General features: G+C 44.5%; 5 protein-coding genes across 9 annotated transcripts; 3 read left to right on the top strand and 2 right to left on the bottom strand.

Moving 5' to 3' along the window:
• Positions 1–8,427: 8,427 nt before the first annotated feature.
• On the top strand, positions 8,428–12,177 carry LOC108931422 (serine/threonine-protein kinase pim-3). Its single transcript, XM_029249833.1, has 6 exons — positions 8,428–8,883; positions 9,167–9,276; positions 9,392–9,442; positions 9,543–9,906; positions 10,625–10,801; positions 10,916–12,177. The coding sequence occupies exons 1-6, from the start codon at positions 8,796–8,798 to the stop codon at positions 11,098–11,100; spliced, it is 975 nt and encodes a 324-aa protein (XP_029105666.1). The 5' UTR covers positions 8,428–8,795; the 3' UTR covers positions 11,101–12,177.
• A 29,303-nt stretch (positions 12,178–41,480) lies between these two features.
• LOC108931457 (cysteine-rich with EGF-like domain protein 2) lies at positions 41,481–49,757 on the bottom strand. Of its 4 annotated transcripts, XM_018747211.2 has the most exons (11): positions 49,407–49,757; positions 48,983–49,065; positions 48,703–48,760; positions 48,127–48,237; positions 47,755–47,846; positions 47,472–47,648; positions 47,283–47,381; positions 47,083–47,166; positions 43,449–43,544; positions 42,002–42,154; positions 41,481–41,720 (listed from the first exon to the last, which is right to left on the bottom strand). In XM_018747211.2, exons 1-11 carry the CDS (start codon positions 49,466–49,468, stop codon positions 41,650–41,652), a joined length of 1,086 nt encoding a protein of 361 aa, XP_018602727.2. In that variant the 5' UTR covers positions 49,469–49,757; the 3' UTR covers positions 41,481–41,649. The 4 variants fall into 4 exon arrangements, with proteins under 4 accessions (XP_018602727.2, XP_018602725.2, XP_018602726.2 ...); XM_018747209.2 differs by lacking the exon at positions 48,703–48,760; XM_018747210.2 differs by lacking the exon at positions 48,703–48,760 and having other exon boundaries at positions 41,481–41,717.
• Positions 49,758–49,917: 160 nt separating this feature from the next.
• alg12 (ALG12 alpha-1,6-mannosyltransferase) lies at positions 49,918–55,599 on the top strand. Its single transcript, XM_018747509.2, has 9 exons — positions 49,918–50,497; positions 51,794–51,926; positions 52,018–52,191; positions 52,351–52,545; positions 53,579–53,682; positions 53,815–54,038; positions 54,139–54,308; positions 54,440–54,515; positions 54,607–55,599. The coding sequence occupies exons 1-9, from the start codon at positions 50,339–50,341 to the stop codon at positions 54,836–54,838; spliced, it is 1,467 nt and encodes a 488-aa protein (XP_018603025.2). The 5' UTR covers positions 49,918–50,338; the 3' UTR covers positions 54,839–55,599.
• A 1,857-nt stretch (positions 55,600–57,456) lies between these two features.
• Positions 57,457–65,526, bottom strand: LOC108931613 (zinc finger BED domain-containing protein 4-like). Of its 2 annotated transcripts, XM_018747508.2 has the most exons (3): positions 65,392–65,526; positions 61,156–61,469; positions 57,457–61,034 (listed from the first exon to the last, which is right to left on the bottom strand). In XM_018747508.2, the coding sequence occupies exon 3, from the start codon at positions 61,031–61,033 to the stop codon at positions 57,476–57,478; it is 3,558 nt and encodes a 1,185-aa protein (XP_018603024.1). In that variant the 5' UTR covers position 61,034; positions 61,156–61,469; positions 65,392–65,526; the 3' UTR covers positions 57,457–57,475. The 2 variants fall into 2 exon arrangements, with proteins under 2 accessions (XP_018603024.1, XP_018603023.1); XM_018747507.2 differs by having other exon boundaries at positions 57,457–61,469.
• Positions 65,527–65,612: 86 nt separating this feature from the next.
• On the top strand, positions 65,613–84,071 carry LOC108931634 (bromodomain-containing protein 1-like). Its single transcript, XM_018747551.1, has 14 exons — positions 65,613–65,642; positions 66,620–66,724; positions 68,528–69,903; positions 70,657–70,813; positions 71,377–71,508; positions 71,616–71,744; positions 72,527–72,839; positions 73,122–73,379; positions 74,296–74,778; positions 75,362–75,488; positions 77,183–77,310; positions 77,833–77,942; positions 82,044–82,198; positions 82,776–84,071. Exons 3-14 carry the CDS (start codon positions 68,546–68,548, stop codon positions 82,957–82,959), a joined length of 3,534 nt encoding a protein of 1,177 aa, XP_018603067.1. The 5' UTR covers positions 65,613–65,642; positions 66,620–66,724; positions 68,528–68,545; the 3' UTR covers positions 82,960–84,071.
• The last annotated feature ends 46,027 nt before the right edge of the window (positions 84,072–130,098 follow it).

Below are 130,098 nucleotides of genomic sequence, written 5' to 3'. Positions count from 1 at the left end.
TTCCCACTAGCCTTTTCCCACTGACCGGAATTCAGCACCAGCCAGACCCGAGCCCAGAGATTAGTGACCTGGGCAGTCAGCATGACTTGAGCTCTCAGATCTCACATCTCAGATCCCTTTCAAATCTCTCGCAGATTAGCATTTTCCATCGCTGCCTATTCTTATGACTTCCTTGCAGGCACAACTCGGCTTTGCACAGCCTTTCCCGTCAATCCCCAGCCTATCACCACCAACAGCCCCTTAGAGCAGCAGTTCCACTCTGGCCATATCAGTTATTTGCTAATTTTGCACATTTTTTCCCATAATATGCACCTGTTTCAGGTGTAGTCTTAGAAGACAAGGAGTTAACAGTTTAGATCACAGAAGAAATGTGAAGACAAGTCCAGCTGTGAGATGTAGTGGCACAGAGGGGTGGCGCTCAGTGTCTTTGCAGGTGTTCTTCCCTTTGAACAGGGGATTCCTTCTCACAACAGGCAAAATAACTGCCCTCACAGTTGCCATGTCAACGTGACCGCTCTCGGCGCTGAGTGCTCTGCCCTGTAATTACCTTAGCTCGAGGGCTTTTTGTGGTCCTGAAACCTGTACCTTGCTTTACCTCCTGCAGAGAGCAATGCCAGAGCAAGGAGTTGGCACATACAGCAGAGTCCCAACGACCACCGGCATCGTAGTCCCCTGGTATGACGTGACCAAATTAACTCCTTCCCTCTGGCATTTACAACTCAAAAATATCTCAAGTTGCGCTCTAAAGAGTCGCATGAATGTTTAGATTTCAAAAATATATTCAAAACAGTACAACGACTTGTTCCGCCAACGCAGCGGTGGCTTCCATAAAGCTGTCTGCTTGGGAGGAATTGTTTGTTCAAGGCGTAAATTCGTAAGTGCGAACAGTGAGACTTTTTCACAATAACCTCCTACTGCAACATAGCTCGTTCTTCTAAAGATTTGACCCAGTTTTCCCATTCCCATTAGCCTACGATGTGATTTTCCCTACTTTGCACGTGGATGGTACCAAGGCCATTTCAGCATCTTTGCGACGCCTTTATTGAGCCCAGCTGCGTCTTTCAAATTGACAACATGGCTCATGGTCATGAAAGGACAAAGCATGAAAACCCAAACAGCAGCCACTGTTATTCAATGTTTGCTCTAACCTTCTCATAAAGAGATGGTCAACAGCATCAGTGGCTTCCAACCAACAGCAGTTCAGTTGGTAGCTGGTAGCGTAGTGGTTAGAGCTGTTGCCTTTGTACCCAAAGGTCATGGATTCACATCCCAACTATGGCACAGCGAAAGTGCTGCTGTCTCACAGCACCTGCGTGGTGCAAGAGGACATGGGTTTGATCCCCGCTCAGTCTGTGTGCAGTTTGCATATTCTCTACGTGTCTGCATAGGTTTCCTCCCACAGTGCAAAGACATACTGTTCAGATATATTGGTGACTTTAAGTCACCCAAGTGTGTGCGAGTGATGGAGACTATGTGTTTCACTGATGGATGGGTGAGTAACTCATTGTAACTAGTGTATATAGCAGTGTAAGTCACCTTGGTGAATAAGGTGTGTGGGCTGGTAACACTACATAGTGTTCATTGGAAGTCACTTTGAACAGCTGCTGGTCAGTGGCTGGTGGACAAACTGTCTTTTCTTAATGAGAAAATCACCTGATTAAACCGCTTAAAAAATGTATAAGCACACTGGCAAAAAATATTGCACTTTTTGAAATAAATATTTTCTAAAAGTGTACCAGCACACCTTGACTTTCACTGAAAGCACACACACACACACACATTTTCAGAACCGCTTGTCCCTTACGGGGTCACGGGGAACCGGAGCCTACCCGGCAACACAGGGCGTAAGGCCGGTGGGGGAAGGGGACACACCCAGGACGGGACGCCAGTCCGCCGCAAGGCACCCCAAGCGGGACTAGAACCCCAGACCCACCAGAGAGCAGGACTGCGGTCCAACCCACTGCGCCACCGCACCCCCCTAGATAAAATATTTAAAATTAATTATAGTATATATACTGTATATATATTTATTTAATACTATTTCTGATGTATATGGTGTTTAATAATAATAGACATTAAAACATTTACTACAGTATTTCTTTCATTTACCATTGAATAGATGTGAAGTCTTACCAAAAGTTGGCCAAGTTTTGAGTGGATTTTTTTTGATTACAATGCACAACTCGTCCAATTATTGGTGGAGATGCCAGTCTATTTGTCTGACTGCTGAGCACACAACTTACCTGCCTTTCGGAAGAAGGTTTTCATTGCTGACTCTGTTGCTCTGCAATTAATTCTTATTAACTCCCTGTCTGTTTGTTTAGACCTGGGCACACAAACAGCAAGAGCACAGAAAGTGAGGTGGAAAACTTGTCTGCACAGGGATTCTGCGGGTGAGCTGCGAGAATTTCACACACTTTCTGTAGATTCTTCTGTGATTTATTTGTTTAGTAAGCATAGGTGTATGACTTACGAGAAGTGAGGGCTATACTATACAGATCAGTGTCACGAAAGTGGTAAAACTGGGCTATATTTACTCACTCAACCAATGCTTTCGTCAAAGCGACTTGCAAAGTTAAGCTACCTCCAACTATTTACCCAGCTGGGTAATTTTTCAATGGAGCATTTACACAGACCCAAAAGTAGAGTTTATGCTCCCAGTTTGGAGGATGAGAACCATGGAGCAGAGCTCTTGTAACACTCTTTCTCTTCTCCACAGAACTCCCTCAACGTACCAGGGTGGTTATGAAAGTACTGGCACCTGGGGAAACACAGAAGCTGTGCAAGTCCCATCTGGACAAGTCTTGTTTACAGGCATGGGACGGCTTAGACGGCTTGGACTGCTGACCAGGTGGGTATGGGGGACCCCACGCTTCCAGACACACCGTCAACACAGTACCACTATTCCCTCCAGTAAATCTGGTGGTCTGCAGGAGGTTGTTGGATTGATTCCATTGAATGTGCAGGGTTACCATCGTCATTCTTGTTCGGGCATACGTATAAGACCTCTTGGTGTATGCTGCAGGACATTTCTGTAACGTAGCATTACACACGCAAACATATGCAGCCCCATTCTTCAGCAGTGACACACAAAATGCACACCTAACATTTATACCTTAACCAAAATAACCAAGCAAAGTGTGTACTTTTTATTGAAGCAATTCAAAATAATTGTCTTCCTCAGAGGTAGTACAGCAGGGGGTGGGATTTGAACCTGCAACCTCTGAGCTGAACAGCAGCAATTCTATACACTACCATTACCTGCAGTATTACTGAGAGATTCCCAGGACCTTAAAAATGACAGTACATTTAAATAATCAGATTATTCATTTATATCTCAATAAACATTTTAAAAAATGGTTTAAAAAAATGCAGCTAAGTGGAGTAAAACTACCCACTTGTATAAATGGGACAATATTTATGGGTAGATTAACACTAAGTTTCTTTGGAGAAAAGCATCACATAAATGTGATTTAAATGCAACTTCATGTGTAAATGCAAGGAAACCCCCCCAGTTTAGGGGTACTTTGGGCAAAAGGTAAGACGTAAACCTGCATCCCCCAAAAAAAGGAGCAGCTTCAATTCCCATGCAAACTAAAAGAAAACAGTATAGAACAAACATGTTAAGTCCTACATAGATCAATTAACACTAATAACTAGCAGTACAGGTGCAAACACTTACATTTACATTTATTCATTTAGCAGACGCTTTTGTCCAAAGCGACGTACATCTCAGCAAAAGTACAAAGTATAAACAGTGGCGTTGACTCTAACGTGAATTATTTTGAAAAGCTTAGCAGCCGTTCTGCATTTTAGGCTCCCTGGATGCGCGAGGCCCTTTGGCTTTACGACATTTTTATTGGTCTAGTTTCAGCTGGGAAGGGAGCCATTGCACTGTGTGGACCAGCATGGCATGACAAAACCTGTCTGGAGAAGCGAACCGGAGTAATAAATCTCGCCCTCAGCTACATGATCAAATGGACCGTGTTTTCATTACGTCTGCAGCGCAAGCCCTCGGGGCTGTTCTGTCCTCTCTTTTCAGATTTTACATAAAATCTGCAACTGTTCTGAACGGCAAGTTTCAAACAAATGCTCTCAGGGCTGCAGGTTCTTGGTGTTCCAGTGAGACGGGCAGCTCTCCAATGGGAGCTTTTAACCCCTCAGCAAGGGGATTGTTCACGGCCGACAGCCTGTTAGAGGTTAAAGCTGTTGCTTTGGGACCCATGGTACCTGGTTCAAATCCCACCTCCAGCTGTAGTACCCTAGAGCAAGGTACCTTAAATTGTTCCAGTAAAATTACCAAGCTGTACAAATGAGTAAATAATTCCACGCAGCTTAACATTCTAAGGTGATTTAGAGAAAAACGTCAGATAAATGTAACAACAATCTTTTCTCCAGCAATGAACGACTCAGCACACAAAAGAACATACTACCAGCAGACAAAGACATATAAATACAGAAATGCAATTCTTGAAGTACAGTCAATCAGTCCAATACCACACTTTAACCAGAACACACTACATGAGAAGCTGCATATAGAACTGGATGAGAGTACAGTTTATTTAAAAAGATGATGGAGTGCAAGTTCATGGAATAGACATGGGTTTTGACACCCTTTTTCACATTTACCTGATGCTTTTCTCCAAAGCAAGCGACAATTATTAACTCATTTCTACAGCCGAGTAATTTTACTGGAGCAATTTGGGGTAAGTACCTTGCTCAAAGTTACTACAGCCAGAGGTGGCGCTCAAACCTGCAACCTTTACATCCAAAGGCAGAAGCTCTAACTACTACCCTACCAGCTATCCATTATATTTATATGACATTCTTGTCTAAATCACTTTGTGCTGCGAGAATGTTCAGAAGGATTCAGCAGTTCTGAGGCACAGAGGGAGATAATCTCACCACTGGAATAGGAACCGACAACTAAACCTCTTTGCTGGTTTAGTTTTTATAGTTTAGTCTTTTGCCAAATGAGGACCATATTAGCACCATTTTGAAAAGCAGCAAAAACAAGTGTCCTATTTCTATTACCCAAATAAACAGCACTTTGAATAAGACTAACTTAATGACATGCAAATATTGTGAGTTATCAATACACCACATGATATGCCAAAAGGAAAACTTCTGATTACCCAACTAAGTGACTCACAGCAAACCAGACAGGATGCAATATGAATATTCATGGGTGTGAAGAAAGCACTTCCTGTGAATATAATGTACACAATGCATATAATGCTGCCCAGAAGAGGAAATAACAAAGTTAATTAACAGTTATGCAGGGGTGCATGATAATCAAAAAGCTTGTCTCAAAGCTTTATTTACTGAAATTTACTGATGGAGATGGAAAAAACAAGGATGCACAGATACACTAGCAAGAACACCAGGGGCAGCACCAGCTGACATAAAAAGTCTAAGTACTTCAGTGCAATGGAGCAGTTGCTCCACATGTATATCTGGATGTTACAGCTGCTGCCTTTTGATTTAGAAGTTGCAGGTTGAAATCCCTCTCCTACTGACCAAAGTAATTACCCTAATGTGGTCCAGTAAAAACTACCCTGTGAATTAAATAATGTAAAATGACAATGTGATGACCAAAAAGGAATTGTAGGAATTACGGTTCTTGGTGCAAGGCTGGGGGGGGGGGGGGGGGTACACCCTGGACGGGACACCTGCCCATCACAGAGTAATTACACAGTACAAGCAATTTAGGATCACAAGTTCACCTGAAAAACATATCTGGACTGTGTGAGGAAACCAGAGCACCTCTAAGAAACCCATTTGGATCACATGCAAACTCACAGCCCAGGAGCTGTAAGCAAGCACCGTGCTGCCCAGTGCTCTTAATTTCTGCATTTTATTTAGGTGCCACAATTACAAAACATAAAGCTTGCATGCTGTGGCATGTAGGCAGACTTGTTGTCTCGGAGTTTGTATGCTGTATGTTGCCCATATCACCAACAAAATACTGAATTGACTAATAAAAGAGACTTAAGTGATATGGAGAACAAAAAAAACACTTTTGCATGTTACTACACAGTACAGAATGCAAAGGGAATACACCCCCTGCAAGCAGAAGGCAGGTCTCGTGAAACATTCAGCATCATTTAGGAACACCGTGGAATCAACACCTACTAGAATGCAGTGGCTGTGCAGCAATGACCTCCATTATGGTATAATATAAATGACTGAATATGGATTAATTAGAAATGACAACAAGAGACGAGGAGGTGAAACCTGCAGATGCTGCACAGTTTTAACATTCGTACAATATTTATGCAACATTTATAGAAAAGGAATATAGCTTCATAATGCAAGAAGGGGCAGTTTGATCCCTGACCACCTTGTCCTCTGCCATACGTGCTGCATATCAAAAGGAGATAACACCAAACATTCCCTTTCTGACTCAAACCCAAGGTCATAACATACTCAGGTGTGACAAGTGATAGTAAATCTCTAGTTAGTGTTTGTTATGGTTCTTTATTTAGCTGATGCTGTTGTCTCAGGATTGTGACCTTAGCGGTTTTGAGAACATTGCGTAGTAATTAAACAGTGTTGTACATATTTGCATAACATGACTTTACAAAGCCAAAACCTTTTTAAATGAATACAATATGCTTAATAGTTTGGAGCCCATGTCCATTAAAGTGCTATTGCTGTTTCTTGCTGATAATGACTCCTGACAAAGTTCAGCTAAAGTTGGCTGCAAGATGCATTGTACACGCTTGGGTTTGAGTGGAGAGCAGTAGACAGGGGTGGCATGGTGGTGCAGTGGGGAACAGTGGTGGTTCGTAGACCCAGGGCTATCGGTGAGAATCTCACTAAGTCCGTGCGAAGTTTGCACGTCGTTCCCGTGAGTTCCCTTATTCATTGTGTGTGGAAACCCTGATGTCTCATCTGGAGTCTACCCTAACCAGCCTTGTACCCTCTGCTTCCAGAAGGTGCTCCACTGTGGCCCTCACTTGCACAATCACCTACTGATAGTGATTTCATGGCCTTAAACATTTTTTCTGAGACACATCAGTGTGTAGGAAGATGGAATATTCCTTCCCATGTGTCTTCCTGGGCACATGGTTAATTTTAAATGAATATTATGTAAATCCTCACGATTCTCAAAGATTTACCTCCACCAGTCATCCACACCGCATAACCCTCACAGGGGTGCATCCTTCACAACCAAAGTGTGACAACGACCCCAAACAAACCCAGGTCCAGCTGAAATACCACACCATTATGATCTTTGGCTCATCTCCGCTCTGAGAAGGCGAGGTTTCCATTCGGGCTGCCTGTTGCTGATGAGAAGCCCGATACCAAATCTCACGAAGGTAAAGGAGAACTGGACACACAACTGGGAGTAATTTCCACAACTGGGGGAGAAAAATCAATCATGACAAAACATACGCTGAACATAAAATTAAGCCTGTGTGTGGCATAGTGGTTGGGACATTTGCTTAGTGAGGTTATGGTTTTGGGTTCAAACCCCTTCCTGCTCTAGTACCCCTGGTCAAGATTCTTACCCTAAACTGATACAGTAAAAACACCCTGCCACATAAATAGGTATGTTAGTGTAAGTCACCCTGGAAAAGAGCAACATGTTTATGCAGCCTACATTATGCTTATGCAGATTTAAGTCCACATTTTTACAAGTACAGTATCAAAAGCATTACGGGTAAAAATAAGATCAAAAAGTTTTGTTAACTTAGCACCCTCTACAGGCTCCTCGTGGAACTTACAAAATAAACAAAAAAAATGGTTCGCTACGTTCACGCAATCTGCACGAGTCTACTCGTTAAATGTGCTTAACTCTGTAAATGCGTGGGAAAGAAAATTCGCCTCTTCACATTAATCGATATAACAATTTTCACTTATTCTCTGATGAGTGGAAACTAAACACCGGGTCATTCAAAGCAGCGCATAAATTTGTGTCAAAAAAAGAAGCGCGACGTACATTCCAGCCCGTTTCGCGGCGCGTCCCGCATGCTAATAGCCCGCGTGGCGATTTTCTCAGCAGACAGCCGCAGAGTACCGCAGGCGCCACGTGCGCCCAAACCCACCCCTTTATGTTAAGTAGTAGTTCTCCCATTGGGCAGAAATGAAAACACTATATTTATAAACGTGATCTGATTGGCTCAATGAGGCATGATGCAAAGCAGTCAGACACGGTATCCTCTCGCGTCTCGTACTATCCAAAAGTAGTGCGCGGAATTACACTTTAATCGTATTAGACGAAAAATTTCGTTGAATTAACGTTTTAAATGAGACCACTTTGAGGTGGCACGTCTAAAGGAGCACTGAGGAAAATCGGGGGGGAAATACCACGGTTATCAGTAGTAGTTAAGCTAGGCTGGCGTGGCGGATGGATATATACGCGTTTCCACGCGTCAAAATATTGGCCTTAAAGTCGTAGACACGACCCTGACTAAGCTCAGACTGTGGAGAGAGCGCGCGTCAGGATTTTGAGTCGTCATGGTGAATTGATTTAACCTTGGGCATTTTGCGTTCAATACAGTATTGCGCGCGAAGTACCATTTTTCTCTTTTGCAACTGTAAACGTATTTCAACCAGTTCGTTTTATGGTCTTTTTTCAGTATTTTACAGTATATTTACACTATATTTTTGGATTCTTGCGGCACTGTGACTATATTTTTATTTTTTAAAATCCATTTTGAAATACTGCCACTTGCTGCTCAATGCTCTTACCCAGCTAGACCAAGGGGACTGCGTCGCAAGCTACCCACCCAGGACGATTAGGAGGAAAAAACAAACAGGGGGAATAATTTCACACGCGTCTTAATATGTTGCTTTCCAAGTTTGGCTCCTTCTCTCACATCTGCAGCCCCACAGCGATGGACCATTTACCGGTGAAGATCCAGCTTCAGCCAGGTACCGCCTCCTCGACTCGACTCGGTGCGCCTGGCGCTGTGCCGCGCGAAATATTTAGCCACAGTGTTAAAAAAAACTGGAACTCTAGTCTATTCATAATTTTTGCAAACGGGAGGTTAGAGAAAGATTCAGTCAGCGCTTCGTGCTTAGATACCGGCGGGGTGGCTCGGCTCGCAGCCATCTTGAAGCAGCAGTAGTTGCGGCGCGAGCCTCCCGCGCTTTCACGCACTGCCTTCCGAGCGCTAATGCGCTGACCCTGTCACCTGTGTTTGTGTGTTCGTAGTGAAAGTGGAGAAGGAGCCCTTCGAAAAGGTGTACCAGGTGGGCTCCGTGCTGGGCAGCGGCGGCTTCGGGACGGTGTACGCCGGCAGCCGGCTTTCGGACGGTTTACCGGTGAGGCTGAGCGCGGGCAGATTCATTCAGTGCGTGGACGTTTCTCGGCACAGCTCGTACTCGCGACATGACATGTCATGTGTGGGAGACTAACGGGCTGTCTTTTCCGTTGCAGGTTGCTGTTAAACACGTGGCGAAGGACAGGGTGACCGAGTGGGGCACACTAGTAAGTGGAGCCGCGTGTTGGTTGTCCTTGGCGGTTGGCAGGCAGGGGGCAGGGGGAGGGGGTCCGGCACGCGCTAACGGGTGGGTGTGTTTGGCTGCAGAACGGCGCCGTGGTGCCTTTGGAAATCCTGCTGCTGAAAAAGGTGGGCTCCTCCTTCCGCGGGGTCATCAAGCTGCTCGACTGGTACGAGCGACCCGACGGATGGCTTCTGGTCATGGAGAGGCCGGAGCCCGTGAAGGACCTGTTCGACTACATCACGGAGAAGGGCGCGCTCGACGAGGACACGGCGCGCGGCTTTTTCCGCCAGGTGCTCGAGGCCGTGCGCCACTGCTACAGCTGCGGCGTCGTGCACCGCGACATCAAGGACGAGAACGTGCTGGTGGACCTGCGCACGGGCGACCTCAAGCTCATCGACTTCGGCTCGGGGGCGCTGCTCAAGGACACCGTGTACACGGACTTCGACGGTAAGGGGACACACAGCCAACCCTGCGCGGGTGGGAGAGGGGGGGGGTTAGGATGCACAGAGAGAGGCGTCCCCTGGGGTGCTCCCCGAATGGGTCATCGCGGGGCTCATACGGGCTGCTTTGTGCCTTAATTTTTGTTATGCATATGTCTGGAGGGGTGTTTTCAGTATATTTTTTTGGTTTTCGATAAGAAAGATTAAAGTATCTGACACCAGAGTTCAGTCTTTTGTTGACAAACTGAAACGTCGGTTTTTTTCTGAACACAAAGCGGCTGCATAGTTTAGCGCAGTCGCGGCGCGCTGCCGCGTAAGGCGTTTGTTGTGAAACCTGAATCCGCAGTCCACGTGATGGCGCGCGTCACGACCTCCTGTTTCTGTTTGGTATCCAGGATACCCGCGCTCCTGCATCTGAGGACTCGTGAGAGGGGTTAGGGCTGCAGGGGGAGGGGGTCAATCGCGCAATTTTTAGTCCGCAGTCACATGCAGCCTCAAAACTGAAAACTGAGCGTGGGTGTGTTCGTGGGGGGGGGCTGCAATGAGACTATCCCCCCCAAGCGGTCATCTGATTGTTTTTACAGTGCTGCAGTCTGGTTTCAGTCCTAAAATGAAACAAATGTAATTTTATTTAGCAAGGAATTACAGTCCTTTTAAATAAAATAATACTTTGTAGAACCTCACATTTTCCTTTTTGAAATTTTTATTCCTAATATTCTTTGCAGGTACAAGGGTCTATAGTCCACCAGAGTGGATCCGGTACCACAGATACCATGGGCGCTCGGCAACAGTGTGGTCACTGGGCGTGCTGCTGTATGATATGGTGTGTGGAGATATTCCCTTTGAGCAGGATGAGGAAATACTCAGAGGACGTATATATTTCCGACGACGAATTTCCACTGGTATGTATCGGTCTCAAATGCCCCCACCTGACTGGTCATCCTCGTATTGCCAGTTACTTTTGACCGATGCTGAAAATTTAACATTTGTCATTCTCTCGCTCTCTCTCTCCCAAGAATGTCAGCAGCTGATCAAGTGGTGTCTTTGTCTGCGGCCTTCGGACCGGCCCACCTTAGAGCAAATCTTCAACCACCCGTGGATGCGCACGACGGAGGCAGTGAAGGCTGGCGGTGGTGACATCCAGCTGCAGAGCATCGATGCTGAGACATCAAGTACCAGTTCCAGCAAGGAGAGCCTCTGAGCTGCTGCTGCACATAGCAGGAGTGGGAGGAGACCCTGGAACTCCGGGTTTGCGGTCCAGCTATGGCGCTTCTGCCAGACCCTCCGCAACACCCCCAACCCCCTTTTCAGAAACTGTAATTTATTATGGTTTGTTCTTCCTTATTTTTATAACTTGTTTCCACATGGGGAACATTTGCAGATGGTCTAACCAGCACTTTTATTTTGATTTTATTTTATAATGCTGGTTTATAATTCTGATTACCCTTTTTTTATTCAGATGTGCTGGCTGCTCTCATAGAGCTTGGAAAACCTTTATTTAAATGTTTTCACTTTGATTTTGAGTGCCTTTTTGAAAGCTGCTTTTTGTGGGGCTTTCATCATTTGAGTGCTTGTAAGTTGTTTGACAGGGGTGTCTCCCTGCATGCAAATTATGAGCCAGTGTTGGGTCATGGGGCTGGGGTGGTGGTCCCCACTGACAGTGGAATACTTGAAATGCACACTCACAACACATCCCTTATCTCTGCTGCTCACTCACACTTCTACCTACACCTGAATACTGGAACTCTTTTTCTCTTTGGTTTTCTAAAATGTGTAAAGAGTCCCCACTGTACAGAATACCTTGTCTACCTTGGGATGCTTGCAGCCTTCCATGCGTCTCCCACTGCACCCCAACCCTACCATACCATCTGACTGACACTACATATCTCTCGACCCTGGTGTACTAAACCATGGGTGTGAGATGCACAACCAATGCAATATTCATTAACTCAGTTCAATACTATATTGTAGTATATTTATGTACATTTTTCCAGTGTATTATTTATTTGTGTGTAGACATTCCACTCTGGCTATTTATTTATTTATTTATTAACAGCTAGATTAAATCCCACAGTTTAATCTTTTTCTATGGCATTTTATTTGCATTCCTTTTTTTTTATCCTTTCAAATTTAACAGGACTGTCAGAATTCCAGCTGCCCTGAACTAGTTTATGAAAACAAAATTAACATTATTTAATTGGAAGAGCAATGAGTATTCTGATTCCCTCCCATATGATCCCTGGTAGTATCACACCTTGGATTGTTTGTATCTGAAATGTAAAGTGATGCTGTTTGAGGAAATGGTTTTAAACTGTTGAACTTGTACAGTCTTGCAGTGGACATTATGTGGCATCAATTAATTTAGCGGGGGGCGGGCGATAAACTGTGCTTGTCATTGTTGAATTGCAGCCCAGTGGTTTTTTTTTTTTTTTTTTCCTTCCCCCTCCCCCCAGGTTGGTGTGACATGGAATGATGGAAAGCCTATTTTTTTATACATTTCAATTAAAATTTTTTTGTATATGACCTTGTGTGAAATTTTCATTGGCTCTAAGCAATGATGTTGACTACAGTCTTTATTGGGTTTCAGCATTATGCTTATGAAAAACAATGAAGGTGTTCATGATTGTCATTTTGAACGGCTGCTTTACTTATTTGGAGATTGAAACATTTTATTACTTTTTTTCCTGTTAAGGAGTAAAATTACCTATTTCAACATCCGGCTGAATGTTTCTCAGAAGGAATAGAAAATTTCTGGGACTGCCTTCATCAGGCTTGTGGAGTTCATGACATTTGCAGCTCAGCCTTGTTCATCCTGTATGTGATCAATAACAAGATGAATGCTCAAGATGAGTCGGTCAACAATCAGCACTTGAGATCATGTATTACCTCCAGTCGTAATTTCTTCTAATGTTGCTCAATGTTGTAAAAATGAAAGTAATAGCCTTACACAAAAAAATAAGGGATGTGGACATGCTAAGGAGTTCAGGGGCATGGAATGACAGGTTGTGAAGGTGACAGTTCTGTTAACAGGTTAGTGACCAAAAATGCTGTGGGTAACCACTTGTTCACTGACCACAGAATTGAGGCACAGGCTTCAACCTATGACTGCTGTTGTTGTAGTTAAACAGGAGGGAAATGGCATTATGTGCTATAAATATTAAAATATCATGTAATTTAAAAACAATGACTACTGAGATTCATTATTACAGGCCAAGGGAACAGTGCATATAACTGCAATAACTTTCTAATAAATTTTAAATATCTAGATAAAATTACCTTCATGTGTAGCCCTGCCTTGCACCTAGTGATTCTGGCATAGAGTCTGTACTTCTGTGCGACCCTGGCTGGGAAGTGGTTAATGAAGATGACTAGATGGACAGAATTACCCCCCCCACGACACACACACACACTCTGAAACTACTTGTCCCAAGGGGGGTCGTGGTGAACCGGAGCATAACTCGGCAACACAGGGCATAGGGCTGGAGGGGGAGGGGACACACCCAGGATTGGATGCCAGTCCATCACAGGGCACGGGACATGAACCCCAGACCCGCTAGAGGGCAGGACCCAGCCAAGCCCACTGTGCCATCGCGCCCCCCCCCAACAGAATTGCCATGCTAAACAAATCAGACTTATTGCAGTATTGCCTGTGTTAGTTCTGGTGAGTTGTTGGGTTAGTCCTGCCCCCTAGAAACATTTTTATGGTTTTGTGGCTCATGTGTCAAGTCAACCCCCCTGCACATATTCACTCCCACATCAGTGCATATGCCTAAGGTAAAGATCGGAAATGTGCTTTATGACAAAAAAAATGTTTTGTAATATACTTTTTTTCACAAATACAGAACAATGCAAAGGAACCTTTGCTATATCATTTGTTTACCGAGGTTTGATTTAGTAATCAAATGGAGATTTTGATTATGTCAGCTTGAAACTGAGAGTTTCTAGTCATGTTGCCTTCTCCAGGTAGGTCCAGAACTACTGAAGCTGTCCCTCAGTTCCTTGCACTTCTCATCTCTCAGGCCTGAAGACCTGACCCCTCCCCCCCCATCCCCACCGCCTAGATCTGCCTCTTTCTTTGATGAATGAGTTTCTGTTCATCATCAGCTTTTGATACAACTCCAGCCGTTCTGGACACGGAGCTTTCATTCTGCCATTGGAGTCATCACTCAGTGCCCAGACTGGATGCTGTCAAAGAATATTATTCATGTGTAGCGTTTCCATTCCCTCCAATAAATTAAACCCCAGTTCATTTACAGAAGCTGAAGTTTGCGTTTGTCACATCAATAAATGCGACAGCATTGAGTAAATTAAATATATACTAGAAGCACTGATTTAAATTACCTTTGTCTTTCTGTTTCTTTTTTTTTCCAGCACCTTTAAGATGATGCAGATGGTATCAGTCATGCTTAATTCATGAGGACTGGGCTACAGTGGGTCAGGGTAATGGGATTTTGTTACTAAGGTATGTTGTCTGAGGTAGGTAATTCAAAAGATACTCTATCTGACATGATCCCCACTCAGTATATAGAAAAATCCATAACCAGTGTGGCTTCTGTTGGGGCGTTTAGGGGATGTGGACCCATGTTCACCAGATATTTTACACACCGTTACCTGGTAAAGAGCATTTCCTAGGAGTGTGACGCTTCAAATGGATGCTTATCCTCCTGGATCTGCAACAGACATTGAACTTTGTACACTATTTTACCCATTTTTACAGCAGGATAATATTTGCTGGAGCCATTTTGGAGTGCATACCTTGATCAGTGGCACTACAGCAAGAGGTGGGAGATAGTCACAGTGTCCCTTTGCTGTTCTCTCAGCATCACCTCAATTCACCAAAAAGGAATTTCACTGCAATGTGTGTATGGGCACTTATTAACTGGTGTCTGGGACACACTGCTTTGGTCCTGTCCTCCAGACTGCCTCAGTGGACCGGTCACCTCACTGATCAGCTCACAGGTCAGGGGGCTAATTATAGCTCTCCACATCTCGAACCTCTGTGTTACTGCCAAAACTAGCAGGCGCTTGAAATGTGCAACTAGTGCAGAATTTCTGTTTGCAAAACGGCTATGTTACAAAAGCTATTTTTGCTGCTCAGCTCTGTTTGATTGATTGATTGCCTGGTACACTACAGGTATAAACGCCCAGATGTACATGTATATAAAGGATAAATACATGAGAGTGAGGGAGACACAGTGCCTTGCAGAAGTATTCAGACCCTTGACAAAATCACACATTTTACTGGATAACAAAATGATGTTATAATATTTCTTTCCATGTGATATTTTAATTGGAAATAATACAAATGAATTATTTTGTCAACCTGAACTCAATATTTGGTACAAGCACCTATGGAAGCAATTAAAGCTTCAATTTTTTTATTTTTTGGTCAAACGTCTACCAGTTTTTTGCACTGGCTTGATGTGTTTTTTGTCCATTCTTGGATGTCCCAATTTGCTTGTGGAAAGCAGAAAAGAAAAGACAAAGAAAAATTAAAGCATTGCTTTGTTATCCAGTAAAATGTGTGATTTTGTCAAAGGTCTGAATACATTTGCAAGGCACTCTGTGTATATATCCACACTGTTGTAGCCCCAGGGTCTCTTTATAACTTGCTCTTTTTTCTTTACTGTGCGTCATTTGAGAGTCAGGAGGCAGTAAATAGCACAGCATTGGTGGTACCCAGAGAGTGGAACCCCACATGAATTTACCATATCAGACCTGTATTAGCACAAAAAACTTGAGGTGATAGATGATTATAAACAGGATTTAGTAGCACAAAGTAAGGCATAGTTGATCCTGTCAAGAGTGAAGCACCTTCAGCTACTCCTTGCTGCAGATGTGAATGTGAGTTTTGGTCAGGAAACCTTGAGTCACCAATAAAGAGTAATTCAAGGCACCCAAAGAATCCACTAAAGCATTTATTGTTTATTGGTCATGGAAAGATAAATGGAATTCATGCGAACCTGTTTCCGACTTCTCAGCAGCTATTTTCTCCATACAGTTCTGAATTGTATGGGTAATAAATAGTAATAGATTACTAGCCTGAACTTGCCAAGTGAATTTTTAAGTACAAGATTTTCGTTTACCTTTGTCCTATGTAGATGTGAAGACTCAGCGGTAGGAATGTTAAGGTGTACACTGATTGCCTGGACCAGCAGAGTTGGGGTCAGAGTCCTGTTCTTGAGCTCTCCTGACTTGACCCCAACATGCCAGAAGATAAAAATAAGGTGATACCGTTGAGCTTCACTGCTTTCAGAGCTTTTGATTATTTTCAGCTAAGCTGTGTTTCCTCTCTCATCAACATTTTACTATGACTGCTATCGATCTTTTTTCAGAAAAGGTTGCATTGTTGAGGAGCCAATCCCAGAAGCCCAAGGCATGAGGCACGGTACACTCATGATCACAAGGGAATTACCCACGCACAGTCATCAATTTACTTCAAGAATGCAGATTAAGAATGCTGCTGCTTCCATTTATACACTGATTTACCATGGCTCCCCACAGGTTTATTCACTGCAATTTTATGTCACTGCAGAACTTTTGTTTTCCTCTCCTCTGTTGCTGGCACATTATTCCATCAACACTTAATCATCAATCTGTCTCTGCAAAGTACATCAGTTCTGGTAGTACTTCCTATATTTACTGACTTTTTTCAAATTTTTACCAATGTGTTACATGTTTTGGTCAGTCATTTCTTCCTGATTTTCATTTGCTATACCTCAGTAATCTGTGAAAGCATTCTTTGTCTGCTTTCAGGGTAGAATGCTTTATAAAAATACATTTTACTTGATAGAAAACCCACACAAAAAGTCCAGCCATGTTCAAATGCACAGTCTGGCCTGGAGTAACCATCGAGGGCTAAATGCGGTTACAGTAAAATACCCCCATCCTTTGCCACTCATCACCTCGGCGCTGGAGCAGGTCCATGGGGCTCGCGTGTTTACTAAACTGGACCTGCGCAGCGCATACAATCTCATTTGGATCCGGGAGTGGGATGAGTGGAAGACTGCATTTAGCACTTCATTGGGCCATTATGAGTACTTAGTCATGCCTTTCGGCCTGTCAAATGCTCCGTCCGTGTTTCAGGCCTTTGTAAACCATGTCTTGGGAGATCTGGTGACCAAGGGAGTCATCGTTTACCTCGACGATATCCTGGTCTATTCCCACACGATGGGTCAACATGTCAGCCTGGTATAGCAGGTTTTGGGGCGCCTGCTAGAAAACCGGCTGTATGTCAAGAAGGAGAAATGTTTATTCGACCAGACTCAGGTCTCCTTCTTTGGCTTCAGCCTGAGCGCTGACGGGGTGGCTATGGACACGAAGAAGGTTCAGGCAGTGTTAGACTGGCCCCGGCCCATGTCGGTCAAGGCCCTGCAGAGGTTTCTGGGTTTTGCTAACTTTTACCGGAGATTCATAAGGGGTTTCAGCTCGGTAGTGGCTCCGCTTACAGCCCAGGGGAAGAAGTTGGAGTGGACCGAGGAGGCCCAGACAGCGTTTCAGACCTTTAAGGACAGGTTCACCATGGCCCCAATCTTGAGACACTGTGACCCCTCGTTACCGTTTGTGGTGGAGGTGGAAGCCTTGGAGGTCAGGGTTGGTGCAGTCCTGTCCCAGAGATAGGACACTCCCCCGAAGCTGCACCTATGCCCATTCTTTTCACGAAAACTAACATCTGTTGAGTGGAATTATGACATTGGGAATCGAGAACTTCTGGCAATCAAACTAGCTCTAGAGGAATGGTGACATTAGCTGGAGGGAGCTGTACACCCGTTCCTGGTTCTGACAGACCACTAAAATCTAGAGTATCTGAAGAAAGCACGGCGTCTGAACCCTCGGCTAAGGCATGCTGGGCTTGTTTTTCACCAGGTTCAGATTCACGGTGACCTACCGGCTAGGGTCAAAGAACACCAAGGCCGATGCCCTGTTGAGGATGTATGGCAGGGAACCGGACTCAGTAGAGCCCGCCCCGATCTTTCCGGAACAATGGGTGGTGGCTCTGATCAGGTGGTGCTTCCAGCAGGAGCTCCAGGCAGCCCAGGAAGAGGACCCTGGCCCTTTAGACCACCCAGAAGATAAGGAATACGTGCCTGTCCGACTCTGACCTTCCCTCTTGCAGTGGGCTCACGACTCCCTGGCAGCTGGACACCTGGGCCACCGACGGACCCTGTCCCTAATCCAAGACCATTATTTGTGGCTGTCCATGCAGGAAGACGTGCAGGAGTACATAGAGGCCTGTGAGACGTGTGCCCAAGCCCAGACCCCAACTCAAAAGCCTGCAGGTCTGCTAGAGCTTCTCCCAGTCCCAGCTCGACCCTGGTCACATGTGTCCGTAGACTTCTGGTGGATCTCCCGCTGTCTGAAGGTAGCACCGTCATTCTCACTGTCCTCGATCGGTTTTCAAAGTCCTGTCATCTGATACCCTTGCCACAGCTCCCAACAGTGTTGGAAACCATAGAGGCCCTGTTTCACCAGGTGTTTTGCCTGCATGGCCTTCCTGAGGACATCGTCTCTGACCGAGGCTTGCAGTTCACCTCACAACTCTGGAAGGCCTTCTGGCTGAAGCTGGGAGTCGCGGTAAGCTTGACATCTGGGTATCACCCACAGGCTAACGGACAGGTTGAGAGGCTCCATCAGGATCTGGGCCAGTTCTTGAGGTCTTATTGCAGCGAGAGGCAGCAGCAATGGGCCCGATATCTGCCCTGGTCAGAGTATGCCCACAACTCCCTGCCACATTCCTCCACCAGACTAATGCCTTTCCAGTGTGTTCTAAGATACCAGCCCCCCTTCTTTCCCTGGCATCCGGAACATACAGAGATCCCCGCTGTTAACACCTGGTACAAGAATAGTGAGGAGACATGGAGAACAGTCACCGCCCAGCTACACCGCAACGTGCAACAGTACAAGTGCCAGGCAAATCGTCACCGGCGGCCTGTCTCCTTTCATCCTGGCCAGTGGGTCTGGCTGTCCACCAGGGACCTGAAAATGCGTCGCCCATCCTGAAAATTCAGCCCCCGCTTTGTAGGCCCATACCAGATCATCCGCCAGGTCACCCCAGTCACTTACCACTTGCTTCTGCCCCCGTCTCTTCAGGTCCATCCGTCATGTCTCCCTTCTGAAGCCGTATCAAGTGTCGCACCTCTAGGTCCTGTGGCCTTCAGAGCTGCCCCCACTGGTACAGGTGGATGGACCCCCAGCGTACCTGGTCAAGGATCTCCTGGATTCCCGATAGCGTGACGGCCGGCTACAGTATCTTGTTGATTGGTAGCGCAGCTGGGTACCGGTGAAGGATACCCTGGATGCGGACCTGATTGCCTCCTTCCACAGGGACTACCCAGATCGCCCAGTGCCTCGGCCTAGTGGGCGTCCTCCTCGGCCTCGGCGGGCAGCAGGGTCTGCCCGTGGAGGAGAGGGTACTGTCACGCCCCCGGGAACGAGCGGAGTGGCAACACCTGTGTTCAATTAACAGGACACGCATAAAAGGAGATCCAGGTCCACCGACTGACACGGATTCTCGTAAACATCTTTGCGATTTTGTAGTCTCAGCATCTTCGTCTTGCTTGTTCCCTTGTTCCTGGTTTTTGACTCTCGCCCGTTCTCCTCGACTACTGACTTCGGATTGCCTGTGCTGCAATGTTCACGCCTTGAAAGAACTTCTCCTTTCCCTGACTTTGATTGTGTCTAGTCCTACGAACCTTGTTGAACGATTAAAACCAACTTGCAACTGGGTCCACTACTTACCCATCTCCAGCAAGGCTATACAAACAACTATAATCTAATTAAAGTAATTAATAGGGAAATACAGTCCACAGTACTTCTCACATTTAGATATGCACACAAACTTACATGTATTGCTGTGTTTTTCTTTTTTTTTATGCTGCTTTATGGGCTATCTTTCCTAAAGAATTCTATTGCTGATGCCTTTGACCAATACAAGACTCTTAATGGATCAAAGCTTTCATACTGCTAGTATCATATCTTCATGAGCATAAAAAGCAAAGCATCCAATCAGTCAAGACACTGGACTCAGTTTCCTTAAAGAGGGAAAACAGTATCTTTTTCTGTAAAAATTTTATTTATTCTTCACATGGGTCCTACTACTGGAGTAAGAACAATCAACCCTTTAATTATTAACATGTATAGTGTGTGTTAAAGCATCAGATCTTAACTACATATTCAAGTCTATTACAAATATTTGATGGGACCTGTTAACCAGCAGATATCATGATCATTTAAAATTATGAATGCTTTTAACAGCTGGTTGGAAGCTCATGATAAAAGCCTTCTTACATGTGGAAAAAGTGAAATGTTAAAGACAGTTAAAGCTTCATGCAAGAGCACAGCTGGATTCATGAGTTTTAGTGGGGATAAGTATGTAGGCTACATGTCTGTGGGATAATGCTGTCCTGGTACAGTGAATTATTGCTCCATCACAAGAAGAGCAAATGTTTCATTCATGAGCTTATTCGAGCGTGAAGAGTTCCACCCTTAAGATGAGATCAGCTTTCAAGAAAAACCTGCAACATGCACTATCCCAGAGATGTGTATTATCAAGCCTGCAAATATATTTCAGTTGTACAGCAATTGTAGTTTGTGAAAACATATTTTTTATGTTGCAAGACATAATTGGTTTGTCACTAAAACAAGGTACCTTGCTAGAGTGCTACAGTTGGATTTTTTTAATGTGCTGTCTTAAAAAAAACCCATTGGTTTCCTTTAAAGGTAGCAGACAAATAATAATGACGTAGTTTATTAAAAACCATTTTCCTTTTATAATTCTTTTGGGTTTTGACTCTTCTCCCTATATTCACATACATGGATATCAGATTTTTACAAAATCACATCTTTTATGGAAAAATCACCGCAGTGAAAATAAAATCTCCCGCAACAGCCAAAAATCCAGTAACATCTTGTGCTCTAGCAATTTCATTTTTCTTTTTTTCTGAGAATAAACTATGTCACGTGGCTGAGACAGAGGAGCCATGGGCACCCTTACAGTCTCAAAGAGGACCAAGTGTCTGTTTCCAAAGCTAAACCATCCATTTGGATCCCACGTGAGGTTTTCCTCCACACTCCCCCAAATCGCTTTTAACTCTACCACAAAGCACACATTTAAAGTTACCAGTGTCTCGACAGGAAGATAACATGCCTTCAAACCACTGCCAACCGCACTTCTGGGAAGGCTTAAGGTTGGAGCTGCTGGTTTGCTAAAAATGTAAACAATTTAGGGTATTTGGGAACAGACATTGTGTTTAAAGGTTGTCCCTACTGTACCATTTAGAACTAAGGATCTGTAGCAATGGGTACAAACAAGGTTACTCCCTGACTGTGTTTCTGCTCAGTTTTTATTAACCATGTTTTACTTGATCAAATTAAATGTCCAGACTTCTATTAAATTACTATTTGCACAGCACTCTTCCCTAGAGGTTCTCTCAAAGCAACTACATGTACAAAAATATATTGAGAGATATGCAACAATTATTATAATGTAACGACCCGCGCTGCTGGTGTTTGAATGGGGAATGCGCTTATTGTAAATAGTTGCATTATGGGAAAAATGTGAAATGTGGGTGTGTAACCACTTGGGGCACTTCTGAGGGAAATGTTGGGGTGACTGTGTTTGCCAGTATGTTGGGCGAGAGCTTGAGGGTGCTAAGGTGCCTGGAAAAAGCTGGCTAGATGTACAGCTCCTGAAGGAAATGGGGTTCTTGAACTGAGAGCATTGCTTTCCTGTGTGCTGGTGTTCAAATAAATCACTGGGAATGAATGCTGCCTGTGCATCTTTCTTTGCCTCATCCAAACCCCTGGTATTGTGCACCTTATTATTATCATCTGCCTTTGGTAGATGTTTTTTTTCCAAAACAAACTACAATTCAGAGTAAACGTATGCACAACAACACCAAATAGATATAGATGGGTGATTAAGCACACCTGCTTTGTTAAATGCTAGCATTGTCATAGTTCACATACTGTATTCCAGTAGCTACCAAAATGACTGATATGCAGGACAAACAGGAATATAGGTGCCTTGACCCCAGGCTGCAGTACCATTGTTGGCCGCCAGAGATCCCTGGTTGGGGCCACTTAGCAGAATCAGTTTCAGTCAGCATCCTAGGTTTTAAAAGAGAGGGACTGACAACAGTCATATTGTGGATTCTCTAACAGTGTACACTATTGTTCTTACCCTGGTGCAGCTGCTCTGCCTTGTGTTTGCTGTTGTGGTGTTCCTACCTCTTCCCAGTATCTACTTTAAGCTTCCACTGACTGTGTCCTCCAAGTCTCCGATGACTTTGTTCTCCAGGCCTGTAGTTGCTATGCCTTCCAAGTCTTGAGACACCATGTCCTCCAAGTCTCTAGTTGTTGTGTCCTTCAACTCTTCAGTCACTAAGTGTTCAGAGGCTCCTTGTTTTTTCCATTCAGAAGTCTTCATGTCTTCACAGTCCAGAATCTTCACTTGTCCATGTCATATCGCAGTCTGGTCATGATAATAGGTAGATAAAAAGTAGTAGATTACAAAGGTTTCAGGAGCATGGGAAGGGAAATGGGTCTAGTCTACAAGAGATGAGTCTGAGAGCTTTCTTGAACAATGAAAGAGAATCAGCAATTCTGAGGGATGAAAGAAGTTTATTCCACTGGATCAGGACTAAGACTGATGTAGCGAGAGGTAGAGATGGGAAGTGGTCTTGCTGGAGTGTAGCGAGGTCTTTTAGGTATCAGGAAATAGATTGTTTGACGGTCTCGTAGTCCGTAACCAGAGTGTTGAACTTGACAGACATCTACAAGAAGCCAATGGCGATAGATGGGGAGAAGAGGCACACTGGAACAGTATGGAAAACACTACACACACACACACACACATTTTTAGAACCGCTTGTCCCATAGGGGGTCACGGGGAACCGGAGCCTACCTGGCAACACAGGGCGTAAGGGACACACCCAGGACGGGTGGAAAACACTATGGAGGAACAAATGCAAGATCAACACAGAGTCATGATAGTCCAGAATCATACAAGCATATGTTGGGCAACAGGAACAGGGCAAAACTACACAATCAAAGCTTGATTGAAACTCAGGTCTGAACCCATAGTTCGGGAGCTCAAACCAGCGGAAGGTTGAATGCATGTGTACAACAAATATGGTGTAACAGTTAGAACAGCATTCAAGGCAACTCTGTCTCTTGGCTGACTTTCTCGAATTTAATGTCTCTAACCAGTTCAGAATCCACTAAGTCATTTTATAGCACATCCATAGAAAGCGTGTTACTAATTTTACTTCTTGACTCTTCAACTGAATTCCTTCGCCTAAACTAAATCACCAGCTGAACATCAGATTAAGGATATAAAAATGTAATTAATAGTTCCTGGAAATATCTTTGCAGACATTTGTTTGACATGAAAATTTATGAGTGCTTGAACGTAAACTTTATTGGGTACATTATGTGTGTTATGACAGTGTTCCGGCCTATCTCGCATCAGTCTGTAATGTTACAGAGTTCCTAAAGGACTATGCACATCCAATGGCTTTTGGAAATTGTTGCTGTAGTGACTGTTTATATAATCATTCGATTGTGCTATTTGAGGATCCTATTGTTGCTATTCTTACAGTAGAGAACAAAAATGAGCAGTTTGAGAACGGCTGTGCTCAGTTGTAAGTTTTTCCTTTATTTAAAACGTTTGAAAAGGCCAGTGTGCTGCAGCGGTTACTGATGGACTGATACAGAAGTGCTTAAAATCATGTCTACCGTGGCACTTTTAAAGTCCACCATGTAGACGAGGTTTCAACTAGGTCAGGCTGATCTCCAAGCACAGTCTTTTTGGGAAACAGAATCATTTTATTTTCTCCAGTCGTGCAAAAGATCTACCCATATTCCCACCTGCTGTGAGGGAATACATTATTAATTACTTGCTTAGCTGACGCTTCTGTCCAAGGCGAATAACAGTTTTTGACCCAGTTAAGCATCTCACTATATTTACTGGAGCACTTCAGGGTAAGTTCTTTGCTGAAGGGAAGTATAGCAGAGAGTTGAAGGAATCAGCAACCTTCAGGTTTGGAATCCGTTCCTCCAACCACTATGCGTCTTGCTGGCTACAGCTGTGGGCTTTGGCCCGAGACCCCTGTTGTGTTCAGCAGTACGATGTAAGCTCCAAAATAGAGAGGTAGAGCTCCTACTCTCTACAGTGGCATTTTCAGGCCTTGGCTGTAAAGAAAACTAGGTCAAATATGGCGTGGAAATTTGCAGCAATTACGAAGAACATTTAGAAATAGAAAACCTCAGAAAGACTTATGTAGGACAACAAACATTTTTCACTTTTTATGTTTCCAAATGAATCATTGGCTGAATCTGCCATCATAATGACATTCGTAAAACGATTGATTGTCTGCTTCCACTGTTCCGTGAAATGCAAAAAGGCACCCAATAAAATGAAAGTCCAAGACTGACCCCCATATAATTATTTAGACAAAAGGGCCTTCGCAGGCAGACACCATGACCTCTGGTGTGGACAGTGTGCTACAGTCTCCATTACAGTTATGCTGCCGACTCTTCCTTGGGCTGAACTCTTCTAACAAAGGAAGCAGAAGGAGAGTGAAAAAGATGGAAATGGAAGTAGCCAACCATAGAGTCCAGGAGCTCCACAATAATTTCCTCCCCTTTAATCCCTCTTGTTTGTAGTATGGAAGGTTGAACTTTTCCAACCAGCAGGATTAATTTGGCCTCACAACTCATTTGCCTAAGATTATTACATTTTTTCAACTTGAGGGAACAAATTAAGGTAACCAAAGACAGAAATAGAACAGTATCTTTGGTAGAAATAATGAAGACAGAGAGCTTCAAGGCCGTGTTGGGCTATTTTGATGAAGGAAGCGCACAAAGGGATCATTGTGGTTTATGAATATGAAGCATGCGACCGTTCCTTGGTGGAGGCTGAGGTCTCTGAGTTTGTTTATTGAGTCTGCGCATTGTGTGCTTTGAAAAGCCATGTCCTCCTCAATGTAGGTGGAAGGACACTCTGCTGAGAAGGATTTTCGAAGAGTACTACCATGGACAACAGCATTTTTCACCTGTATGTAATAATGATCCAGAAGGACCATATGAAAATACACACCCTGTTTTAAGAAATGCCTGTTTTTTACAATTCGGCCAGAAAAAATATTGTATGAGCCAGACTACTGTACTTCACTATAGCTGATATACATGGATTTATGTCTTAGCTATGAAATGGAAGATCTTGGTACTTCTTCAAAATGACCTCCTTGGTGACCCTGAGACATATGAAAACACCTCCTTTCAAAAACCATATTTGCACTTATTGCTCAAAAATGCAGTTTGAATGCCTCCAGCAGTCTCTTTCCGTGCACTTTGACCAGTCCATCACGGCTGAGGAAAGGGCTGAAAAGGCAAGTCTGAGGACATTGTTCTGCCCTGACGTTGCATTATCTGCCATGTTTCACAGCACTGCCTTCCGAAACAGCCTGCCCTCTCCAGTTGCTTAACCCCACGTTCCGGAAGGGACCGATCAAGCTATCAGTGAAGGCCTTCCCTTCAAGAGAAAATCACCACCAGAAGGCCTGAAAACAGAACGCTCAATTGATGGTGACGTCATGGAAGCCAGTTGTTCCCTTTGTTCTGCTCCAGGTGCTGAGTTTCAGCACACTCTTCCATCATCTGTAAAGAAACCCTAAAGGAAGCATATCAATGCCTCATTCAGCTCTCTTCCCAGTGCCTTTTAATCACAGAGACTTCATGCTGCGTAATCCTTTGCCAAACTCTTCGGTTGTTTCCAAAAACAAATTACTTCCATTGTTCTGTCCAGTAGATGCGCACCAGTTTGTATGGAAATGCTAATCTATAAGTTTTTCTTCACTCCAATTATCTTACACTTTAGGATAACTGGCCATTTAACTATCATCATCTGCTAAAAGAAAAATGCATCAACCATTATACAAGGTCCACAGGCATGGGGCATAATGGTGCTGATGTTTGGGGGACATGGGGATGCTGCTGACCTCCTGCAGGCTGTCAGCATCCTCCTCAAAGCAGGTTTTTACTCCATCATCATGGTGCCCAAGTTTAACAAAGAGGTGTTTCATCAGGTGTGGCTCATCCAGGGTGACCTCACCGCTTGGACTGGGGTACACGCTGAGTCTGCTCCCCAGTCTCTCACTTAGACTATGGCCTTCATTTCACGATGACATCATGAGGGTGCTGCCTATTCCGAATGCTGTGGCTTGTAGGACAGTAATGCTTTGAGGTGAAAATTCTGAGTCAACTCAGTGTTATTAGAACAACAGAGAGTCCTCTGGAATAGGGAGTGTTTGTTTACTTTCTATTATCGTCTCATTTACTGTCATGGTTGGCCACCACTGATACAGAATGACCCTGATCAAGCAGTTTGTTTAGCCTCCATGACCTCCCACACAGTGCTCTGCTGCACAAGCCAAATTTTTATGAGCATTAAAAAATCATTTCAGCACGATAACTGATTGCCGCATTTGGATTTTTTTTTCCTGAATCAGGAGTGATTCAATATTTTTATTTTCAGTCTTCAAATGTTTACAAATACTGGTTGATAATGTAACCTCCGGTAATTTTCCTGCTTATCTGTCCCGATGAGCGAGACCCACAAGTGGGACTCATGAGTCACATCAAGCAGAACATCTGACACAAATGGGCCTTGCTGGAACGGCGATGACGATTGTCATTGTTATGGCGGCCTTCGTCTTCCGTATTACTCACCGCTGCTGCGTGTTCTCCTCTATAGCTCTGCCACGGAACCATGAGTCATGAGCAGGCAGTGTTCCTCGCCACGTGCTAAATATAGCCCTGTATCCACTCGCTCACCGAACTGCTCGGAAACGCTTAATTATTTAGGACATGAAAGGAGCTGGGGGCCCGTTTTTTTAAAGCAGTAAAAGTGGGCTTGTGAGTGAGAAGTGCCTGCGTCAGCCTCGAGATACATGCCTCTGTGATCTCCTCTCGCTGGCTGCACATAGATATTAATAGAGCGGGACTGCGGTCCCTTCCTCCATCGTGCGGCGCATGTTCCGGCGAACCACCGAGTCACGGCGGACGCCTCCCAGCGGCCACACGCGAGCAAACGCCCGGAACTGGGTGACAGCCGTGTGATGCCAGTGCATGTGAGCGGTGATAGGAGTAGCCTTACCGGCGATGCGTGCGCCCTTCCGTTTAAAGAGAATACAGAACCATCTCTCACATGTACAGAGCTGTAAAGGTTATTAATAAGCATGACGCAGACGGAGGATGGTTAGGGGAACTATCTGTGATTAAATTAAAGTGATTTGGCCAACGCTATTAGTAATGTGAAACTCACGTCTATAAATATGCAGGTAATATATAAAGAAGACTCTGGTACATTTCGCTTTGAAAACCTCCATCATCAGAGCCAATGCCTTACTTTGTTGGAATATGACTATGGTGTGGAGGAACAAGGCCACGTCATATTCTTCTTTTTTGTCTGTTTGAATTTGTGGATGCACCATATAAAAACTTTGTAATTGCACTGCATAGCTCTTCAGACCTGGTCACTCCCCAAACCCAGCACATCCAAGTGCCGCAATGTCCTTGTCCTATCAAATGTCCATTAAAACCCAAAAATATGACCTGACTCTGCGTGTGTGTGTTTTTTTTTTTTAAATAAGCTCCAAATACAGACCAGATGCAGTTTCACTTATTCATGTAGCTGATGCTTTACTCCAGTGTTTATGCCAACATTGCCCTTGTTTACTAAGGGGTGTAAAGAGCCCTTGAGTTACACTTGACTCATGGTGACAACCAGGTTTTCATGATAAGACAGGGTGAAGAAGTGATTTACAGTTGCCTTCTTCTGTATGCCTTTGCTTTATGAGCACTGGAAAAACACACACACACATGCCACACACCTTGAGCCAGATTCGAACCTATGTCCAAATGCACAGCTCAGGTGCTGAGAGGCACCAGTGTCACTCACTGCATCAGAGTATACTAAGTTGTATATAATTATTTGCCCATTTACTCTTGAGCAGTTGAGGATAACTACCCTGCTTACAGGTACTACAGAAATGGGATTTGGACCCAGGTCTTTTGACTGCAAAGCAGTATCTCTGACCGCCTCAGTATCCACTGTCCCAGTGTGTGCTGCTGACCTGGTTCTGGTGATGTGTTTCTGAAATGCTTTTGTCAGACCTACTTATGCGGTTACGTGAGCAGCCTGTAACACCCCAGCCCATCCCACCCCCAAACACCCCCCATCGCTGTGCATCAGAGGACAGCAGGTTGAACGACTACAAAACCGGAACAGGTGCTTTAGCAGGTCAGTGGCGGGTTTACGCCTGAACTTGGCCCACCCGTTGGCTCAGGACAGTAACAGTTCCTGGAAACACATCTGCAGTTTACCCTGCTCTCTAGGTCAGTGCTCTGACTGGAATGTGCCGGTTAAACCAGAGCACATTTCTAAGTGCCCCTATGCTTCCACTGCTGCTCCTTTATCCCCCAGAGAATCAGTGTTTCCCACCCACCATGACCTACGCACCCCGTCTGTGGTCTTCGTCACCCTTCTATGTCCCTTCTTGTTTGTCTTCCTCACCGGGCCTCTCCTCGTCCTCTCTACCCCCCCTGCCTCAGGGGTTTCCTCCCCACAGGTCTCCGTGCCCCATTCCCCCTGCTGCGGCCCTGGCTGCGACGCATGCCACATGAAATATACATGAGCTTCTAGAGCTCACGGTCCGGCGCGCTTCTGTGCCTCTGATGAAGGAGCCATTGTCAGCAAGTGTTCGCCCTCAATCCTTCTGATGAAACTACTGGTGAGGCGCTGAAGTGCATCCCAAATGTGTGCCTACAACCTGGCCCTGACATGATACCCCGGTGTGTCATCCAGTGGCACTGTTTGAAACAGATGTGATCAAGGAAGACGAGTAATGAGATGCACCACCGCTGGAATAACATGGATGAAGCTGGAGATGCTCGGGTGACAGAATGCTTCTTAGGCTGGAGGCTTTAACTATCATCGGAGTCAGCTAATAGTATAGAGCTGCTGCCTTTGGGTGTGAAGGTTGCTAGTTCCACTCTCACCTGCTGCTGTAGTACCTTTGATTGTGGTACTTACCCTAACTTGCTCCAGTTAAATTACCCAGCTGCATAAGTGCGTTAGTAGTTGTAGGTAACTTAACACTGTAAGTCACTTTGGAGAAAAGTGTCAAATGAACGTGGGGAAAAATAAGGGCTAAAATTGACGCTGTGAGGGATCTGCTCTAATAACAGAGTCTTCGCCAGCCGATGGCACCACGTGCTAAAGCCGTTACCCAGGAAGCGAATCAGAACCACAACAACTTGGGCTCCTGCCACAGTCCATCACATGAACCATGTGAAGAATTTAGTCACAGATCCCATGATGATAAATCACGCCTATTTTTACCAATGCTAATTTGGACATCATCTCCTTTTCATTTCATCCTCATGTGTCTGTGTATTTATATATTATTTATAGAAACACAAGCATTGTACAGACACACAAAGGGCAGCGATGCAAAAAAAAATTACATGATGATATGAAAGCCATGTTATGTTGACAGAAAGTCACATTGCGGCTGGTGGCGGTGAATTCCGAAACGTGTGACAGGATGTCATCTTCGTTCTAACTGCTTTCTGCCTTACAAAGGTAGTTTCTTAACAAAAAATCCTTTGCAAGGTGAATTCTCAAAAACTGAAGACAATTTCCATTAATTTCAATGGTCATTTTTGTTTTTTGTCATTAATTTTTTTTTGACATTTTGTTTTTGGTCATAAGGGGGTGCGATGGCGCAGTGGACTTGGCCAGGTCCTGTTCTCTGGTAGGTCTGGGGTTTGGGTCCCGCTTGGGGTGCCCTGTGATGGACTGGCATCCCCTCCTGGGTGTTTCCCCTCCCCCTCCAGCCTTGCGCCCTGTGTTGCCGGGTTAGGCTCCAGTTCACTGCGACTCTGCTTGGGACAAGCGGCTTCATCCAATGTGTCTGTGTCTGTGTGTGTGTTTTTGGTCATTAATTTTTGTGTTCCAGAATCCCAAAGCTAACACCCATTTAAGCTAAAATATCACCAAATGCCATTAAAATGGACACAGTTTCTTCACTAAGTAACATCAGTTATCATAACACAACATAACAGTACACACACACACACACACACACACACACACACACACACACACCATCTGAACCGCTTCCCCCATTCAGGGTCGCGGGGAGCCGGAGCCTAACCTGACAGCACAAGGCGTGAGGCTGGAGGGGGAGGGGACACACCCAGGACGGGATGCCAGTCTGTCGCAAGGCACCCCAAGTGGGACTTGAACCCTAGACCCACCAGAGAGCACGACCCGGGCCAACCCACTGCACCACCACGCCCCCCGTAACAGTACAGTTTTATTTAATTAATTACTCTATAATAATGTGTGACTGTACCTGCACTCGCTCAGCTCTTTCTTACCTGTTGTGTATTGTAGACTTAAACACTGTGTCTATTAAGCGTACAATACATAACAGGGATGAAAAACACACACATAACACTCAGTGTTTATGTATTAATTCATTATCTTTTGCTAAAACAGAAGAGTAAAGAAGAAAGAAAGCAATGTAAATGAGATGACATTCAGTGGACAAGTGGACATGGTTTGGACAGTCCAAACACTCCATGATCACTGACATTATAACAGGTGAAACTAGTAAACGAGGACTGATGGAGGTTGAGAAGTGAACGCAACACGATCCAAACTATCACTGAGAAGAAGAGCTCACGGTGGCTCTGGTTTCCACTCATCTGTCGGGAAGCACGCGCAAAGTCCAAATTTGGCCTTCATAAATGCCAAGGAACACCTTGTTAGCCAAGGCAGCGGAATTACCCGAAAGTCCACATAAATTCAGGTGGTCATGACCCTAATGGCCGTTTCTTGTGGCAAGGCTGCACTTCCAAAAACGTGACACGTTCCTAAATCTGCTGCTGAGCAGCACAGCATCCGTTTGGCCCCCCCTAGTTGTTCCACCTCCTCATGCTCCTTCTGTCTGATTATGTAAATATCTTCCTGATTAGTAAATACATTGCTCTGGTTCAGCTCAGGACATTCATTCAGCATCGGTCTTTTACAAACATACATTAATCACATTTAAGCATAAGCTGGTACTTATTCCCGTTAAATCAAGATTAACACCTGGAGCTGCGGGGCGTATGAGACAGCGGGTGAACTTTGACAAGCCCCTTGCTTGCTGCGGAAAGCCCTCAGCCTGTCTGAGCAACCCAGGAGGGTGGTGCGGTAGGGAGTGCGGTATTAAACAAAGCACAAAAGGTCCTTCCACAAAACCGGCATTGTGCTCTTTCTGTGTGCATCGTTGGAGGAGCCTAATATTTCCACGCTTACTCTGTACCTCGTGCGACTGACCTGGTGTCCATGACAACAGCTGAGAGGCCACAGTTGCCCGTCAGTCACGTTTTTGTTTCCCCGGGATCATGTCTGAAGCAACTCAGCCACCACCTTCCTCCCCAGCACCCGCCCCCCCCAGTCGTAACACCCCGGTGTGTCTGCCAGAGGGCGAAGTGACGGCAGCCGCCACAGAGAAGCGCTTGTTTGGGCTCTGTGTGTGGCACAAGCCCATACATCTGTTCACGGTTAGCCAGTCTCTCAGGGTCCCTATTCCATTTCAAAACAAACGGCTGCAGTATATGCTCCCGCTCTCTCCACTGGGAAAATGGAAACTGTCTGGAAGTATGCGGGCGATCGAGAGTGGGGTAAAACTGTGTCACGTTGGCGGGAATATGGAAGAGATTAAGCTTCCAGGGAGAGATCAGAGATTAGCTGAAGTCTCCTGCGTGGAGCCTGTGCTGTATAATATTTTCCGCACCAACTGCAAAAGAAAAATCAGGATCGTAAACGCAAAAGGATTTTGGAAAAAAAAAGAAAAAAAAAAAATGGAACGCTGGACTGATGATACATTTCAACCAAATTAGTCGAATTTATCACACATCTAATTACGCGTCAAATTACCAGATGTATTAAAGTTACAGTCATCATGAAGCGCTACACTTCCGCACCGGATTCAAAATAAACAAATATTGCATCTGTGCTATGAAAAGTTTTGCACCTCCTGCCGTATTGGCCTCAGCTGAGTGGGTGAGGTTCGTTACATAATATGCGTTTTCAACGGTCTGGCTTGGACCTGGGCAGCGTTCCATTGTGCAAAGACACATGGGCAGCCGGCAGGATGGCGCGTGGGTAGGACGAACACTCGACATCCCGACACGCTGAGCTTGTACCACCCACGTCATCGATGCATGAATGCAAGGCCAAGAACCTGGCAGGAATGAAAGAAATGGAAGAAAACCAACAAATTTTCACTCGATTGAAAATCTTTTCCTCTGAAAATGGGTTGATAAGCTGAGAGCTCCATTCATGCTGCTTTTAAACAGGTGGACTGACATTCATTCATAACAGCTTCCAGGGAACCTCCTCTGCTGGCCGTCACAGTGGTTGCGGGTACCAGGGGAGGGACAGCAGTGCCAGAGCTGATGGAGTAATTACAAAGCTGATGGAGTACTTGAAGGCCAAATTATTGGACCCATCAACTGGTCTTAATTCATTCCTGAAAACAGACTGAATATTGAAAAACTGGACAATGAAATCATTTATTTCCTATATTTCTTCGAAATATTCCAGTTCGCTCCAAGCCCATCCCAAGTTCACCTGAAAATCACACAAAGTGATGCCTAATATCATAAGAAAAAAGTTGTGTAACATGTTAAAATAGATTGCATAACTAATTCTATAATAATAATTATTGTATTATCATTTTCATAATTATTATTTCACATAATAACATTATGTGAAATAAATTTAAGATAATGATTTAATGCAATAAACTTAATGTGACAATGTATGGGGACTGGACTGAGGAGGACGAAGGCTATACTGTATGGTACATCATATTTAAATAAATTAATAATTACAAAATTAAAATTATTATGAGAGGACGCAAACACAAAGCAAGTCCAGAAAGTGTCAGACCACAACTGAGAGTGTGGGTACATCATTCCCACAATGCACTATGTCGCGGTCTCTCTAACACAGCCGCTCTGTACAGTTTTTGCATGCAGTCTCAGTTTGTCACCCTGGACTGAACATTTGTGGATCTCGGCTGGATGTCACAGACTGGAAAAATGAAAATTGCGACCAATTGACGATCAGTGGTATCAACAATTGCAAACCGGATAAAAGAAAAACGGAACGTTGCATAATGGGTCATAAGTGTATTTAACTCATCTGAGGGCAATTCGTGGTTCATTTTTAGAGTTCATCAATGGCAGCTTCGGGAGGCACTGAAACGCTGTTTGTGCTGAGCCGGAACGCCTCATAGTGGAAACATGGTACATTTTATTGCTTTAGCGTCTGTCCAGAGGTCTGAGCGCACGGTGGGCCCGCTGTGTTTGCCAGTGCGAAACAAGACACCCTGACATTATTCGCTGGGTCGCCATACCCACATGGCAGGTGTCTCTGACACTCACAGATGTCGATGACCCACCTGCTGTGACACGCTGATACCTGGCTGCTCTCTGGGCTTCCCGTCTTGCTGGTGGACCCTAGGAAACAACGAGGGTCGCTCTTCTGAGGTGCCGTCGGCCCTGCATGGGGTACGGGAGCCACACGCAACACATTTGTCAGATGGAAGGTCGTCCACAGCTCAGTCAAGGACCCATGATATTGTCGGTCTTGGAATTACTGTCATAAAGTTAAAAATTTCCGCTGGAAAATCTTGTAATATTAATAAAGGTGGCACCCCCCTCAAGGGGGACATGGTAGCACAGCATGTTAAGCTGGTGCTTCAAGGCTTCTGAGCATCTCAGTGGGCGCGGGGTTCCAGACCAACTTGGGGGTGCTGAGTTTACATGTTTCTCGCCATCTGTACGCACCCCCACACATGCCTGGAAGAAGCTGCTAGCAAACTTAAGAACCCACACAAGTGGTTGTTGCAAGATTGAAGAAGGTTGTTGCAGTTAAGTAGGACTTAAGTTGATGACTCTTCCATCAGTGCTCCCTCGTTGAAATACATGTCAACTGACTCATTGAAGTCGGACTGCGATTGTGAGTGGAAACTGTGCCACCTGGTGGTTAATGAGCTCCAAGGCTGTGAAATGCTGCATGAGACCAGAGATGTAGCTCCGCCCACTCTCCTATAACCCTTGTGCGCTGGAAGGACACGGACCACATATAATGTACTGCTCCGTACCATCTTTAGTCCCCATCTAGGCAGCGCATTCTTCTTTCTGTGTCAGTTTCCATGAAAATTGCTCTGGATTAATCTATTTTTACCCATCATACACTTTAATTATTCGGGGAGCCGTTAAATGTAGGTTGCGGGCAACATGACGAACTTGGTATTTTTCATCTTTATAATTTTTGTTCCATTTCTGCTTTTCTGAAACATAAACTGCGAGGAGGGTCGTGCGAAAAGGAGAGATGTGGAGTAGGAAGGGTGGCCCCAGGTGTCGGGGTGGGGGGTGGGTGTTGTCCAGCCCAGCGCGGAGGGCTCAGTACACCCCAAGCTGCTGACGGGCCACAGGGTCGCAGAGCTCAATCCCGGTGAAATTTGACTGCGTAGTCATCTGGGTCTCTCTCTCTCACACACACACTCACAAACACATTTACTCACAGAGACACAAACAGTGTTCTTATTCTGTGAAACTCTGTAAAACAAAATAATGGAAAAGGAATTTTGTATGAAAGCAGAAACAGAAACTAATTGCCCTACAAAGGGGGCAGCTGACAGCTGACTGGTCAGAGCGGTGGCCTCGGTCTTCTGAAGTTGCTGGTTTGAGTCACATCTACTACTGTGGTACCCTGGAACTAAGCGCTTACCCTAAATTCCCCAGGTAAAAATTACATCGGTTGTGTACATCGGTTAATAACTGTAGGCAGCTCTGCATTATAAGCCACTTTGGAGGAAAGATGAATATCATATAATTTCAAACAAGAACACATTTATTCATTTATCTGACACTTTCCTCCAAAGCAACACGCAATGTTAAGTTACTTACAGTTATTTACCTATTTAAATCTATTATTTACATTATAGGGGGTGCGGTGGTGCAGTGGGTTGGACCAGGTCCTGCTCTCTGGTGGGTCTGGGGTTCGAGTCCCGCTTGGGGTGCCTTGCGACGGACTGGCGCCCTGTCCTGGGTGTGTCCCCTCCCCCTTACGCCCTGTGTTGCTGGGTTAGGCTCCAATTTGCTGGGACCCCACACAGTGTGTGCGTTATTACATTTACACCACTGTTTATGTTCATAAATACAGAACATCTCTCAGGATGGAAGTAATAATAATGGGGAAAATACACCTTTGATGAAAGTAGTTAAAAATCAGAGGAGCTCAGTGTACAGCTTTTGTGCCAACGACTGCCTGCAGGTATCTCAAAGGCTGCGCATACACACTTGTGACCTCAAGGTTCTTGGTTCAAGTCACAGCAGTCGCCCTATTGTGGTTTCCTCAAACAAGCGCTCAGCCTGAATCCTTCCTGTAAAAAAATATCCACCTGTATAAACCACTGAAAGGCGCAGTGGCTATAAGGAGCAGATAACCAACAAAGTAAATATGAAATATAAACACGTTTAACCCGAGTGAAAATTCCACGAACTGTAATACCTTTGGAATCCAACCCTTTATTACTGCTTATATTTGGACAGCAATGGCTCTGCTCCAGTTATATAATATTCAGTAGGTGGCCAAGGCCATCCGGAGAATACAATTCGTCTGCTGAGCCGTCTTAAGCCCTCAGATAGGAACAGTTTTTACTTCTGATCTGGGTTTGGCTTCCATTCCAGAGAAAACAAAACCATATGAATTAATATTGGCCAGGAAATGAAATTGTCTTGATAACACTAAAGGAAAGGTCTGCTCCACATTTGCCCGGTTATTAACAAGCAATATAGCGATCTACACTTTCTGCCCGTGTTTGTTATTCTCCTTCTCGTGGTTGCAGATGTGATTATAAACTGATTTTTGAGAGAAGTGAAAAATAATTTCAGGTCTTATTCGGATCTGAACTACCGGACCCTGGAGAGAGAACCTAAAGAACAAGAGTGAACGTAGACATTTCACTTTTTCCGTAAGAATATATTTGAATGTTTTGCGTTGCCCTCTGTTGATGATGTATCTGATAGTGTAAGGCGTACAGTAGATGTAACGATGGAAGAGGTGGGGGAAATTTCCCTACCCAGTGTTCTAAATGTGACCCCCTGTATTTATAAATAACTCGTTTGAGTACTATTGCTAATATCGCCCCCAGTAGCAGACCGTGGAAGGAGGGGGACATTCCTGCCAGGAGTGGGCAAGGTATATCCTTGAGAAATGCAGACAAAACTGAACGCTGATTAAAGCTTAATTGAGAGAAGAAGGCTGACGTTCAGCCAAAAAGTAATAATTCCTTCGTGAGCAGATTTGTTTGTTTCCCACTTACTCGGTGGCGGTGACGGCAGCAACTCCGCGGTTCAGCCGTGGGACCCCGGCCAACTGGAGGGTTCATGGCAAGTTGCAGGGATTCCGGCCCTTCCATCCAAAGCAGACTCGGGCAAAGTTTCTTGAAGACATCAAAGTGGGCCTTTGTTTATGCATAATACGAGTGTGAGAAGAGAGCAGAAAACACACTTTGCATGGCTGGGGATGAAAGGGGTAACATGAAACCGCCGGACGCATGTGTGAGGGCTCTTCAAAGCACACGCCACTTGGCGTGACCCTGCCGTCTCTCTGCGCTTCCCGAAGAGACGGCCGCTGCTGATGAGGACCAGCATGAGCTCGGCTGCTCACCTTCGCAAGCGCAGCTTGAGTGGAAACACAAACTGAATTGTGTCTACAATAATGTGTGTGGGCAGGAGGTCCTCGACTTACGGCCAGGTTCTGTTCCAATGACCTCATCGTAAGCTGACTCTGTCATTTGTGGACCTCCTTAGGCTGTATTGCATAAACCTTTAGGATGTATTAACTATTACCATTTATAAATACTGCATTGGATGGTAGGGCTTTTCTTATAATTTTTTACTGATTTCACTCTATGGTCACATGAATACAGTACAATATTATATTTTCTTTTATAAATGTGTTTTACATTTATCTGATGCATTTCTCCAAAGCAACTTACAATGTTAAGGTTACAATTATTTACCTATTTTTAGAGGGGGGTAATTTTATTAGAGCAATTCAAGGTTAAGTACCTTGCTCAAGGATACTACAACCAGAGGTGAGGCTCAAATCTGCAACCTTTGTGCCCAAAGTCAGTCACTTGAACCACTCCGCTATCAGGTGTCTAGTTTTCTTTTGCCTTTTCTTTCCTGCACCACCAGAACACTCATGTTTTCATCTGCTAGACACCGTAAAAAAAAAAAAAAAAAAAAAAAAAAAAGGAAATTGTATGGGATCACAAACAAAATATCTGCAGATAAAGCAATGTTTTTAGAAATTAAATGCAGTCGCTAATCGACACAATGACCGAGTCAATAAGAAATAGGGACCAGTCGATGGTATCGTACGACAGGTGGAGCGCTTGGAATTAAGCGTTATGGCTGAATACTGGGACCCGAAAAAAATATAAGCTTAGTGGGACAGCTATCATAAGTCACTTATGTTGTTACCTGTATGTAGTTCAGCTAACACATAAAAGGTTTGCGTTGCCCTCAAAAAAAGAGAAGGACACTTAAACAAATCCAAATAAATAATTTTAACCCACTACCCAGTGCCGAGCGGTTATCGAGAAAACAAAGCACTGCATCCTAAGTGGACACCGTCAGTCACTTTGACAAGAAGCGAAGGAGAATTATGTTCAAAAGGCAGTTTGCATGAAGAGTGTAGCAGTAAAAACAGGTCTGTTGGAGTCTCCAAGGCTCCAGGTTAAAACCAAGTGACGGTTTGCCCTTTAACCAAGTGCCAGAGTTACTTTAATGACCTTTGGATATTTACTGTGTAAACCATAACCGCAACCATGAGTATATGGTAGGTAAACAGATAGGGAAGCGTGCTGTGTGACCTCAGTTCGCTCTTGACGGGTTGGAACAAAGCCTCAGAGCAGCTGTGATTTCACTTTCTCTGCTGGCCCTGACACAAAGGGGCAGTTCAGAACCCGGCCAGGCCGTTCCCATCACGGCTTTCCAGCGAAGGCGAACCGGGGCTCTAGCCTCGAGTCACCCCTTGTCCCATGGATCACCGCGCACCCGGGACAGAAAGTTGTACGCAGCACGCGGAGGCGCACCATCAGCACTTTGTCTCCACATCTGGCTCCCACTGGGCTCGAATTTGTCCACGTTTACTGACAGCGGTTTGAGGACGACTGGCACCGGACCCGGGGGCAGAGACATCAGAGAGGATGGAGGGATGGAGGCGGGGAGGGGAGAGGCAACCACATCACAGGCAGCCAGTCTAAGGGGAAACACGTGGGCCAGCTGGCTTGGCCCTGAGCCCAGACCGCAAACGACAGCACCAGACCGGGAGGAAGCTGCCCCAGTGCTGACCCAAACTTCCGCTCGAGGAGTTTAGCTTGGGTTGGAAGATCTGTTAAGGTCAGCTTCCATTCAGTCTGCGGTGCTGGCCCTACCCCTTTTTGCTGCTACACCCCTATTCCAGTTAGCCCCACCCCCGGCACAAAGACGCTTCTAATGAAATAAGCTCGTCTTGGAGGAGAGATCTTTCACATGAAAACATTTCAGTATCTCAGGTCCATATTATTGTAACGACCCGCGTTACTGGTGTTTAGGTGGGAAGATGTGCTTAATGTAAATAGCTGGATTATGGGTAAATTGTACATAACGTGTTAAACCACTGGGGGTACTTCTGGGGGAAATGATGGGGTGACCGTGTTTGTCAGTGTGTTGGGAGAGAGACTGGGGCCGCTAAACAGGCTGGGAAGGCTGGCTAGAAACGCAGGTCCTGGAGGGAACGGGGTCCTCAGACCAAGAGCATTATTTCCCTGTGTTCCGGTGTTCAATAACGTTTTCGACATGCGTGCTGCCTGTGTGCCCTTCTTCGCCCCATCCAAACCCACGGCGCTGCGCGCCACGTTGGTGTCAGAAGTGGGATGGGGTCTAAAGGGAGCACCGCTGACCGCTACTCTACCAGCTACCTCAAACAAACAAACACTGATTTAGGTCCTATAATACAGCATAAATGAGACAATGCCACCAATCACAGTGATCAATGAGTGAAATGGGATATGCGACAAAGTGTGCATCGCTGTACACGGGTCCTCAGCAGTGGTGCACGTGGACTTTCCGGGCGGTAGCAAACCACAGTAAAGTGTCGGCGCGCTTCCTTCATCTTCCATTAAAAAGCTGCTTCTATGTGCTCTACATTAGTGGCCATTACTCCCCAACGGTGCTTCAAACACTCCAATCAGTTCTTTGTGGAGAACAGTAAACATGTGCCTAAAGGCGAAATGGCCTGTGATGTTTGAGGCCAAACGCTGATAACCCCAACGCGCTTTGTAGCAGAAAGAACCTTCTGGAAAAGCTTTGTGGGCAAACCCCATGCGGTTCACCCCGGTGAGAGCAGACTCATTAAGGAATCAAAGACAGCAGGCGGATTCTGGTTTGAGGGTTGCAGACGAAACCCTGGAAGTGGGAAATTCTGAGCCTGTCGTGACTTGCTCAAAAAAACCCCCCAGTTTGCTCTCAAAAACCAGTGAAACGGCACCAGAGGTGTTGTCTGATTGCATGATGCTTTTGATAATCTATCATTAGCGTGGTGGTAAAAGTGGTCGACGCTCGACCAAAGGGAGCACAGTTGTGGAGCTTTTTTAGTTCAGAAATTCTTTCTTGGGCCTTCCCCTCTCGGAGCAGCAGGTGGTGAGGTGGTTAGAGCAGGTGACTTGGAACTGGTTGTAATCACCGCTCATGCTTTAGAACCCGATCACAGCACTTGGCCGGAATTTTTGCCAGTAAAAACTCAGAGATGTACGTCACATTGGAGAAAAGCTTCTGCTAAATGAATAAATGTAAATATGAAAACTACCCAGGTGTGTAAATGGCACAACGCCGTAAGTATCATGGTGGAGCTCGTGACGGTCAAGGTGGACTTAAATGCGAGTGCTTTCCTTTGTGTGGAATCCAGGAAGAATGGTCGGGGACAGGCGATGGTCAGGCTATTCGTATTCGTTGTTAACAGGGCTAGACAAGAAACGGAGTTGAAATACAAGCAAGAAGTCAGGGAGCAGAAGGGATTGTAAATGGGGGGACTCGAGTAAAGAAAAAGGGAAAGACCGGGAGCTAGTCAAGAGCAGCGCACACAGCACAGGGATAGCGGTTGCTCATGGAGGTTCCGCGGTTTGTGCTGGCTTGGCTGGGTCCCTTTATGCTGGAGTGCCTGAATTGCTCGCAGGTGGGGAAATGGGGTAAATGGCTGTGGGCATGACAGTAAGTAGCTTTTTAGATAAGTCCAGATAAACATTAATAATAATGTGGGAAGAAAAGGTATGATAATGATAGAGGTCAACCTGCACGAAAACTGTGATGATTTCTCTCCTTTGAAGAACACAATTACTGACACTTTTCTCCGAAGTGATTTACAGCGTTAAGCTACTTCCAGTCATATAGCTGGGTAAGTTCACTGGAGTAATTTAGGGTAAGTACCTTTCTTAGAGGTACTACAGCTGGCAGTGGCGTTTAAACTTGCAACCTTTTGGTCCAGAGGCTGCAGCTCTAACCACTACACTACCTGATGTCCCATTACTTGACCAGTTGAAGGCTGGTGATTGCATAACCGCCGCTGGCCATGTGGCACGGTACTGGTAGCTGCGGTGAGTGCCGCTGAAAAAGTAAAGCATGTCAGAACTTAGCTGGAGGCCAGCAGGAGGATGGCAGAGGCACGGAGGTGGTACATGACAGAGAGATTTCTAAAATGCAGCGCTGCAGGGCTCCAGAAGCCACACGCTCGGATTATTTTGTAGCGACAGGCCTCCTCCCCAACCCCTCTCCCCACACACATGAAGAGAAGCATGGGGGGGCGAAGAGTGGAAAAGTCAGACCATGTTAACCACAAACAACCCTGTTTGAGTCTTGTTCCAACCAAGTCAGGCCACCTGGACATGCCCTCTCTGCCCCTAGAGCCCAAGCCCCCCCCCAAAACAGTAGTAGATGAGAAACTCCCAAAAAACCCCACTGTCACTGCATCTGCTCTCAGGAGTCCAGGAGCAGAGCTTGGCACCTTCTCATTTCATGTGGCTGTTCCGCCACCGTGTGGTCACTGCGAGACACTGCACTGCCATCCACCTAGGTATCAGTGTTTTGTACTCTTTTCCATAAGTAGTTGGTGACTTTAGAGAATAAATATACTTGTTTCATTGAGAACAAAGGCCCTGAGCTGTGCCATTGGTTGAGGGTTTGATCCCTGCTTGGTCTGCGTGGGGTTTGCGCTTCTTCGCTGAGTTTCTGAGCATTTCCTCCAGGTGCTCTGGTTTCTAAATAGCTAAAAAGCTAAATTATTACTGCAAATAAATATAAAACTGAGAAAAATCTTTCCAGGGGTCAGTCTCAGGTGTAAATAAATGAAGGAACCATTTTATTTACCAATTTAAATGACTTTTACAAAATAAGTGCACCTTGCGATGTGAATCTAGCCTTCCTGTACATCCGCACAGCTTCTGAGGACTGACAGGTAGGTCAGATGGTCCAGTAAGGAGTGCAGTTCAGTGCCATGAGGTCCAAGTGGTCCAAGGTTGGAGAGGGCCGCAGCCAGGTGTCACTCCAGGTGTCCCCAAAGTCCTGCTTCTCACAGGTCCTCGTGCTCCACTGTGTGCAAGCTTGTGGGTTCAGAGTCGGCTCCCGTGTGCATTTCGTCTGCTGGGGAGACCAGAAACAAAATAAAAAACATCACAAAAGATGGCAGTAAGGCAGCTCTTGTGGCTCTGCTACGACATCACAAAAGTACTGTAAGCACCTGCAACGTGAGGTTTGCTAACACAGCCCCTTACAGTAAAAATACCCTTCTTTATAAATGAGTAAATAATCGTAGGTTCACTAATCGAGGACACTACTGCATGAGTGGGGATTCAAACCTGGGACCTTTCGATTTCAAAGTGATGGCTTTCAAATAAAATGACTGATGAGCCAACCAACCGTACCTTCATCTGCCTCTGTCTCCTGTGACTCGAGGCAAACGCCTCCGTGGTCCTCAAACCCGCTGGAGCAGAAGCACCTGAAACTGCCTTTGATGTTGACACACTCGCGGTGCTCCCCGGGGCATACTCGTTCAGGGAGGCTGCACTCATCAATATCTGATCCCAGAACAGCAGTCAGCAGTTATCAATCCACACAATTAAGTGCACACCTAAACGTGATGTTATATCTGAACAAGGCACTCAATTTAGGCTAAATTAATTACTAGAAAATTATATTGTCACATGTAAGCAATGCCCACAATTACAAAAAATTATTTAGTCTACGCTGCTATGATTTACAAATTTATTTTTCAAAAGCTGACAACTGTGTAATGTTTTTACTGCAAGGATTTAGGGTAAGTGCCTTGTTCAGAGGTGCTACAGCACCAGGACCATGGTTCACATCAGCAACTTTCTCACTGTTAGCCTTTAACAGTTATGCCACCTTTTGCGCTAAACACACCTGACATACAAGATCCGAACTGTGAATTTGTACGATACGCCAGGTCCTCGGCTTACAAACACAACTGAGACTGGAAGTTTGTTCATACCTTGATTTAAGCATTTTAAATCCTACTACTACACAATCAGTAAAAGCCAATACACATGTCCGCCAATTTCTTCACAGGTTCTGTTCTGTGAAAACCTCAGATAAAGCTACAGTCGATTAAAAATGTGTCAACCGCTCATCCTAGCTAGGGCTGCTGTGTTCCAAAGCCTATCCTGGACACACATACACGAGTCCATCACAGGACTTGAAACAACATGTGCAACATTCGTCAGCATTGGCCACTCTCAGTTTGACATAAAAGTCAACTCTGAGGTACATTAAGATTAAAATTAATAAAATATGACTCAATAAAAATGTCTCCACAAATTGCATTTAGTGCCAGTTGTTTACATGTGCAATGTTACCAACTCATTATTGACCACATACACTCAGGAACACCAGGTAGCAGGTGGAAAAAGTTTAAGTGAGTTAAATGAAGGCAGTTCCAAGCTCTTATTCTCCTATTATAGGTGCTCTTTACTGCCATCCAATGGATGGACACAGAAACGCAGGTGCCAGACATATTTTTTAAAAAACACATATAAAGAAAATACAATTTAATATAAAGAAACACTATGTTGTCTTTCCACCTCTGTATTGTACTGCCTTATACTACCTAGTCCTGCACTGTTTTGCTTTGCCGCTTACTTGTTTACAACCCTCCACTTCCCCCCATACTCTCCCACCCACCAATGTACACTACTGTTGGAAGGCAGAACTATAGCACAAGAACTTCTCGGTATTCATTGCATCTAAGTAACAAACTTAACAAAAAGTTTTGCATCTTTAAAAATTTGTAACTTGCGCATTTGTAACATGAGGACCCAGTTATACACGACGGCCTATGTTACTGCCTTTTACCTGCGCATGTGCCATCCTCATCCTGATAGCCCTCCGCACAGGCCAGACACTGGTCGGGGCCCTCCCCTCTGCATCTGGAACATGCCTTGTCGCAAGCTGAGGCAGCGGAGTGACACAGAGGTACGTTAATCACTGTAAACAGTCAAGTCAGACTCACACACCAAAAACCAAGACATTAGTGAAGAATAAATTGTAAGAGGCATTGACAGTGTTGGCGCAGTACTCCATGCAAAAAGTAAACAAGAGAAAGCTTACCCTGCCCAGAATAAGGACACTGGGACCTACCCCTGGAGCCAGGCCTGGGGGTAGTGTTCCTAGGTGAGCACCTGGTGGCCGGGCAGCCCACATAACCCGGATGGGCTCAGCCCAAAAAGGCAACGTGGGGGGCCATGTGGGCCCACCACTTGCAAGGTCTAACATGGGGGTTGGGTGCGATGTGTATCAAGCGGCAGGAGCGGGCAGGGTGGTGTGTGGCGTCGTGGCCCCTTGCGACAGAAACTGGCTCTTAGCACGTGGAATGTAACCTCACTGGGGGGAAGGAGCTGGAACTGGTACAGGAGGTTGAAAGATACCAACAAGATATGGTTGGGCTCACCTCCACTCACAGTTTTGGCTCTGGAACCAAACTCCTCAATAGGGGTAGACTCTCTCCTACTCAGGAGTTGCACAGGGTGAGAGGCGCTGGGTGGGTGTGGGGATACTCACAAACCCCTGGCTGGCTGCCATGCAGTTGGAGTTTATCCCCGTGGAGGAGAAGGTGGCCTCAATGCGACTTAAGGTCGCAGAGAGGAAAACTTTGACTGTTGCGTGTGCTTATGCACCAAACAGCAGTTCAGAGTACTCAACCTTCTTGGAGAGGGTGAGTGGGGTTCTGGACAGGGCCCCACCAAAAGACTCCATTGTCCTGCTGGGAGACTTCAATGCTCACGTTGGCAATGACTGGGAAATCTGGCGGGGGGTGATTGGGAAGAACGGCTTGCCTGATCTGAAGCTGAATAGTGAAATGTTTTTGGACTTCTATGCTAGTCATGGTTTGTCCATAACAAACACCATGTTTGAACACAAGGATGCTCATAAGTGTACTTGGTACCAGAGCTCCTTGGGCCAAAGGTCAATGATTGACTTTGTAGTCGTTTCATCTGACTTGAGGCCACATTTTCTGGACACTAGAGTGAAGAGAGGTTCTGAGCTGTAAACCGATCACCATCTGGTGGTGAGTTGGATCAGATGGCGGGGAAAACTGATGGACAGACCTGGTAGGCCTAAGTGTTTAGTGAGGGTGTGCTGGGAATGACTGTCGAAAGACTCTGTCCAGAATGATTTTAACTAGCACCTCCTGAAGAGCTTCTCCCATGTCCTGGAGGAGGTGGGGGACATGGAGTCTGAATGGACCCTGTTGAAAACCTCCATTGTGGAAGCAGCCAGGCACAGCTGTGGCCAAAAGCTTGTTGATACCAGTCATGGCGGCAACCCAAGAACCTGCTGGTGGGCACCGGTGGTGAGGGAAGCCGTCAAGCTGAAGAACGAGGCCTTTAGGGCCTGGTTGGCTCTGGGGACTCCTGACACTGAAGACAGGTACCGGCATGCAAAAAAGGCAGCAGTGGCTGCGGTTGCAGAACCAAAATCCAGAGCATGGGAGGAGTTTGTAGAGGCTATGGAAAATGACTATTGGTCAGCTTCAGACAGGTTCTGGAGAACCATCTAGGGGCTCAGGAGGGGTTGGAGGAGCTTCGCTCAAGCTGTGCTCAGCAGGGGTGGAGAAACTCTGACCTCTAATGAGGACATTGTCTTGAGGTGGAAGGCGCACTTTGAGGAACTCTTAAACCCGAGAAATATGCCTCCCTTACAGGAGTCAGGGCCAGAGGCTTCCAGGCTGTCAGAGTCCATTTCCCTGGTGGAAGTCACTGAGGTAGTTGGTAAGCTCCACAGCGGCAAAGCACCGGGGGTGGATGAAATTCACCCGGAATTGCTTAAGGCCCTGGATGTTGTAGGGCTGTCATGGCTGATACGCCTCTACAATGTTGAATTGGCCTCAGACACAGTTCTTTTGGACTGGCAAACTGGGGTGGTGGTCCCTATCTTTAAAAAAGGGGACTGGAGAGTGTGTGCCAACTATCGGGGTATCACACTTCTCAGCCTCCTTCCCGGAAAGTCTATGCTGGGGTCCTGGAAAGGAGGCTCCGGCCGATAGTTGAACCTCAGATTGAAAAGGAACAATGCGGATTCAGTCCTGGCCGTGGAATAGCGGACCAGCTTTTTACCCTCTCATAGATAATTGAGGGGGCATGGGAGTTCGCTAATCAGGTCTACGTGTGTTTTGTGGACTTGGAAAGGCGTATGACCATGTTCCCAGGAAATTCTGTGGGAGGTGCTTAGGCAGTATGTGGTGCCGGGGCCACTACTGCGGGCCATTCGTTCCCTATACGCACAGAGCGAGAGCTGTGTCCGCATACTCTGCATTAACTCAAGCCCCTTCAGGTTGGGAGTTGGACTCCGCAGAGGTTGTGCCTTGTCTCTACTCCTGTTTGTGGTCTTCATGGACAGGATATCAAGGCGCAGTCGAGGTCAGGAAGGTATTCTGTGCGGGAGTTGGAAGGTGATGTCTCTGCTTTTTGTGGATGATGTTATCTTTTTGGCCCTGTCACATGGTTGCCTCCAACACGCAGTGGAATGGTTTGCAGCCGAGTGTGAAGCAGCTGGGATGAGGATCAGCACCTCAAAGTCTGAGTCTATGGTTCTCTCATGGAAAAGGATGGTATGCCCCCTCCAGGTAAGAGAAGAAAATCTACCCCAGGTAGAGAAGTTTAAGTATCTTGGGGTCTTGTTCACGAGTGAGGGGACAAGGGAGCGTGAGATCGGCCGCAGACCGAGAGCAGTGGCAGCAGTAACGCGATCGCTGTACCGAACTGTGGTGGTGAAGGGGGAGCTGAGCCATAAGGCAAAACTCTCCATTTACCGGTCGATCTACGTCCCTACCCTCACCTATGGTCATGAACTTTGGGTAATGACCGAAAGAATAAGATAGTGGATACAAGCGGCCGAAATGAGTTTTCTCCGCAGGGTGTCGGGACTCGCTCTCCGCGATAGGGTGAGGAGTTCGGACATCCGGGAGGTACTCGGAGTAGAGCCGCTACTCCTCCACATTGAGAGGAGCCAATTGAGGTGGTTAGGGCATCTTCACCCTGGGCGCCACCCTTTGTAGGTATATCGGGCACGGCCAACCGGGACGAGGCCCCGAGGTCGGCACGGGACCGCCGGAGGGATTATATCTCACAGTTGGCCTGGGAACGGCTGGGGATCCCCCAGGCTGAGCTGGAGGAAGTTGCGGGGGACAGGGGCGGCTGGGCCTCTCTGCTCTCCCTGTTGCCACTGCAAGTCTACTAGGACAAGCGGGAAAAAAATGGATGGAATGGATGGATGGATGGATGGATAGAAAGAATTTTAAATTAAATTAATATAATAATTTCAGAATAAACTTGGAATTTCTGACAAGCGGAGAACTGATGGGATCACCAGCAAGTTAAGCTGTTCCATTCTCCAGGTACCTAACAACTTGGTTCATATAGAACAAACCACAGAATGTTCCAGATGCAGAGCCAAAGCAAGCGTCTTAGAGGTGAAGGACCTGACGTACCTTTGCAGGAATATGATCCATCTGTGTTTACGCACAATTGATCTTCTTTGCAGGGCGGAGATTGAGCTGAGCACTCGTCCACGTCTGTAACAATGGGAGACGGTCAGGCAGCTGTGTGGCGGAGCTGTGAGAGAAGAGGACTTGGAAACACACCTTTAAAACATAAAGTCTACAGTCTAGGACCCGAGTCCCAGACTCACCAATGCAAGCCCCCTGCTGATCCTTTTCCCAGCCTGCTTTGCAGTCCTCACAGTCCCCGTTGGAGGGACCAGCACATGTCTTGCAGGAAGTGTGGCATTCTAAAGGCATGACAAAAAAGCCTGCTTTTACACCATACCAACTTTTATACCAATGACTTGGTGCCTTTTGTGTCCATCCTCATGGCTTACCTGTGCAGATGGCGTGAGTGTCGTTTCGCTCCTCGCTGAAATACCCTTCAACGCAGTCCAGGCAAAGCTCCCCCTGGTATCCGTGGTTACAGGTGCATGTTCCCTGACCGCCCCGAGTGCCATCGCCGTCACAGAGCCCATTACCGTGGCAGGGCCTCTCAGAACCCCCCACGCAGGCTGATAAAAACAAAGAGGGACACCATAGATAGTCCGGGCATTGCTGTGGTGAAGCTCAGAAGGGACTGGATTGACTGCGTAACTAACTAGTTCTAACGGTCCTTACCGTTGCAGTCAGGACCATAGGTTCCTTTTGGACAGCACACTTTGATGGTATTGATGCAGAACCACTTAAAAAGATCAGGATGTTCTGTTTTCCTAATTGAAGTAAAGAAAAAATTCATTATAAAACAAACAAAAAACCTTGAAAAATTATTCACTTTAAAATGTTATGGTGTAAAAAATGCCTTAAGTGTAGGACTCACATAAGGAAGAATCAATAAGCACAAAAGGGATGTGCTGCTGATCACAGGCTTAAGTCACCCGATGCTAACAGAGATGTGCGATGCTTTTGGGTGCGAGTGTCTTACTCTAGGACAACCACCCGTCTAACACTATTGTTACAGTACGGAAGACGGGTGCGAAGACACACCCTCACCATCTGAACCACCAGGTCTCAAAGTGCTCCTCGTGCTCCTCCACCATGCGGTTGCACTCGAAGCTGCTGCTCTCGCACAGGGTCTCCAAGATCTCCACCAAGCGGATCTCACTGCGGAACCAGAGAGATGTCACACACATCGCAAATGAGGATGTAACAAAGGGTGGCCAGCTTTACAAAATAACAGCTGCCTCTACATTATAGGAAGATGGCTAGGTTTAATCACGGTTTTTATTTACTTACTGTAAACCCTTAATTATCCAGCACCTTTGTCTAAACAAATTATTATTAATAATTATAATAATAGTAATTAAACTACTGTATCAGATAGAACATAGACACACACACATATTTACTATGCACACATGTATAATCACATTTATTCATTTAGCAGATGCTTTTCTCCAAAGGAACATACATCTCATAGAAATTAGTATGTGTTTGTACTATTGTATTCTGAGTTTATTCTGCATGTTAATTTGAAAACCACCATTTTGTCAATTTCCATATTTATATAATAATAATAATAATAATAATAATAATAATAATAATAAATTCAATTTTTAAACCCCCCACCTTGTGTATCTGTTTTGGCCCTTGATGTGTAATATGTCATTTTCTTTGATGGACAGAGCTGTTGTGATGCAAAACAAGTTTCAGAGAAACCTCACGATACAGTTCAGTCCTGTCGCATTCATTGAACACACAAGCCATGTGTTTACATCATCATTTTTCAGTCACTGCGAAGGCTGTGCCGATCATCATTGGGAGATGACTGCGCATCATCAGGAGACACACGTGGTGTGTGCTGTCTGTGCCACCTGTCTGCCACATGGACCTCACTGACACCGATCACCTGGTCTCATATTTTGACAGCTTCCTCTCCTCCCAGGCAGTGTTCCCTCCCCCAAAGTTCTTCTTCGCTGTCCTCTCGAACCCCTGACAAACACGTAAACGGAGCAAGAGATCAATTCGGGCAAAAAAAAAAAAAAAAAAAAAAAAAAAAAAAAGACACATACCCACATTTACACACACACACACACACACACACACACACACACACACACACACACACACACAAGTAAAGCAAAGAGTGGGTGTCAGTTCTCAAGCGCAGCCAAAATGATAAACGTAAACTTAAAAAACAGGATTTGTGTTTCAGTACAGAGGATTTAATTAAGATCTCTCTTTGTCTCTCTCTCATACACACACACACACACACACACACACACACACACACACACACACACACACATTTGAATAAGCTGATTGAGGTCTACCTTGCTGAAGTTGATAGTGATGCCCCTGCATGTGGAACAGGAGTCCTCTGCGCTGACTGCATCAGTGTGCAGAGTGTGTAAGATGAAGGTCAGTGCGTACAGCAGTATCACAGCGGATCCCATAGAATACCTCATTTTACTGTTTCAGCTCCACAGGACAGGTACTCTGCCTCATCCGAAGTAAGGAGCCAATACAATACTCATATCAAAGAGCTTCCCAGCTGGCCTACCGGCGTCACTAAACCTGAGTTAAAATATCATGTCTGCATAAACTACCGAGATCACAACGAAGCACGAACGCTTTCACAAGTTCATCGTGACTCCCCCGGTGTGCCCCAAAAAAAAAAAAAGAAACAAAAAAAACACTCATTCATAGACCGTTATCAACCTTTGGTAAAGCTGTACAATTGTGGCTTTATTTTATTGGTGAATTAGGCCGTCCGTCACAGCAAGAGCCAATAAGCTATCGACACGCCCGGGACTACAGACTATCCACGTGTTAGAGCGCGCAGCTCGCGGCGTCTTAAAGGAGAACCAAAGGGAAAACCCTGACGTTATCCTCGCCACTACTGATTTACATCATTATTTTGTTTTTAAAATTGCGTGAGGTTAAGTTAGGGTGCAAGCTGTACTAAAGGAAAAGTGTAGTGCGGATTTACCGCCATGAAATTTGAAAAGAAGGGTAAGAACGAAGTTAAAACGTTTTGTCTACGGGAGTGTATGTTGTAGTGTATTATGGCCGACTCTTACAAGTGAAAGTAAAGGAGTGTGCGAATGTCCTCCCTTGAGAACTATTCGCTTCTAACGAGCTTGCGCTCAACTAATCGCAAAATCTGAAAAACACAGCTCGAGTAAAGCGATGACTCAGTGACTGCGCATGTGTGGTGACACGCGCCGCTTCCTGCCCTCGGACCTCCTCGCTTGCGGTGAACATGGCCGAAAAAGAAGCCTCGCCGGGACTTACTGCGCTGTTCCTGCTCGTCTCCGGCATTTTTGTACATTTATCCGTGTGTCCGTTCACGAAGGTGGAGGAGAGTTTCAACTTACAAGCCATGCACGACATTCTTTACCACAGACTGGATTTAGAAAAGGTAAAAACAAGCTAAGCTTCATGACGAGAGTGTCGAGTCGCTAGCCTAGGAATGATCAGCCAGCAGCTGAGGTGTTGCACGATATTATTATTATTATTATTATTATTATTATTATTATTATCATCATCATCAGTGTCAGAAAGTTTTACAGTGAATACTGTTCTTCACATCTTGACATCACATCACATACTGTCATGTGAATTAATTTCAATCATGAATCAATGGCACAAAAACTTTAAAATCAATGAATGAGTCCAGTTTCAGTTTCCTATCTGTTGCCAGGAGGATGAATGATATCACAGTCTGATAAATAATTATCATTGCTATGGGCCCCCAGCTTACAGGCAATGTTAGGACTGCAAGTCTGTTCATAACTCAGTCAATAAAACTAAGCAGATTACACACGTCCCAACACTTAACAGGTTAGTTTGTAGAAAAACCTCCGATTAAGGTGTAATAAATAGTTTTCAACGGTTTCAACCATTATCAACTGCTTGCCCAGTGCAGCATTGTGTTCATCTGCTGTGTATGTCAGAAGCACAGAGGATGTGCGGCAGGGTACACCCTGGACATGATACCACTACCTCAAAGTGTAAAATGTGTGCTTTTTATAGTCAACTTGTTAAAAGTTACTGAAAATAAAAATACACTATTTCCACCACCTCAATTCCTTGCATAATCTTGTGAGTTTACCGCCTTCTCTTTTGGCACACGTTACACTAGCTGTCATAGAACTCAGTCTGATGGGAAATACCAGTGTGATTGTGACACGTGCTGTAAAATTTACATAAGTGTTATGGAGATCAGGAGAGAAGTGGATCTGAAAGAATGTGTTTTGAAACCCTTGTTGAATGATAAAAGGGATTCAGCATTTCTGAGGGACAGAGGGAGTTCACTCCACCATACTGGTGTCAAAATTGAGAACATGCACATTCAATTTTAGACTTTTCATGATAATAGTAATAATAATGCAGGTAGTTTGATAAGGATCTTAGTTATTAAACTTATAATGATGTTATTAATGGTTGTCTGTATTTTGGGTCATTATTGGTGAACTTTTGTTGTTTTGGAAACAGAATAAAAATCTCCATATAATAAGTTTTTTTTTTTTTTTTTTTTTTTTCCCCAGTAATAGGTACTTCACTATTTGCACGCCAAGCTAACAGATGGATTTCGAGGAGCAAATTACAGGAAGAATTTATAGTTAAATTGCTTTAAAGCTTTAGACATATTAGTAGAGAAGGGTTGTGTAGGAAAGACATGCAGCTGTAAAGGATGCTTTCTTTCCCCCCCTAGTATGACCACCTGGAATTTCCTGGGGTGGTACCGCGGACGTTCCTTGGGCCCTTGTTTGTATCTCTACTTTGCTCTCCACTTGCTTACTTGCTGTGGCTCCTGGATGCACCCAAGTTCTACACACAGATTCTAGGTAAAGTGTGTAACATAGAAAAATAGTGCAAATATGGTACATTCAGTAATTGAGTGTAGTGTGTCTGACTTTGGGGCTTTTGGCTGTGTAGCTCGCGCGTGTCTGGGGCTCTGCGTGACACATGCGCTGTGGCGCTTGCAGCAGGAGGTCCGCAAGTGTTTTGGATTCACTGTGGCAGTAGTCTTCTGCTTCATCTCAGTGTCACAGTTCCACCTGATGTTCTACAGCACCAGACCTCTGCCAAACGTCTTTGCTCTCCCTATAGGTAATGACACCTGGTCCTATTATTATTGTTGTTATTCTTATTCTTGACCAGAAACTTAAGAAGGCCTTTCTATGAACCATAGAACATTTTTTCGAGTCCTGATGTTTGGTTTTAACCTTCCTAAGGATCTCACTAAACTCATCTGTCTTCTTTTCTCAGTCCTGCATGCCTTGGTGTTCTGGATGCAGCAGAGACACTGCGGGTTCGTGTGTCTGTCTGCATTTGCCATCATTGTGTTTCGCGCGGAGCTGTGTCTGTTCCTGGGGCTCATGCTGCTCTTGTCTCTTGTACGGGGGAGCCTCGGCTTTGTGCAGCTCCTGGGCTACGCCATTCCAGCGGGGATGGTGTCTTTAGGTGAGATCTCTTTTTTTTTTTTGTATTGCTTCTGTCAGTCACTTGTGCAGTTTGTTACATCTGCTAGCTAATGGATGAAGAAATTGGGAGATCCTTAATAGTGAATTAGAGGCTTCCCACTATAGGGAAGAGGGCTATACTCAAGATTTAGATGTTAACATCCAGTTTAATTTGAAATATCCTTCAACAGAATACAGAGAATTCTCAATTTACACAAAACTTATACAAATGGATGCATATTTTTAATTTCAAACAATTTTTTGGCGTTGAAAATAATGGTAAATGCTATACAGTAGTTGAGTTCTGTGTGTGTAATCTTACATGCTATACACACAAACGATGGGATCTGCGACACGGTAAATACATTTAATACATCAGCATGGTATGCCAGCTTTAGCACTACTTTTTATTTTCCCAGGATTGTCACGTATCATACAAAATATGCTGTCACTCAGATTAAACGCTCTCATGCCATCCTCATACCATGTTGTCACATTTATCTTCATCTCTAAATAAATGGACTTTCTTACACAGTTTGAGTCAGTGCCTCCATTTTCACTCTTAACAGGAGGGTTGCTAGCCATGTTGACGCACAAATTGCATCAAAAATAATTTGTACAGGGTAAAGTAACCCCGTTGAAACAGCGCAGCTAAAAACACTGCATGGGAGACGATTTAACTGCAATAGTGAGACAGCAGCATCAGTGATACCAACATCCTCAAAAGTACTAACACCACACTTGAACCATTACCTTCTAGTGGCCAGCAGTGTAACTATGCGATTTGCCTTATTTTTACTCAAGGCACGCAATTTAAACAAAAATTATAGTTGAGGGTTATGGCTTTATTTTAAAATTGCAAAATTTAAGCTTGTGTAAAACACGAACCTGCTATACTCAAATTTTTAATGCTGAAAATATTTGTTACAGCTATTTGTTACTACTGTTATTAATATTTAGATTATTTGTTCATTCGTGATTCAATTCGTTTGATGTGAAGCTGACTTTACTGGTTCTGTATCCCTGTTTTCCAGCTCTCACTGTCTTGGTTGATTCTGTATTCTGGAGGAAATTGTTGTGGCCAGAGGGCCAAGTGCTGTGGTACAACACCGTTCTCAACAAAAGTTCCAACTGGGGAATATCTTTTATGACACTCAATAGTATGTTCATGGTTAGCAGTACAAAGAAGTGAAACTCTTATTCTTCAGTGTCCTGATTAATGCTTTTTGGATCTTGTGACTCCCATACTTCCTTGACTTCCTCTCAGTAAACTTCTCCCTTCCTGTGGTACTTCTACTCGGCCGTACCACGTGCCCTGGGCAGCACGCTGCTGTTTGTCCCGCTTGGACTGCTGGACAGGCGGACACAGGGTCTGCTGCTCCCAGCCTTGGGCTTTATTCTGCTCTACTCCTTCCTGCCTCATAAAGAGCTGCGCTTCATCCTCTACACATTCCCTGTCTTCAACATCGTGGCTGCACGTGGTTGCTCCTTCATGTAAGCCATAGTTCTGTCTGACTTTTCTTTAAAAAAGTCTTCACACTAAATTTGATGAGGATTTACTGGCTGTTAACTGGAAAAAATCCTTTTTTTGTAGACTCAACAACTTCCACAAGTCCTGGATGTATCAGCTTGCCTCTTTGGTCGTAATTGGTCACTTGCTGGTCAACACTGTGTACTCAGGCATATCTCTATACATTTCCAATCACAACTACCCAGGAGGGAATGCCATGAAGGAACTACATTCATTAGTACCAGGGACTTCAGGTTGGTTGTGGTTACTTAGTGAATAACAGGCTTTACTTATTGTGTAACCGTTAAACATATGAGAAATGTTTAATATCATTTACAGTATATAAATTGTGCTGTTTCAGACTTTTTTCTTCTCTCATTGTCAGATGTTTCGGTTCATATTGACGTGTTGGCTGCTCAGACTGGCGTGTCGCGTTTTTTAGAATTGAATGATCATTGGAGGTGAGTCCCCAATCTGTTTGGGTGCAGTGGTGCATTGAATCCATCTTCAGGATTACTTTAAGACTGAAGCTGCCATACCCTGGTTCTTCAGGTACGACAAGCGGGAGGACTTGGTTCCTGGGGACCCACGGATGAGGAACTACTCCCATATCCTAATGGAGGCCAATATGGCCCAGGTTGCAATGCTCAGAGACTCTTATCGTCCACTGTCATTTGTGCAAGGGTTCAGCAAACTAGTGTTTCACCCCTTCCAGTTTCCTCCATTCAGTATGGAAATGGTGAACAAAGTGGTGCTGTTGGAGAGAATACCCCATCCTGACTGACCAGAACTGAATCAGTGAACATTTTTCTTTTACTTACAAATTCATGTTGCTTTTGTTTTTCTTGGGATTACAGTTGGATTTTTGCAATACTGAATTATGGCCTCTTTTTGTCTATGGGTCAGAAATGACTGTTAGCCTAGTCTTTCCTATCTTGGGAATCTGAATATTTATGCACATTTAATATGCATTTTACTTCACATTGCCTAAAACTAGAAGTCTAACAATTTTAGATACTGCAAGCAATGGCATTTCTTAAATCTGTAAAATAACTCTTGAAAAGCATTATTTAATGATAAACTTTTGCAAAAGATTCTGTTCAATAAATACACCCTTCCCTTCATAACAAATGCTCAAGTTATCACAATTTGGACTTACGAACACATGCAGTTTGTACACTGAATTCACATACTGACTCGGATGACAAACATCTTACAAGAATGGAAGTTTCAAGCCAAAATACAAGCCTTAGCAACAAGCAGCTTGCCGTATGTTATCTAGTACCATTGTCTTAAAGCCATGTACCATTTTGCAAGCATCTCTCAGAACATTTTTAATTACAAACTTTATTTCATAAAGATGAGAACTACAAGTTAAAAAGGCAAAGGAAAGCCTTATCAGTAAGGGTCTTGTGACTCCCATCCTTCCTAACACAGCTAGAAGTGAGAAAACCATTATTCAATAAGAGTGAATTTATTTGCATTGTTTCCATAGATTTGTCTTTATGGTTATTTTTATTTTTGCATTAAATGAAGTGATAAACATACAAATATGAGGTAAGGAGCAGTTCATTTTCACAATTGAAACTACTGGTAAGAAAATTCACACTTGTAAGGTGGAGGAAGAATTTTTAACTATTTGAATTAATAGCAATTAAAATTTTGATTTATGAGAATTTTATGAACTTATTTTTAGGAACAAGTTTCACTTAAGCAAGGGAAGTGTGTATGTTGTGTCACACACATCTATTTGTGTTAGAAGACAATGCGGAGTGACTACATGATTTTTGTAATTTATTTTCTGTACACTTCCAGCACTGAAATGGCAGCAGGGCAGATTAAAACGGGGGCCTTCATTTTACAATGTGACAGCCGTAAATACCACACTTCCCACTGATGCAGTAGGTGAGGATGCTTCCTGGTAACACAAAAATAGTGAAAATGGTTAAGGCTCATTGAGAATGTTGTTACCTGTGTGACATTCTGTTGCAGGATAGGTGAACAGTGAATTTAAACAGGATATTGCTACATAAAGGTGTAATGAACTATCATTTCTCCTAGTACAAATTAGAAAAGGGTGTGGTGAAAAAAGTAAGGTTGTGAAACTGTGGTATGCTTAAGCACTTCCTTTCTGAAAGTGGCATAACATTTCTACTACTGCAGCCCTCAAAGGCTGTCCAACTCATTTACTCAGCTTGCTAAACACGATGACCAGTTCACATACCAATTTATTTTTATATGCAGTTTTCAGCACTAAATTAAGATTTAATGTGAGAAGCTTTAAGCAATATGTATTTCTCTTACAGCTCTAACTTCTGTCATTTGTACAAGTTGTTTGTTTATAAGTCAGCTCTTAAGAGTTTGCAGTATAAAACAATGGTGAAGAAAAGACTTCCACAGTCTAGCAAGAAAACTAATACCCACATAACTATCCCTGCTGACATTTTACCTGAATTAGTCAAAGGAAGTACAGGCCTCTTCTACCTAACCACATCTGTGTCAGTTCCTTTAATACAGGAAGAGTGGCCAATGCACATTTTGCACACAACTTTCATGCTGAGAGAGAAAACTGGCTACAAATAAAAGTTGCATTTGTATATACAACAGATGTAAACATCCCTGGGAAAAATTTTATTTAAAAAAAATTAGGAATCCAGTCAATGTGTACACAATTATCAAAATCTGTATGGAAATTAATATAAATGTACAGTACATTGTTATACATGACAGTGACCCAAAATTCCCTCAAAAGTAGACTTTAAATGTGCTTAAAAATGACAGATTGCTTATTGTGAATACAGAACTACTTTACATTATGCATTCAGGAACATTTTCCATAACTTTAAAAAAGATGCTAATTCTAACTGACCGTACCACAAGCCACAATTTCACAAAGAATTAAATATTTTGCGTATTTTAAATATTCTCCATTCACAGCATTTTGGGGCCTGGTTTTCATTAAAATAATTAAAAAAATCTGCATCTATTCTATCATACATAAAGACTACAACTTGGTAGAACACCATTTAAGTATTTACAGCAATCTTGACCTGAAGTAGTTTGCATAAGGCACAAGCAGAGAAAGACAACTGGGGGGGAAAAAAACATGAAAATAGACACTTTTAAAAAAGTACAGTAAGAAAGACTTCAACTGCTAGTCAAAGCCTGCCTCCCCAACATTTTCTAGGCTTACTCCAGTTGTATATTATTAACAGTAGTATACACAGGACGTGTTTTTATTTTCAGTGAACAATTACCGATTGGTCCGAACCCTCCATAACTCATATCTGAACAAGAGTCAAACCATTAAAAATATAATAAATTAAAAATAAAAATATTGTCTACACTAGGATTTATAGACTTCAGTTCAGTCACTGATTATGGCTAATCAATGTTCCGGGGGGGGGGGGAAAAAAAATCCTCAGTATTGAAAAAATATCAATGGGAGGTTGACCTTTAAAAAGATAAGTCCCTCCAGGTTTTCCAGCAATGGCCTAGACTGACTCATGGCACAGTTTGAAGTTGCTGTGCTGAACAGCGTCTCTGCTGGGACAATGCTTGGAGGGCAGCCCACATAGCGGACTGCCACTTTGGCAAGGTCTGGCCACAGAAACTTTTTAAGGTTCCAATAATCCAGGGGATCACAGCTTTGATCAAGTATTTCTTCCTCAAGATACTCTTGCACTGCCAGCTCTGATGATTTAGGTCGCTCCTCCTGCTTTATCTTGCTCCGAATATCATCCATGAGGGCCCAGAGGTTGTCCTTATTTGTAGTGAGACTGCTGTCAGATGAAGCTGGGATTTTGTTGCATCCATTGGAAAGCAAAGGCTCTGGATCAACTGAGGTAGATAACGATGCCTCGAGTTCTCGGATAAGGTCTTGTTTGCACTGCTCTGCTTCTTCCTCTGTGAACAACGAGGTCTTATACCGAGGGTCCAGCATTGTTGCCCAAGTGTATCTCGGGTCATGAAGCGTGGAGGACATTCGGCTTACCATGGCCTCCTTCAGAGACTTCAGCATATTGTCAATGCCCATAGTCTCGTCAAAGAGCATGTCTATCTTTCGATTGAGAATATGAATTAGCGGTATGACTTGGCCTAGCGTAGCAGTCCTATTGTTCATCTCGCTGCAGGCCACTTCAAAAGGTTTTAAAGCATTGCACACCGACTGAATCACCTCCCATTGGTCACAGCTGATGAGTTCCCTGAAATTGCACTCTATAGACATTTCATCAATTGCTTGCTTTTGTTCCACTAATCGTTCAAGCATGTAAAAGGATGTTTTCCACTTAGAAGGGACGTCTTGAACGAGCTGATTTTCGGGCAAGTGGTATGCCTTTTGAAGTTCAGATAGCTTCTCCTTTGCTTTTGCCGAACGATGAACGCGCTCGCAAATTTTTCTGGCGATGCTCAGCAGGTTTTGAACCATTCTCTGGCTCTTTATGGCTTCATTGACAATGAGGTCAATAGTGTGCCCGAAACATTGCAAGGTAGCATGCTCATTACTATCCAGTGTGTTTCCAATGTTAGATACAGTGAATCCAATTTTAAGACCTGATGAAGTAATCCAAGAATCCCAGAGGTACTCAAGCTGCTTCTGAATGTTCAGCATATTTTCATCACAGTCAATCTGAGACACATTGAGGAGAGCAGAACAGTGGAAGTCCTGGCCCTGAGGTCGAACACACGATTCATATGTTACCCAGTGAGCTGTCACAGTTAAGTACTCCTTAGTTTGGCTGCTGACCCAAATGCTTGTCGTGAAGTGGATAATCCCACTCTCTGCCTCTTTCATGTGTGTAACAACAACCTCCTTCACCCTCTCGTACATCTCTGGTATGGCAGTGCTTGTGAAATAGGAGGATGAAGGTAATGAGTACTGTGGTTGTAGATATTCCAGTAATCGAGTGAGACCAACATTCTCCACGAGGGTTGAGGGCTGCAGATCCAGTGCAAGCATTTCAGCAACCAATCTGGTGATTCTTTTGGCAACTGGGTGGTACTCATTAAATTTTTCACAGTTTTCTTCATAGGAAGAAGTGTCCATGAGTTCCTCCTTTACTTGAATTCCAGCAGAAGACACGGCACCTGAGATACTGCCATTATTTTCAAGAACGTGTCCGTGAAAGCGCTGCATATGTCTAAATAAGCAACTGGTGCCGAGGTTTGTAGTCTTTTTACCTCTGCTTATTGTGCGATTACAGTGCAAACAAACAACTTTTGTTGGATCAGCGGCACAAATAGAAAAATGGTTCCATAACTTTGAAGTCTTTTTGCTAAAAACAGGCAAAGCGTGCAGCTTCTTTTCGGCAGCAGGGCTGTCAGCTATTTTTGATGACAAAGCTTCAGCAGCAGCAGCAGGGGTGTCGTACGGTGAGCCAGATGAGGACACTTTATCATATGTGCTTTTTTGACCATCAAGAACGTCGGGATGCCGCCTCATGAGATGCCTCATTAGGCAGCTTGTCCCAAAGTCTCCACGTTTACCTCTGCTGATAACACAGGGGCAGTACCGGCATAATGCTTTGAGCTGGTCAGCAGGGGACACAATAAAGTGATGCCAAACTTCTGACTTGACTCTCTTCATGATTCTTTTGTTTTGTTGGAATACGGAACTCAGATTTTGGTTTAGGCTTGCGCCTTCCGAGAGGTCATCCGGTACTGAAGTTAGATGTGGTTCTTTGTCCCCTTTATGATCTAATGAAATGTCAAGTGAAGACTCTTGGCCTGAATGATACATCTCATCATTTGAGTCCTCTTTCACATCCACATTCAAGCTACAATTTTGTGACACCTCATCACACACTGTTTCAGGAGAGGATGAAACAAAGAGGGGTTCTTTCTTTAACTCATTTGTTTCCTGCAGCTGAAGGCGTGACAAAAGTGTGGGTGGGGTGGTATAAGGTGGAGGAATGCTAGAACCCTGTCCATTTTCTTCTATCACTATGTCTCTGTGGGCTCGCCACATGTGACGAATAAGACAACTTGTTCCCAAGTCTTTGCCATTCTTCCCCCGGCTGAACTCATTCATGCAGTGTATGCACACTGCCTTAGAGTTATCTGCAGGGGACAGGTAAAAATGCTTCCATACTGCAGATCTTCTACGGGAGTTTGAGTTTTTCAGAGTACTAGGGATGGACTCTGATGTGCCATCTATAGCATCTTTGTAGTTGCTGCTGGAATGAGGGGAGGAAGCCTTGCAGGTTTCATTTTTGGCAATTTTCTCTAATTTTGGTGTATCTTGGAACACTTTGGAAGGAACCTCAGTGCCGTCGGCAGAGGAGGCCAACGTAGAAGTGGTTTTTTGTGAAGCAGATACGGTGTTAGCTGCCAAGTCCCCATTATTTGGTGAATTTAAGGGAGGTATTAAAGATGAAGAAACTGGGGTACTACTGGAAAACTCGCTTTCCTGTAATAGCACAGTAGGGTGAGCCCTTCGCACATGTCTCATCAGACAACTTGTGCTGAGATCTTTCTCGTTCTTTCCGCGGCTGAACTCTTTCATACAGTACATACAGATTGCTTTGGTACTATTTCGTGGTGATATGAAGAAATGATTCCAAGCAGGTGACTTCTTCCGAGGGTTAACAGGAGCTCTTATTGATGACAGAAGACTCTGTGCCACAGCATCCATTGCCACATCATAAAGAGTACTAGAGTAATTAAGTAAATTACCATAGTCCTCATTATCTCTGGTAGCAAAGGGTGTTATTGAGTTATCAAAGGCAAAATTCTCATCATCGTGCATATCCCGAATTGCATTTGTTTCTTCTTTGATATGTATATTTGTTTCATTTTCTGGTAGTTCCAGTGTCCTTTCATTTTTTAACAAGGGTGCAGCATCTGGGCTCTCCTTCGAAATGGCCAGAGGATTGGGAAAACTCTGCTTATCACACGTCTCTTCAAGAGAGGTAAGTCTGTCTGATGGTTGAGGTTCTGACGGTTGTTCATCAACCTGAGAAGAATGATCCTCCGACATCCTATCAGAGGACACAGAGGAATTTTCTTTAGCCAGTGTCTCTGAAGACAAAGTGGTTGAATTTGCATTCGTAGATTTGCAAGGGGTAATTCTATATGACTTAAACACATAACCATCCTGACCCTCTATTTTCAGACAGGTTGCTTTCGCCTCTCTTTTTTTCTCATCTTGTATGAAATCATTTTGCTCTATGCCTCCATCATCACTGTTATGAGAGAGGTCTTCCTCACTGTCCATTGCTGCAGCCATCTGAAGCCAAAAGATTCAAATGGTGAGAGTCATAGAAGGGACATTGGACTTTTTCCTCACTGTCTTAACTGTTCCAATTATAGAATGTGCAAGTATCGGCATTCAGAATGAACAAGATGTTCCAATTTCTCCATTTGTGTCTGTATGTTTAAAAAAATCATGGGTCCATGTCTGGTGGTTGTAGAGTCTGAGGAAATGGGGAAAAAAAGAGAAATATTTACATAAGTAACATATAAAATCCCTTATATGGTATCTGTTTTCCAAACCAATTGAACAACAAATGCAGTGGTTTACAAAGCTAGAGATACACAATATTTTTAGAAATCTTTAATACACATTGTAATCATTGGTAAGTGCTGACATTAATAAGCATTTTGAAATATAAAATATTTTTAAAATGTAAATGCGTATTCTGAGGAAATATTTAACTGGCTACAGAACCACAAGGACTGCAGAATATTTTCCTAAACATTCTTAAAAATAATATAATAATAAAATTAATTACTATGGTAAATAATTCTACTTTATAACAAGGTATAAAGTAAACACTAGCTAGGCAAGATATGGTCCTGTAAATTACATTATTTCATCTACAAATTGCATACTGACACAATAACATGTTGACAATCACTGTCTTAATACACAGATAGTGAAGTCAACAACACAGAAAAAGGACTCAAACTGAATTAATTAAATCACAAATCATGCAAGATGGTTGATTGTCAAACCTCAGGACTATCATCACTTTTATATTGCAGTGTCTAAGCCATCATGAGGCAAATATAGGGCAGCTGGTAGTGTAGTGGTTAGAGCTACTGCCTTTGGATCCAAAAGCTGCAGATTCTATCCCTACTGCTGGCTGTAGTACCCTTGAGCAAGGCACTTACCCTGAACTGCTCCAGTAAAAATTACCCAGCTGTATAAATGGGTAAATAATTGTAAGCTTAAGATAAGTCACTTTGGAGAAAAGTGTCAGCTAATGAATAAATGTAAATGGTACCGGAATTGCACAAAAGCTTTGAAACAATGTCAAGTGACAAGCAACACATGTCAAACAAGAAAAACAGCATCAAAAAGGAAACAAGTTGAAGTTTACTAACTAGAAAAGATAGGCCCTTAATAAGGCAACTGATAAAAACTGCTCAAGAATGGGTTTGAAATTACCCACAAAATAAACACCTTGGTGACCCAATGTAGAAAAACCGTATGCTGCGATATTCAGAGCTCGTACACCTTTCTCTCGCATAACAAGAATAATTTGCTCCCGAATTATGCGCTTGAAAGAATTCCTGTAAAAATAACTAATACTATTAATTTGAATTCCTGCTCTTCTTTTTAAAGGGATAAAAACTAATTCAAAACTGAGTGCAGAATATCACAATGACTCTGGACACATTACCTTACTCCAAGCTTAAGATGTTCAAAAAAGCTTATTCACAGCAAAACTCCTTTTTTTTTTCCTACCCTCTCATCATTCATTTTACTATAGTTTTCTCTTTTTATTTTGTTGTTCTTTGCTAACACAATTGGACTCTAAATTGACCTTAGTGTGGTGTTGAGTAAATAAATGCGTGCGACTGCCCTATTACACTGGTGTCCCATGCATCAGAACAAACCTTGCATTGCACACTGTGCACAGAGGCTCCACAGCAGCACCTCCTGCAAGCTATTTTTAAAAGCAGATTGATTCTATTATTGTAAATTTTAAAAGAAAACAAGTGACAAATTTAGTTTTTCTTACTGTACATTTTTAAATGTTTCAATTTACTGTGAATAGCTTTAGAGTTGTAGCCTATATATTTGATCCAATCCAGTGCCTAAAAACGTGCTTTGAGACAAAAGGGAAACCGTAACATGGGCTTACAAGTTGTCTTTTACTCTTTATTCCACTGTTGGAGGGGTTTACGTTTGAAAGAAGCCGAACAGTGCCTTCAACCCACATTATATCTGTGAAAAACTACACAACATGGCGATGGAAATACAATGGTACGGTAAGCTTTTTTTGTGAGAATCAATAAGTCTGATGTCCATAGTGATATAAAGAGGAAGGAAATCCATCCTCCAGTGAAAATACAGTTGCTTCAGAACGTCCCCTTCTATGATTCTATGACATCATCCCAATACAGACCAATAACTGAATTAAAGAATGAGCTCATGAACACCGCAATCAAAAATGCACATCATCTAATCCCTCACTGAACCTCTGTAAGAAGTTCCAGAGAGCAGAGTGTGACTAAGGATCCTTCATCCCTTGGAAGACTTTTATTTTTTTTTAATTTTTTTTAAAGAAAAAAAAAGAGAAAGGTACAGTATCCCACTGCACACCATCCAGGACTTGTAAGACAGCATTCCAAGGAGGACAGAAACTGTCCTCAAGGCAATGGAGTGGTCATGCCCTTTTTCAGTTACATGATGAGCATATATTGCTTACATTGTAGAGTCCAACTTCTGTAGATGAGCAACATGGGGAAAATTAGTCAAAATCAGATTTATACCAATATGGTAAGAGAATACTCCTCAAACCACAACAAGTCAGTTCATTCCATTTATTGAGAACTCTCGTAAATAGCTTTCATAATCCCAAAAACTAATTCAGAACAACATGGGTTTACTCTTACGTTAATATTCAAAAGTCTATGACATGTAGCAGGAGGATAAAATATGGGGGGGTGGGGGGAATCAATACTCTGCAGCACTGCATCTTATTGAAATTATGACTAGGGAATCCTAACACCAGTCAATACTGAAGCTTTACGTTATATAGTTAAAACCAAAAATGCAACGGTAACATATTAGAGCCCAGTTAATCAGAAAATACATGGCTGCCTTAGATAGAGAAGAGGATCCCCAGGATAATGCATAATTGTTGAGAGTGTTTTGATTCAACATTGCAATTACTACAAGAGTAAATTAAAAAATATCTGTAATAATTTGTATTTTACCTGAATTTGACTTACCCTCATAGTATGATTAGCTGATAACTTTTCAAGTCACATGGATAAAGGTAAGGCCTATACACTAAATAGCATTTTGTCCCATTTATTCACTGGACCAAGTCAGGCTGAGTACTTTATCGGTTACTACAGCAGGAATAGGATTGGAACCTGTAATCATCACATTGCAAGACTAAAGTCCTAAAAACTATGCCACCTGCTTCCTCAAAAAGCAGAAGTTTCATTTCCGTGGGAAATAAAGTTATTCAAATAACTGTCCAGATGTAGTGCAAATTATCTTTCTTCAGCAAATACAGAGACCTCCACTGATGGTGGGAAACACAGCTGAAAGCAGTGAACCAGCGGAGAGCACGGAGTTTAGAGCTCCTACCTTGCAACCCAAAGGTCGGGGGTTCGAATCCCACTGCTCTGTAGCACCCTTGTAATTTCTCTAAATCGATACGGTACAAATACCCTGCTAAATAAACAGGTAAATCAGCATAAAGTTGAGTAGTCGACACTGCACAAGACCGTAAACAGGTATTAGTAACAAAAGGAGTTCTCGTCATATCACGCGGATGTTTCCACGCTGGCGGGATGTGAAAAGGCACCACAGGTAACACCCACTCCTGAGTGGGGTCAGGTGGCCTGAGTGTCTGGGACTAGACTAGAGCAGTTCCACATCATGGGAGGTGTCCCTGCCTGCCAGGACAGGTCCCACAGCAGCCTGTTTACATGTTCCTCCCAAGTGTTGGGCTCCACACAGCTGCCCTGTACAGATCATCATGTGTGTAGAGACACAGCACTGTAATAATAACCACATCACCCACCCGACGGAACTCGCAGGTCACAGGTGTAGGGCCGTTAGGACGGAGGCCCGAGGAGGAAAACACAAGAGCGCCGCTGTCACATGGCTCCTGAGCAGGAAAACCAAGCGCGAAAGCGGCTCCAAACTTCCCTCGACACACGGAGCCAAACACTGGACGGACGGGCCAGGTTAGCTCGGCTGCCCGGTAGGCCCAGGGCGGCAGGGCGCGGGCGGAGGGACAGAACCGGATCCGGCCAGAGCCCAGGCGCGCGGCTGGAAGTAGCCAGAGAACCGGATCGACCCTGCGGAGGCGCTTCGAACACAAAGTCAGCCCCCGCTAGTGAACCTCGCGCGCTTAAGGTACATACCTGAAAGCCCTGAGGTCCTTTTCCGATCGGTTTTTTTGGTAATTAAACAGTTAAAATGCAAACAGAATTTAATTCGATAGGCGGGGGGTAATTACTCCGTCGCTTTGTCTCCTCTGTTTAACGTTCAGCGGTGGAAGCCACACGCACGACGTAAGGCGGAAGAAGCGTGCGTTTGACGTCACGCGGGCCGAGGGCTTCCAAAATGGCGGTATGGCGGTTCTTTGAAAACACGCAGTTCGCAACATTTTGTGGTAAACGCAAAGTCGACAGCTTCCCCCAGGGCATGTCGTTGTATTAGATTATAAGATCATACTAGTTTCTACCCTAAACTATTGCAAGACCAAAACGTGTACATGTTACATTTATGTTCTTTCCCCCCGTTATGTCGTACCGTATTAGGCATCGTTACACAGGGTTTCTCGACCCATGGGATTTCTCACAGGGGCAGAGACACGCCATTATGGTTGTGGCAAAGCGTAGAGGCATCGGCAGTGAAACGCCATGATGGGTGTGGCACGCGGAGGGTTCTGTATTTAAAAGCTGTATAAAGAGTGGGACAAAATAACTTGGAGCATTCGGTACGTGCGTGTCATTCAGGCCAAAACTATGCTCCATCATAATATGAGCACAGAACATGGCACGGAAATACTACTAGTCTAATGCCATTTAACTAGCTGCCTATCTCGTAGATAGTTTTATATTTGGACAGATAATCATGTGACAAGAACGTAGCGAGATTCAAGAGTTCTAAAGCTGCAAACCAGACACCATCGATGATCGAAAATGTCTGGTAACAGGTCAGTCCGGTGTTCAAACTTCGTTTACAAAAGAAGAAGGGACTAAATAACTTATCCCCTGGTGTAGTTCTTGTTTTCGTGTTACCAGAAAGATACAATCCCCAGGCAGACGGCGACATCACGGCAGAACACGTAACGTGCTGCAGTTTCATTCAAGCGCGCGCACTGACACGCGATGCTGCCGCGCCTGACCACAGGGAGGGGCGGGGCCTGCGCCCTGAGGGCGGATCTTGCGCGCCAGTGGGCGGGACGTGCGCTACTCCCGCATTGTTGTCGGGGGGAAGAGCGAGGCGCTCCGCGCTGGTGCCTGTGGAGCGAGCGCTTCTTTTGTGTGTAAACCGCCTTAAATGCACGGCGCACAACCGCTCCTCGAACCCGGGCGGCCCTCCTGGAGCCCTCAGTGCATCTTCTGACGGCCCCTCCACTTGTAGGGAGCTCGGTCGGCGCCCGGTGGATGATCGGAGCGGGAGTATCTGCAGCCCACTTGCAGGCCACGCCGCCATTGCTGCGACCAGCGCGAGCCGCGGGAGCGCGAGGTGCGTGCGCCGTCGCCTTTCACTGGGTGCAAGTCAGTGTGTGCGCGATTGATCGTGCGCGCGTGCAGAGAGCGCTATCTCTCTCAGCGTGTCTGTGTGTGTGTGAGGCGGACGCTGGTGGTGCTGTGCAGCGGCGCGTGTGTTGCTCTGTCGGACGCCATGATGTTGCTTCTCTCCTGGTTGTGTTGCGTTGCGTTGCCGTGTCCCGTAGTCAGGGCCTTTCTGTTTCTCGACGGGGTGCGCGGGCGCGAGAGGGACAGGCGCGCTCCCGGCGCTGCGGCCTACGTGGGCCTCACACAGTCAGTGGGTGTTTGCGGAGGAGCGCTGAGTGAGTGTGCGCCTCCCGCACGAGCACTGCTCCTCCTCCTTAGAGAGAGAATGAGTGGGAGTTTGAGTATGACTCTGTGTGTGTGTGTGTGTGTGTGTGCGCGCGCGCTCCTGTCGCCTGATCGAAAGTGTTTTCGCTGACAGCAGATAATATAATAGTGTGTGTAACCCGAGGAATACCTCGCGTACACCGTAGCTCACCTATCTTACAGCACATGATGTAGTTACCCTGGGGGGAAAAAAAAAAATACCGAGCAGTCCAGTAGGTGGCGGTGTGGTTAGAGCTACTGGCTTTGGACTAAGTCTAAGAGGTCACGGGTCCGGGTTCCACTTTGGTGGGTCCGGCTGAGGTACCTTTTGTCAAGTCATTAACCCTGAACTGTTAGAGTAACAAGGATGGCTTTGGAGAAAAGATGAATGAATGGGACAGCTGTAGCATAGTGGTTAGAGCGACTGCCTTTAGATCCAAAGGTTGCAGGTTCGAGCCTTACCTCTGCCTGTAGTACCCTTGAGCAAGGTACCTACCCTGAATTGCTTCAGTAAAATTACCTAGCTGTATAAATGTAACCTTAACGTTGTAAGTTGCTTTGGAGAAAATCATCAGCTAAATGAATAAATGTAAATGTATGTGTCAATCATTGAATGCCATGGGAGGAGCTTTGCTGCAGATCTTCTCACATCCAGGTGTTTGCCTTCATCGTTCTTATTCTGGTGACATTGTGGACACCTCGGTGACGGGGACATAAAAGGGCATCGTCTTCCATCCTCCTGCAGCGTCTGCTTTCATACACGCATCCCTTGTTCACGTTTAGTCTGTGGGACCGCGGATGACCAGTGCAGAATGTGCCCCCCATTTTACAATAACTCTGAAATAACTGAGGTGGATTGAGAATAAAATATGCTTTTGGAGCACTGTCAGCACATGGGTCATCTGGTGTTTTATTTCATACTGACATGATAATGAACTTTCTGTAGTTTGCAGTTTGAGGTGAATGCAGAGCGGTCTGCTCTAAGTGTGAGATATTTAACAATAAAGGCTGAAATATTACATATTAGTATTACGTAAATAACATGAGTGTAATGGGTGTTGTCATTCATCTCTCAGGAGATGTTTGTGGTTTATTGCTCTTTCGCAATGAAGGTTGTCTCATGGAGAAAATTAAAAATTAAGTTGTGGCAACTTTGCTGATGGTGTGTAACTTGTGTGAATGTGGGGCAGGACTTGGGTTTGAGTGCTTGAGCTTAGTGGCAGTTTAGCTGTAACTGGAGACCAGAACTTGGGGGATGATTTCTTTGCATTTTACCTTCATTAGCAAGATGCTTCTTGCTCATTCTATTTACAGTTACCACCATGTATGCAACACGCTCAGTGTTTTCTGTCGTCTCACTCTTGCGGTCAGGATGTTGACAGGTATTTGCTCAGATTTGCTGATTGTTGGTTTATGTTAATTATTAAAGTACTTCTTCCTTTTGCAGGTTCACTCACTCACCAGAATGAAGCGAAAGGGCCGGCAGCACCGGGCGTCCGCGCAGCAGCGGGCCGCCTCCCCCATCAGGCCTTCGCCAAACCGCGAGACGCTGACGTACGCGCAGGCCCAGCGCATGGTGGACATTGAGATGGATGGGCGTGTGCACCGCATCAGTATTTACGACAAGCTGGATATCGTCTCGGAGGATGACCCCGCTGCTCAGGAGATGGTCGAATGCACAAGCAACAAGGAGAACAGGGATAAGTCGCAGCAGGTGCCGGTGCGCTCTTTGCGGCTCAAGAACAGCCAGCAGAAGAAGAGCGCAGCTCCGGCGAGTGTTCAGAGTGGGCCGGTGTCAGGGAGCGCGCTGCCGGAGCCCAGGTTCCGCACAGTGGAGTACAACCTCCCCGTGGTGCCACGTAGGCCGGCCGCTTACTACAAGTATGTAGAAAAGAGCCCAGAGGAGCTGGACGAGGAGGTGGAGTACGACATGGACGAGGAGGACTACGCCTGGCTGGACCTGGTCAACGAGAAAAGGCGGAGCGATGGCTTTGGCCCCGTGTCGCAGAATGTCTTTGAGTTTCTCATGGACCGTCTGGAGAAGGAGTCGTTCTTCAAAAGCCAGGGCCAGGCGGACCCGCAGTCACTCATCGACGAGGATGCCGTGTGCTGCATCTGCATGGACGGCGAGTGCCAGAACAGCAACGTGATCCTCTTCTGCGACATGTGCAACCTGGCCGTACACCAGGAGTGCTACGGTGTGCCCTACATCCCTGAGGGCCAGTGGCTGTGTCGCCATTGCCTGCAGGCGCCAGCGCAGCCTGTCCAGTGCATCCTCTGCCCTAACAAGGGAGGGGCCCTCAAGAAGACAGAGGATGACCGCTGGGGGCACGTGGTCTGTGCTTTGTGGGTGCCGGAGGTGGGCTTTGCTAACACGGTCTTCATTGAGCCCATCGACGGCGTGAAGAACATTCCAGCAGCCCGCTGGAAGCTCACCTGCTACCTCTGTAAGGAGAAGGGTGTGGGTGCTTGCATCCAGTGTCACCGTGCCAACTGCTACACAGCTTTCCACGTGAGCTGTGCGCAAAAGGCCGGCCTCTACATGAAGATGGAGCCCGTGAAGGAGGTGACGGAGACAGGCTCAACCACCTTCTCGGTGAAGAAGACGGCCTACTGTGGCTCGCACACGCCCAACGGCTGCGTCAGGAGGCCCCTCACCATCTATGAAGAAGCCAAACCCAAAAACGGGCTTTGCCAGAAGGGGGGCAAAGTGAACGGCAGGGTGAGGACCAAAGGCAGTCACAAGAAGAAGAGTAAAAAAGTGGACTGCGAGCCTGTGGCTGTTGTCCCAGCCGTTACTGTGCCGAGCATTCCCGCCCAAAGGTAGGCGTGCCCTCAGGCCGCTGTAGGCAGCTGGAAAAGTTTGTAAAACAGGTCAGAAAGGCCTGTTTATTGCTTGGTAGTGAACTCAGTTCTCGATTTACAGCGGGGTTCTATCTGAGCACCTCGCTGTAAGTTGACTTCATCGGAAGTTGAAAACCCCTTCGTACTGTATTGTATAAACCATGAGGATCTGAACAGTTAATATCAATTAACTGCGTTTTGTAATAGACCTTTGTTAACTTTTTCACTAGTTCTACATGTTATTCATGTTAAAATAGCATTAATGTAGAATAATATAAATACAATATAGTATTTTTTGATTCCCCCCCCCACACTCAGAACATTCATGTTTCCACTTGCTGGACATTGTAAATGAAAAGTAAGGTGAATGGGATCACAAACAATTCAGTAAATGAAACTTTTTAGTAAATTAAACAAGCTGGCTCATAGACACTCAGACATTATAAGTAAATAAGAAATACGGTACAAGAAATAAGAAATACTGTAGAATCTTGTGGCAGCGTGGCCGGCCGATGTTATTGTACAGCAGATGGAGTGCTCATCGTGAGACCTTGCGACCAAACGTCAGGACTTGAAAAGGTTGATGGGACCGGTGTCACGTGTCCTTTGTTGACCATCTGTATCGTGCGTTTTTGCCATTTTAGGAACTAAAGTAGAGTTACACACTTGACTGGTTCAGTTATGCAGCCTTGGATTTCTAACCTTAAGTTTGTGTTTTATTGCTATCGCCAGGTTTAACGCAATCCTCAACCAGGTCTCTGTTCAGAAGAAGAGGGCTTTTGCTGAGCTGGTTCTGAGTTACTGGGCCCTGAAGAGGCAGTCAAGGAATGGCGTTCCCTTACTGCGGCGGCTGCAGTCCACGCTGCAGAGCCAGAGGTCGGCACCACGGGTGAGTCCTTCCCAGTGGTCATCATCTGCCGGTCACTCGCAAACACACATTTATTGCCCTTAAAACGGGCATTATAATATTGTCCACTTTTCTGGGCCTTTCTGTAGGAACAATACTTTTTTAATGGATTTTAAGAGGTCCAGGCTTTTGGAAAAGGAAACTAGCAACTAGTTGCTTGTTTGTCCTTTTGAAGAGCCAGCTGTTTGTGTTTTGATATCAACGTCATGGATTAAACGTGACTGTTACAGTCCCACACAAGGAAAATCAGAAAGTACACGGTTCTTTGTTCTGGCTCCAGTGTGGTGGAATGGTCTCCCTCTGTCACTCGGAGCTGCTGAATCCCTCTCAGTGTTCAATAAGGGTATTCAAAGCACATCTGTTTGAGACTAACTTCTCTCCTGATTCCTTTTTTCTTCCATAAACTCACGTTTCAGTATCTGCGTAAAAAATTACCTCCAATTCTTTCTGCAGCTGCCCGTATATAATGTGCTGGTTAAGCGGTGGTGTTGGGCTAAGTGACTGTACTTTGAGATTTTGAACCAAGTGTAAATGTGAACCTGCAGAACGAGAGCGAGGAAGAGTGCCGGGCACTGAAGGAGCAGCTGAAGGAGTGGCACCGGCTGCGTCACGACCTGGAGAGAGCGCGCCTTCTTCTAGAGCTCATCCGCAAGCGAGAGAAGCTGAAGCGAGAGCAGGTATGTTTTGGGCTTAGAGCCAATGCATTGAGTCCGTAGCGCCGGCAGTGGGGAGGTGCTTTCGGAGCTCAAGCGTGCGTAACAATCCATGCATGACCCTGTCACAGGTGAAGCTCCAGCAGATGGTCCTGGAGATGCAGCTCAGCCCCTTAACCATCCTGCTCAATTCAGTGTTGGACCAGCTCCAGGAGAAGGACCCGGCCAAGATCTTTGCGCAGCCTGTCAACCTGAAAGAGGTGCGAGGTGACTCTCGCACACCTGGAGCGTATCTGTTCACACAGTACACCATTGGCTCTCAACATCCTTGTAGCCCACATTGTTTTTATTTGCACTAAATCTGCTGCTTAATCGAGGCAGGTGGTTTTTATTGTGATGGACACGTCGCAGGTTGTTCCGTTATTGATCAGTTAGTTTGTCTGTGGAGGGGCTTCATTACAATGATGTTTTTGAACCAGTCAGGTAAATGTCACGTGTTGGCAATAACAGAGCTGCAGGTCACACACCCACACACAGTCCTGCTGTGTGAAATCAGAACTCGACTTTTTTTTTTTTGGGCTGTGGCAGCACACTGGACAGGTGCTTTTTACACTTTACCTGCACTGTCAACTATAGCACCATCTGGCTAGGGAACACACCACAGAGGCAAAAAAATAAGCAAATGTCTACGATTAAACTATCGCTGTGAAATGTAATGCAAGTGAAGCGATGAGGTCATCATGAGAAAGGCAGCATACAATCACCCGAAATAGCAAGATATCGGTGCTATTTACATGTATTTTTAACTAACCTTAGCTCTTTCTAGTGAGAAAATTATTTCAGAGTAAAAGCACAGATGATGCAGTTAGTGATAACAATGGTAGCTGTCATTTTGCATTACATCCCTTAATATTTTGCATGGATTCGTTGTCCACCTGTCTATTGGAGGCCATAAGATGGGCATTGGGTGACTCTAGCAGAGATTACCTGTCCTGAAAAACTGGACAACAGCTAATGCCGAACCCTGGCAATACTCCACCAGGTACCAGACTACCTGGAACACATCAAGCACCCAATGGACTTCTCCACCATGAGGAAGCGCATCGGCGCTCAAGGCTACAGGAATGCGGATGAGTTCGAAGCTGACTTTGACCTCATTGTGGCCAACTGCATGAAGTACAATGCCAAGGACACCATCTTCTATCGGGCTGCGGTGCGTCTGCGTGACCAGGGTGGAGCCGTGCTTCGTAAGGCCCGGCACTACTCCGAAAGCGTTGGCTTCGACTACAGTACCGGGATGCACCTGCTAGAGGCCCCAAAGCTGGAACCCCGGCCGCCATTCTCCTGGGAGGAGGGTCAGTATGATGCACCAACACACACTTCAGTGATTTGTAACTTTGACTGCAGTTCGAACGTTGAGTCAAAGTTATTAGTTTAAGCAAAAGAGGTTTGGCTAAATGCTGAGGATTACCTTTGTGGCTCAGAATTAACCACAGTATGGACTTGCATTTGCTTTGAAGGCCAGATCTGCTTTTAAAGAAGAGGTTTCGGGCTTGTGACTAAAGCAAGTGAACATTTGGGGTGGGGTGTACCTTATGTCTTTTTTTTAAACATTCATGAAATTTCCCCCCTCGCAGTTGATCGGCTGCTTGTCCCGGCAAACCGACAACGCATGTCACTGGAAGAGCAGTTGAAAGAGCTGCTGGAGAAGCTGGACCTGACATGTGCCATGAAGTCGAGCCCTTCCCGCAGCAAGCGGCTGAAGCTGCTGAAGAAGGCCATCAGTGAAGTGCGTCACGAGATGAGCCTGAGGAACGTGCTGCCGGCTTTCCAGGAAACCTGCTGCTCTGTGGCAGAGGAGGTGGTGTCTGCTGGACAGAGCGCCGAGGACGACGGTACGTGCAGAGCCCATAAAGAGTGTTCGCTCCTTTGGACTTTTCCAGGGGGAAGACTTAGTTACAAAGAGTAGTCCAAAGAGAGGGGGTGTGAATTCTTATGTAATCAGTTTTCCTCTGTGTTTTTATTTTTAAATATATAATTTCAGATTTCTTTATTTTTTTTTTTTAACCCACTTTGACATTATACGGTATTTTGTGTTGCTAAGTGGCAGCAGAGGGGGTGCGGTGGCACGGCAGGTTTGGCCTGTGCCCGCTCTCTGGTGGGTCTGGGGCTTGAGTCCTGCTTGGGGTGCCTTGTGACGGACTGGCGTCCCGTCCTGGGTGTGTCCCCTCCCCGTCCAAATCCTGTGTTGCCGGGTTAGGCTCCGGTTCACTGCGACCCTGCATGGGACAAGCGGTTTCAGACTCTGTGTGCGTGTGTGAGTGGCAGCAGTTCCCAGTTAAATACACTGCAGCACAGTAAAATGTGGAAGAAGTCTGCGGGGGGCGGCGAACACTTCTTATAGGTGCTGGACTTTCTCGTGGAGGATCTGATGTGGTTCTGGCAGTTACACTGGCTCTGGGCTGCTTATGCAGGTCACAGTCTTGCAGGTTTGCCAGCTCACTCTACCGTTCCAAAAAGAGGCAAACAGAGTAGCGGTGTATTGAACTGGGCTGGTCTCTGTCCTGTGGAGCCAGAACCATCCTGGAACTGCCCACTTGCCCCATAGCTGAGGTGTTTTGCCCAGGGGCGTGTGTTCACTCCTCATCCTGCATGTTTTCCAGTTCTTTCCACAGCTGTTAATGTGTGATAAGTTTTGGAAATGGTGTAATCAGAATACTTTATTCTGAGTCTCTGCCTGCTTCAACAGACTGCCGCAGAAGGGCCTTGAGGTTTCTTACAATTTGTCCTTACGCAGTGTTTGTTTTGCAGGGGACAAATCGATGCCGCCGATGCTTGAGCCGTCTGATACGCTGCCCCCGCCTCTTAACTCGGACACTAACTCAGAACCACCAACCCTGAAACCGGTGGAGCCCACCCCCGACAGCAAGTGCCACCGGCGTGTTAAGTTTGACAATGAGAAGACAGACACTTCAGGGTCTAAGGAGATGCCAAACGGACAGATACCGAACCACTTGCCGCTCAGCACGGCAACCACATTGATGCCACCGGAGCCCTCCTCCCATGTGAACCGCCGCACCTCTGTGCTCTTCAGGAAGTCTAAAAGTGTGAGCCCTCAGAAGCCGGTTAAAGCGAGCGAGGCACAGCCTGGCTGTCCCCCACTGGGCACAAAGACGTTCCTGTCTGTGGTCCTTCCCAGACTGGAGACCCTTCTGCAGCCGAGGAAGAGGTCTCGCAGTACCAGTGGGGACAGCGAGGCGGAGGACGAGTCCCCGGTCAAGCGCTTGGACACAGGTGACGTGTAGGACAGTATAACCCTCTGCCTGTACTCATCTCACGCTGTGATGTTGCTGCATTTTTTTACTTGCAGTCATCGGCTAACAACCCGCACTCACGAACGTCAACCTTATTATATTGCGCGTCCCTATATTTGGTTGTAACTAGTGACACAGACTGCTCTGTCTGCTGTATGATAAATGTTTGCTGGTCGCTCACCCGCAAGGCGCCATGTTTCTTATGGACTCGTGTGTTTTTCAGCCATTGTGTTTCATTTACAAGAAAGCTATTTTTTTGAAGGAATGTTCCATTTGCGATTCCCTTCAGTTTTCTTGTTTTATTTACAATGGCTAGCAAGTGAAAACATTTTTTGGGGGCAGGAAAGAAAAGCAAGAGAGAACAGATTTAAAAATGAAAGAATAGTGCAGCATGAGAACGTAAATAATACTGTACTGTATATCATTCTATATTAGTGTTGTAACATGAGTAGTGTTTGAAATTAGATGAAAAATGCAGTAAAGTACAATGAGTTGTACTGTTAAGAGTTACCTGGCTCCATGTGGCACATTTCTGTGTGTGATGCGGGTACCTTCGTCTCCAGGGTTGTCCAATGGCTTTGCGGTTGATCCGCAGAAAGAGCTAAGCCCCAGCAGACAGCTGGAGCCACGTAGGAGGTGTGCGTCCGAGTCAAGCATCTCCTCAAGTGGCAGCCTGCTGTGCAACACCAGGTAGGAGACCCTAATGGAGGGACTCTACACTTTTCTCACCTGGTTTGATTCCTCCCCGAACTAAAGACACCCCTCTCGTCAACCTTATACATATATTATACGATGTGAGATTGGTCCTAATGTCAATACACGATACAATAATGTTGGCTGCTTCGCGTAACCACGTTTCTTATTGATGAAGGAGGACACACAGGTAGCGTTTGTTACGTATGTTTATTGGAACACCAGCACACAAAGGAAATAATGCTCTCGGCCCGAGGACCGCTTTTCCTGAAGGTCCTTTACCTCAAACCATTCTTCCCAGCCTGCTTAGCGCTTCACAGGCTTTTTCTCCTTTCCTGCTGGCGAACACAGTCACCACCTTATATTCCCTGTAAGTCCCCTCAGCGGTTGAACATTATTCACATCTTACTCACCATCCAAATATTTACAATAAACCTGTTTTCCTGCCCAAACTCTCAGTAACACGGGTTGTTACATTGCCCCCCGTCAAAAAAAAAAAAAAAAAGCAGCGTCCCCGCTGTTGCCTGCCCCATAAATGTCCTATTGTCCGGTGCTGCCTCAAATGTGATTCCGTCCCTTGTAGCCACGCCTGGTGGCGCCAACCATCTCCTGTGCTCCCCACAGCTGACCGGCTTTTGCAGGACTGTCAGGTTGACTCTCCGCAGACACTCCATGCTGCCCGAGCTCCTTGTCGAGGGCGAACACCCTCTTGCATGCCCGGTCGGCGTTCAGTCACCTGTTGCAGAGGACCCGGGCAGGCCAATCTGCTCGTTGTCCACTGTGATACTCGTAAAACCGGCTGCTTCTGGTGGCACAGCACTCCTTTCACGGTGTTATAAATTGCTCTGCCGCGTCACGCTTTTTTTTATAATTTATTTAAAGTTCATTGGGGCTTCAGGCAAGCTGGGCACTTTCTTCATGAAAATGGGCGATATCTTCAAACGTGAGCAAATTCGTGTTTGAGAGTTTGCTCACCTCGACTACAAAGCCCTGCCTGTTTGTAGTCAAGGTACACTGTTCTGCGCCATCCAGCACGTTGCCCGACCTCTATAATACAGTACTGTACAATGCAATAGAATCTTACAATACTGTACTGTGATGATATTATTCTGTATTTTTAATGTGAACATATGAAAACATGAGAGCCCTGCTATACAGTCCAGCATTCGCGTGTATTAATTGTCTATTTAAATGGTTCATATAATACAATATAAATGGATTTGCAGCTGAGTCCGCTTATTACATCGGAACAAAACCTGTTATAGGGGCTCGTGAACACAGTGGAGACAGGAGGTCTGTTCATAACTTGAGACGCTTTCTCTCCAAGTCACAATCATTAACTCAGTCATCACAAATATCACTTGATTTATGTATGGGTTCTTTAAAATGTTTCTCAGGAACACCAGGCACAAGTTGTAAACTCTGTGAAACAGAGTTGAATGTACCTCATGCCTCTCTGGTTTTCGTGCTCTTTACCGACGTCTGTCAGCTCAGTGAGTAAACACAAGTCACGCTGACTGCTGCAGGTGAAAGTTTTAGAAAAAATACTTGAGGATGGACTGGAGAGTCTTATTCAAAGCTCACAACTCGACTGTTTGAGCCACCATGATCGCGTATTTAATTTCCACAGCGTTTGGTGGAGGCGCGAGGCTAAACGAAGGCTGGTGTTCCTGTTTTCCTCTGTGCTGCAGTTTCAGCCTTCCCAAGTGTGGCAAAGGAAAGCCGGCACTCGTGCGCAGGAGCACCGTGGATGACAAGAGCGAACTCATTGCCTGCATAGAAAATGGAAACTTCGCCAAAGCTGCCAGGATTGCAGCTGGTGAGCTGCGAGCCGTCCTCCCTCCTTATGAGTCATTTTCACATGCAGCTACGGAGTTCCTTGGTGTTTCGGGACGTTTCCTCACGTTAGGATCTTATTCTAATTACACTTTGACGTGATGCCCTGATCGCCTCCTTTTCACAACAGAAAAAAAAACATTGCGAGCAGTAAACTCTTTGTGTTGCCCATTAAATGATATTTTAAGCATGGACATTCCATATTTTTATCTTTCCAGTATGTTCCAAAATTAGTCAGATGCAAATTTGACAGGACAGGTGAAGAATAAAACACACCATTCTCGTGTCGACTCAACCTGCCACTTTGCAGCCATCTCCGTTCCTCTGCGCAGTCTTTTCAGAATATTTTTCGTACATGACAGAAGCATCGAGATGGAAGCCTGCATTCCTTCTGATTCTTTCCTTCCCCACTTTCTTTGAGGGGGGGAGGGGGGGGGGAAAGGCAGGTCACATCACCAAGCTCGAACCCCTTGTAACGCCACTGTCATTATTCTCGTTTCTGTAGAAGTCGGCAACAGCAGCATCTGGATGCCAGCAAGTGCCGCCACTGTCGTACTGGAGCCGCTGAAATTGGTATGGGCGAAATGTAGCGGATACCCCTCATACCCTGCCCTGGTGAGTGCCTTGTGTTTGTTTCCGTTTCCCCACACCCTTTGTCATCGCTGGGTTTTCTCCCAGTCAGAATCATTGTGTCCAAAGCGAACCGCAACTCAACCCATTTAACACCATGATTTTCTCCAGAACTACTTGCAGCGTTAAGCTACTTAATGATTTCTCATTCATAAAGCAGGGTAATTTTTACTGCATCACTTAATGGTAAGTACCTCACCGAAGAGCGCTAAAGCAGGCAGTGGCTTTAGAACCTTCAACTGCTTAGTCCGAAGGCAGCAGTTGTGATCTCTAGGCTACGTGCTGCTACAGCAGGCTGCGTTCTGGGAGCTGAACCTGTAACCTTCAGTTCATGAGTCCATAGCCTCCGGCGCTACGGTACCTGCTGGTACACGCATATCATTCTGCCACGCTCACTATGTATGTGTGTCCAAGTGTCCGGTTGTTCATGAACACACAGTATGGTACACACTGCTGGGGTACAGCATGGTAAATAATGTTGCATAACACTGCCTAAAAATTCTTAGAATTTTAATGTTCTGCAAATGTGCGGCACTTTCCGTAAAAAATTAGTAAAGTGTAAAAATGAGTAAAGTGTAAACATGGCGCCGGTGCGAGGCGACATGTTGATTGCTTCTCCTCGCAGACTTGTTAGTTTAGTGTATATTATTTTGTTTGTGTCATTATTCCTCCATCGAATTTACTCTCTTATTACTTATGACCGCCAAACAATTCAGCAAATACGTGAAACAGTGTGATTAGACGCAATTCTTAATGTTAGAGAGCTGAACTCGCTACCTTTGCTCTGCCGCGAACAACATCGTGACCGCGTCCCACCTGAGACCGCACAGAAGACACGATCTCGGAAACGGGGTCATAGGGCCGGCGTGCAGGTGAGAGCGAAACGCCCCGGGCTACGACCTCCGATGCCCAGTATTTTCCTGTCCAACGTTCAGTCTCTGGACAACAAACTGGACGATCTCAGAGGGCGACTTAAATTCCGAAGAGATTTACGGAACTGCTGTTTTCTCTGCTTTACGCAGATGTGGCTCACCGCCAGCACACCGGCCATACGGTCCAGCCCGAGGGCTTCTCAATTTACCATGCAGATCGGACTGATTCATCGGGGAAAAAGAGAGGAGGGGGCGTATGCTTTCTTATTAACAACACATGGTGCACGAATGTGGAAGTGATTGCACAGAACTGCACTCCGGACCTTGAATATCTTCTGATCAAATGCCGACCGTTCTACCTGCCCAGAGAGTTCTCGGCTGTGCTCATGGCCGCAGTTTACATCCCACCCGAAGGGAACACACACAGCGCGCCGAACAAACTGTACCACGTCGTCACTAAGTACGAGAACAAGCACCCAGATGGACTGTTCATTATCTCTGGGGACTTTAACCAAGCCGATTTCAGGAACGTGTACCCCAAGCACCATCAGCACATCTCCTGCCCCACCAGAGGCTCAAACACCCTCGGCCACTGCTACACTTCACACAGAGGTGCATACCGCTCCCTGCTGCATCCACACCTAGGGCAGTCAGATCACGCCTCGATTCTGCTGCTCCCGGTCTACAAGCAGAAACTCAAGCGAGAAGAGCCTGTGACGCACACTGTGCAGCATTGGACACCAGAGGTGGAGGAAAGGCTCCAGGATTGCTTTGACTCCGTAGACGGAGGCATGTTCAGAAACTCATCCTCCGATCTGGACGAGTATGCCACAGGGGTCACGGACTTCATCCGTGTTTAGTGTCTGCATACCCCCAGAAAACAGTCCGCTCATTCCCCACCCAAAAAGCGTGGATAACCGCCAAAATCCGAAATAAGATCCGCATGCGAACTTGTGCGTTTCAGTCTGGAGACACGGACGCATACAAGAAGAGCAAGTACGAGCTCCGCAAAGCCATCGCCAGCGCGGAACGGGAATATAGCAGGAAGGTGGAGTTTAACTTCACTCAAGATGCACGTAGGCTGTGGCAGGGAATCCAAACTTTAACAGATTATAAACCACAGAGGTGGTCATTGGCAGGTGCCGCTGCGTCTCTCCCTGACGAACTGAATGTGTTTTATGGCCGCTTTGAGTTCGAGAACAAAGACCCCCCCCCCCCCCCCGCTGCGAATCCCCACAGTACATGATAATGCCATTCTCACTGTCTCTGTGGCACAGGTGAGAAAAACTTTTTTTAGCCGAGTCAACATCCCCAAAGCTGCTGGTCCAGATGGAATTTCAGCAACTGGCTGCTGTCTTCACGGACATATTTAACAACTCCTTAAAAAGCTCAGCTTTACCCACTTGTTTCAAAAACACCACCATCATCCCCGTTCCTAAGAAGAACAAAGTGAGCTGCCTTAATGACTATTGTGATATCACACACTTCACACCATTCTGTCTCACCTGGATAATAAAAACTGCTACGCAAGGCTATTGTTTGTAGACTATAGCTCAGCATTTAACACTGTCATCCCAACCAAGCTGATCCAGAAACTACTAGGGCTGGGACTGAGTGCTGCATTGTGCAGTTGGATCCTGGATTTCCTCACCAACAGACTCCAGCGTGTGCGGATTGGCAGTAACCTCCTCCCTACTGATCCTCAACACTGGCACTCCACAGGGAAGTGTCTTGAGCCCGGTGCTGTATTCCTTGTTCAAACATGACTGTGTGGTCAGTCGCAGCTCCAACACCATCATAAAGTTTGCTGACGATACCACCACTGTGGGTCTGATCACCAACAACGATGAGATGGCCTACAGAGAGGAGGTGAGGCTCCTGGCAGAGTGGTGCCAGGACAACAACTTGTCTCTTGATGTCAGTAAAACTAAGGAGTTGGTGATTGACTTCAGGAAACAGGATATGGTTCAGGCACCCATCCACAGAGGAGGGGACATTGTAGAGAGGGTCAACAGCTTCACATTCCTAGAGGTCGCCCTCACTATGAAACTCACATGGACTGAGCACACAGCATCAACCATCAAAAAGGCCCATCAACGCCTCCACTTCCTCAGGCGTCTGAAGAAAGCCAGGATGTCCACTACAGTCCTCACCTCTTTCTACAGGTGTGCTGTGGAGTCCGTCCTCACGGGGTGTATCCCATCCTGGGGTGGCAGCTGCTCCATACAGGACAAGAAAGCCCTACAGAGCAGAGGGTGGTCAAAACGGCACAGGAAATCATGGGCACACAGCTACCAGCAGTACAGGACACCAACCACATGCCGCCTCAGAAAGAAGATGCACATCATGAGAAATCACAGTCACCCCGCACGGGCACTTTTCTCTTTCCTGCCATCTGCAAAACGGCTCAGGTTTATTCGAACCCGCACAGCTAGGTACAGGAACAGCTTTTACCCCACTGCTGTAAGAGTATACAACACTAACCAATGTGCTGCTACCTTTCGTAACTAGAGTTGGACTGCTCCACCCAAGCACATTGGTAAATTATAGTGCCACTTTAAGCATTCTCATTCTCTCGTTCTGAGTTCTCTGACTGTCCACTGGCATTATTGTTACTACTGTTACCATTATTTATTGCTGTTGCACTACTCACTGTCATTGTTTGTGCAGTATTTCTACTGTCTCTGTCTTTGTCCATAGTCTGTGGGGAAGCATTCAGGAAGATTTTCATGATACATGTACATGGTACTTGTATCTGTGACAATAAACTTGAAACTTAATGGAATAAAGTGAAAGGGGGGTGAAACCACAGTATCGCTGTGGTTCCTCTGGGGTGATATCCGGTTCAGAAGTGTCTCCCTGCTGTCACTTTGAATCCCCGCTTTTTCACAATGTTTCCTCCAGTGCAGCATTTGCACTTCATGTTGAACCCACAGAAAGCTGATTACAGAAACAAAAGTTTTTAATTTTCTTTTTATTTTTATGTTAAAAGAGTACAATGTGGATCCTAATTCATGTTCATTTAATAAATTGACAAGAAGGGCATTAGCATCTGTTCCTCAGAACCATTTGTCCCCAGCATCAGTGTTACACTGTGTGTGTGTGTGTGTGTGTGTGTGTGTGTGTGTGTGTGTGTGTGTGTGTGTGTGTGTGTGTGTTCAGTGCCCTGCTGTGTGTTTTAACACCAGTTCCCGGGTCCTGTTTCCCCATGCAGATCATAGACCCCAAGATGCCCCGGGTGGGCTGCCACCACAACGGTGTTTCCATCCCAATGCCCCCCATGGACGTACTCCGCATTGGAGAGCAGATGCAGTACAAGTCAGGAGAGAAGCTCTTCCTCGTCCTCTTCTTCGACAACAAGCGCAGCTGGTGAGGCCTCAAAGCCACGTCTGTAGTAGTTTATTTCTTACCTACCAGGCTGCTGCAAGACATACAGGTGGTCCTCGGTTCTAATGATTCGCTCATGAGTCGCAAACCCCCTTATACTGTATTATATAAACAAAGATTCATAAAGTAACATTTGCAAACGATATTGTCTAATAGGGATTTGTGTTTTCCATTAGTTTCACACGATTTGTTAATATTGTAGAATAAAATAAAAGCATCACAGCTTTATATTTCCCTGCTGCATTGTTACCCTAACTCTGCTTTGTTTTGCTTTTTCTTTTCTGTACCACCACAACAGATATTGATGTGACTGTCATTGTAAGTTGAGGACCACCTTTTGGGTGCCGTGCCGCAGTAGTAGTTCGTACCGAAGGCTGTGATATGTTATATGTTACATATATTGAACATACTTTCTGTGCGGAGATGAAGCAGTGACCCACTCTGCCCCCCCCCCACACTTCAAAGCACATCATAACTAGTAAACATATGGCTTGCAAGAGCAATCTTTTTTCCAGCAGGACTCCCCTCTGACCACAGGCTGTTGTCCTCATCTCCACAGGCAGTGGCTTCCTAAATCCAAGATGGTCCCCCTAGGCATCGACAAGACTATCGACAAGATCAAGATGATGGAGGGCCGTACATCCAGCATCCGCAAGGCTGTGCAGACGGCCTTCAAACGCGCCATGAACCACTTGAGCCGCGTGCAGGACGAGCCCGTCAGTGACCTGAGTGACGTGGACTGATCCTGCGCTTTTGCCAGAGGCCTTGTCGGGGCCCCTGTATCCGCTACCTATGCACAGCACTCCCGCCCCCACCTCTCTGCTCACACAGCTCTTTATGAATGAATAAACATGTAGGGCTGTGCACGTTTCACTTTTCCTTCCACTTCCACTACTAAATAGCTCTGTATTTAATAAGCATTGTACATATCTGTACATTTCCTCACTATAACTTATTCTGTAGATTTTTTTTAAATTGTACTGTACATTGTTTTTTATTAATATTTATACTCATTTGTGTTAGCACAAGGTTGTGTCTTTACTGGTGCTATGAACAGTCCCGGCCGAGACGGACACTTCACACAGGGCTAAAACGGCCGTTTGGAAAGTATCTCCACCTTTTTCCAGGTATCATTTTTTTTTTTTTCTTTTCTTTTTTCGTTTTTAAATTATTGAAGTTTTTCACCTGAGCTCCACTTGTTGGCAAATGTTTATTTTTTTTAATAATGTTTTTTTTAATGAGAATTTTACTATGGTTTTGTTTGTATATATTTATATAAATGTATATCTGTATACTTCAGATGCTCCGTGGGAAATCTTTAGTAGCTATGGAAACTGAAAGTGCGCCATTCTCATGAAACCAAAAATAGTCGCTGCCCAGATTTTCCTTACCTTTACTGTTCCTTTTCTTCTCTTTTGTACCTCTGTCTCTGTCTCGTGTGAAAGGCGTCACGCAGTTAACTGTCTCTTCCTTTTTATACCATGGTTTTTCACTGTGTTTTTGGGACCTTTGAATCCCTGTAAGGATGTGTGTGTATTATTGAGGGAAAAGCATTACTTTTTATACGGGAAAAACGGTGTGAAGTTCACTGGCACTGATTTTGTCGTGCCGCAGATTATTGGTGAGCTCTGTGTTAGTCCTGTAATTTTGATGGTTGAACTGTAATACTTGTGATGTTTGTTACGTAGGATCCTGGGTAGCAAAGGGTAGGTCTAAGTTCTCACGTGGTATTTTACGTACATAGAACTGGTACTTTATTTTTTCTTTTCTAAAACCACATTAGATAACGAGAATAGGCCCTGGAATGGCCTAGTGCTTTATTTTGGATTTTCTAAATGAATACACTGAAAATAAAAATGGGTTTAAATCACTTACTGTAATGTTGTTTTGTTTCATATGTTTCGCTGTTGGCTTTTAATATAGTAAATCCCAAAGTCACTTGCTCCACAGGGTTTAACAGTTGAATGTATCCACTGGAGGGTGCTGTCACTCCATGTCTACAATTAAAAAGCCGGCAGGGAGGCTGCTACACTGCCGTTTCTTACTACTGCCCTCGAATATACCATAAAGGAGATGTGTATGAGTGTCTCTGGCACTGTTGGCTGCGCCAAACCTGATCTTGTGGTAAAATGGCGATTATGGTAATCTGGATGTGGGGTTGTTACTTGGAATGGAGGTTATTATTTGTTGCTTTACTGATGCCTTGTAGTACCTTGATCAAGTGTACTACAGTTGGAGGTGAGGTTTGAACCTGCAATGTCTCATTCACAGAGTGACACTGTTTTATTAATTTGCTCATCTGAGTGTGTTTCTGAAGTCTCTCCCTGTGAGTTTCTTACCTAAGGGTACCGCAGTAGGTAGGAGTGGGCCAAAACCTGGTTAAAACCAGTGTTCTTAACCATCATGCCACCTGCTGGCTCTGGTTTCATTTCAGTTGGGGAAAAAGATCTTGCTTTAAGCGGATATCCCAGTTTTTTTGTTTTTTTTTTTCTTTTTTCTCCCTTCCTCCCTCTTCCCCCCCCGTGTGTGTGTGAGTGAGAGAGAAGCGCTGTTGATTTAACAGCGAGATGATATGGAGGACTCACCTCAGGAAATGAGCTGAAACAAAGGCTCCTCCCCCATGTTCGCTCTCGGTCCTCAATCAGCCACTAATTATGAAGGGGGAGGTAAACAGCACACGCGGTTGAGGACCGAGTCGAGCGTGAAGATCAGTCTCCTACACGAGCGGTGCGGCGGTGCGGGCTGCTCTGTTGGAGACCAGCAAGAGGCGCTCACCTTCAAGTGCAGAGGTTCCTGCTAAGGAAGGACACCTCACCAACAGTGGTGAAAGGCCTGGATAAAGTGCTGTTAGACCTTCGGGAAGCTCAGGTGCTGCTCAGCTCACACATACAGGTTTTGTCTAAATCATTTGTGTATTAAATGCTAAAATTTGTATCTTTAAAATTATTACTGCGATTGACACACCTGATCACCATGAGGCTATTTTATATAAGATCATACAGTAAATGCTGGTTTTTGAATACCTTTTTGTTTCCATTTTGTTACTTTGCCATAGCTTAATATTTTATATGTAATAATGTTCATGCTATATGACTTATGATTTTACTTATTATATGTATATAATGCCCAGCTCAGAATTTATATATCCCACCTGTATAAAGTTTATGTTGGAATATAATTATACATAACTATTATAGTATAGGGGGTGCGGTGGCGCAGTGGGTTGGGCCACAGTCCTCCTCTCCAGTGGGTCTGGGGTTCGAGTCCCGCTTGGGGTGCCTTGCGACGGACTGGCGTCCTGTCCTGGGTGTGTCCCCTCCCCTTCCGGCCTTACGCCCTGTGTTGCCGGGTAGGCTCCCATATGGGATAAGTGGTTCAGAAAATGTGTGTGTGTGTGTGTGTGTGTGTGTGTATTATAGTATAATTTATGGTCCAAAAATACAAACACTAATTTGCATATTTTTTTCTGTGTAGCCATCGGAAGATGTGTGAAAGAAACTGTTAACCGTAAACCCTAATGTTCCTCATGTCTGAGTGGGGTCATATCCCTTGTCACTCTGCTTTCGCACCTGTGATTGCCTTTATCGCCAGTTACAGTATCAGAGCAGATTCACTGCTGAATTTGAAGTGTGTCGATCGTGTTTTTGCTTTCCCATCAAATTTCCGTGAGCTTTTGGAGTTCTCTTTCTTCACAAACGTCTGTGTCTTGCACAGGGCCAGGGAACTTTACACGGGAAGGTATAATGTTTCATACCTTTTCTGTAAATATCAATGTTAATTCTGATGTTATTACAAATGGAAGGCTGATCAGTTTTCTGATCAAACAAATCTAGTTTTGTCATACTGTATGTGCTGGGCATTTTTTGTGCAGTGTTGTGTAAATGTTTTGACTCTCAATACAAGTGACATCACTAGGATCCCAAACCTGCTGTGGCAGGTGGCACATCAGTTAAGGTTATGGCCCTCAAGGTCAGGGGTTCACGCTCCAGCTGTATGCCATTCCTCTGTTACATTTCAGCAAGTTACACACCCAGAGTTAGTGTGACTAAAAATACCCAGGTGTATATGTAGATGAAACACTGTAAAGTGCTTTAGGTAAAAGCATTTGTTTCTTTCTAACAAGTGAATGCAATTAGGCTAGATGTGATGAGCACTGATGACCACTGAGATGTACATCGCTTTGGAGAAAAGCGTCTGCTAATTGAATAAATGTAAATGTAGAAACGGCTGGTCCTATAGTGGTTGGAGCTGCTGCCTTTGGATTCAAAGGTTGCAGGTTCGAATCCCAGCTCTCATACCCTTGAGCAAAGCACTTACTCTAAATTGCTCTGCTAAAATACCCAGCTATATAAATGGGAGAATAAGTGCAAGCTAATTAACACGGTAAGTAACTTTTAGAGAAAAGCATCTGCTAAATGAATGAATGTAAATATCAACCACGTGTAGCTTCAACTCACGGATGTAGTTCCCCTATTGACCACAGTGGGGCAGTAATTCACCAGAAAGGCCAGAGTGCAGCATGCAGTGAACTTCACTTGAAAGTACATCTCATTTGAACTTCTTTCCTATTTTTTTTTTTTTTTTTTTTGTGAAATAAAGAATATAAATTGTTCACATTATGCATGATCGTAGCAGTAAAATGTGATCTGTAAAATGCATATTTACCAGTGCAGCCTGCTTTAGATCTGCTCTCCTGAGGTTCTTTTAAAAAAGAGCAGCCCTTTCCTATATGCATATTTATGTGAAGGGATTCCATAATGTACTTTATAAAAGGAAAAAAAAGAAGGTAAATAAAGCAAACAATTTCAAAGGAATTTAAAAGCGAATGTACTTTTTTTATTTAAATAATTCTGTCACCGTAATATTCCCTGGTAGTGCATTTGCAACTGAAATGAGGCTGCTGTACTGCTGTTAATATTTATGATACCCTTAATTGTTGTTCTTCAACTGTATTTGTAATTTTTTGTCCTTGAAAGTCAGTCTGATCATTCTGTGTGGTTTTCTGTGCCACTTATAATTTATCCAGTGCTTCCACTAGTTACGTTACACGATTTGTATACACCTTTTAAATTCCTTGGAGGGGCATAATGTAAACAATGTTCATTATGTCTAAAAACTCAGATTTTAGCTGTATGGATAAGAGCCCTACGCAGAGATGCTTTGCCACATTATTATTCTGTAATGTTGTTTAAATCATGTCCTTCCTTTGTTTAACTGTATTTGTCAAGTTCACTTCCATTTATTAATGATTAGCTTTCACTTAACACTTTACAAGATTTACAGTGTTTTACTATTCACTAACCAGAATTACCTTCCAGAGAGCTTTTTTTTTTTTTTTTTCTTCTTCTCCTCCAGAAAGGTGAGTGCTGAGTACCTGGGCAAAGATGCTGGAATGGCCTGCAGAGGGGCTGGGTGATGGATTAGACTGTGTGTGTGTGTGTGTGTGTGTGTGTGTGTGTGTGTGTGTGTGTGTGTGTGTGTGTGTGTGTGTGTGTGGGGGGATTAACACAGTAACACACCTGCCGTAGAGCCCTTCATTTCCCAACTCTTTACACAACGTAACGTTGCCAGTCCTCTCTTCACCGTCTTGGATCAGTGAGGTCACAGATGCGTCTCAGACATCTCAGAATTCCTTTATTCATCCACTTTTCTCCAAAGCGATGCACAGCAATCAATAACGACAGTTTATCCAAGGTGACTCACATTGAGCTCCCTCACACACACGGCAGACACGCACACTATGGGCCGTTTCTATTCCCCGATCCACCTGAAACACGTTTTTGGTGCCGCTGCATATCCAGGTGCTGTGGGACACCAGCACCACCCTCTAACTCCTCCAGAACTAATGTGCTTCCATGGGATGTTCTCACCGACCAGGGGAGATACAGGTGTGGATCCCTAAAGCGACACGCCTGAGCCCATATTGCCAAGGTGGCTGTCGAGGGGCGTAAAGGGAACCTGTGCAAATGCAACCGGTGCTGAGTTAGTGTGTTTTCCTCAAAGCTCAGTAGCACGAGCTGCGTTCCCCAGTCACTGTACTGAACGTGCCTGGAGGATCCTTGGCTTCGGCCTTCTCGAGGAACCTTATTCTGCACCGGCTCCGATCGCTTTTCCCGCTCTTTTAAAAAGCGATGCTCCTTATCGGGCTCCACTCTCCAGGTGAAACTCACCGATATCTCCTCTGCTTCTAATCTCTATCAGCTCAACAGCGATGGTGCGCGAGACACTCGCTGTGTCTATATTTCACCTGTAAATGACAGAAGCGTCTCTCTGTCACGGCCCAGCGGACCGGGTTTTTATCTGGGGGAGGGAGGTGAACCGAAAAGGGTGTTATGTATATTTTTATAACTTTAGAAATATTGGTCGGTCAGATTTATGCATACCGAAGGGCCGTGTTTATTATTCGGCGTTCCAATATTTTTCAGAGCCCGGACTGAATACATTCGCTGCCGTCCGATGAATAAAATCTAGGAAACTCACTGAAGCGAAAGGGCGCCGTTCTGAAATCGACAAGGTGACAATCAGATGGTCGAACCAATAACCAGTAACCACACTCTGTTGTGCATAGGGCATTACCGCAAACATGTTAATGCCCATTGTCCCAAGGGTATGAAACACAGGAAATCCAAATGGCCACGGAGTGGCAAAAATGACAACGGAAACTCTGGTAAGAATGGCACGTGTATAACCAAATCACAGAAATCACAGGCATTGTGCGCAGTAGATGTGGCGGCTTTACGGTCATAGGAAATTCCTTCTGGTTGTATCTTGGCATTCTGAAGTAGCTGTTACTGAGTTATGGATGCTGGTGTGACTTTGTGCCGAATTCAATTCGGAAGCAGCAGAGACGATAGAGTACATTAGCTACCCGTTGCGTTTCTTCGGCCTTTCGTGGGAACCACTGTTTTGACCGTACTTTGTACGATTCGGAATATTGCTTTAAAAATAAACCCTGAAATCCAAATTGTGCTTAACTGAAAAAAAAAAATTTAACCGAAATCAAATGATTTTAAAATATGCCAATTGTGGTCTTAATTGTCATGATTTCTTTGCAAGTAAAAGCTTTGGCGATCTTTGCCATTCTGCTGCACTCCACCATAGAGAGGTCGTCTTGTCGATATTTAAACCTCACGTGTGCTGGTCTTTCCGGAAATTACCGAGACCCATCTTCCTTTCCGCTTCTACCTAGATACCAGCCAGTATGTCAACGATGTGGAAGCGCAGCGGGCAACCTGGTCGACGCACGATTCTTATCAGCATGGTCCGGGGATTAATGGCAAGGCCTCTTTTATGAAACCACCTGCTAACCATCAACAGCTGATGAATCCATTAGATGGTTGGTACGAGATCAATGGGACAATGGATGTGCAAAGGAGGGGCCCGTCTGCGGTGAAACGGCACATGTGCAGCTCACCCTGACTGCGTACAGCTGGACGTTTGTGTTCACGGTCATTGTTATTGTGATCAGCACGGTCTGTGCAAAAATGTGCCGAAGTTGCTCGACGGCAGGGTGTCTGCTGACCTATTCCGGAAGTATTCGCTGCTAGATTCAAGTCAACCCCTCCAGATGTGGCCGTTTGATTTACGAGAATTACACTTTTAGGGAGAATTTCATTTCATACCTGCATTTCGCCTCACGGCCCATTTGCTCACACTTATCGGGACCGAGTTTGGATTTTGTGTTCCTCCCGGCTGCTGGGCAATGCGAGGCATTTACATTTATATATTTTTAATGCGTTCATTTTTATTTTTACTTTTATATTTATCTGTCTTTCATGAGAATATTTATGCATTTAGCAGATGCTTTTCTCCAAAAGCGGCTCAAAGTATTACTGCATAGTGTTTAACGGACTCCTTTCTCCAACCTTAATTATTCATTTCAATCACTTGCCTTCAATATCTGTGTCTTCAGTACGTTTGTATAAATGTTTGTGTGCATGTACGTTGTATGTCATATGTTCATATTTCACTCTGGGATTAATAAGTTTCATTCGTTCACTCATTGAAGGTGACTTACAGTGTTTACTACAGTAAATGACCTACAGTCATTCACCCATTAATGTAGCAGTACAATGTAACACACACTATGGAGCAATTTATACTGGTGTTGATAGATGTTGGTTTAGTCTGTGAGATACGTTTCTTCTACGGGGTGCTCTTTGTGCTTGTTTTCAATGTCTCCAAATTTCATATAACACATAATTCCTTCTGTAATTCACCGCACTGTTGACATAAAGGAGATGGCAGGTAGAAATCCAGGGAGGACCAGAGGTGAGTGACCAGTGGTTGGGGATGTCCAGCAAGGCTTTGTGAGCCTTCAGTTGTATGCTGACATAATGAGTGTCGTAATGAGAAGAAAACACGAAACAACACAAAACGAGAAAAGAAACATCCGTTGTTTCCATGGCGTCGCCAGGCAATGCATTATCCTTTTATATCCAGCAAATGTACCTTGAAATAGAACAGCCTTCATAGGAGCTGTCATTTCCGTAATGTGCCTGAAATGTGTTGAGTAGAAACAATCGTCGACTCCAGTCAATTAGCCCGTCTCTTTTAACGCCCCAGTGCGATTTACACGCGGAGCTTTACTCGGAAGCTTAATACGTAATGCTAGTTTATGAGCATAGCCATTTCCTTGGTAATTTGTTTGTCAAAATCAAAGGATATAATCCACAGTTTTCCACCTTAATCACATGTTTTTCATGCTGCTAATGCAAATAGCTCCATACGTGTCAGCTCTGCTGCTTCTGTGGCATGTCTTCCCTCTTTGACCGCGCCGTCCTCAAGTGTCCCATCACAGGGATGGACAGAGTAACCAAGTCAGAGGGCCCAGGGGGGGTTTTGCCCAACCACAGGAGGGTTGGTTGTCCATCCATCCACCCATCCATCCAACCGTTTGTTTGTCTGTCTATCTATCTATCTATCTATCTATCTTTCCCAATTAGCTTACTCCTTTCATTTGGTTGGGATACTTGTGTTTCCTTTACGGTTATGCTACATAAAATCATTTTTTGGCTCACGATGTAATGCAGATGTGGTATTCCTTGTGAAACATCTTTTCATATAAAAACATTACCTTTGCTGTCATGGTCGGTCCCGGAAGGAAGTGGCGGACCCAAGCGCAGAGCAGAATAAGGGTTTTATTATGGGAAATCCAAGAGACTTCATCACAGGACAGGCAATAGCTCTTTGAGACGCAAACGTCATTAAAGGGGCAGTCCAAAAAGCAAGGTCGGTCGATGATCATAAGGAGGCACGAGGACAAAGGAGTAGGGTCTCGGGACTGGGAAAGAACTAGTGGATCAAGAAGGAGTAGAGAAGTTGTAAGACGGTCGCAAGTAACAAGGCTGAATAAGGTTCCGCATCAGCTCCTGTTCTGATGCTGCCTTTTATGCGTCAGGCTATGCCGTGCCCCCAGGTGTTCCGCGGTGAGGGCGTGGCAGTTACACGTTTGTTCATTGTGATCAAATCGATTAACTGATGATTTTCACTGATGACATGTGACAGGATAGTACAATGATTTTAAAATATTTTCTCGAATTTATTGGTCTTCCTCTCATTATTGCAATGTTTTATGACAGAGCCTATAATTAGTGTGAGTGAGATGTTTCAGTGTTTCAACAGGCTTGAGGGTTCAAAGCTGGACCTGAGACCAAGTTGTGCGATTGTAATTTTGCACATCTCTGAAAACAGGCTAACAATTGTATTCTAGCACATCCGACTAACCCAAAACAGTGGAAACAACCCCCCCCCCCCACACACACACACACACACGCACACACACAGTTCTATACATCTGCCCTAAAAGCCCCACATGTTCTGGAAATAGCTGTTTTCATTTTCCGCGGATTACGGATGGCTCCTGTGCCCCCTCAGGCATCGCTCAGCTCCAAAGTCAGCGTCATTTCTGACTGCAAAAATGTGATGAACGGAGACAGACTTTGCCTGAAACAAAAAAATGAGAAATGACCCATTAAGTCTTTTGCTGAAATCAGATAATGTTCATTATTTCAAACAAGATCAGCTGTGCAGCAAAACATGATGCCTCACCAAGGGTTAATGTAATTTCATATAAACCATTTTATATGGTATGTGTCCTAATGTGTCATCAAAACAAAAATGTTTCATCCAAATCTTGTTGATGCCTCTTATTTTCTCTCTAGTTCAACTTAAGTTTAATTAATCTAATGTTAAAAATGAACACTTCGCTTTTGGTCTTTGATTGCTTGGGCACTTACTTTCATATGATGCCCTGTGCGTTAATATTTTACACATTAAAATGTTTTAATGTCAGAATTGATCAATATTTAACTTAATCAATAGGCCAACAGTTTTTTTTCTTTTTTTTAATCTTTGCCAGTTCCGAGAGCTAAAATGTTCTTGTTGGCGCAGAATGTTATACATTTCCAATATTCTCTGTCCGAGCTACACATAATATGCTGTATAGTCTCAGAAACTGTCATTTCCTAGATGCAGTGAATGTGCTAAAATGGGCTCTTTTTAACCTTCATTCATTCTAATTTTACCTCAATCTGGCCATGTTGTCTAAATTGCCAAAAAAATACAAAGAGTAGCTGTGTTATTTAAGAGGTGAATGAGGGTTCCTTATAGTACGAAGCCAAGCAGCTGCGTGTCTCACGCACCTCCGGAGAATTCTGAGGATTTATTGCCTGGCGGCACAGAGTGACACAACTTGCATTTGCCAGGTTTGCAGAAACCGGTGACTGCTGTTCAGCACCTAAAGCTGGTCTTCGTATTGATGCTGCAGCATCCCGGCCACACCCCCAACCCCCTCGCGCCACCCACCCACCCCTCCTAGATTAACGCACACACTACGGTACTTCTGAAAATTTTTCAAACATTTTTTTTAGAATCTCATCCCTTTGTGTTATTCCTTTTGGTATAAAACCAATATAAGGCAAGTAGCAACAAGATTTAATGACTTTTAATGACCACTCAGGTGTGTCACTTTTATGTACTAAGGACACATTATACTGTCACATAAAATGCTATTTTATTAATCACAGCCCACACTCACTTCACAGGGACAGTTTTTTTCCACCAGTGTGGCCTTTTTTTCAGGTTGGAAAAGAGCAGTCGGTGTTTCTCCACTACCTATAATAAGAACTGATTTTGTTCCTCCAGGTTATTTCGTGCCTTATTGAATGTCTACCAGTGCTGTGTCACATTCCACTGGGTCATTCAAAGGGACGAGTGTGTTGCTGGTAGAAACTGAAACTAGAAGAGTAACATAACATTCTTGGTACAATTCAGCCAGTGGCACCGTTGAGATTACCAAATGTTTTTTTTTTGGTAATAAACAGGGTAGAGAATAGAATCGATGGTAGATCATTAGACACCAAACAGCCCGAAAGATGAGATACAATACATTTTTTCCCCGCAAAACTCATTTCATCAAAAAGAGGAATTTCAGGGGGTAAGACCTCACAAAGAAGTACATTTTCTCCATTGGCACCGCATCCCGCAACTGGACTTTGCTCATTGGTGAACGAGTACCAGGTGAGGCCGATTGCAACAACACCTACGATGAGGTTCTGTATAAAGACGGAGTTGTGGAGCGCTGGAGAGCTGCTGCTGTGTTGATCTGAATTGCAAGAGGTGCTTTGACAGTAGGCTCATATATTGTTTTCAAGAGAAAAGTCAAAGTTGAGTTTGTGTCTAATTTGGAAACTTGAGTTCGTTTATGTAGAGTTTCTGAATGAATGGAAGTGGAAGTTCAGCCACGAACGCTCCACGTTTGCTCAGTCCCGGAACCCAACACACCCTGGTGTGTCAATGACTGTGTTTAGGTCAAAGGTGTCCCGCTAACATACATTTAGTCTCATTTAAGCCGCGTACTGTCAGTCGTGCAGCATCGGCGTGTCATCGTGATAACGGCCTGCCACCCCATTAACTGCGGGTTCTTAATGTCACGGCAATTGAATTACCGTGCTCTCGGAGCTCTCCTCCCACGTCTTTGCGGGCTTGAGCTTCGTTAACCTTCTGCATCCGTATGCAAATGGAACGCTGCTTTCCCTGCTCCTTTTACCTTCAGAGGGATGCCACTCGGGTCAGATGCAGAAACCCACAATATCGGCGCTTGCGTTTGACAGCAGCGGAAGGGGTCTGCGACGAGGGCGTGAGCGATTGCCCCCTAGCTGACAAGCAATGCAACACTTGAGGAAAAGGAGAGCAGGAGCTGTGCTGGTTGTCATCAGTCCTCCATGAGCTGATGGCATCATTAACTGACTCATCTGTTCGGGAGGGCGGGGTTTTGGGGAGTGGATGGTACTTTCGCTTATCGTCACCGCTGTGTCACTCGGAGCAGTTGAATATGCAAATCCAGGGCCTTTGGAGCACAGCAATAATCAGCGGTGAATTAAAACGCAGAGGACGGCTTTATTAGTGCTCAGCCTGCCGTCGCACGATAACAGGCAGAGCGAGCTGGAAATTCGGCTAACGGTGTTGATAAGGAACTGCGGGAGCCAGTGGGAAGGTAGGCATGCATGGTGGGGGAGGGACTCACCCTGGCCGCAGACACCACCCAGTGGGGCATAGCATTGCATTTATGCTACATGGATACATGTATCCATGGATTTATTCTCATTTATGTTACCGCTGACCGAATTAAATTTACACCAGCTCTCAAAGCACCATTATTTGAGCTCCAACCATGAGGGACAAAAGCCAACCAAGTTATTAAAGGTCTCTCGCTCTGGATTTATAGGGCGCTGCCAAAATTTTGGTTATTGCACTGAATTATGTTGAAATTGGGACTGAGGGTTTATTTTTTAAATTTTGTTTGAGAAACAAACTCATGCATTAATGATGGAACCAGGAGCAACAGGCTTACATAAATTAAAATGTATCAAAGCACAGTAGGAAATATTAATAAATTTGTCCACTCTGTTTTCTCTTTCCTCTGCAGCATTTTAGATAATGAACTGAGTACCATCATCAGTCTGGCCCTCAACTAGAGCACTGCATGCTGTTAAAATTCTCCAGCCATCACTTACATAAACTGTGCCTCATTTTAACATGATGAATATGTTTTTTTTTTATCCTTTTTTTCTGTATGGCGTCCTCATATGCAAGTTTAAAAAAATATTAATATTCAACACTACTGACTTTAAGAAAGTGTTTATTTCTGGGGAGCAGTTGCACAGATGAAATTATGTTTTATAGATTCTACCTTACTTCTGTTTTGGATCTCGGATAGAAACAGCCAACTGCTGTTAACCCTTTGCCTTTCAGTTATGTACTTTGATTTTTTCTCTCTTTTCCTTTCAGTTTTGTTGGATTAATCATAGTTTTGGCGTTAGATCCTGCTATGTTTTTAGAAAAATATTTCACATTCTTGAAATTAGCAAATTTTGGCAAATTCTGCCACTGGATTCCAAGCACCAAATACACCAGTTCCTTTAAGGATCTGAGGCTTTCTGGAATGTTCTGGTGCCATCTAGAATCTCCCAATGGCTGTAAAATACCAAACCAAAATGGACACGTTAGAAGAACTAGTGGTATTTTTGTAATCAGTAAATTTGAACTAATCATAATCAATGCGAAAATCAACATACCTAAGAACTTTTTCAATTGAGAATTTTGTGTTGTGTTTTCTTGGTATATTAATCATGTCTCTAATTCTATGATCCAAAAAAAAAAACATGAAGTACAGTAATATTTTATTTACTTGAGTTGTGGACTGGTATTTATTTCTGCCCTGCACCGACATGTAAAATACATATGGCGTGAAGCATGGTGATCATTACTAGTTTCTCACTGGCTCCAGTGCTGGAATTAATCCAAGGGACAGTTAGAGAACTTAGAATTAGAGGCCCAGCACTGATTAAAATCACATCCTTTCGCACAGTTTCTAGTTGTATCACTTTATTAATGAGCAATGTAATTGCTTATTTCTATCGCCAGCTTAAATATATTAAAATGTTTGGAAAGCATGACTTTTTCGCAGCTTCATTAATATGTTGATGCACAACATTGCGAATGCGCAGCATCTTGTCACATGACACCTCTGTGCTTGGATCCATCGCTCCCGCTGAGCCTTTCCCATCGATGGGGTAAAACACTGCGAATAACCTCGGAGCTGGAGTCACTGCGACCCCCTCTCCGCTCCTGTTTATGGCCACGAGCCCACAGTTGCTCCGCTTCCTGTTAAGTGGCAGACACGAGGGGAACAAAATGAGCTGCTTGTTCTGACAGAATTGATTACGGACGGAAAAACTGCTCGCCAGCGAGATCCGCACGCCGCAGCCTTCCCGGAGCTGGACGCGTTCGCTGCGGCTCCATACCTCTAATTAGTTCTCAAAGACAAAGAGGGTGGAAACTTAGTGTGTGGCTGTTAGCTGTCGGTACGCGGGCCATTGCTTCTGTTGGGCGGTATGCAGCTGCTCATGGATGCGAATCACTGCTCTGCTTTGGATAAATACAGAGGCCAGAAACACACACACACACAAAAACAAACGCCCATGTGCGCACAGACACGCAAAAGCAGACAAACACATGGTGAAATATTAAGGGCGCACATTCTCGCTCACATAAATGAATTTTAATTTGATTTCATCATGCGCGCACTTTCGGCATCGAGCGCAATCTGCTAATCTGCTTTTTTTTTTTTTTTTTCCCTCTTCCCCATTTGCGCTGCCTAATTACATTCTGCCGCGCGAGCGTCTCAGAAAAAAAAATCGCACGACATTTTAACTTAATTACACAAATTGCTAATTTGGATTTTCATCGTCTCCTTTCAGAAACAATCGCGGCGCAGGCGGAGAGATCTTTTCCGCAGCGGCCGTCTTTGGCTGACAGCGCTCCTCTTTTCCCAGAGCGCCTTGCGAGCTTTGGACGGGCCCCGTCTTTTTCTCTCGTTATTTACGATTTCTCGTGGAGAAAGTTAATTTAATGAGCATTATCAGTGGCTAATGGGAGATATAATGAGTAAGATGAAGAAGATTATCCCTGCGTGTCTGCTCCGATTAAATGGAAGGGAATGAGGAGCGTGCGGCTCTCCCAGCTGAAGGCGTGCGATGAGACTCTGACGACAGGTGTCAAGACCAAAGCGGGAGTGCCGATGACTCCGCGTGAGCGAGACGCCCCACCCCCCGTGAGCACCTCCACACGGTCACAGTAGAGTGGCCAAGGGGCTGCTCCTTCTCCAAGGCCTCACTGATGGGAGGGAGATGGAAGAATGGCCTCCTGCAAAATGACACGAATGACTTATACCTTGAATACAGAGGCAGCACAGCGGTTAGAAATGCTGTGTTCTGATCCAAGGGTTGCAGGTTCAAAATACACATACTGTTATGGCCCCCAAGGGGGTGTAGGGGCACAGTGGATTTGGCCAGGTCCTGCTCTCTGGTGGGTCTGCGGTTCAAGTCCCACTTGGGGTGCCCTGTGATGGACTGGCATCCCATCTTCAGTGTGTGTCCCAGCCCTGTGCCCTCTGCTGCTGGATTAGGCCCCAGCTCCCCGCGACCCTGCCTGGGAGAAGCAGCTTCTGTGTGTGTGTGTGTGTGTGTGTGTGTGTGTGTGTGTGTGTGTGTGCTATAGTGCCCCGGAGCAAGGCACATACCCTAAATTTCTCACATAGGTGAAAAGTATAATGACCCCGTGTGCAGAATGTGTTTATGAGCGCACTGTGCAAACTGTAAAGTACATTTACATTTATTCATTTAACAGATGCTTTTCTCCAAAGCGACGTACATCTCATAGAAAATTCAATTTGTGCATTACATTAGGAACATAACTGCAGATATGCGACTCTTAAGTACAGTTAGTTTAGCTCCTTCGCCATATGCACCAACGTTCATCACACAAGTGCCGTGTATAGGCGAAACGACGAATGCGGGACAAAGAGACACACGGTGTATTCTCAGAAAGATTATAAGTGAACTACAAATCTGTGAGTAGGACTTGAACACGGAGGTGTGACAAGATACCGGACTGAAACACTGGACCTGAATAGGAGCGCAGCAGGTAGGAGCAGAGAGGACAGACACTCGAGACTGGAACATAAACACCAGTGGAACAAGACTTGAGAAACAGATACTTGAAGTTCACTAGGAAATTGCAAATGGAACGCTGATTAAGAATCCACAATTTTGCTTCAGTTGTTTCTTCCTTTTATGCTTCACTAATCACCAGCTGGGGGGCACAGTGGCGCAGCGGGCTTGACTGGGTCCTGCTCTTTGGTGGTTCTGGGGTTTGAGTCCTGCTTGGGGTGCCTATGATGGACTGGCATCCTGTCTTGGGTGTGCCCCCTCTCCCTCCAGCCTTGCACCCTGTGTTGCCAGGTTAGGCTCCGGTTCGCTGCAACAAGCAATTTCAGCCAGTGTGTATATATGTAATCTCCAGATTGTGAACAGCTGCATGGGTCTGGGCTAGTGTTACTGAGTGGCATCTCTTCTGGCCACTAGGAGTATTGTCCCTGTGGGTCTTGACACTGGGTGATTTTCCCGGTGCAATTTAAGGTAAGTACCTTGCTCAAGGTTACTACAGGCTGGATTTGAATCTGTGACTTTTGACACCAAGGGCAGCAGCTCTACCCTCTATGCTATCAGCAGCCCTACTATATCGAAGTAAAGCAAATAAATAATGGATAAGTGATTGTATGTTGTTTTGTGTGGAAAAAAAAAACTGTCAGATAAACAAACAAAGGCATGAATAAGGTGTGGAGCTACTGTCTGGTGGTGCTTCTGTTGGTTGTCTGTTGCAGTGCTGTGGACAGCTGAACCTGATTCATAGGATAGAGCTAAACAGACAAATAGGGTGATTGACTGAGAACAAAAGTAACAGATATTTGAAACACTTTTTTAAAAAAAAAACTTATATTAAATGCAACTCACAATGGAAAAATTGTGTCCTTTCAACCTTATTGCTGTCACTGCATTACAAAGCTTTCACAGAAACACACAAAATTGTTGTCAACGTATTCGTTCAGGACTCTTCATGTCAACACAAGTATTGTTTATTAAGAATGTTGTTCACACTGGTGTTTACATTTTATTCCTCCTGTAATTACATCCTCAAGTATTTCCAGCGAGGAGTCGTCGTCCTCTTTGTTCCCACTTCTGAGCAATGAGCTAGTTGTGTGGGCAGCCGCTGATTGCAAACACCTTGACCGTTTTATATATTCAAAAACATGTCCAATGTGCATCCCTAGCGAAGGAATGTACAGTTCCTTTCTCGCTCCTTCTTATGTTAAATATCAGTCTTCAGTTACAGCTTTTTTCTATTTTGGCTAAAAGCACATTTGTGAAGTGTTCTCAGTTTATATTTGGCTACTGCCTGTATTGTAATGTATTCGTAAATTCGACTTTCTCCAACACTGGTCCTACATTCATTGTCATTATCAGTGTCAACATGGATTGTGTATGAATGGCGAATATTATTCAAAATGCCCTTTCTTACTTAGTTTTCCAAACATGAGCTAGCAATGTGAAGACAGAAGCAAACATTATGGATTTGCCCTTGGTGGTCTGACACTTTGGCTCATTTGACAGGCATCTCTGTTTTGGGCTCATGGCTGAGAATGCAAGGCGGGTTGTGTGCTTCTCTAAGCAATGGCTGCTCTGCAAGAGCCTGGGGCAACCCTGGATGGGTGCCGTGTTGGAAGGACCCAAAGGTCAACAAAACCCCTGAGCAGAGTCCTTGGCACCAGAGTAACTCCTATTCCTTCAGGGATCCATGCAGTAGGCCCACCGGGTCTTCTACCGCAGTCGTTTGTCTGACCATGTCGAGACTGAGTCTGAACAATGCCAGTGCCAGCAGATTAGCCCTGGAGTCTGGAGAACTGTATTATGGATCGCAGTTGGGTACCGGCTTTGGGAACAGCCCCGTGGCACTGATGAGGAAGAAGGGAGACAGACCTGGAACTTTAGTTTTAGAAGGTGCAGAGTTTTCTCAAGTTGGAGCCATTGATCACATGGTCACCCCAGTAACAGCTCTCATTACTCTGAGGGATACCCTGGCTCCTCTCTTGCAAAATGTTATACACGGACTGGGAGTTTCATGACTGGTTGGTTTAAGCTACTTCTTAGGTTACTTGAACCGATCCTGAAATAGGTAGATGTTCCAAAAATCGTGATTTTTACTGTTTTACATCCCAGCTTCAAGGGTGTGATATTGTTGGTTTTCAAGCTTAAAACAGTTGCCGGATCAGAGATTGCTCTTGTTGTGATCTAGAACATCTTCAGTGACCACCAGCCCCTTTCAGTGGTTCTGCTGCAGAGAGGATCCATACCATTATACTGTATACATTTATTCATTTCACTGACACTTTCCACCAAAGTCCTTAACACAGTTAAAATGCTTGCGATTATTTTCTTGTTTATAGAGCTACCTTCTTTTGCTGAAGCATTTAGGGTTGATACCTTGCAGCCTGTGATCAACTATCTGAATTCCTCAACTGGAACCATCTCCTCGATGGATATCCCTCTGGTTTCAAAGGTGGTCATTAGAGACATGGAGACGGCACTTCTGGTAGTGTCTGATTGCTCTTCAGTTGGCTAGAGCTGCCTCCCTCTCCTTGATTCTCATCCTCCTCGATCTGTCTGCAGCATTCAGCACTGTCAACCACTGGATTCTACTCTCCTCCCTTTGTCAGCTTGGGTTCAAAGTAGCAGCACTAAGATGACTTGAGTTCCACCTATCTGACAGATCCTATCAAGTGGTCTGGCGGAACTCCCGTTTTTCTCCTCTGCTTCTCTCAACTGGTGTCCCGCAGGGCTCGGTACTGGGTCCTCTTCTCTTCTCGATCTACACCTCCTCCCTCAGCCTGGTCATAGCCTCCGATGGATTCAAATACCACTGCTATGCTGATGATACTCAGATCTTCCTCTTCTTTCCACCTGGAGCATCAGACATTTCTGCACACATTGCTACCTGCCTGTCAGACATCTCTGCATGGATGTCTGATCACCATCTCCAACTGAACCTCTCCAAAACAGAGATTTTTCACCTCCCAGCTGGCCTGTCCTCCCGTTACGATCTATCGATCAAACTGGACAACTCACTCATTTTTCCTACCTCCTCGACTAAGAGTCTGGGAGTGATGATTGACTCAAGTCCATTTTTCTCTCAGCACATCAAAGCCACAACCTGGACCTCCAGATACATCCTGCATAATATCCGCAGGATCTGTCCCTACCTCACAACTGACTCTGCCCAGCTACTTGTCCAGGCCATGGTGACATCCAATCTGGACTACTGCAACTCTTTCCTGTGTGGCCTTCCTGCTACTGCCATCAAACCTCTGCAGCTGACACAGAATGCTGCAGCATGAGTTGTGTTTGATTTGCCAAAGTGTTCCCATGTATCTTCTCTACTAATTTCTCTGCACTGGCTTCCTGTAGCTGCCCGGATCAAATTCAAGACCCTGGTTATTGCCTAAAAATGCATCAGTAGAACTGCTCCTACTTATTTACAAGACTTGATCAACTGGTACACTCCAACCAGACCCCTTCGCTCGTCTACTTCTACTCGCTTGGTGGTCCTGCACACGAAAAATAAAGCGCAGAGATTCTCAGTTCTGGTTTCGTTGTGGTGGAAAGACCTCCCTCTCTCACTCAGAACTGCAGAAACTCTGTCTACATTCAAGAAATGTCTGAAAACTCACCTTTTCCAGACTCACTTCACTGATGATCTCTCCAGCTCATGTATGGTGTAAATGTTCATGCACCGTAACTTTATGATCATGCCTATATAAGCCTTTACACACCGCTACTCCTGTATTGTATGTAAATGTTTGCGTACCTTTAAAAAAACTTGTAGGAAGGTGATCAGGATTAGTCTGTCCTGAGTTTTGTGCACCTACTTATGCGATGAACATCGGTGCATAAAGTGGAAAGAAACAAACTAGGTTTACTTAAAAATCACATTTCCAAATATCTTTCTCTTTCTCCGAATGTAATGAACAAGTTGTATTTTCTCTGAGATGTACGTTGCTGTCACACAAACTGGCTGCAGACAGGTGAGAGTGAACCCAATTGCGGAAAGGTTTTTTTCTTCTCTCGAAGAAACAGTACACAGTACACGATCAGGGTCAAGGACAGGCGAAGGTCATTATACAGACAAGGCAAAACTCGGTGGTCGTAAAGAGCAGAACAACAAGGACGCTGATAATTGCAAGACCGCAAGGGCGATTGCAAGAATCCGCGTCATCTTGTGGACACGGAGCTCCTTTTATTCCTGGTCTCAATGATTGGTCGCAGATGTTGGCGATCTGCTTGTTCCCAGGGGCGTGACAGTCGCTTTGGAGAGAAACATCTCCTAAATGAATAAATGTAAATAAATGTAGCCATATGACAAAGTATGACAAAGAGCGTTAAACTCCATTTTCCAACATCACTAAATGGAAACTCTTTACAGCTCACTATCTATTCGTGCTCCTAGAGGCTGCACTTCAGTAGAGTGCAACACAAAAAATGCAAACTTGATACAAAATCGTCTCGCTTATAATGTAGAGAAAAATATTGCGCTCCTCGCTTGCATTTTATTGTTTCCATATTGGGCCTTTGTCTGGCATCATAATTAAATCTTGACAAAATCCTTTTACACTGCACTTGCATAGGACGCAGAAGAGTGTGCGCACAACGGACACCCTCAAGATTTTACATCGGTCCGGCCACCTTTTCAAGGTAAACGCTCCAGTTTCAGCCATTGTGTGCGCACTCCTTTCTCTGAAAAAGCCTTGTTCTCTGCACAATGGACAGCTGAATATTTATACAACCCACCATCTCCAGCCTCCGCTGGCTTTGATGTTAATGCTATTAGTACTGTGCAGAAAGGCAATAAAGACCACAATGGAGGTGTAATTACACAGCAATTACGAGTTTGTATAGGAAACTAAAACATTGTTTTCAAAGAGAGTGTGCTCACTCAGTGACTCAGGACAAAGACTTGTTATGAAAGATTGTGTATATCTCCATTCTAATGACCAAACATTTGGGAAACCTCCCTTTTCGTGAATTATAGGTTGTATAGCCTGCTCGTCGAGGCTCTAAAGAGGAGTATGAATATGCATTGGTCCTTTTTGACCGTCCATTTTGGGGCAGTGTGTATTGTGTTCTGGTTCCGATAGATGTTTCCGTCTGGAGTGGCTGTAAATTGGGCCTTGATACTATGAACAGGGTCCGTGGAGCTGGCCATGTCTTACCTAAAGCAAACATGATCAAATGTGTCTATCACCTTGCTAGAGCTACCCACCATCTTCTGCATTTCAACTTTTCATGCTTAGAAGAACAAACTGAGAACTGAGAATTAAAAGAAGAAAACATTGGCATTGTTTAATTTTTTTCCCTCTTTTTATTTTCTTCTCTCATTCTCAGTTGTTTAAGGAATTTGCAGCCTACTGGCATTGCACGGAAGGTTGTGCACTGGTGTGTTTTCTGCACGTTTGCACACATGGGCTTTGTGTGTCTATCCTGCCTCCAGGAACGCTGCACTTGAAAAGCAGAAGGGCGAGGAAGTCGATGCCTAATGATTCATGGTAATGCAATGCAAGCCTTGGAGGTGATCTTCTTAAGCTCTTTTTATCTTAAGAGTAATTGACTGAAAAGGGATCAAAGCACACAGTTCAGAAGTAAACAAACAGCTGAATATACCATGCAGGTATTTTTATTCAGCAGCTAATACTATAAGATCATGCTAAGGAGCATAAATACATGTTGCCTCGGTTCACTTCAACACTTGGAAACCAAGATCTTTAGCACAGCATGGAAACCAAGATTGTTTTTGTAATAACTCAATTTCTGAAGAAAATTCCACGCATATCTGATCTCAGCAATGGTGGTTTATGGGTCTTTTGAATGTCTTATGTGTGAAAACAAAGAACAAGGTTGTAGTAGAAAGCAGCATTCCCACGCTACCGTTATGCTTCTAGAGTGTGTGCAAGAAGTGATAGCAGACATCAACAACAACGAGGGGTAGAAAACCTGATTATTAATAGTGTCACTTGTTTCATTGCCTGCGGTCATGTCTGGGCAGGTCTCAAGGCAATACAAAGGCCTGTCTGAGAAGTTCATGAGCCTCAAAGCGGAGATGTGACACCTATGTTTGCCTACAACTCATGCGCTCAGACGCACTCGCATAGAGTAACTGATGAAGTGGATTAACGTGACACCGTTTCTGCTCCTGCTCGTGGTCAACATCATTCCACGTGTATGTTTATTTTATTTTAATAACCTTTATAAAGGAGCCAGTCATTAATTCTCTTGACATTTTCTTTCTTTGAGCTTCCAGAATGAGAATGAGTTTTATTGACCAAGTGTGCTGACACACACAAGAAATTTGCTGTGGTTCTTGATGCTTCCAGTATTTACAGACAACAGGTCCTGGGAGATTGTAGGACTCAGGAAGCTGAAGGACTCCACAGCTGACATGGTGCTGTTGAGAATGGTGGGGAGAGGGAAGTGCAGGGGGGATCCTCCTGAAGTTTGCAATCATCTCCACTGTTTTGAGCGTGTTCAGCTCAAGGTTGTATCGATTGCACCAACCAGCCAGCTGTTCAACCTCCCTCCTGTATGCAGACTCGTCACCGTCCTCGATGAGGCCGATAACTGTAGTGTCGTCGGCAAACTTCAGGAGCTTCACAGAGGGGTCCTTGGAGGTGCAGTCATTTGTGAAGTTTCCTTTGTTGTCAAGTTATCCTTGAATAGCATTTTCTTTCCTTTTATTTCTCTAAAGAGATCTGGCAAATACTTTTACTTTATTTATACAGAGTCTTTCTCTTTGATATAAATGTACCAATTCTGTGCCCTTTGACAAATTTATATTGCAATTTTTTCTACTTTATGCATACTGCACTTGACAATGCTTACATAAATCTCATCTTTGTTTTAGGCACTTATATTTTTGAATTTTATAACTTGTGCATTCATCAGTTTCGGCAAGCTTTAGCAATCACTGTACATTTATTTATTCAACAGACACTTTTTTCTCCAATGGGACTTCCAATGAACTCTGTGTAGTGTTATCAGCCCACACACCTTATTCACTGCGGTCACTTACACTGCTAGATACATTACTTACACTGGGTCACTCATCCATACATCAGTGGAACACACACTCTCTCTGTCACTCACACACTATGGGTGAACCTGAACAGCATATCTTTGGACTGTGGGAGGAAACCCACGCAAACACAGGGAGAACACGCAAACTTCACAACAACTGAGTGGGGATCGAACCCACGTTCTCTTGCGCCATGACCCCTCGCTGTGCCACTGTGCCTCCTTGTACTTTGATATTTAGAAAGAAATTGAGTTTGCTGATAATTTCTTTGAAATAAATTGAGAGATTGCTGTAACATTCACTATAATCACAAAATATGTTTGCACATATGGATTGCGATGCTAATTTAAGCAACGGTGAGAGCAGTAAGTAGGGTTGCAGGTATGTGAGATGTTAATCCTGTTTGTAAACATTTATTATTCTTATATGCCAGATGGGGTGGGCTCTTCATGAAAACCCAGCACAGACACCCATGGATTTGCTATAAAGGACATCTACATTATGCATCTGAGCGCAATCTCTTATTTCCAGAATAGTTGTACGAAACAGGACCATTGTGGTTCCCATCTGACACAGGTGAGAGGTGGAGCAGTGTGCACCTGTATACATGTCTTCGCTGCTTCTCAGGTGTCAGCTGCTCTCGGTGTCTGTGACACACACCCCGTCGACTCATCGGAACAGTCGTCTTTGTGCTCCGCTAAAGCCTTTCACAAAAGCAGATTTGCACCTGTGCAGGCCTATTGCTCACTTTAAGCCTTTCATCTCGATAACACCCCCACCCATCACCCGGACACGCAGTTTCTCACGCACTGTCCTCCGTGGACCTCGTGATTTAATTCACTTTTAAAGGAAAAAAGTAAAGGCGCCGCCGCATTGACTAATCTGAAGGTGGACTGTGGATCAATGGCCGCAGGGGTGCTGGAGGTGAGGTGGGAGGTGAGTGCTGGACCTCAGGCTTTGGGCGTCATGGATGGCAGGAGAACAATTGCAGGTTAATCAATGGAAACATTGCTGAGCTGAGATACGAGGGGCCAGCTCACCACAGGGACTCTCCACCCAATGGCTCCTTTGTCTCTCTGCTGATGAGGTCCCTGGTCCCAGGGCTGCGATGTGTTCTGAGCCCCACCGCAAGATTGGATCGTGGCCTCTGCTCCTTGCATGCTGACAGGGGTATCGTCTTGTCCATCTCAAGGGGGTGGTAAAGGTCCTTTCCACCACAGATGGAAATTGAAAGAATAATTGTGTTTGACTGCAACATTAACCTTCAAAGTGCATTTCCACATATGGAAGAAAAATGATGCCTCCATAATAACTTTAAAATCGGATGTGTCTAATTTAATATTTTTTTGTTTCGCTGAAAGATAGTTTGAAGTCTTTTTTAATAATGTCTGCGGACCCGACTAAAAATATGTCTTCTGTGGAAAACACAATTCAAATGACAGGATCACAGCCATACTGACCTTCAGATGACAAATAATGATGAGACATTACCACAAATTATGATGTACAACTTAAAAACATGAAGGGACTATAGCGAAAAAGGAGGGCACAAGTTGGCTAAAATCTAATGTTGATCTATTATCTAGTCTTTAAGTCATCCAGGCATGATGTACATATCTATCCATTGGCAGGCATGTAAGAAACTGGTGTTCTAGGACTGTTAGCACCACAGTTAATGGCAACAAAGTGATACGAAGGATGATCCATAAATTACTATGTGAAATTAGTGTTTGTGTGTGTGTGTCTGTGTGTGTGTTGCCTGCTGCTTAATATACTGGCCCGGGATTGGATTCTGCTGCCTACTGGAGGTGTTTATTACCCTGTAATACAAATTAATCAACAGCAAGCTCACATCAGCCTATCAGTGATTTAAAAACATCAAAACATTACTGTTTCATAGTCTGATCGTTATGAAGTGTATTGATGCTATAATGCCTCTCGCTTAAAAAAAAGTATTGCATACAGTTGAACCCTTGTTGTCCATTTATCCATCCCATTTCTTTAAGTAAACCGAGTGAAGAAAGGCACCAATTAAGTACAATAATGTCCTTGGGAATAATATTAATGTAAAGGTGAAAGGTGACAACGTGTTTGAAATCCCCATTTCCTCCCCTGCCGTGAGCAAAACAGACCACCTCACGAAGGTCCTGCCGAGTTATGGTTCAAACTAAGAGATTAATTATGTGTCTGAGAATGGGCCCACAGCAGTGCGGGCTCATGCGGTTCTGCCAGGGGACCTGGTCCATCTGGCACATCCCACGTGGGGACCACTACGGCCTGAGTTCGGCCCACTCGGAGCTCCTTCAGCCGGACTTCTTCACACTTCAAGGAAAACCAGAGAACTGCTGTGCCGCACAAACGGAGAGGTTACGGTTCTCCAAGCTCATCTGAATATTAGTCACACGCCCGTGAGGCTCTGTGCATGAAACGCATGTGCATGTGAAATTTTATAGATAAAGTTTATTTTTTTATTTTAGAAAAATTTTTTTTAAAGCATCTAGATAAAATTTCACACCCATGGAAATTGTATCTTCATACGTACTGTATGTACCTCTCTATTCATCTGTCCATGTGCAAAAAATAATTTCTATCTCAGAGATTACCTGACTTTTCTTAAAGCCAAATTCACACAATACATTAAAATCACCTCTAGTGTCACTGAAAAATAAGAACTGAGTTTATGTATTAGGGCTTCTAATTGATTGCCACGCATTTTATTTTTGTTGTTATTTTTTTGTTGGAACTAATAATCTATTTAATTTCCAAAGGCTTGCATTATTAAGAGAGTTTGGGTATAAATGGAAGAAAGAGGAAGCCGACATCAGGCCCCAAACAGCAACAGACCCCAGCGTGTGCGGATTGGCAGTAATACCTCCTCCCCACTGACCCTCAACACTGGCACTCCAGTCACAGCTCCAGCACCATTATAAAGTTTGCTGACAATACCACCATTGTGGGTCTGATCACCAACAACGATGAGACGGCCTAGAGAGAGGAGGTGAGGCTCCTGGCAGAGTGGTGCGAGGACAACAACCTGTCTCTTGATGTCAGTAAAACTAAGGAGTTGGTGATTGACTTCAGGAAACAGGATACGGTTCATGCACCCATCTACATAGGAGGGGACGTTGTAGAGAGGGTCAACAGCTTCAGATTCCTAGAGGTCACCCTCACTATGAAACTCACATGGACTGAGCACACGGCATCGACCATCAAAAAGGCCCATCAACGCCTGCACTTCCTCAGGCGTCTGAAGAAAGCCAGGATGTCCACTACAGTCCTCGCCACTTTCTACAGGTGTGCTGTGGAGTCCGTCCTCACAGGGTGTATCCCATCCTGGTGGGGCAGCTGCTCCATACAGACAAAAAAGCCCTACAGAGGATGGTCAAAACGGCTCAGGAAATCATGGGCACACAGCTACCAGCAATACAGGACACCTACACCACACCCTGCCTCAGAAAGGCGATGCGCATCATGAGAGATCACAGTCACCCCGCACGGGCACTTTTCTCTTTCCTGCCATCTGCAAAACGGCTCAGGTTTATTCGAACCCGCACAGCTAGGTACAGGAACAGCTTTTACTCCACTGCTGTAAGAGTATACAACACTAACCAATGTGCCACCTTTACTAACTAGAGTTGGACTACTACTTCCAAGCACATTGGCACATTACACTGTCTCTTTAAGCATTCTCATTCTCATGTTTTGAGTTCTCTGGCCGTTTACGGTTATTTATTGTTATTGTTATTAGCATTACTCATTGTCATTGTTATTGTTTTGCTTTGTGCAATATTATATGTTGTTTTTGTTTATAGTCTGTGGAGAAGCACTCAAGAAGAATTTCATGATACTTGTACACGGTACCTGTACCTATGAGAATAAACTTGAAACTTGAAATAATGTTCTGATATTTGTTAATGGAGTGTGACAGGCCCTTAAACGTTGGGAAAGATGGCATTAAAAGCTAAGGTACTGAGAACTTGGGAAGTAGGGAAGAGTAAGGATGAGGAAAGGGGACTTATGACAAGCTGCCCATCAGTTATCAATACGAGAAATGGACTGACGGAACACAGAACTGCTCCCGTGTATGGCGGTAAACATCTATGGCAATTAAACAGTGATCTTCCCGGGTACCCCGCCCGAAAGCGCGTTCCAAATAAATGTACCGCAATCTAATTCACCGACTGCTCTTCCTCTTGCAAACAAACGCTCGGTTACCGACATGACAGAAAGCTTTAATTTCAGTCACAGTTGGGAATCCTGGATTTGGATTTACTGCCTTTTCTTTTTAAGTGTTGTTGAAGAGAGATGGAGAAAATCCCAGTGAGTCTTTACCGCTGTGCAGGGCACTGAAGCAGGAAGAGCTTCGTCCTGCAGAAGGACATTGATTTTGCTTTGTTTAGTCTTATTGACTCGGTTAAACGCCCGGTGAATTGTACATAAAAACTGTATGGCGCGGTTCATAATTAACTGCTCATTACAGTAGTAGCACCCTGTGGGGAGCTGGCACGACCCAGACCACGATGCAGCGTGAGCGATGGCCATGTTTCACAGCAAGGACCCGGTAATCGCCCATTTAACTTCTCCAATATCCTATTAAACCTCCCTAACTAGCTATTAACCGATCCTCACAGGGCCTGTAATGACTGAGCCATTTTGTGGGAGAACTATAATTAGATTCTCTTGTTAGCTTAGCTTAAATTTTCAATTACGGTGAAAGCACACCGCGAGTTTCTCCGCAAAGAAGTGTCTCTGCTGTCAAACCGGTGCGGGTCCGAGCTGCAGCCAGAAAACTTTCGAAATCTAAGCCTTCGGATTTTCGATTGCGTGAGTCAAAGTGGCAAAACAGATTTGCAAAAAATGGCGTTAGATGATGGAGTGTATATGGAGTAAATGGAGTGTAATTTGGCTGTGAATGAATTCAACACCTTGTCAGTGCTCAGATATCATCCATGATATTATTTATTCATTTTGGTGATGCTTTTCTCCAAAGCAACTCCCAATGGGAGGCTCATAATGTAATTATTTACCCATTCATGCAGCAAGGATTTGAACCCAGCTCCACCAAACACAAGGTCTAACTTCTGTGGTATCTGCTCTACCCTGTTGCAGGGTTTGCCGGGCCTCACGCCCAATACTTCTGGGATAGGCTTTGGACCACGGTGACCCTGGCTTGAAAAGGCAGTTATCGATAATAAATGGATGTTATCCAACTTGGCTATGAATGAACTCCGTGTTATTGTTCAAACTCAATTTAATTTGGTTATGGAATTGAAAAGGATTAGCACTATTAAAAATGACAGTCAGCAGTTTTAATAGATTGGGAATTTCACTAGGGGAAGGGGCAGCCATGATTGTCATCATCTGATAGTTTTTTTGCATTTTCCTGAAATGGTGACATAGCCACAATGCAGCAAAACTCCTCAGAGCCCCAACAAAAAGTCAGTTTAAAGTCTACTAATCTACCTTTTATTCTTTACAGCTTTCTGCCTTTAATCTTGTTCTTTTACCCTAGTTCAATGCTTTTGTTATAAGTCACACAGAAGAAGCCAAGATCATTTATTTCTTAGACTTCGCTTCCTGCTCAGGATTTCCAAGGGTCTGAAATGTTGACAGCGTGCGATAATTTGTATTTAGAGATTAATGAATTGAAAAACAAGTGTGTATTTAATGAGAAATATTGTGGCATTTATCCTATTTTGGAAGCACAGCAGAGCATTTAAAGACTTATGGGTTAAGCCCCTGCAAGGCTCTTCTTGGATTGCTGTTGGATTGGGATTCAAAGAGGATTTGCTTTGCCCTGCTCCTAACTGCTCATATTACTGTTTCCCGTCACTCCTGTCTTTTGCACAAATCACTTTAAACATGCTGCTTGCATTCAAATACGAGACCCAGGGTTTGAGTATAAGATGCGTCTTCCGCCAATTCCATTACATCGATGGATTCGGTATCCTTCCATGCTGAGCCCATACGCTACTAAGGCTTGGATGACACGTGGTTGTTTTTTAAAATATATCTCATATGTAATTCTCTCAGTGTTCTATTTCCTGTGCTGGACACTTTTTTGGAGACCCTGCAACTGCCAATAATTATAAATCAATTGCATGTGCTCTCAGGGGTCCTTCAGTTCCCCTTTGGGCAAAATACCTCAAGAGCTCCATCAAGATTGCCCCATACTTTTTCTTTTAATTTTTTCTTTCAGCCTGTCTGTGCCGCTATGTATCTCCCACAGATCCCTCCTTCTGGGCCGTAATAGAATTTCCTGCGCTTGGAGCGGCGAAGCCTGATAGTCCATACTGATGGCAGATTTGCCCTCTTGGCCACATTGCTACCATACATCAGTCTTTGAATGTGATGAACTGCATCCCTCTCAGTTTAACCTCTCCTCTCTTCTCTAAACCCTCAATTCCACAGAGTCACACGGATGAGTTCGGGTCTGTGAAGGTGCAACTTGGTGGTTTCAGAGCCGCTCTTTATTGCTACAAATGCTTTGAGCTCCATTTCTAAATCAGACAGATGTATGAAGAAATGGGTAGCAGCCGAACAGCTCCTTTGGAAATGGAAAACAGCTCTTAATACAGCTTTTCTCTGTGATATCATTAACACATTAGTTAATGATGGTCCAACAGTATTTGTATTAAATGTTGTAAAACTGCAGTACTGATTTTTTCAGATTTTTTTTCTGCCTTTTAGTTGTATGTGAGAGGGGGACCTGGAATTTGATCGTGAATTATGACAATAATAAATGTACATGGGTAAGTACCTGTAAGCTGCTTTTGGAGAAAATCATCAGACAAATGTAAATCATGTCTTTTATCACTAGGCCTGTGCTGTTATTAGTGTTGGTGTTGCTGTTTTCGGGGGTATTTTTAAACATAGCCCAGAGCACTTGATAGCGTTACTGATTTAATTAATGCCAAGCTAGTTGCAATACATCAGTTACATGCACATATCAAAAATATCAATATTATGATATGTTTTGTTGAATGTTTACTTGAGTTATAATATTAAGAAGACAACTGTTGATTAAAAAACTTATGGAAAGAGCAAAAGAAAACATGAAAAACACAATTGTCATTGATTATTTGGCTTTCATGGAAAAAATATTCCTCAGCTAAAGTGAATTGAATTAAAAAATTGCGGGATTATGGAGACAGAACACAAATATTCTCAAAGGTCAGGTCAGAGCTGTTGGAACCCATCTCTTCGTTGGGCCCTTTACATGATGGATGGGAATGACCTGATAGGGCTCCCATCAGAGCGGGCAGTGATGCATGGGGGGTGGGGGGGGGCGTGCTGCGGCTGGCTGGTGCCTTCATTTCACTGGAGGAGGGCAAGAGTGAAAAACCAGGTTGCTGAGGAGGAAGGGCAAGTGCAAATGAGTCAGAGATCAACCTGCATGACGAGTAGCAACTTCGCACAGGAAGTTCTCTACTCTGCTCTGGAGGTGAGTGTGACCAACCCTCTGTACTGTATCCAAGTATACAGAATACGCCGGTTTTCTGTTTCTTGTGGTGTAAACCTGCACCAGTCGTCCTCATGCAGATGTGTGGTTGAATCTGGCTCACTGGTACTGTTTTTTACCCATTCCAGGGTTTTGCTCATCTCAGGAACAGCAGATCTGGCGTTCTCGTGGTTAGAGCTGTCACCTAGAAGTGAAGGTTCCAGAGGGTAAATCATTGTAAAGTTGTCTGACATTGAAAGTCACAGCCCTCCCTGCAGACATGGTGTTCCTGACAGGCTGGATGGAAACTCCAGAACAAATAAGGTTTGTCTTTTACCCCAAGGGCTCAATCATAGCAGCATTGTGTGAAATATGAGCCATGCAGGTCCTGTATTATCTCTGCGTGAAATCAGCTTTTTATTAAGAGATAATGAACATTATTGGGGACAAAGGATGGCGATTTTTCCATCCTTCACATTTTAAGAGGTCCTTATTCCGAGAGGTAGTTTTTATGTAATTTAAATTACTCTCAGGAAATTTTAAAAATTTTTTAACCAGTAGCATATATTTTTGTTATTGAAAAAACTGAATTTAAAAAAAAAAAAAAAGTCAAAACAATGTCTTTTCCGTGGTACAGATGAGCTCATGAAAACCGAGAGGAGAAAAATCGAGGCATTGATTTGTGTCCATCAAAGCAGAGATTTACTCTGAGGTTTAATAAAACATTGCTGTGGGAATGAAAGTTCCCTGCAGTCGTTGATGTTTTGACCTAATTGGGCTGAAATGTTAATGCAAATGATGAAGTCTTAATTGTACAGTAGATCTGCTCACAGACAGCATTCACATGAGCTCTTCCGCACTTTCTCCTTTCCGTTTGACTGAGCACGTTCTCTCACTTTGTCGTTAATTTAAATACGTGCGAACATTAAACCATTCGTTATTGTCAAAGAAATGTACCATATGCATAATGAGCCAATCTCAGCTGGATTCGCCTTCATTATTCTTCAAGGTGCAGATGAAGACCATGCTCGGCGATCCCCCCCAACTCACTAAACATGACTTTTCGCACCGTTTCTGCCATGGAGATGATGCTATTGAAATTCCAACCTACTCACAGGTAAAGCAGTTTGTGGGAGGTCGGGGGGGGGGGTTGCTTTAGTGTTTATAGAGTCCGTGATTGTGGAACCACAGTTTTTACTGGGCTGGTTGGAGTAATATCTGCAGTGGAGTGTTAAGCACCACAGAGACATCATGCTGCACGCCTTCAGCATCCTCATTAAGACGGCTGTCTGTAACTGAGAGAACGGCTAGAAAAGCAACATGGAGAGCAGGGTCACTTCAGCACAAGACTGATACCCACATGGTGACACCATGATGAAGCCATTCCGCCAAATGTATATTATATTTGCCTGTCAAGATGAAACAGTTGACCCAAGATTCAAGTAAAGACCAAAAAAACCAAGCAATCTTTTCGGGGAGGCTTCTTGAATCAGTGTGTGAAGGTCTCCGTGATGCGGAGCTCAATTGTCCTGTGCCGTCTGCCATTATTTATTAGCATGGGTTTGTGCCGGAGGGACCGCTGTCTCCAGGCTCATCAGCAGAATCAGCGGCGCTCGTGGCATTTATGTACCACCTGTGGCTATGTGTGTGATGAGCTATCATTTCAGGGACATTTTATAGCGTGTCTTAATAAAAAGGGATGCAAAGTTAGCAAAGGCATGTAGTCGTATAGCTGTCACCTGGAGATCACGAGCAGACGTTGGGCTGGGAGGGTGGAATATTCCACGTACCTGCTGAGTGGAGGATTTTTAAGGTGTAAGAAACTTGGGGAAAACACAAAAACATCACGTCTTTGTTACGGTGTGTTGTCAGCTCCCTGTCAAATCTCTCAATGATGCCTGAAACAGCAGAGGATTCTGGGTAAGCCTGGGGTGCTTCTGGCAGTAGGAGTAGCAAGCAGAGATACCTCTAGCATTTAAACTGTATTATTTCCTCAGCTCAGACAGGAGGGAACTGGAGATGCAATAACAACAAAAGCAATTCATGAAGGGGGTAGGAATTCAGTCCTGCCTCATTTGGTCCCCTACTTACAAACTGAATTGAGACTGAGAGTTGGTTTGTTACTCAAGAAGTTTGTAAGTCAAGTAAGACACCAATTCTACATGAGGCAAAAAGAGGGATTTTTTTTTTTTTTTAATAGGAACAGAGTGATGCAGTAGATTGGCTCTCTCTTTATTTCTCCCATCCACTTGTCCTGGTGAACCGGGGTGGCTCATGCACACCCCTGAGTGTTTTGAGGTCTCCTGGCAGAGTTATTTAACAACCATGGCACAGAGCATCTGTGGCTCCTGAATCCCTTTTTATTTACAGTAGATATCACACTAAATGCACTAATACCTACTACAAACATAAAAAAGTACACACACACACTCTGAACCGCTTGTCCCATATGCGGAACCAGAGCCAAACCCAGCAACCCAGGGTGTAAGGCTGGAGGGGGAGGGGGCACATCCAGGACGGGACGCCAGTCCGTCGCAAGGCACCCCAAGCGGGACTCAAACCCCAGACCCACCAGAGAGCAGGACCTGGTCCAACCCACTGTGCCACCGCACCCCCTACATAAAAAAAAAGTAATAAAATCGTAATTGTAAGAAATATAAAAACAATGTAAGGTCTGTGTTAGTTGCTTTCAAGCACAGAAAACAATTGTGCATCAACTCAGAGCTGAAGGTTTTATTTTTTACATTTATTTATTTGGCTGACACTTTTCTCCAAAGCGACATGTAAAGGATGCATCTCAAAAAATGCATACATCTAAGAGAACAATACAACAGCGCATCACACCAACAGAAAGAGAGATTTGGATGCAGATACACATACACACATTTTCAGAACCGCTTGTCCCATACGGGGTCACAGGGAACCGGAGCCTAACCCGGCAACACAGGACGTAAGGCCGGAGGGGGAGGGGACACACCCAGGACGGGACACCAGTCCGTCGCAAGGCCCCAGACTCACTGGAGAGCAGGACCCGGTCCAACCCACTGCGCCACCATGCCCCCGGCTGGATTCAGATACCAAAAGTTTAAATCGGTATACATTATACAAGTAGCTGCATATAGGGTTTTATTTTTAATTAGTTAACATAGTACATGCTTATTGAGGACATAGGACAATCAGTGGGAAAAGTGAGTCTGAAAGAGATGTGTTCTGAGACCTTTTCTTGAATGTTGAGAGGGATTCAGCAGTTCTGAGTGACAGAGGGAAATCATTGCAATCCTTTGGAGCCAGTTCTTCAGGGAATCTTATGGCTTTTTAATTTTGGACCTTTTGTGACGGTGTGGGGTAGGGGGGTAATCGGTTGCATAGTGGCTAAAGTCAGTGTCTTTGGGTGGGAAGGTCCGTAGTTCAAATTCTGTTCTGAGCAAGTGTTTTAAAACTCATTCAAATAAACTGAACAGCTGTGTAAACAACAAATCATTGCAAGTCTTTGGAGAAGAGAATCTAAAGTGGTCTTACACCATTAAAAGCCGTGTTATTTACTAGAAATAGTTATATTTGTCGTTTAAATTGTTAAATAGAGCTATGTGAACCATAACTGCAGTGCTGTAGTCACTGTTCAGTCCAGCATCATTATGCAGGTCTGGCAGAATGTGATGCCTGAGATTGTCTGGTGCTGCCAGGCATTCTGGCCACAAGACTTGTCTTTCCATGAATACATAATGTGTGATATCAGACGTAAAAAGCTACGGTATAATGGGAGCCCCCGTGCCAGCTGAGCGATGAGTAATGTGACATGAGCAGTGATTCACCTGACTGCTGCTCCCCTTCGCATGTTGCGCTCAAATTATTTTCCGCAGTTAGGAGCTGCGCCGACCATGCGCTGTCCACAGCTTGCGGGTAATTTCAGTCTTCGCCCAACACAGTGATCTTCTGCTGTGTTAATGTGCAGAACCACTAACCTTCTGCAGTGCAGAGAGCAGGAATGGTCAGGGATGAGGACAAGAGCGCGATGTGCTCTATGGAGACACGATGGGAATCTGTTATGGCCTGATAATGCCCTTCATGTGTGATTGCAAGGAGGTCACTGATGGTTTTGGGCAAAACACGTAGGGTGGAGGGGCTGAAGTGCATCAGATGGAGTTTCTAAAGCTCCTCTAAGGGGCGGAAAGTGGTGTAATGGTTACTGCCAATACCTCCCGCCTTAGTGGTTAGAGGTTTGAATCCCTTCTCTTACTGCAGTACCCCTTATACAATAAAAATTACCCAGCTCTGTATACAGGTAAATGATTGTAAACACCATATGTTGCTCTGGAGGAAAGTATCATCTAAATGCAATGCTTGTAAAAGGAAATGTGCTGTTTCACCAGCATCCATAGTTTGGTCAAAATGAAACACGTCATGCTGATGTTGTACTGAATTTGCTTCATACTGTTACTTGAGCATCAGACTCCAGCTGTTGTCTCGTCTAAATGAGCTAAAGCCAAAGGAAGGAGTGGCAGCTGGAGGGTTCACGTCACAGACAGACAAAATAAACATTTACACTGGTGTTCAGTTTAGTGAAGATCACTGAGGCTGATGGACTGTTCATGCAGCAAACAATTCAATCTGACCCACTCAGTATGAGTGGAAAATGACTTCAGTGGCCCCCAGCAGCCCAAAGCCTGGTGAGGTTTTGGAGAAACCAAAGAATATTAGCAAATGTTCCCAATGGAGTTTTACATAAATACTGGGTAGAGGCATAAGGCTTGCTTGAACAGTGGGGGTGTCCCCCCCATTTTCCCGTACTATGCCTATGACGGCCCCCATTCCCTGATTTTCCTTTCACTTCTTGTGGTTTAAATATGCTGCATTGTAATAAGCATTTGAATAGGGTTTGTAACTGAATCTTCACTGCGCAAAGGGGTAAGAATTGACTAAGGTTATGGAGAGTGGGTGTTCATCTCGATTTTCTCGAGATTGATTGTATTGGCCCATCTCGATATTCTAGGTATCAATGCTGTTGGCCCCTCTCGATATTCTACAAAACACTGATAGTTGCTTGTTTTCAAAAACATATGTTTAGGCTTGAGATTCCGGTAGCGTCTCTGACTGTATGACCTGTAAAGTCAACTTGTGGTTAAGGAAATGTTGACAAAAGAAGGGGGTCAGCAAGAAATGTTAAACCGGTAACACTGGTAAATGTAATTGCACAACCAGCCAATGTGCACTTTTGAAATTGTGTTAATGTTTGACATTAAACCTTAGTGAATGGCATAAAATGCAGGACAGGCACATCTGCAGTCCTACAAAGTATATGAATTCATACATGAGAATCACCTCGCCTGGTCTTCGCTGATCGTAACGTTTACTGTGGTGTACAAAGGCAGCCCCAGGTTTCCACGTGTAAATGTATATGTCTGAACATTCATAAGTCTAATATGTTTAAAGAAGTCACACGTGCTGCTGTTTAGTCCATGCGTGCATTTCCCGTTTTATTTCCCTGGCACCCAGCTGAGTTCAGTCTCTCCCTCTTCGCCATTCAAGAACTTTGTAATTTTTAGCTTTCTTCACCGCCATCTGTCGATTTATCTCTTCCAGCCTGGCTTCTCGGCAAGGCTCGGGAGAGACAGCAGGGGGAGGAAACGGCAGAGTGAAGACTTGCCAGCAATCCGTGTGCCCTGCACTCCATCACTACGGGCCTCCAGCATCAACGCTGTCATCCAGCTGAAAAGTGGTCTTACTACGACTCTCGCCCCTCCGAAAGGGCCGATCCGTTCCGCGGCGAGGACCTGCTTGCGGAACGGGTTTCCTCCATATGAGGCCGCTCCACTTTTTATTCTCCCACCTCTTTTCAAAGGGTGTCTTCGTCTTTCCACTGCACGCTCTGCGATATTCTCCCCATCTGCTCTGCAGGTTCTCGGTGGTTCACCGTGTCCCTTCCATGTGCCTCCACTTCTCATTAGGTTGCAGATTCATGCACGCTTTGTTCAGCTGCTGTTTGTTTAAGGGCTGCGAGCACAAAGCCAAAAATCCAGCAGGTCTTTGGCGTCTTTTTCCCTCTCCTGCTCCTCGAGTTCAACGAGAAGGTTTCGCTCAGCCAGTCAGACTCATGAAGTGAACTGGCTGATCTAAGGCTTAGGTGGAAGAAAATACCCAACACCTTTCCATCCTCTGGGACATCTGCCCTGCTCTGCCTGCATTCACACGTCAATTCTGGATGCCTCTAAGCGTAAGCTGAAGTAAATTGTTTAAATCATCATAATCACCCATCTGTTTGCCTGGTTTTCACAAACTTTTCTGCAGGAGCGCCTTGCGCTCGGTAAGCAGCGCTCACTGTGTTCCAAGAGCATAATGTGCCCAGATAAGACGTGTCCTACCCTGTTTACCGTTAAAAAACACATCTGAAAATCAGGTGTGTACAGCTTTATGCAACAAAAACCAATAACATGGAAAATAAACAATGGATGACACCATTTCCAGCATGATCTACAGAGACCGGAATAATAAATATAAAACGGCACGTTCCGACTTAAAATGCCATTAACGATTCATTCTCTCTGACTGGAGGGAGGGCCTATTGCTTTTCTAATTCCAAACTCAGCGTGAGCCGCAGTAATTTTTGCAGCAAAGGCATTTAAAAGTTATTATATTCAGGGATCAATTTCTGCCCATAGTTGGGATATAATTAAGCCGTGCTCACATACTGATTTTTCAAAGCCAGTGATTTGTCTTCATAGAGAGCCTTTAGTGGAGACAGAAAGGGCCCGATTATCATTAAGTACATAGCCTGCGGGGTTTTAATTTCATTGAGGAGGCCGCCCCGCAAGGCGTCTTCCCCGGACACTTGTGGTCACACCTGCCCCTCATTTGGAGGCTAAACGAAGTGCCAGACAGCAAGGCGAGGCAAGTGGACACTGATACAGAGGCATTGCAACCAGTGTCAGAATTCAAGCTCGATTTCCTTTATCTAAGATGATGTGTTGGGCTTTTGGCGTCATCATTCCTTTCAATGTGTAGGTTCTAAGCCACATTTACAGACAAGGTTAGTATGGAGCACAGGAGGTGCCATAAAATTTTTTTTTTTTTAGAAACTGTCGTATGAATTAATAAAGTGTGAAAAACTTAATCTTGCTAACAAAAGAATGAAAAATCATCATTGCTCTGGTTTTGCTGAATTCGAGCGGTTTCATTCTGGTGCAGCTTTCATTCCAAGAGGCTTCCTGTCCCTGTTAGTAGAGCTGCTTGGCGGCTAAGAAGTAAATGAGACACAATTAAGTTAATTTCATCAAATAATTTAAAAAAAAATTAATTTGAGTGTCCTTCTCTTTGTCAAGTGCAGGCTTTTTCATTCTTTCGTGAGTGATTTTCCGGCATGCAGGGCATCATACATTTACCAGGTTTACACAACTGGTTAGTTCAAGCTCTTTCTTCGGTATCCGAGGGGGTCCTAAAATCAGTCGTACTGCGACCCAACGTTAAAGTTGGCACCATCAGAAAGAGACAGTGAGGAAAATTGCTAAACAGGCCATGCCATAAATAGACTGCGCTGTAACACACGTGTGCGAACATGCGTGAGTTTTCATAACTGACAGCTGACACATTACAGTTGTACCCTGACTACCCTGCTTTAGAGTCTGGACAAACATGACTATATTCCTCTGGATAGAAGTAACATTCAGTTGCATCAGCATGTGCAGCGCAAACTCTTGCAGGTGGAATTTCAAGAACGCTGAACTGCAGCTTTCAGGGACACGCGTCCCCCAACCTCGCTGCTTGTTAGGAGTTACTCTCCTATTAGCAGAAGACAAAAGAAAACTGCTAATTAATTCCCAATGCTTGGTTCTTTTCTCTTGCCCGGGTCCACCTCTCTCTGTTCCGAACCTCCGAAGGGCACAGGTGAAATTCCTGTATTTGACATTTTCACTGCAGCTTTTTAAGGCCCAGTGAACTGAGAGAAAATGACATTTAATTACTGGTGAGCAGTCACGCAGTTCGGCTAATTACAATCCCTGGAGTTTAGTCATCATATCTAATTAACTTTTACTTTCATGAAAGCTTAATGCCGTACTGCAGCAGAGCCCCTCTGCTGAGGAATATTGACGGCATTTGGAAATTAATTCCGAACGACCACTCCTCCCCCCCCCTTCCGCGGCAAAACCCGGTCTCGCCATCTGGACCGCGACTGCTCAGCCGTCTTGAAAGGCGGGAGCACCTTTCGCACGAGGTCGGCTGATTCCCGCCATCCTTGGGTTCACGAGGAGCGATGAGTAAGAAACAAGCGCGGCAAATTTCTGCCTGTCAGTCCTCTTGCTGTCGTGTCATTTCCACACACGTCACCTGATTAACCCTTAGGCTCCTGGACTCATTCCTTCGACAGAAGTCAGACAGATTTGACCATTCCTCCTGTACGTTCCTTCATCTAGATGATGCTTTTCTGCAAAGCAGCTTACACTTGTTCACCCATTTCTACAACTGGGTAATTTTTTACCAAAGAGATTTAGGGTAAGTACCTGGATCAAGGTTCTTACAGTGGAAACTGCGACTTGAACCAGCAACTTCCCAGTCCATGGAGCAGCAGCTCTGACCACTTTGCCACCTCCAGTTGCGGTTCTCTGGTTTTGGAGATAGCCGAATTATACGTATTTTATCGATATTAATGTACGAGATGGCAGAGGATGTATTGAATTCAAATGCTGGATTATTTGATTGCAGTCACAGCAATGCCTTTAGCCACCGGAAAAAAAAAAAAAAAGCCTCTGCGTTGAGAACAATGATGTCATCTAATGAAATTAAACGAAATGTAATTCGGAGCTATGTTGTAATACCAAGCCGCCCTCCGTTCAAATACTATTATCTATTAATTTGTGTTATTGAAGTAATTCACCAAGTCCGAAATGACATGCTTGCCGTCGTGTGAGAGAAGCGTGTCCACTGTGACCCTCGAATAAGGAGGACAATCCTCGGGAAAGTGCGTGAGAGCCGCTGCAGCGCAGTCTGGGCACAGCAAGGCTGGGGAGCGAACGCTGACATGTCCGCGATGCTTGGCTGCCGATGTCGCCACTTGGGAAGGTGATCAATGCGGCCTCCGTCAGGACCCCAGGGCATCTCCAGAATAGACTGCTCTAATTGGTGATTGAATGTCCCTCTAGTCTCTGGGCTGCTTAAAGGTCACACGCTGTCGTAAAACGGAGCGGGTGCCGTTTTAAATATTAACCGTACGTGGAGATCTGGCACGTGTTGAGTGAGTAAGTACGCGACGTCTGGACAGCAGGCACGAATGCAAATTACTGGCAGAATGGGCCAAATGAACAGCTCTAACCACTCTAACTGGCTCCGTCCTTAAAAATTATTTTGGCACGAGGTCATAATGTCAGAAAGACAGGTTAAATTCAACGTTTCAGCAGACCAAAAAAACAAAGTAAATCCATGCCACCGCTTTCCTCCCATTATTATTGTTTTATTCCAACTTTAAATAGACTGACGGTTTTTTTAAGAAAATGTTGTGCATGAACAGCGAAGCTCTCTGCTGGTTGCTGTAGACCACAGGTTTTGTGCTCGAGTACCGTGTCATAATATTTCTTCTTATATTGCATAATTGTTGAAATTCATCACTTGAAAAGGTTAATTCATTTCAGAGTTTTAAGTGTTGCCTACATTGTCCTACATTACGTTACCTACGTTTTACTTACCTTTAAAAAATTGTTGCATTTAAATAGAGTGTCAATGAGCAGTAGGAAAATAGATTAACTCACGATGCTGAACTTTTTTAAACTTACATGTAATTGTTTCATGTTTTGTATATGTGCTCCAATATTCTGGTTTCTAAACCAAAAAACACAGGAAAATCTTTAAAACTAAGCATATACATAATAGCACTACTTTTCTATGATAAATACAATTTTAAAAAAAGATGCAGGTGGCCCTTGACTCGCAACGGGCTTCTGTTCCAACAATGTTATTGTAAGTCGACTTTATCGTAACTCGCAAATCCCCTTATGCTATGTTATATAAACCACAAGGATATATAAATAATTACAATGAATGAATGCTACGCTGTATAATAGGACTTTGCCATTTTTTTTTCATTAAGGTGACCAGTTGAGGGGCAGAGGCAGCCACGTGGACAGGATATGAAACGGGCAGCTGGTTTAAAACTCGAAAGGAGACTTTATTGACAAAGCAGCTTGTAAACGGGGCTCTTTAGCATGAGCCTAACAAGCATAAACCTGGAGCTCCCAGCACAATTTTCTCCAAGGTCTCTCAAAGTCCTCAGACCAGCTGCTTTAATGTCCCTCCTGATTCTCTCTCACTGGGCAGCAGCTGGTCCTCATTACTCAGCTAGAGGCAGAGGCAGCCTGTGGAGAGCTGTCCATTAAGGTAACCCTGCCACCATCCACCAGCTCACACTAATTTCACAAATTACTCATATTTAATCATTACTAATACAAATATTAATACACTGCAACATTATAACTACATTATCATCATTTTCATCGTTTTCACTTTTATTTTTCGAAAATGTTTCCATTCATTTTTCTTCTCTGCCCCACCAGAATACTCACATTTTTGCTTGCTATCTATTGTAAACAAAAAGAGTAACTTGAATGGAATCATAAAACCTTCTGTAAATAAAGCGCCTTTTTTTGTAAATAAAATGCAGTCTCTCAGATACCGTCAAACTAAGTTAATCAAATGCTGCGACTCGAAAATAATATAATAAAGCTGATGAGATGGCCAGGATGTCATAAGTTGCATATGTCAAAACTCGAGGACTACCTGTAATGTCATATAGCATATTATAAGGCATAACCTATGTCCTGACTTGAGTCTGCTGGATTTTTGTATGTAGGCTTATAGCGTGTGCAAAGAAGAACAAAGTAAGCAACGTTTGATGCACATGGCACAGCTACAGGATCTGCAAATGTCAAGTGCGTCTTTGTGATTTATCAGCACACTTCGGTCTGACCCACATCCATGCAGTAGTATAAAAATGTAGCCGCACCGATTTAATTCAGCCGACGCCGGTTGTTATGGGGAGATTTATGTTCCGCATTTGTCACCTTTCCTTTCGTCCCGGTACCCTTTCCTGAGGAGACCTCGGTTTCCTCTGCACTTTTCTTGCTATGTGTGGGGACGCATGGGGCGGGGTTAATTCGCTTTCCACCCTGCGCCCCAGGGACCCGTTTTTGCCTTGTCTTATCAATCTACACATGTCACCTGTGCCTCAGAGCCAGCAAGGAGCCAATGAGATGTGGCCGCTTGCTGGAATACTAATAGCCATGCAGATAGCTGATTCGTTCAACTCCATGCCCATGAATCATCTGTCCCTTGGGCCGCTGGAACAGGCAGATTGGATGTTAGTTCCATGGGGTGGACTTTGAGGCCACCCTCCCAGTCTGCTTCCACATACCTAGGTGAATGAGAGAGGCTGTTAATTAGCATGGGGACCAGACGTCCCATCAGGCCTTGGGCCTCTTAACAAGCTGTTGGATACTGAAAGGTGCTTTGAGAATGAAGGAAAAAGGGATGAGCGAGATTTAATCTGGGATTTATTCTAATTAAAAGTAATTACTTAGCTTAGGCTCCCTGCTTGAAATGCGATGGCCTCCTGTAGGAAGGAGACAAGGAGTCTCCCCACTCTTCGTCACTGAGTCAAGTATTGTTTATGTTCTTTGAATTATTCCCTTAACAGGAAAACTGTGAAGTGAAATATCTGCTTCTCCGACATGCCTGTTCCTTTTTTTAAAGAGACAAGAAATTAGGATCAGTACAGCTAATAGGCTGGTTTAAATAACAGTCGGATGAAACATGAAAAAATGTAACATCTGGTTTCACGGTTTTATTTTATAGTTTTTTTTTTGTTGCTGATTTGACAAGAGTGGAGGAAATAAGACAGCTTGTCAATCTAGCTTTCACCATCATTACTAGATAGCTGTAAATATTTACATTTCTCAATGCATAAATGATGCAGTTGCTAATCACAGCCTTTCCTAGTTATTAACAGCGTAAGCGTCTCTCATGACATGACCTTTATCTCTCGAGAATATGCAAGTCAGTCTTTCAATTTTAAATGATTTTCCCTGTCTGCATATGCAAACATGGCTGGAACTGTACACACACACACATTTTCAGAACCGCTTGTCCCATTCGGGGTCGCGGGGAACCGGAGCCCAACCCGGCAACACAGGGCGAAAGGCCGGAGGGGGAGGGGACACACCTAGGACGGGACGCCAGTCCGTCGCAAGGCACCCCAAGCGGGACTCGAACCTCAGACCCACCAGAGAGCAGGACCTGGTCCAACCCACTGCGCCACCGCTCCCCCTGGAACTGTAAAGAAAGGAAAAAAAAAAAAGACATATTAATGTCAAGTAAATAAAAGGTACTTTCTGTACATAGATGAAAAGACATACATTCAATCAGTTTACCTCTTCAGCCAATAGCATTTATGATGGTAGTTGTGGAATAATTGTCAGGAATACATTAGGGAGTCTAATGTATTATAAATAAATTGGGAAAAAAATTCTGCCTGGAAAAATAACAAGTGACAACCCAGTCGTGTCTTGTCAGTCAACGTTAAATTCGATAGTTAAGCCGTATTAAGAACTCTCCGGCACCCCAGACAATGTGTTGCTTAGGGTTAGATTCCTACGCACATGGTGGACCGGAACTAAATGAGGCTTTCAGCATTCAGAGCAGCTGTTTTTGTACTGAATCGATGACAGTGATTGCTTTGTGATCCAGAGTTTGTAACTTTACCACAGTAATGACAGTAACCAAGCGGCTCGAAAAAGAAAATCAACCAATTATGCGCGTAAATGGCAATATGCTCCAAAACACAACTTCAGGCCAGCCAAAAAAAAAACTCAAAATGAGATGTACAACATGGATTCGTATCAGAAAAATTCAGCCCTAACGTGTAATGATCTGGATTCAGTCAGATCTAAATTAACAATTTGCTTCCATTAGTTTAAATGTTTAATACTTACCACAGTTTTGGGTACAAATTAAATGTAAATGACCCTGTTACTGTTACTATTCAGTTTGTGCAAAGCCAGCATTCTTCTCAATGACAGCAGACCAGCAGGAAGTTGCAACAACTTCTGGGTTATTATAATAATAATAATAATAATAATAATAAGAAGAAGAAGAAGAAGAAGAAGAAATAGATGGAGACAGCAGTATATACATGGTTCAGAGGAGGCTGCTCAATTGTTGAGCTCTTAAGCTGAAGAATATTTGCTCTGAGCTTTTCTTTCATGATAAAAATGTAGGAAGTACACGCAACAACACACCCCTGTATGTTTTCCATGTTTTCCATGGACCACTACCTCACTGAGGAAGTCTGCCTTTGTGGGAAGTGTGACCACCAATTTCCTTGTGATAACCTTCAGATAAGAGGCAGCTGGAAGGATCATCTGGTGCCACTTTGTCCCGTTTGCCTTTATTTCAGGACGAGAGAGTGACATGAACTCCAGGGTTGGAGGGGCGGGAGTCCGTGGCAGAGTATCCATCATATCCAGAGTATCCATCGAGATGATTACTTCTTCCATCTCACAACCAGATAGAGCTGCTGTCCAGCTTAAGTTTGGAACTGATTTCCACCCTGTCCTGGAACAAGAGCATCCTTTCGTTATACTGTAATTTTTTGCAAAAATCAATGCTTGTAAATCTAAAATATGCTCTTTCCCATCGACACTAATGCAGAAGACATTAAATAACGGTCTAAAACAAATGTTTTTGTGAAACATCTAAGTGCCTGAGACTTTTGCACAGTACTGTATGTATATGTATGTTACCAAGGGTAGATGAAAGAGATCATGAAGGACTCTTTAATGCACTATTTTCAGTACAGCTAATCAATAGATGAAATGTCAGTCTGAATCAAATGAGAACATGGGTGCCCCAGTAAGTATAGGGGTAGCTGGTAGTGTAATGGTTAGAGATGCTTCTTTCAGACCCACAGGTTGGATGGTCAGTTCCCACCTTTCAGTGTAGTACTCTTGGGCAAAGTGCTTACCCTAAATTGCTCCACAGAAATTACCCAGTTATAGAAGTGGTAAAAAATTATAATTTGCTTTGTACAAAAGTGTTACATTAAATGAGTAATCTGAGTCAACACATTATCCCGATTTCTGTTAATAACTGCATGTACCTTGTATTTAGCACTGAGTCAAAGATTTTTTTTATTCTCACCTTACTGTCTGAATGCCTGGAAAGGAGGAATGACCTACAAAAAAATTGTGCAACGATGACACCAAACCGAAATGCTGCCAGAGCCTCAAAAGCTCTTTAAACAAGAACACAGACCAGCTGTATTGAGGAAGAAATTAAATATTTAACAGACACTTTAACAAGTAACAGATTTACTGCTCAGATGAGGGAAAGTGTGTGTTTTTTTTCGATTTCTGTATTCATTTGTGACAGATCACTCTTCCCAGAAGTCCTACCTTTCATTATTGCTTTATAAATGCATGCGATATTAAATACAGTAGCAGCTCCTGGAGAAGTACAAATCAATGATAAGAAACTATTAAAAATGATAAAAGAGAATATGAAATGGCGTCTTAGGTTTTCTTATTGACGAAGATTGTTCTTGTGTGCTTGATCATGAAGTATTGGTTAAACCACAACCCTTCAGTGTGTCCTGAGAAAACACAGGAGATACACAGAGGTTCCCAGCATCCCCGACAACCCCTCCAGTCTTCACGTTATGACCTGTCCGGTATAGTTTCCTTCATCGCAGGACCTGGGTGTTAACAGGGATTCGCTTGACAGCTGAGGGCCAACGGCAACCCAGGCCAACCCACACCAACACACTCCTAACCACACTAGCCCATGGTGACCACCAGCACTATGGTCAAACCAGCTGCTTCCCCACTTTCTTCAGACTGTCTCCCACTGCAGAAACAGTGGCTGCAAAAGTCGCCTTCCAAGAGCTCAGCCGATGCGGTTTGCTCCTGTCTTGGTTATTTCCAAGTGCAATAACAACCTTCTTCTTGGGGTGCTAATTTAAATAATGTATTCAAATGAATGGGCGCAGTGGGAGGTGATATAAAGCCTACCGTCGACATAAACTGCAGTGCTCTTAGTCTGGATCGAAATTATTTGTCTCATAAAACTTCAGATAAATTCCATCTAAGCACTAGCTGTTTGAGTCGCAAAATGTCCACAGTAGCATTTGCCTTCTCTTTCCGACCGCTGCCTAAAAAGACAGCTGATATAAAATGTTATCAAAGCGGTGAGCTTCAAAACGGGCCACGGTACTCACAGAGGCGAACAGATTATAAGACGCATTGGGGAAGAAGCAGGTGTTTTGATGTTGCCGAGAGCGAAAGTTGACTACTTGACTACAGCGCTCGTTGGAACAAGTCCCTTTACATCACACCATAAAAGTGCTTCATGCAAAAGATCAGGGTGAAAGATACGCACTCCTGCCCACGAGAAACATTAGTTGAACGGGATCATAAAACGTCTTCATAGTTCCATAGTCTCCACAGTGTCATTTACCATTAGTTCATGAGACTGACCCTACAGTGACATCCAATAACCAAAATGTTACCAAATCCCAGCTGACTGATTGACAGAATGGGCTTCTTCTGCAAAAAACTCCTCTCCTTTTGGTCTCCTTTCTTTTTTCTTTTTTTGTCAAGAATACGCTGTTTAGTGGCGTAATAAAATCAATTTCTGGTATTTATATTCCTGCATACATTTTCAGACTCTTGCTATGTACTTATTGTCCATTCGTGATGGAAAACAATCCAGTGCTCAACAGCTGTTTCAGAACACATTGCAAATCTTTGGTGCAGTATTAATGTGCTGAGCAGAGACCATGCGGTGTGCTGCCCTGCACAGCCCACTCGACGCTTGTGATTTTACAGCGCTGGGAGCTTTCCGAAGCAATTCAAATTAAGCATCTTTGCTGGAGTCGGGCAACGGTACAACAGAAGTGCCGCTCCTTGGGTTCTCACTTCGGTCATTTCCATAACCACTGCTGATGATTGCTGCTGGTGCAACCATGCTGGGTTGAGCTGGACATCCTTCTGGGGAAGAAGCAAAATTCCTGGAGTAGGGTCTGAAGGTTACCTGTTTGAATGCCACCTACTGCTGTAGTACCCTTAAACAAAATACTCACCCTAAATTGCTCCAGCCAAAAAATTACCCAGCTACCTAAATAGGTCAATAATTACAGGTAGCTTAAGATTTTCAGTCACTTTGGTGAAAGGTATCTACTGAACCAATAAATGTAATAAATATGAATCTTCATTTTCGTTATAAAGTGTATAGCCTGGGGGCGTGGTGGTGCAGCAGGTTTGGACTGTGCCTGCTGTGTGGCAGGTCTGGGGTTCAAGCTCTGATGGGGTGCCTTACGATAGATTGGCATCCCATCCTGGGTGTATCTCCTCCTCCTTTGGCCTTGCACCCTGTGTTTCCAGGATAGGCTTTGGCTTACCATCACCCCACTCGGGGGACAAGCGGTTTTTGACATTGGTTGGTGTATATCCTGTAGTCAGTCTTAGATGAAAGCTGAAGAAGACTGGGATCCAGGCTGAGGAAACCAGAAAGTCTGGGTCTTAAAGCCCCTGAAGGGTACTTTGCCTCCCGGAGATCATTGTAAAAATTTGTGCTCCTCACGGGATCCACCCGGTCCAGTGAATTCCGTCACCCACTCACTCTCGGCTCTGCTGTCATCCACCCAGAATTTCCTGAGGGGCCCTGGGCCACCCCTGGCTCCAGCAAGGGTTTCAAGAACATGCACCCTGTTCAGATTCACACAAGGGCTGGTGCCACTGCGCTGGCGCTCTGATGGATTGGCACCTTAGCAGGAGCCACTTGTTAACCCTTCAGTAAAAGTGCTTGAATAGCTCCAGTCAAATATTCAGTAGTATAATTGAAAAACCGAAGCATTGTAGCTGCGGATAATTGCATCTGCTAAGTGGGAAACAAATAATAAAAATAATGTCAGTGCATTAAAGCGGTTGAGATAATTACATGTAATTATTTCTGCTGAAAGGAATTTCTCTAGCTCTACAACAATGACCACGAGGTGGCAGTAAAGACTTCCTTTCAACAGATAGCTATTTATAACAATTTAGCACCACTTTGTATGGAAAAACCTGAGTATACTGGAAACACTATTGGTTTCGAATCAGTCATTTAAGGCAAGACTTCAGCCTTCAACTGCATCAGTCTTTAAAACAGCACACCCCAGAGAATACAAAGTGAAATCTAGAAAAATCCGATATTCAGTTACAGCTTGTTATCCCAATATCTCTCTTCTTCACATATAGGGTCCATGATTATTAATACCATTTCTCATTACCTGGTCCATTTTTCATACATCTGGTCTGCGACATTTGGTCCAGCACCATAAAGCAAAACCACATTTGAAAATTGTGTCGAATGGTTGTGTGAGAGAGACCGTAGATGCACTGCATTG

The sequence above is a fragment of the Scleropages formosus genome, chromosome 2 (assembly GCF_900964775.1).
Source record: "Scleropages formosus chromosome 2, fSclFor1.1, whole genome shotgun sequence".
Lineage (NCBI taxonomy): Eukaryota > Metazoa > Chordata > Actinopteri > Osteoglossiformes > Osteoglossidae > Scleropages > Scleropages formosus.
This window is presented reverse-complemented; position numbering and strand designations above follow the sequence as displayed.

Excerpts from the sequence above, each read along its gene's own strand:
- LOC108931422 (XM_029249833.1), top strand. The coding sequence starts at position 8,796 with ATGTTGCTTTCCAAGTTTGGCTCCTTCTCTCACATCTGCAGCCCCACA. Across the intron at positions 9,277-9,391 it reads GGCTTTCGGACGGTTTACCG|GTTGCTGTTAAACACGTGGC; the intron begins GTGAGGCTGAGC and ends TTTCCGTTGCAG. Across the intron at positions 10,802-10,915 it reads CCGACGACGAATTTCCACTG|AATGTCAGCAGCTGATCAAG; the intron begins GTATGTATCGGT and ends CTCTCTCCCAAG.
- LOC108931457 (XM_018747209.2), bottom strand. The coding sequence starts at position 49,541 with ATGAGGTATTCTATGGGATCCGCTGTGATACTGCTGTACGCACTGACC. Across the intron at positions 48,238-48,982 it reads CTGTCAAAATATGAGACCAG|TGAGATCCGCTTGGTGGAGA; the intron begins GTGATCGGTGTC and ends CTGGTTCCGCAG. Across the intron at positions 42,155-43,448 it reads TGAGGATGGCACATGCGCAG|ATATTGATGAGTGCAGCCTC; the intron begins GTAAAAGGCAGT and ends TTCTGGGATCAG.
- LOC108931634 (XM_018747551.1), top strand. The coding sequence starts at position 68,546 with ATGAAGCGAAAGGGCCGGCAGCACCGGGCGTCCGCGCAGCAGCGGGCC. Across the intron at positions 71,745-72,526 it reads AGCCTGTCAACCTGAAAGAG|GTACCAGACTACCTGGAACA; the intron begins GTGCGAGGTGAC and ends ATACTCCACCAG. Across the intron at positions 82,199-82,775 it reads TTCGACAACAAGCGCAGCTG|GCAGTGGCTTCCTAAATCCA; the intron begins GTGAGGCCTCAA and ends TCATCTCCACAG.
- LOC108931613 (XM_018747507.2), bottom strand. The coding sequence starts at position 61,282 with ATGGCTGCAGCAATGGACAGTGAGGAAGACCTCTCTCATAACAGTGAT.
- alg12 (XM_018747509.2), top strand. The coding sequence starts at position 50,339 with ATGGCCGAAAAAGAAGCCTCGCCGGGACTTACTGCGCTGTTCCTGCTC. Across the intron at positions 50,498-51,793 it reads ACAGACTGGATTTAGAAAAG|TATGACCACCTGGAATTTCC; the intron begins GTAAAAACAAGC and ends TTCCCCCCCTAG. Across the intron at positions 52,546-53,578 it reads AGCGGGGATGGTGTCTTTAG|CTCTCACTGTCTTGGTTGAT; the intron begins GTGAGATCTCTT and ends CCTGTTTTCCAG.